A 144,179-nucleotide genomic window follows, 5' to 3' on the forward strand; every position below is an offset into this window, starting at 1 on the left:
AAAAATTTGATACCCAGATTTAAGCATGTGAACATATGTAGACTTTTAAACATACAATTAAAGCTATTCATCATTTTCTATACTATCAACATTAAATTACAGTTACTTTGGAGCATAAGTCAAATGATTTAAAGAAAGCCTATAACATACCTAAGGAAGACCTTCCTAAATTATGCATGCAAATTACTTCTCCACATAAAGGTCTCTTCACTTCACCTTAACTTCTGGAAGTTACTACTCAGGGGTTTATCATGGTCCAAAGAGAAGAGGGGGAGGGAATAAACAAGTGTGGTCAAGTTACACATATATGGATATATTACATATGGGTGGCACAGAGGGAATGCAATTCTGTAAGTGCATGCCCTCGACAAGCAGCATATTATGATAAACCCTCTTTTTGGAAAGGCAACTTTTCTATTACTGATAACACAGGATAAATGATATATTATGCCATTTTCAAGTAACAGTTGAGGCAAAATAATAAATGTAGAGGCATCACAATGAATCCTACTCAATACAAATTAACTATACACACCGACACTTCTCTACAAATTAAGTTTTCTTTATCTGATTACCAGTTAAATACAGAGTTTTAATTTCAAAGCTTAACAATGAAGGGTCGTACACTGAAGCCAATGCATACACCTAGCATTTCATTCTAAGCTTGTTCATGTACACAGCTGAAATCAATTACAAGGTTTGGCCTAACAAATGCTAGGGAACTCTTTTTTAAAGTAGTTTTTAACAGGTATTAAATTTCATCTTGCACATGGAAGTCATACATACAGGGCAAAGTCAGAGCTTTTATATTTGCATTTATTCTTCATTTAACCTTTAAAACACTACTATAGTTGAATATTAAAACAGAAACAATAGCAAGTAGTGAGCATATTATGATTACTTCACTCATTCGTTACTGCACAAAAATGCCAGCATGAGTATCCTTTACTGGCCTCATTAAGAAGTTTGACACTTAACACCACCTCTGGGATGATGTTCATCATCCTCATATGCTTCTCCATTGTAATGGCGCCATCTTTCCTGATTTGGATCAAAGTCCACCAGTTTACTTGATCCATTTCATCAGTCTCTTCTACTTCCTTCCTCTCTGGTAGAAGTTTTTTCAGCAATGAGAGTTTATCAGGAGAAAGAAAGCCATTTTCAGGAAAGTTTACCTTAAATTCTATGATTAGGCGACACTTTTCATATGGTCTATGATAAATTGGCATGCCTTCATTTCGTACACATTTGATATCTCCATGCTTGACGATGTGACCTGGATGAGAGGTGATGACTATGGTTTGGTTGTCAAGAGTAGATATTGGCTTTGGAAGCCACACAATGTTTCAACCAGCTGTATATCCATACACGTGCACAGGTCTTCTCCTCATCCAGTAAAAACAGCATGGTCCTTCTGATCTAACACAATGATAATATCTCTGGCTTCAATCTTAGTTCTTGGTCTCCTTCACCATGGACTGTTATCTTCTGGCCATCTTTCATTCCTTTGTCGATATGAACTTACAGGATCTTCTTCTCTTGAACTATCTTCCTTCCATTGCAACTTTTACATCTATCTTTAGGACTGATCCGTTCTCCATGGCCCTGGCACTCTGTGCACACAGACTGAATTTGCTGAACCATTCCAGGTCCTATCTGATGAATTCTTATTTGCATTCCAGTACCTTGGCAATTGAGACAGCACTTTACTGTTCCTTTTTTGCCACCTCGGCCATCACATTTGTCGCAAATCACATTCTTTTGTAAAGCCAGTTTTCTTGTGGCACCATTATATAAATCTTCTAAGGTAACTGAGAGCCGATGTACCACATTTTTACCTCTCCTTTCTCTCTGCAACCTTCCTCCTCCTCCAAAAAACATATCAAAGATGTCCACGGGGGAACCAAAACCACCACCTGCTCCACCCTCTTTAATTGCCTGTTCTCCTCCTTTGTCATATAATTCCCTTTTCTTCGCATCAAAGAGAACTTCATAAGCTTGAGAAATCTGTTTAAACTTCTCGGCTTCATTTGGATTCTTATAAGGGTGGTACTTCAAGGCCAGTTTTCCATATGCCTTCTTCAATTCTTTGTGAGTGGCATTGGGTTTGACTCCCAAAACATCACAGTAAGTGGTTTCTTTCAGCATTTTCTACAGCCAGTGAGAGGGCAAAGGCCCACACAGTGGAGTGGAAAGGAGCACTTAGTTGTGTTTTGCTCAGGCAGCCGCTGCTCCTCTGCCTCCCACTGAGCGTTCTGGAAAGTTCCCGAATTTGAGGTACCTTTAAGAAAAAAAGAATATTTTGTGTCCTATTGGTAAATCAATTCTTTTTTACATCAAGTACTACAATGTTTCATCTGTCTTAACTTTTATGCCAACCATTTTATAACTTATATCTTTCACGTAACTAAATAATGTTTGAAGGTTCTTAATCTATATGGCAGAAAAATTATTTTATTACATTTCATTTATTAGTTTTATTGGTACTAGGAAAGTATCTATCTATGGATGTCAGAAGCTGAAGAATACTAATTAATTTAAGATTTATTTGATTTGAGACACTTCACTTTAGTCATGTTATTTAACCAGGGGCTCCTTATAGGTTAGAAGCTGACTTCCACATAATAAAATTATAAAATATTAAGCATATGTAGAAAGGTGTGAAGAATAATGTTTTTAACACTTTTGCATCTACTGCCTACCTTAATAAAAAAAAAAAAATCACAGTGAAGTTCAAGCCCTCTGTACTATCCTTCCCAATAATGTTCTACTCCTTTTCTTCTAGAGATTGCCACTGTCTTCAAATCAGTATTTATTATTCCCCTGCATTTCTTTTAATTTTTACTCTTCTGCAGAGAGCCACCCCTGCTCTCTGCAGAAGGCCTTATTATTTGAGTAATAAACCTTTTCATGACTGTTAGTGTGTGTTTAGCATCATTGTTGCTGACATGCAAACCAAATTTTGAGTTGGGAGTCCATTTTGTCTTTGTGGAGTATCCAAAAAATTATCTTATTATACTTTTGTTGATACACATAGGTTATTTCCATTTTTTTGGCTTTGTTGAAAACCATGCTCTATTTTTCTTATTGATTTGTATCAGTTATTTCTGTATTCTGGATATTAATTCCTTTTTATGTTGTAAATATCTGCTCTCAGTCTGTGTAGTTAGTCTTTTTATTTTAATGGTTTCTCTTGTGGCATTATGAATTTTGATGTAATTAAATTTATCGGGCCTGTTTAAGATTGATCTTTGGTTGAGAAATATCTCTAATTTGGAGGTCATAAAAATGCTTTCCTAAATATTCTAAAACCTTTAAAGTGGATTTTTGACACATGGGACTTTGATATACTTGGTGTTTTTTTATTTTGGTATAAGTTATTTATTTTCTTGTAATGTCTTTGTATTGTTTTGGTATCATGGTAATACTGGCCTCATAGAATTAATTGGGAAGTATTTCCTATTCTTAAATTTTCTGAAAAAGTTTGTGTAGAATTGGTATTATTTCTTTCTATTGGTAATGGTTGAATTTGCCAGTGAAGTGATCTTAGCCTTTAACATTCCCCTGTGTAAAGGTTACACAGATGCTCCTTGACTTACATTGGGATTATATCCCAATAAATATATCATAAATTGAAAATATTAAGTCAAAAGTATATTAGTACCAGGTATACCCTAGTGTACTTTAAATGTACTCAGGACACCTATAATACAGTTGGGCAAAGTAATCAATACACAGACTATTTTATGATAAAGTATTGAATATCTCATAATTTATTGAATACTATACTGAAAGTGAAAAACAGAATGGTTATATGATACGCAAAGTATGTTTTTTGCTGAATGTGAATCACTTTCATACCATCATAAAGACAAAATATCATAAGTCAATTTCTACTACTAAATTAATTTCTTTAAGAGATAAATGGCGGGGGGGTGGAGACAAGATGGCTGACTGAAGCCAGCTTTCCACAGAGGCTCCCGTCCAGAAGGAGAGTTAAAGGACAGAAATTTAGCAAGTAACCTGGTGGATTTGAGCTTCACCAAGACAGAAGGTTGAAGAATGCACATCAACCCTGCTGAGGTGAGCTGTGAACACAAGGATACAAACAAAAGGTACAAAATCCATCACCAAGTGGACAGGAGTCCCCTCCCCCATGAGAATGGCTTGAAGCACCCCACAAACAAATGGGCAGAGTTCAAAGGTCCTCCCACTACACTCCATGGGAGAGACCCTCTAAAAACTGGACATACCTCCCCTACTAGGGTGCCACGGCGTTCTTCTGCCAGTTATAAAATTGTATAAAATTGTATATATTCTCTACCTCAACTCTGAGCTCCCAGCACTCCCTTCTACTCTCACTCTGAGGTCTGGAGGCCTGTCCCCCAGGAGTCCAGATGCTTGGGTGATTTCTCGAGAGGTGAGGACAGTGCCTAAACTGCAGCTAGTCAGTGCTGACTCTGGGGCATGGGAGCAAAGAGAGGATGGTCGGCTGAGAGGGAAACACACCAGAGCAGTAGTTCCCTGAGGCAAAGACCAGCAGCCATCTTTTAGCAACAATATGGCTCACTCCCGGATATTCTGAAGCCACACCCCCTGTCTCCCTGGGCAACCAGAGGAGGCCGGCAACCACCATGAACAGATCTGGGATGGAAATGTAGGCCCCATGAGTAAAGGATTTGCCTGAGGCAGTACCGACCTGGGTGGAGTGCAGGGACTAGAAACGCACTCGCAGACCCTGGAAGTTCCCAGGACAGGGCTGACCCAGAGGACTGCTTTACTGAGCCTAAGATGCACATGGCCCTCAGGGGATTATCAGCCTATAGACAAAGAAGGCAACAGGATAGAGCTGACAGGGGAATTTAGCAGGAACAGAAACAAAATCCCGCAAAGTTGTCTTGTTCTGTTCCATCAGTAACATCAATCAGGGGTGGGGCTGGAACTAAGAGAACACACCCCAGCCTTCATCAATCACCCGAGGTTGTCAGGCTTCACCTCCTCCTGCTAGGTAGAGGCAGAGCGCAGCGGCCTGGTTGAACAGAAATAGATTTCCTTGTGATTCAGGCAGGTGCAAACACCTGGAGTATCTGTTCACTACAGGCAACTGGGTCAGCCAACTGCAGGGCTATCAGTGACGGGGTGTGAGAGAGGTGCAAGGTGGGGAAGGAGGCATCAACCTTCCCAGACTAATCTATTTGCTGGGTGGCTCCTCCTGACTCCATGCAGCACTGGAGCAAATCATATCAGAGTAGTCACCAGACTCCTGTGATCCAGTTCCCAGAGACCTCTTAAACTCTCCCACCCGAGACAGGTGCTGACTGAGGCAATAGATTTGGACCTTTTGAACTGAGCCAATCACCTGAGGACTATTCAGGTGGTGCCCTGGGTGTGTGGTTGTAGGAAGGTTTGATTTTCCTTTTACAATTGTTGTCTATGGTGGGCGGGGTGACTTAATTGCTGGTATTTCTCCACAGCTGAGGCTTCAACCTAGAGTAACTGTTTCATTAGGGTCAAACAGAAACCAGCTGAAAACAAGACAGAACCACTTAGCCCCACCACACCAAACAGGGCCCCAGTTTCTCAGGCCATAGGACTGTATGGGTCGTTGACAAAGATCCAGGGGAAAAATCAAAGGGTGTAAAACAATCATGGGGCGGAATCAGCAGAAAAACTCTGGTAACATGAATAACCAGAATGGAGCAACCCCCACCAGGGAAAGATATGGCAGATGTAACTGAAGATCCCATTCATAAACAACTGGCTGAGATGTCAGAAATTGAATTCAGAATTTGGATTGCAAACAAAATTAATAAAGTGGAGAAAAATTTGGAATTAGAGATTCAAGCAGCAATTCAAAAGTCAGAATTAGGAATTCGAGGAGAAATTCAAAAGTTGTCTCAAGAGTTTAAAGAATTTAAAGACAAAACCACCAAAGATTTAGACAGACTGAAGCAAGAATTTACATCCCTCAAAGATCTGAAAAATACAGTAGAATCCCTCAGTAACAGAGTGGAGCAAGCAGAAGAAAGGATTTCTGACATTGAAGACAAAGCCTTTGAACGCTCCCAAACTCTCAAAGAGGAAGAGAAATGGAGAGCAAAAATGGATTATTCTCTCAGAGAACTCTTGGATAATTCAAAGAAGGCTAATATCCGCCTCATTGGAATCTCTGAATCCGATGAAGTGGCCTTGCAAGGCACAGAGGCACTTCTCCATGAAATTATGAAAGAGAATTTTCCAGAAATGCTTAGAGATTCTGAAATTCAGATCGCAGACAATTTCAGAACTCCAGCATGACTCAATCCCAATAAGACATCCCCCAGGCATATCATAATTAACTTCACTAAAGTTAATATGAAGGAGAAAATTCTCAAAGCAGCCAGATGGAAGAATTCTACCTACAAAAGGAAGAATATTAGAATGACTGCAGATCTCTTTGTTGAAACTTTTCAAGCCAGAAGAGGGTGGTCATCGACTTTTCATCTCCTAAAGCAAAATAACTTTCAACCCTAGATCCTGTATCCAGCTAAACTGAGTTTCATTTATGATGGAGAAATTAAATACTTTAATGACATTCATATGCTAAAGAAATTTGCCATAACCAAACCAGCTCTTCAGGATATTCTGAGACCTATATTGCATAACAACCAACCCAATCCTCTACCACAAAAGTAAACTCACTCCGAAACTTTTGATCAAACTACAAATTCTACATTGGCAAAAGGATTAAAAATGTGCACTGGACTTTCGAAAAACACGATACCCAAAATTTTACCAGACTTACCAATATACTCCATTAATGTGAATGGCTTAAACTGTCCTCTAAAGAGGCACAGGATAGCTTATTGGATACAAAAACTCAGACCAGATATTTGTTGCATACAAGAGTCACATCTTACCTTAAAAGACAAATATAGACTCAGTGTGAAAGGATGGTCATCCATATTTCAGGCAAATGGCAATCAGAAAAAAGCAGGTGTTGCAATTTTATTTGCAGATACAATAGGCTTTAAACCAACAAAAGTAAGGAAGGGTAAGAATGGTCACTTCATATTTGTTAAGGGTAATACTCAATATGATGAGATTTCAATTATTAATATCTATTCACCCAACCAGAATGCACTTCCATTTATAAGAGAAACTGTAACGGACATGAGCAACTTGATTTCCTCCAGCTTCATAATAGTCGGAGACTTCAACACTTCTTTGGCAGTGTTGGATTGATCCTCCAATGAGAAGCTCAGCAAAGAAATTTTAGATTTACGCCTAACTATCCAACATTTGAATTTCACAGACATCTACAGAACATTTAATCCCCCAAAAACTAAAGACACATACTTCTCATAAGCCCACAAAACATATTCCAAAATCGATCACATCTTAGACCACAAGTCTAACCTCAGTATATTTAAAGGAATAGAAATTATTCCTTGCATCTTCTCAGACCACCATGGAATAAAAGTTGAGCTGAGTAACAACAGGAATATGCATATTCATACAAAAACATGGAAGTTAAATAACCTTATGCTGAATGACAGCTGAGTCAGAGATGAGATTAAGAAGAAAATTGCCAAATTATTGGAACAAAACGACAATGAAGACATAAATTATCAGAACCTCTGGGATACCACAAAGGCAGTCCTAAGAGAGAAATTTATAGCACTGCAAGCCTTCCTCAAGAGAACGGAAACACAGGAAGTTAACAACTTAATGGGACATCTCAAGCAACTAGAAAAGAAAGAACATTCCAACCCCAAACCCAGTAGAAGAAAAAAAAATAACCAAAATTAGAGCAGAATTAAATGAAATTGAAAACAAAAGAATTATACAACAGATCAATAAATCAAAAAATTGGTTTTTTGAAAAGGTCAATAAAATAGATAAATGTTTGACCAACCTAATCAGGAAAAAAAGAGTGAAATCTCTAATCTCGTCAATCAGAAACTACAAATATGAAATAACAACAGACTCCTCAGAAATTCAAAACATCCTTAATGAATATTTACAAGAAACTTTATTCTCAGAAATATGAAAACCTGAAGGAAATTGACCGATACTTGGAAGCACGTCTCCTTCCAAGACTTAGCCAGAATCAAGTGGAAATGCTGAACAGGCCCATATCAAGTTCTGAAATAGCATCAACCATACAAAACCTCCCTAAAAAGAAAAGCCCGAGACCGGATGGCTTCACGTCAGAATTCTACCAAACCTTTAAAGAGCAATTAGTACCTATATTACTCAACCTTTTCCAAAAGGTAGAAAAAGAAGGAAGACTACCCAACACATTCTATGAAGCAAAGGTCACCCTGATCTCCAAACCAGGAAAAGACCCAACAAGAAAAGAAAATTATAGACCAATATCACTAATTAATATAGCTGCAAAAATATTTAACAAGATCCTAACAAACAGAATCCAGCAACACATCAAACAAATTATACATCAAGACAAAGTTGGTTTTATCCCAGGGTCTCAAGGCTGGTTCAATATACGTAAATCTATAAGTATAATTCAGCACATAAACAAAAAAACCAAAGACCATATGATTCTCTCAATTGATGCAGAAAAAGCTTTTGATAATGTCCAGCATCCCTTCATGATCAGAACACTTAAGAAAATTGGTTTCGAAGGGACGTTTCCTAAATCAATAGAGGTCATCTACAGTAAACCCACTGCCAATATAATATTGAATGGAGTTCAATTGAAATCATTTCCACTCAGATCAGGAACCAGACAAGGCTGCCCATTGTCTCCATTGCTCTTTAACATTTTAATGGAAGTTTTAGCCACCGCAATTAGGGAAGAAAAGACGATCATGGATATCCATATAGGGTCAGAAGAGATCAAACTTTCACTCTTCCCAGATGATATGATTGTAAATCTGGAAAACACAGGGGATTCTACTACAAAACTCTTAGAAGTCATCAAGGAATACAGCAGTGTCTCAGGTTACAAAATCAACATTCATAAATTGGTAGCCTTTATATATACCAACAATAGCCAAGTTGAAAAAAACAGTTAAGGATTCTATTCCATTCACAGTAGTGCCAAAGAAGATGAAATATTTGGGAGTTTATCTAACAAAGGACGTGAAAGATCGCTATAAAGAGAACTATGAAACTCTAAGAAAAGAAATAGCTGGAAACATACCATGCTTATGGCTGGGAAGAATCAACATTGTTAAAATGTCCATACTACCCAAAGCAATATATAATTTTAACGCAATCCCTATTAAAGTTCCACTGTCATACTTTAAGGATCTTGAAAAAACAATACTTCATTTTATATGGAATCGGAAAAAACCTCGAATAGCCAAGACATTACTCAGAAATTAAAACAAAGCAGGAGGAATCATGCTACCAGACCTCAGACTACACTACAAATCGATAATGATCAAAACAGCATGGTACTGGCACAAGAACAGAGAAGTAGATGTCTGGAAGAGAATAGAGAACCAAGAGATGAATCCAGCTACTTACCATTATTTAATCTTTGACAATCCAATTAAAAACATTCAGTGGGGAAAAGATTCCCTATTTAACAAATGGTGCTGGGTGAACTGGCTGGCAACCTGCAGAAGACTGAAACTGGACCCAGACTTTTCACTATTAACTAAGATAGACTCTCACTGGATTAAGGATTTAAAGTTAAGACACGAAACTACAAAAATACTAGAAGAGAGTGCAGGGAAAACCCTTGAAGAAATCGGTCTGGGTGAGTATTTTATGAGGAGGACCCTCTCTCAGCAATTGAAACAGCTTCAAAAAATACACTACTGGGACCTGATCAAACTAAAAACTTCTGAACAGCCAAGAACATAGTAAGTAAAGCAAGCAAACAGCCCTCAGAATGGGAAAAGATATTTGCAAGTTATGTCTCCAATAAAGGTTTAATAACCAGAATGCACAGAGAAGTCAAACATATAAGGAAGAAAAGAACAAGTGATCCCATCACTGGTTGGGCAAGGGACTTGAACAGAAACTTTTCTGAAGAAGACAGGCATGTGGCCTACAGACATATGAAAAAATGCTCATCATCTTTACTGATCAAAGAAATACAAATCAAAACTACTTTGAGATATCATCTAATTCCAGTAAGATTAGCCTGTATCACAAAATCCTAAAACCAGAGATGTTGGCGTTAATGCGGAGAAAAGGGAACACTTCCACACTGCTGGTGGGAATGCAAATTAATGCATTCCTTTTGGAAAGATGGTTGGAGAACACTTAGAGATCTAAAATAGACCTGCCGTTCAATCCTATAAATATACCCAGAAGACCAAAAATCACATCATAGCAAAGATATTTGTACCAGAATGTTTATTGCAGCCCTGTTCATAATTGCTAAGTCATGGAAAAAGCCCAAGTGCCCATTGATCCACGAATGGATTAATAAATTGTAGTATATGTACACTATGGAATATTATGCAGCCTTAAATAAAGATGGAGACTTTACCTCTTTCATGTTTACATGGATGGATCTGGAACATATTCTTCTTAGTAAAGTATCTCAAGAATGGAAAAAAATGTATCCAGTGTACTCAGCCCTACTGTGAAACTAATTTGTGTCTTTCACATGAAAGCCATAACCCAGTTACAACCTAAGAATAGGGGGAAGGGGGAAAGGAGTGGGTGCTCAGGGGGAGGGAGATTGGTAGGATTACACTTGCGGTGCATCTTACAAGGCTATATGTGAAACTTAGTGAATGTGGAATGTAAGTGTCTTAGCACAATAACTAAGAAAATGCCAGGAAGGCTATGTTAACCAGTGTGATGAAAATGTGTCGAACGATCTATGAAACCAGGGTATAGGGCGGCGCCTGTGGCTCAAGGAGTAGAGCGCTGGTCCCATATGCCGGAGGTGGTGGGTTCAAACCTAGCCCCGGCCAAAAGCCACAAAAAAAAATAAAAAAAAAGAAAGAAACCAGGGTATGGTGCCCCATGATCACATTAATGTACACAGCTATGGTTTAATAAAAAAAAAAAAAGAGAGATAAATGGCTACTCAAGTTTTCTTTTTTGTATTAAGGTTCTTTGGTATTTTATTTCTTTCACAGAATTTGTTCATTTTGTCCAAGCTGTTGAGTGTATTGTCACAAAGTTTTCATAATATTCACTGATTGTCGGTCTTAAGACTGTCTGAAGAATTGTGGTGATATCAAGTCTTTCATTTCCAATACTGGTAATTATTTATTATCTACTCCTTTTTCTCTGTCAGTCTGACTGAAATTTATCAAATGTATTGTTCTTAAAGAAAAAGCTCTATTTTTTTGTCTTTATATTTAATGGGCATTTTTTAGGCAGCATATAACTGGGTTTCTTTTTAAATCATTAGCCAACCCAACAGTTTGCCTTTAATTGATGTATTTAGGAAATTTTCATTTAATGTGAGGATAAATATGATTAGATTTTAGTTTATCATCTTGCTTTATTTGTTTTCCATTTACCTATCTCTTATTTAACTTTCCTCTGCCTTCTTTGGGATTAATTGAATACTTTTTATTCTCTTTTATCTCTTTTGTTTTGTCAGCCTTCTCTGTTTATTTTAGTGGTTCCTTTAGTGTTTAGGTACACATTTAATTTACCATTGTCTACCCTCAAGTAGTATTATTCCAACTCTCACACAGTACAAGGAACTTAGAACAGTATACTTATATTTATCTCCTCCTGACACTTATTTTATTATTATTGCATATTTTACTTACACATATGTTATAAACCTCACAATCCATTATTATTATTTTTGTCTAAACTTTTAAGTATGTTAAAAAGAGATCTAAATATTAATAAATGTGATATATTTGCCTTCGTAATTTTTCATTTCTAGTGTTCTTCCTTCCTTTGTGTAGAATATATTTTCATCTGGTATTACATTTTCCTTTCTGTCTGAAGGATTTTTTTTAACATTTCCTGTAATATGGCTTTCCTGGCGATGAGTTCTTTTAGGATTTGTATGTGTCAAAAGTGTTTTTAGCCTTGTTTTTTGAAAAGTACTTTCTCTGGGTGTGGAATTGTTGGTTGGCAGATTTTTTCTTTTGCTAGTACAATATAAAATGTAGCTCCCTTGTCTTCTTGTATCTTTTCTGATGATAAATTTTCTCTTTTTCATTTTTTATTCATTTTCTATAATTTTTTTTGTTGCTCCTGTATTATTTCTTGAGTTTCTCATTATTACTTTTTAAAATCAAATAGAATATGATGAGCCTTATAGTTTCCTTCACGTTATTTTGTGATCCAAAATTGTTGATATTCTTGTACTTTTTTGGTTAAAATTATCAGGTTTTGAAAAATTTTAGGTACTATTGCTTCAGACATTTTTTAATGCTACTACTTTTGTATTTCCTTCTGAGAATCTCAGTTACCCATGTATTAAATTTTTACCATTGTTTGGCAGTCCACTGATGTTCTGGTCACTTTTTAAAAATTAGTTTTTATGTATTTATTCATTTATTTATTTAAATTTTAGATTAATATGAGGGTACAAACAATTAGGTTACGATGGTTGCATTTTTTAGGTAAGCTCCCTATTGTAGTTGTGTCCCACTCCCTGGAGGGGGTGCCATATACCTTATATTGTGCCCATAAGGTGGGAGCATACAGATCTCCCATCCTCCTACCCCCAACCTGAATTGAATTGAGTTTTTCTCTTGTGGAAATGTATTACTTAGTCAGCTGGCTTTATATTAGTATTGAGTACATTGGATACTTGCTTTTCCATTCTTGTGATACTTCACTAAGAAGAATGTGTTTCAGCTCCATCCTACACAAAAAAATGTGAAGTCTCCATCTTTTTGTGGCTGAATAATGTTACATGGCATACATATACCATAGTTTATTAATTTATTCATGGACTGATGGGCACTTAGATTGTTTCCACAACTTGACGATTAAAAATTGAACTGTGATAAACAATGTACTGCAAATGTCCTTATGATAAAATTATTTTTTTTCTACTGGGTAGATGCCTAGTAATGGGATTGCGAGATCAAATGGAAGGTCTATTTTTAGTTCTTTAGGATTCTCCATACTTGTTTCCAAAGAGGCTGTATTAGTTTGCAGTCTCACCAGCAGTGTAAGAGTGTTTCCCTCTCTCCACATCTGTGTCAGCATCTGCAGCTTTGGGACTTTGTGATGTGGCTTGTTCTCACTGGGATTAGGTGGTATGTCAGGGTGGTTTTGATTTGCATTTCTCTGATGATTAGGGACAATGAGCATTTTTTCTTTCTTTTTGTTTTTGTTTTTGGTTTGTTTTGTTTTGAGACAGAGTCTCACTTTCTTGCCTCTGGTAGAGTGCACAGCAAACTTAAACTCTTTGGGCTCAAGCAATCCTCTTGCCTCAGTCGCAACTGGGACTATATGTGCCCACTACAACACCTGGCTATGTCTTTTAAAAGATAGGGTCTTATGTTGTGATTTTTGGTCTTCTGTACCAGAATGTTTATTGCAGCCCAATTCATAATAGCTAAATCATGGAAAAAGCCCAAGTGCCCATCGATCCACGAATGGATTAATAAATTGTGGTATATGTATACCATGGAATACTATGCAGCCTTAAAGAAAGATGGAGACTTTACCTCTTTCATGTTTACATGGATGGAGCTGGAACATATTCTTCTTAGTAAAGTATCCCAAGAATGGAAGAAAAAGTACCCAATGTACACAGCCCTACTATGAAACTAATTTGGGACTGTCACATGAAAGCTATAACCCAGCTACAACTTAACAATAGGGGGAAGTGGGAAAGGGGTGGGTGGGTAGAGGGAGGGGGATTGGTGGGATCACACCTGTGGTGCATCTTACAGGGGTATTTGCGAAACTTGGTAAATGTAGAATGTAAATGTTTTGGCACAGTAACTGAGATAATGCTGGAAAGGCTATGTTAACCACTGTGATAAAAATGTGTCAGATGGTTTATGAAGTGAGTGTATGATGCCCCATGATCATATCAATGTATACAGTTATGATTTAATAAAAAAAAAAAGATAGGGTCTTGCTCATGCTTAGGCTTGTCTCCAACTCATGAACTCAAGTTATCCACCTGCCTCTGCCTCCCAGAGTGCTGGGATTACAGGCGTGAGCCATGGCACCTGTCCCTGTGAGCATTTTTTCATGTGTTTATTGGCCCTTCATTTGTCTTCTTCAGAGAAGGTTCTGTTCATGTCTTCTTTGCTCTTTTTTTTTTGGTTGATTAATTTAAATTCTCTGTAGATTCTAATTATCAACTCTTTATCAGATTCCTAACATGCAATTATCTTTTCCTATACTGAAAATTGTCTTTTTGCTTTGATTATTGATCATGTCCTTAGATGTGCAGAAGCTTGTTAGCTTAATTAAGTCCCAGTTGTTTACTTCTGTTGTTGCAACTGCCAATGGAATCTTCTTCATAAAATCTTTTCCCAGGCCAACATCAAGAGTTTTTCCTATGCTTTATTAGTAGATTTTTATCATTTCATATATAAGATTTCAATCTTTTATAAATCATGAGTCAATTTTGGTAAGTGTTGAAAAGTGCAGGTCCAGTTTCAGTCTTCTGCAAGTGGTTAACCAGTTCTCCCAGTATCATTTATTGAATAGGGATTCCTTATCCCAGTATATGCTTTTGTTTTGTTCATTGATGATCAGATGGCTATAAAAGGCTGGTTTCATCTCTTAAATTTCTATTCTGTTCTGTATGTCCATGTCTCCATTTGCTAATCCCATGCTTTTTTTTTTTTTTTTAAAATCACAAGGACTTGTAGTATAACTTGAAGTCTGGTAGAATGTTGCCTCCAGCTTTGTTTATATTACTAAGAATTGCTTTGGCTATACAGTTTTTTCTGGTTCCATACAAAATGAAGAACTATTTTAGTTCTTCAAAGTATGCTATTGGTATTTTAAAGGGAATTGCATTAAATCTGCATATTGGGGTGGTGCCCATATCTCAGTGGGTAGGGCACCAGCCACATACACTGAGGATGGTGGATTTGAACATGGCCTGGGCTAGCTAAAGCAACAATGACAACTGAAACCAAAAATATAGCTGGGCATTGTGGTGGGTGCCTGTAGTCCCAGCCACTTGGGAGGCTGAGGCAAGAAAATTGCTTAAGCTCAAGAGTTGGAGGTTGCTGTGAGCTCTGAAACCACAGCCCTGTACCAAGAGTGACAAAGTGAGACTCCGTTACAAAAAAAATAATCTGGGGGTGTAGGCAAGATGGCCTACTAGAACCAGCTTTCCAGTGGCGCCCATCCAGAAGGAGAGTTAAAGGACAGAAGTTTAGCAAGTAAGCTGATGGTTTGGAACTAAGCCAAGAGAGAAAGTTGAAGAACACACATCAACCCTGCTGAGACGAGCTGTGACCCCCAAGGATACAAACATAGGTACAAAATCCATTGCCAAGCAGATGGGAGTCCCCTACCCCAAGAGAACAGTTCACAGTATACTTTCTGCAAACAAGTGAGCAGAGTTCAAACATTCTCCCACTTTATCCCATAGGAGAGACCCTCCAAAAACTGGACCTTCTTTGCCTACTAGGGTGCCATGTCACTCTCCTGCCAGGCATAAAACTATATAAAACTGTACATATTCTCTACCTGCAATTCTGAACTCTTAGCAATTCTGAACTCCCAGCACTCCCCTCCACTCTCACTCAAGGTCTGGAAGCCTGTCCCCCATGGAATCCAGATTTGGGGGCATTGTCTTGAGAGTTGTAGACAGGGAATTGGCAGTTGCTGGTCTGTGCTGATTCTGTGGTATGGGAGTAAGGAGAAGACATTCAACTGAGAGGAAACCATATGGGAAAGGGAGAGGCGATGCTCCACGGCACAGAGCAGCAGCGGCAGTGGCAGGAACAATAGGGCTCACACCCTTGGGGATATTTTGGAGAGACACTTCCTGTCTCTCTGGGCAACCAGAGGAAGCCACTGGCAGAACACATCTGGGATGTAAATGCAGTCCCTGTGAGTAAAGGGTATGCCTGTGGCGGTACCTGCCTGGGCAGGGTGTGGGGACTAGAATACGCATGTGCAGAGAAGGCATACTCCCAGGGTGGGGTTGAACCAGGACTGCTTTAGTGAGCCTAAGATGCACCCGGCCCTCAGGGGATCATAGCTGAGACAAAGGCAGGCAGGAAGAGGTGGAAACTGAAAGCTGAGTGTGAGCTCTAGCCCCACCTGCCCCAACACAAACTGCAGCCAAGACAGACACACCAGCTCTGGGTAGCAGCACAGACTGGGGCTGAGTCACAGTTTCTGTGAACTCAAACAGAGTCTGATCTGCAGGGGAATATAGCCAGGACAGAAACAAATTCTGTGAAGTTGTTCTGCTCTGTGAGTGACATCAATCAGGGGCAGGGCTGGAACTGAGTGAACTGCCCCAGCCTCCATTAAGCACCTGAGATTGTCAGGCCTCAGCTCCCCCTGCTGGATAGTGGCAGAGAGTGGTGGCCTGGCTGAGAAGACATAGATCTCCCTGTGACTCAGGCAGGTGCAAACCTCTGGAGCATCTGCTCATTGGAGGGAACTGGGTCACAGCCCTGCAGTGTTACCAGTGACTGGGTATGACAGTGGTGCAAGGTGGAGAAGGAGGCATCAACCTTCCCAGACTAATTCATTTTCTGGGTGGGTCCTTCTGACCTCATGGAGCACCGGAGCTAGTCATACTTGAGCTGCCAGCAGACCCCTGCTATCTAGTTGCCAGAGACCTTTTGAACTCTCCCACCTGAGACTGGTGCTGACTGGTACAATTGATTTGGACCTCTTGAACTGGGCCAGTCACCTGAGGACTATCCAAAGTGGTACCCTGGGTGTGTGGTTGTGGGAAGTTTAGATTTTCCTTTTCTAGTTGTTGCCCATGGGGGGAGGGGTGACTTAATTGCTGGTATTTCTCCACAGCTGAGACTTCAATCCAGAGTAACTGATTCACTAGGGTAAGGACAGAGACAGCTGAAAACAAGACAGAGCCACTTACCCCCACCACACCAAGCAGGCCCCCAGTTTCTCAGGCCATAGCACTATACGGGTCCTTGGCAAAGCTCTAGAGGAAAAGGTACAGAAACCACTCCCAGCTTTTGGGAAAAGAGCTGGTTAATCACTACTCCTGGAGCCCCCAACCCAACTTCACCTTATCTGTTCATCTAGTGAAACAGTGTAAAATAATCATGGGGTGGAATCTCCAGAAAAACTCTGATAACATGAATAACCAGAGTAGATCAACTCCCCCAAGGAACGATATGGCAGACACAACTGAAGACTCCTTTCATAAACAAAAGGCTGAAATGTCAGAAATTGAATTCATAATTTGGATTGCAAATAAGATTAACAGAATGGAGGTAAAGTTGCAATTAGAAATTCAAGGAGCATTTCAAAAGTTGTCTCAAGGATTCAGTGAATTGGAGCAGTGCCTGTAGCTCAAAGGAGTAGGGTGCTGGCCCCATATGCCAGAATTAGTGGGTTCAAACCAAGCCCTGGCCAAAAACTGCAAAAAAAAAAAAAAAAAAAGGAATTCACTGAATTCTTGAATTCAAAGACAAAATCACCAAAGATTTTGACAAATTGAGACAAGAATTTCCAGCCCTCAATGATCTGAGAAATACAGTAGAATCCCTCAATAACAGAATGGAGCAAGCAGAAGAAAGGATTTCTGACATTGAAGACAAAGCTTATGAACACTCTCATACTCTCAACTCGCTCGCAAAATCTGAAACTCTCAAAAAAGAAGAGAAATGGAGAGCAGAAATGGATCATTCTCTCATAGAGCTCTGGGATAATTTGAAGAAAACTAATATTCTCAAGTAGCTGGAACTACAGGCATCTACCATAACACCCTGCTATTTTTTTGTTGTTGTTGTTGCATTTGTCATTGTTGTTTAGCTGGCCCAGGCTGGCTTCAAACCCACCAGCCTCAGTGTATGTGGCTGGTGCTGTAACCACCGTGCTATGGGTGCTGAGCCATACAAATTTCCTTTGTAGGTTATTTTCATTGAAGAAGGCATTCATTTCTGTAGTTGTGAGAGTCTCAGAAAATAAGTCTTATTTAAACAATATTTCCAAGGAAACATTTGTATTAACAGAGAATAGAAGTAGTTGGATACAGTTATGAATATTTACAAGTGTCCATATTGCAAGAGAACAAAATTGACACTCTTGTTAAAATTCTCAGTTTAACACCTTTTAAATTCAGATCGTTTGAAATAATTTGTGAAGCAAAATGATTTCCACCCCTCCCACAGCTACTGGGGAGAGGGTACAGAACCTTAATATGTTTTAGAGTTTCCTTTTATTAATTGTGAAGCTTTGTATTTGTAAAGCTGGGATACTCCAAAGAGGGAAATTTCAGAAAAAGTCAGTTCCCAAGAATGTTACAGATCCAGAATTCAGGCTTGTTGGTTAGAGTCTCTACTGTGGAAAAGACTTAGCATGTGGTGACATAGGTAAAGGAAGAAGAGTAAGAAAGCTTGGTGGGGAAGAATCCAGCATATTCCTATTCCAAGGAAATTTTATTTGTCACAGGCATAGTACTGCCATATATAGCCATTTATAAGAACAATCTTACTAAAGAGAAAGGCTGTGCATGAATTAACTAACTGCAAAGGCTGAGCTAGATGTATGTTCTATATGGAAATCCTCTAGGACAAAGAGCATGGAGATGTGACTAACAAAACTGTAACTCTTACAAAGGTTTTACAACTTGTGAGACACTGGAGAATTTCCGATGGAGAGAAGCCCTACAAGTATGATAAATGTCTAAAGTCTTTCATCAGTGTTCAAGGTTAGCGCCTCAAGTACTCATAGTATAGAGAAACCCTAGGAATGTAGTGATTATAAAGAGATTTTTAGTTATGATACTAGTCTTGCTTACCACCTGAGGATTCACACCTGAGTATTCATTGATTCATTCATTATGGTTGTAAGAGGGTGGAAATACCTTCAAACAGAACTCAGTTATCTTTCAACAACAGAAATTTTATAGGGTTGAGAAACTTTCTCAGTGCAGGAGAAAATGTAATCAGTGATCATCCAAAAACTTATAGTGGACAGAAATCCTGAGAAAGGGTTTAGGACAAACTGAGACCTTTTTTTATTGTTTCAGGTTAATTGAGGGTACAAAGGATTAGATTACAATGTTTGCATTTAGTTAGGTAATGTCTCTATTGTAATTGTGTCCTGCCCCCAAGAGGTGAGCCATACATCCTAACATTGTTCCCATTAAATGAGAACATACCCATCCCCGTCTCTCCTCCCTCATTCCCCTGTCCCCCCCCCGAATTGATTTGAGTTTTTCTCTTATGTGGGTGTGAATTAGATAGTTTTTAAAAATTGTTTCAGTTTATGAGACATTTTTTAAACTTGAGTGAGTTCACAGCAGAAAACAACTCTATGCTTGCGATGTGTGTGGAAAGGCTTCAGATCCAGCTTAGACCTAACTAAGCATAAGAGAATTCACAGTACAAAGAAACCTTATGCAGTGATAAATGTGAGAAAAGGTTTCTAGAGATACCAGTCTTTATACAAATAGAACACTGGAAAATTCATAGCAGAGATGGAAAGAGATCCTTGAGTATAATGAATATGGTAATGCTTTTATCAGCTCAAATTTAAAAATCAGCTCAAATTTTATTCATTATAAGAGAATCTTTGGCAGTGAGTATACGAAAACCTTCTTAGCAAAGTATCTCAGGAATGGGAAAAAAGGTATCCAATGTACTCAGTACTACTGTGAAACCAATTTATAATAACTCACACTTGCATATGAGAAATGAAACACAACTTTAGGCTATGATGAAGGAGGGAAGGATAGGGCGAGGGATGGGAAGAGGGTGGGAGGTACAGTAGGAGATAGTAGGGGGATCACAACTATGGAGCACATTGTAAGTACAAGTTGGTTCTATCATGTGTAGAACACAAATGTCCTAATGCTATAATTGAGTAAATGAGATGAAAGCTATGCTGATTAGTATGATGTAAGCACTCCAATTCATACAAAGAATCAACACACTGAAATGGGCATAAATATATTTATGATCTATGTACAAAAGACTTAATAAAAAATAAAAAGAAATGAATCCATGTTCATCATCTGCAAATTCATAGTGCAGAGAAGCTCTGTACCTGTAATGAACAAGCCTTTTGTTTTTTATTTTATTTGAGACAGAGTCTCACTTTATCACCCTTGGTAGAGTGCTGTGGTGTCACAGCTTATAGCAACCTCAAACTCTTGGGCTCGAGCAATTCTCTTGCCTCAGCCTTCCCAGTAGCTGGGACTTCAGGTTCTTGCCACAATGCATGGCTATTTTTAGAGGTGGGGTCTCATTCTTGTTCACATTAATCTGGAACCTGTAAAGCTCAGGCAGTCCACCCACCTCCCAGAGTGCTGGGATTACAGGCATGAGCCATAGTGCCCATGAACAAGTCTTTAATCAGAGGATCTGCGAAGGCAAGGTCCTCTATATATGTAAAAAGTAAGTGTATGTTTTTAGGAGGATTTCAGCCTTATTTGACATCAGTGAAAAAAATCTTTTAGATGCAGTGAATGTGGTAAGACCTTTAATCCAAAGTGTAATCTTAATATCAGATAACACATAGTGGCAGGAATCCTGGTAATGTAATGAGTGTGGTAAAGTCTTTTTTTAAAAAAAAATCAGGTCTTGGTAAAAATGAAAACAAATTCTTAATAAAAGTTAATTAAAATAGTTTACATTCTTGCATATAAGTATGTACCTACCAATTTGCCAAGCATTACAAGAAGTTTACATTGTTTAATCATTTAATTCTTACAATAATTATATAACAACATTCATTCTTGTCTTATAATACGTATAAATAAAACAAAGAAACAAGATTGAAAATTCTCCCAAGATTCTACATCTATCCTGGAAGAGCCAGGATTTGAGTCCTAGATAGTTTACTTTTCTGGGTTTATAGTGGAAATGTAAATCTTGAAGGGTATGTTAGCCTTTTGGCATCGTTAAGGAATTTATTCCAGTTCCAGAAATCATAATTCATTCTTCAGTAAGTATTAGGAAACTTCAGTCAGTTTTAGAATCTGGTAGATATTCCACATTGGGCTCTACCAAATGAAGTAAGTATTATAAAAAGTTTTATCTTGTTTAGAGTATCCCTTTGAACAGAGATTATTTCCAATATTTAAATATTTCATTAATAACAAAATTATTTTCTTGTGTTTGCCACAGTTATTTCTCAAGGTATATTGTAGGCAATGTGGTGTAGTGTGAAGAGCACAGGCTCTGGGATTAGCTGGGCCAGTTTCATCAGTAGCAACTAAAGAGAGAGTTATTTAGTTCTGCAAAAGACTGAGTAGCAATGGAGGACAGACAGATATAACAAGAGCTTCAGACAGATATAACAAGAGCTTCAGAAATAGAGCTAGATCATTCTAGGAATTATAACTAGACAAGCCAAAATAAATAGAGAGAATCCAGGCCATAGGAAATATGGAAGCTAGGGTATATGGCATAGTTTTGTCCTTGGATGAGTATGTAGATACAGGTTGTTTGTCTATCACTTGGTTTTCAGGGGAACTACTACTTGAAATTGCCTCCAGGAATATTCATTGCTTTAGCACTCAGTCAAAAATATATGACTACAGAAACTCAGGTTATAAAAAATAATGAAAAATAGATTTTCCTACTTTTCACTCCAAGGAGGAAGTATGGTACAGCAGAAAGAATCCAGGATCTACAACTGGATATACCTGGGTTTATTTGCAAGTTTAACCACTTTCTAGCTGTGTGACCTTGGTTATAGTAATACTTCTGAGTCTCACCTTGCTTATTTTTTAGGTCAGGATATAAATATTGGACTATGTTGTAAGGATTCTAGATAAGGGATATAAAATATCTAATGCAATGCCTGGTTTATAGTCAATACCTAAGGTATTTTATATTATTGTTAGGTCTGCCAAGGCCTCAACTCTGTGATACAGAGCTCTCCCACCTCAGTGATGAAATGAATGTGTTATAGCTGTGTTGTGATGTATTATTAATCACTTTAGACTTTGGGGTTTCTCCTAGCTCATGGTACATTTGTGTGAGTTATAAAATAGTACCTGTTCCTCAAAACACTTTATTACCCCCACCCAAAAATTGTCATAATAAATATAAATATTTTCATGTTCATAATATGAATGAGGAAAGGAAAGGAATTGTGTGGAATCAACCTATAGTTGGTAAGCTAAATAATGACCCTCCAAAAATGTTTGCTTCTTATCCCCATAACCTGTAAATATGTTACCTGAAATGGTAAAAGGGTCTTTTGCAAATATAATCAAATTAGGATTTTGAGATGCAAGAATTATACTGGATTATTAGTGTGGGCCCAAAGTAATACAAGAGTCCTTATGAGAGAGAGGCAAGAGGGTCACAGTTATTAAGAGATGTGAGGACAAAAGCAGAGGTCAGAGAGGAATGAAGATACTATGCTGTCAGTTTTCAAGTTGGAAAAGGGCCACAAATGAAGAAATATAGGCACCATTTGAAAACTATAAAAAACAATTAAATGGATTCACCTCTAGAACCTTTTGGACACAGTCTAGATTTCTGATCTTCAGAATTGTCATAGAATAAATTTGTGGTGAAATAGTGGCTTAAAGTAAATTTAAGCCACTAAGTTGTGGTGATTTGTTACAATAGCAGCAGGAAAATAATATACTACACAGATGTATGAGGCAGCCAAGTTTGGTTGGAGTCCCCTGGCCAGTTATTTCTGGCTATAAACAGTCTTTTCCAGTAGGCCCCCTTGTGCTGTACGTATTTCATCATTTTATCTACATTTTATGATGGGAATAAGATTTGGAAACAGTGCTCCAATAGATTTCATTTTAGAGAGGAGTTTTCAGTCTCATCTGTACATTATCAAGGGATCTGCATGCAGAAGGAATGAAGAAGAGTTGATCCATCATTTCAGTATGATGTGCCTTTTAACTGATTCCTCAGGTACAGCACTTTGTTGCCAGATTTACAGGTCTGATCCTCACTCAGAGACGACTATTTTCTGAATAAATTGAGACAAAACCAAAGTGTAAATCAGAATGTCAATAAATAGTGTTTTGCCATCTCTGATGTTGTATCTTCAGTGGGCAATGCTGGATGAACATAGACAGAATTTCCCTCCCAGCATCAATTTTTGCCAAAGCATTCCCTTACTATATGTGCCATTGCTATGGTCATACTATTGCAAAGAGTGTTTGGGAGATAACTCTACCTAATCCCATGTTAATTCTCTTAGATGAACTCTGATTGCTATTTAGGTACTTCATGTGGCAGCCTACATTCCAAAATGGAAAATACATTTTATATATTGTACCAATTCCAACTAATTGAAATAGGTTTTCAGAGTATACTGCTTTGAGAATGATTCTGACATTGAGGGGCACAGTACTATAGTTGTGACTGATGTCTGCCATAGATAGGGGACTGGTGTCAGGCTAGCCTCATATACAGGGTGGGCATAAAATTTGTGTGCAATTTAAAATAGTAAACTATTTTATTACATTCTCATGATGACTATTTAGGAACATTTGCTAAGTATCTTGTCTATATCAGGAATTGTGATATATATTTTGAGCAAAGATATGAATAAGACATATTCCTGATTCCAAAGGAGCTGATATTAGTAGGATAGACATGTAAACAAATGTACATAGCCAAATATTACAGATGCTTGATAGAAGTCTACATGGTGTACATTAGTTAAACAAAGGAACAAATAGTGAACTTTACTGGGTGGGAGAGGGCTTCAGAAAGAAATTAATGCTTAAGTCTTGAAAGTTATGTATATGTTAATGTAAACTATTAAGGATGAGAACTAGAAGAAAGTCATTCCAAGTAGTGTCAGTATGAGCAAAGGTACTTTATATGAAATGATTTAGTGTTTACAGGTTTGTGTGATATGCTCAACAAATTTAGTAAAGTTGAAATACAGAGAGTGAGAGAAGATATGAGAAAGAGATAGGGGCCAGAACATGGACATCCTGCAATATCATACTAAGAACAGTGGGGAGATACTTGGGGCTTTTTATCCAAGATTAACAAAATCAGATTTGCATTTTACAAAGATCCTGTGGGTAGAAGTGTGATGGATAAACTGGAGAAGACAGAACTGGGTGCAGGGAGACCACTTAGAAGTTTATTATAAAAGAGAGATGTTGATATCTGTGTTAATGCAGTGGGAACAAAATGAAAATACATATATGCAAGAAAATAAGAACTTGGTCACTGGATATAGGTGTGCTGATGGAAAAGAAGAAATCAAAGATAATTCCCAGTTTTCTTTCTGTCTTGGATGGCTGAGAAGATGTAAAAACCATTCTATGAGCTGGAGAACACAGAATGAGGAGCAGGTTTGAGGAGAAAGAATAACAAGTTTAATTTTGAACATGCCAAGTCTGAGGCACCTTTGAAATATCCAAGAGGAATAATCTGGCAGTCAGTCAAGAATTCATTCTGTTGCTGTGAAGCAAGTGGTGTTTACAGATAGGGATTTAGGAGTTATCAAGCATAAAGGTAGTGGTTTTAATTAAGATATGAATGATATTGTCCTGGGAGAGTTGTGGAGTGAGAAGAATTAAAAAAAAAAGGACCTAGATCTCAATCTCAGAAACCTAGCATTTTAAAGGAGGGCAAAGAAACAGAGGAAAGGTAGCAGGGGAAACAGAGATTTTGCATTCTAATTGTGCCCTCTTGTGGCTGAGTGTTTCCCAGAATGAATTTACCCTCTCCTGTCTTCTGTCTCCCAGGTCTCGGACCCATAATTTCACTCCACCCATCCTGTGGGAATGGGGCCTCTGGCAGTCATTTCTCAAATGTAAGGCTCCCTTTTGATTATTGCTATAATCTAAGAATAATTTGGAAGAGTTGCAAAAGAATAAAAAGCAAACATTTGGGAGGCTTCAGTGTTCATTGTCTTTTGATCTATTCTGTTGGCCTCATCAATTTTAGTAAATCTCCATTCTCATCATATCCCTTCTCTGCCTATATAATGAAAATATATTTTATTATGTTTTTTTATTATAGTATACATAATATAATATGGGGTATATACTATATTATAGTAATATTTATACACACACACACACACACACACACACATATATATATAAACTAAATAAAAAATAGTGGTACTTTAGCTTCACCTCTTTCATCACCAGGCATGAATACTTGAAGTAGCCAGCTTGCAAATATGTTAGTTGTTTCTTTCGGTTTTTATATCAGTTCTGAACATTATGACATTATGGCCATACCATTATTCTTTTTAGTTGCTTATTTTAGAAGCTGTTGACTTCTTGTTATGGTGGATGAAGATTTAACTCTCACTTTTCCTCCCTCACTTCCCTTCTCCATTCTTTTAATACACTTAGAGCACACTTTTTGGTTAATAATGTTTATATCTTTTTTTTTAATAGAGGAAGGATATCACTGTCACCAAAGTTGATCATAGCTCACTGCAGCTTCAAACTTCTGGGCTCAAGCAATCCGCCCAGCTCAGGCTCCTTAGTAGTTGGAATTACAGGTGCAAGCCCGTTGTGCAAACATTGTTCACTAAAGAGACGAGTAGTGAATTGTAATCACATTTCTTTTTTTATGTACATTTGTATCATTTCTAGTATTGATAATTCCCTTTCACTTGCCTATTTTCCTATATTCCTATCCTTAATTTTCCCATTAGATCTCTCATATATCTGTATTTTTGCAATTTGTTCATATAACTCCAATTATTAAGAAAACTTACTTTCTGGAAATCCCTGTTTCTAAAGGTTTCTGTTCTTTTGATCCAGTCTGGACTATTTCTACCCCCTAATCCTGGAAGCCTGTAGATTTCCACGTTATCCCTGATATTCTGAAATTTCATGATGATGCATGGATATTTGTGTATCCGTTGTCCTAGACACTGGATAAATTATTTTCAGTTTGTATATTTGTGTACTTAGGTTCTGAAAAATTTTATTATTCTTTAATAATTTGTGTGCTCCATAAACACAGAGTTTTATCTATGTCATTTATTTCTTTATCCCTGTTGCCTAGAATAGTACATGATAAACACTTCTTATTTGTTGAATGAATTAATATTTATATTTAAAATAATAAAAATAATACCAACAAACCAACCAGCCAGGATGAGAAGTAAAATATTATCAGTAACTCAGGGCTCTTTCCAACTACACCTTCCTGTCTGTCTCCACCTAGAGATAACACTACCTTAACTTTTGTATTAATGATCTCCTTGGTTTTCTTTTTTCTTTTTTTTTTTTGAGAGAGAGTCTCACTATGTTGCCCTCAGTAGAGTGCCATAGTGTCACAGCTCACAGCACCCTCAAACTCTTGGGCTTAAGAGATTCTCTTGCCTCAGTCTCCCCAGTAGCTGGGACTACAGGCATCCGCCACAATGTCCAGCTATTCTTTTGTTGCACTTGTCATTGTTGTTTGGCAGGCCTGGGCTGGGTTCAAACCCGCCAGCTCTGGTGTATGTGGCTGGTGCCCTAGCCACTGAGCTACAGCCCCCAAGCCCTCCTTGGTTTTCATACATGTCCATAAACAATACATTGTTTAGCTTTGAAAAAGTAGAAAATCAAGTACAAATCAAGTTGTATGAGAAAAGAGTACTATTGTTCCTGTTAGATATAATCTCGCAGGAAAACAGAGGTTCTGGGCCAAAAACTGATTTTAGCTTCTCTGAGAATTGTAAAGCCATTTCTGAGATTAATTAGTAAATGAGGTCATGAAATTTAGTGTTACTTATAAAAGTCCTATGTCTGTCCAATTTAATTTTTGTTTTGTAGGTAACTCTTTTTTCAGCTCTACTGAGTTATAATTGATGAAAAATTTTATGTATTCAAGGTATACAAAATGATGCTTTGATCTCTGTGTACATCAATAAATGATTGATTTTTACAATCAAGCTAATTAATAGACCCATCAACTCACTTTTTTCTTTTTTCTTGTGGTGAAGTATTTTTATGAATATAATATGATTACTTAAATCAAAAAAAAAAAAAAAAGAAAACATACCAAAAGGAATCGATTCACCACCAAGTGGGAACATTGAACTTTGTACCATCTGAGCATGATGTGTTTTTCCTTCACATAACACTTGCTAGAACTCCGGAATTAGGCTTCAAGTGAGAAATATATTTATTATATCTGGATTCATGAAAGATCCACTTTTCTGGAAAGCACACACGTGTGTGTGTGAGTAAGAGAGAGAATGAGATTATAGGTGATGGGTACCTCAACTATAAAATTCTGGGTCATGTGTTTAATAGAGAAATTGGGAGAGTATTGTGAGATAGTGAGGTAGTGGAGGTATGTGTGATGATGATGGCAATGGGGACAGTAAAATGGTTAATGATGGTATGAAATTATTGTTGTAATAAAGGCTGGCGCAATGTGAGTGACAATGATAGGAAGAGATAAGAATGTGTACTGATAGTGTAGTTATGGTCACAATGAAGGGAATACTGTAGAAGATGAGAATTGAGCATATGCATGCATATGGTTATGTGTGAGAGACTGGGAAAGCAGAAGACATAATGATAATTAGGACATTGGAGTCTTTGTGCGTATGAAAATGTGGATGGGGTATTTTGAGTAATAGGATATAGAGGGAGGGTAGAATGAGGAAATTATGATGTGAAGTGGAAGGTAAGTGTATGATGGAGGTGATATGGTATGTATGTGTGAGTGTGATGTGAGGGGAAATGAGAAGTGTGTCTGTGAGGAGAGGTAGATACAGTGAGCATGCAAGATCACATTGAATGAAAAAGTGTGATATTTGAAATGTGGAAATCATGATCTGAATAGGGTTGAGGAATAAAGTATATGGTGAAAAAATGCAAAATTTCTGAGTGTCAGTGAGGAATGTGGAAAATATGTATGTGTGGTAATAAGATTGATGTAGATATTGGTTGTCATTTTGTATTCATAGAAGGGTAGATAGGTATGATAGGGAAAAAATGTTCCCAGAAGAGGAAACAGCATTAACAAAGGTACATATGCTTTATTCATTTAAAAAATTTATTTTTAGAATATTTTCTACTGCTATGTTTTCAAGTTCACTAATCTTTAGTAGTTAATCATTCAGTATTTTTTCATCTCATGATATAGAGATGGTGTGTGAATGTGTGAAAGGAGATTTGGAGGATGATGCAGGTTTCATAGTGAGAAGATGGGCTGTGTGTATGATAGTGGGTGTAGTTAGACACTGTGATGGCATAGGAGTTAAAGATTTTTGGGTGTGTCTATGTGAGTGATGGGGATGGTGTGTGTGATGGGGTTGACTAAAGTTAGTTATATTTGACAGTGGGTGTATCTGTTTTGGTTCTAAAAACATTGTATATATGGTAGTGCAGGGTAGAACTATGTGTGGAAATGGGAGTGATAAAGACTGTGTGTGTTAATGGGATTGATGAGTAAAGTATGAATGTGATATTTTTGAGAATTAGGACTATGTGTGGAGATCATAATTCACATGATCATATGAGTTATAGAGGGAATTGTGTGAATGAGATAATGTGTTAGAAATTGTGTGTGTGTGTTATAACAAAGATATTTGTACCACAATGTTTATTGCAGCCCAATTCACAATTGCTAAGTCAAGGAAAAAGCCCAAGTACCCATCGATCCACAAATAGATTAATAAATTGTGGTATATGTACACTATGGAATATTATGCAGCCTTAAAGAAAGATGGAGACTTTACCTCTTTCATATTTACATGGATAGAGCTGGAACATATTCTTCTTAGTAAAGTATCTCAAGAATGGAAGAAAAAGTATCCAATGTACTCAGTCCTACTGTGAAACCAATTTATGGTTTTCATATGAAAGCTATAACCCAGTTATAACCAAAGAATATGGGGAAGTGGGAAAGGGAAGGGGGGGAGGTGGGCAGAGGGAGGGGGATTGGTGGGATTACACCTGTGGTGCATCTTACAAGGGTACATGTAGAAACTTACTAAATGTAGAATATAAATGTAGAATTTTCTTATATTCTAAGAAAATGCCATAACTAAGAAAATGCCAGGAAGGCTATGTTAACCAGTGTGATGAAAATATGTCAAATGGTCTATAAAACCAGTGTATGGTTCCCCATGATTTCATTAATGTACACAGCTATGATTTAATAATAAATAATAATAAAAGAAAATTGTGTATGTGTGTGAGAGAGAGAGAGAGATGGAGAGATATTGAGATTGGAATGGGGTTTTGGTAATTGCATTTGGATAACAAAGACCTGAAATTTGTTACTTAAAATAATTAAGGGATATCTTTCTCTCACCTAAAACGAGTGCAGTGTCAGGAAGTCCAGGACCAGTGGAGACATATCAGTGTCTCATGTCCCTCATATTTTCTTTTTGTTCCATGATAATTGACACGAAGATCCCATCTTCCAGATGTCTCATGGTTACAGGATGCATGCTGCAACTCCAGCCATCATTTCTGTGTTCCAGATAGGAAGAATGAAGAAGAGGAGAGGGCAAAATATCTCATCAGTAAAATTAGTCTTCTTTATAATAGAGCTTTCCCCAAAATCCTACTCAGTCACTTCCAAATACATCCCATTGGACAGAATTGTTACACATGGCCACCACTATCTGCAGCAGGGAAAATTGTAATGAAAATTGAGTATAGTTAGCAAGGAAGAAAGGATGTTGGGTAGGCTATAGCCAGTAGAGAATAAGAGGTTGAAGATATGGGAGGTAAGATACCATTTTTTTAGGTAAAATGAATTTTATTTATTTGTACTTAAGACCAGGCAAACTGGTACTGATGTCATCATGATGCAGCCAAATACAACATATCTTTCTACAAGTATTAGATAATGAACAAATCAGCAATTGTAGTAAAACAGAGCAAAAAGGGGCAAAGGAAATCCATGAAGTGCATTCTAGCTAACCCTTCATCTGAACAATTGATAATTTAATATGGAAAGCCTTCTATTCCTCAAAGTAAAAGTAGGCCTCTTTGCCCACTTCCCTGGCAGTGGAGGCCAGTTCGCTGTCCATTGCAAACGTATTTTGCTCTGTAAGCCTCTGTCTTGCTCTTACTCTGTAAACCTACCTTTCTCTTCCTCAACAAACTTTGTTTCATGCTTGCCTCAAAAAAAAAAAAGGGAAAAGTAGACCTATCATTTGATCCTGCAGTCCCACTTGTAGCTATCTACCCAAAAGAAAAAAAGACATTTTACCATAAGGAAGGACATTTGTACTCGAATTTTTATAGCAGCACAATTCATAAAGCAAAGATGTAGAAACAATCCATGTGCCCTTCAACAAATGGATTAATAAATTGCAGTTTATGTATACCATGGAATACTATTCAGCCAAAAAAATAGATGGTGATTTTGCATCTTTTTTTTAACAACCTGGATGGATTTGCAGAATGTTTTCCTAAGTATCATAAGAATGGAAAAACAATCCTTACATGTACTCAATACCAACTTGAAACTAGAAGATTAACAATCACAGACTCACATGAGAGAAAATCTTAAATTCAAAAAGGGAGGGAGAAAGGATTCAGGTGCAACACATGGATATATGGCACATCCCCGGGTGTAGGACACACAGCTACAACTCTGACTTTAAAACTTTCATGTGCAAATGATACAACCTAATGGTTATATAATTTACCTTTTGGGTTTGTCCATCCCTGAAGCATTCATTCTAACCACCGACAATTACAATTTAATTGGAAATAAAAATAAAAAATATCCTTGCCTTTTAAGTATTCATTTGTGAGAAAAAAAAATAAGATCTCTTAATCCTAGAAGGTGGGAATAATCCTTCATATATCTTTGTATTTTTCACTTACTAAAGCTATCCAAACTAATTACTATGAATACTTTATCAACAGCCAGAGATATCTTCTATCATGTTGTCGATAGCAGTTAAGGTTATTGGAACCTCTGATTAGACTCCAATCTTGCAATAGGCACACTGAAAGCCAGAATAGAGGCAGAATAGTTCCTCTAAAATAAGAAAAATCAGCTAGGCATGGTAGCTCAAGCCTGCCTGTAATTCTAGCACTTTGAGAGGTCGAGGTGTGTGGGTAGATTTCTTGAGCTCAGGAGTTTGATAATAGCCTGAGCAAAATCAAGACCCCATATCTACTACAGGCGAAACTTACTAAATACAGAATACAAATGTCTACATACAATAACTAAGAAAATGCCATGAAGGCTACGTTAAACAGTTTGATGAGAATATTTCAGATTGTATATGAAACCAGCACATTATACCCCTTGATTGCACTAATGTACACAGCTATGATTTGACAATAAAAAAGTGAGCAAAATGAAAAATCAGAAAAACTAGCCAGGTGTTGTGGTGGGTGCCTGTAATCCCAGCTACTTGGGAGGCTGAAGTAAAAGGATGGCTTGAGCCCAAGAGTTTGAGGTTGCTGTTAGCTATGACACATGGCACTCTAGTCAGGGTGACAGAGTAAAACTGTCGAAAGAAAGAAAGAAAGAAAGAAAGAAAGAAAGAAAGAGAGAGAGAGAGAGAGAGAGAGAGAGAGAGAGAGAGAAAGAGAGAAAGAAAGAAAGAAAGAAAGAAAGAAAGAAAGAAAGAAAGAAAGAAAGAAAGAAAGAAAGAAAGAAAGAAAGAAAGAAAGAAAGAAAGAAAATAAGAAAAATCCTATAAGAGGAAAGGATTCAGCCACTTCCCACACTAAAACTAAGTAATACACCCATCTTCACACATCTTCAGGCTGCATGTTCATTGAGTAATTTAGGAATAAATCCTTGGTTTGTGGGGAGGTAAAATTCTTAGTGGTTTGATGGATTACATTATGGCTTTCTCCAGCAGCTTCGAAAGCAATTTCCAAATCACTGGCAAGAAAATTTTGCTGGAATTGCAGGCTTAACTGTAAAGGCTCCTCCCCATAGTTAAGGAAGGGATTGTTCTAGGCATGACTGTTCCAGGCTTGGATGCACCAGGTCTTAATGTTCCAGGAGTAGTTACTCCAAGACTGGCTGTTCCAGGTTTGATTACTCCAGGTTGGGTTGCTCTAGGTCTGGTTGCTTCACCCTAGAAGGTTTCTGGATGGGTTCATCAGGCACATCTGGTGATAGGAAGAGTAGACACTTGGGTATTCCATGGGTGCTGAGACCTTCTAAGACTCAGGCTCAGAAGGTGTTCTTTAGCCAGTTGTTTTTCTGCCATCTCTTAGATTTCATTTGCTGGTTCTGGAACCAGATCTTAACCTCTTTATAGCTGAGGTTCAGGATGTTGGAAAGTTCTTGGATCTGTGGTAGGCTGAGGTATTTCTGTCTCTGAAGTATAACATTGAGTATACACAGCTGGGTGGTAGAGAACACAGTTCTGGTCTTCTGTTTCTTGACCTTGACCTTATCTTCCTTCTTTACTACACTTTTTCTACAGAAGTGTTTTGTTTCACATATACCCTGGTAAGATGCACAGCAGGTGTAATCCCACCAATCCCCCTCCCTCTGCCCACCTCCCCCCTCCCTCCCCTCCCATATGTGAAACTTAGTAAATGTGGAATGTAAATGTCTTAGCACAATAACTAAGAAAATACCAGGAAGGCTATGTTAACCAGTGTGATGAAAACGTGTCAAACGGTTTATGAAACTAGTATATGGTGCCCCATGATCACATTAATGTACACAGCTATGATTTAATAAAAAAAAAAAAGTGTGTTGTTTCACTTTGGTACTAGTGGAAGAGTCAGGGCTTTACTGAGTCAGCAGATCCATAGAAGTAGGAAGAAGAGAGGCAGTCTCTTTGTGGGGCACCTCTGTAGAAGACATTTTTAAGGATGGATTATTTTCTTCAAGCCGACAAGTCACAGGCATTGGAGAAGAGTCTCTAGAATCAGATGCTTCAGAGCAAGGTGGGCTTTGGGGACATGCAGGATCCACCTTCTTGTTATTAAGAAGAGGAAATCTTTCAGGTCCTTTGTTAGATAAACTTCCAAATATTTCATCTCCTTTGGCACTACTGTGAATGGGATAGAGTCCTTAACTGTTTTTTCAACTTGACTATTGTTGGTAGATATAAAGGCTACTGATTTATGAATGTTGATTTTATAACCTGAGATGCTGCGGTATTCCTTGATCATTTCTAAGAGTTTTTGAGTAGAATCCCTAGAAAGTCTAAGAAAAGAAATAGCAGAAAATGTTAACAAATGGAAAAACATACCATGCTCATGGCTGGGAAGAATCAACATCGTTAAAATGTCCATACTACCCAAAGCAATATATAATTTTAATGCGATCCCTCCACTGTCATACTTTAAAGATCTTGAAAAAACAATACTTTGTTTTATATGGAATCAGAAAAAAACCTCAAATAGCCAAGACATTACTCAGAAATAAAAACAAAGCAGGAGGAATCACGCTACCAGACCTCAGACTATACTACAAATCGATAGTGATCAAAACAGCATGGTACTGGCACAAAAACAGAAAAGTAGATGTCTAGAACAGAATAGAGAACCAAGAGATGAATCCAGCTACTTACCTTTATTTAATGTTTGACAAGCCAATTAAAAACATTCAGTGGGGAAAAGATTCCCTATTTAACAAATGGTGCTGGGTGAACTGGCTGGCAACCTGCAGAAGATTGAAACTGGACCCACACTTTTCACCATTAACTAAGATAGACTCTCACTAGATTAAAGATTTAAACTTAAGACATGAAACTATAAAAATACTACAAGAGACTGCAGGGAAAACCCTTGAAGAAATCAGCCTGGGCGAGTATTTTATGAGGAGGACCCCCAGGCAATTGAAGCAGCTTCAAAAATACATTACTGGGACCTGATCAAACTAAAAAGCTTCTGCACAGCCAAGAACACAGTAAGTAAAGCAAGCAAACAGCCCTCAGAATGGGAGAAGATATTTGCAGGTCATGTCTCCGACAAAGTTTTAATAACCAGAATCCACAGAGAACTCAAACATATAAGCAAGAAAAGAACAAGTGATCCCATCGCAGGTTGGGCAATGGATTTGAAGAGAAACTTCTTTGAAGAAGACAGGCGCACGGCCTACAGACATATGAAAAAATGCTCATCATTTTTAATCAACAGAGAAATGCAAATCAAAACTACTTTGAGATATCATCTAACTCCAGTAAGATTAGCCTATATCACAAAATCCCAAGACCAGAGATGTTGGCGTGGATGTGGAGAAAAGGGAACACTTTTGGACTGCTGGTGGGAATGCAAATTAATACATTCCTTTCGGAAAGATATATGGAGAACACTTAGAGATCTAAAAGTAGATCTGCCATTCAATCCTATAATTCCTCTACTAAGCATATACCCAGAAGACCAAAAATCACATTACAACAAAGATATTTGTACCAGAATCTTTATTGCAGCCCTATTCATAATTGCTAGGTCTTGGAAAAAGCCCAGATGCCCATCGATCCACGAATGGATTGATGAATTGTGGTATATGTACAACATGGAATATTATGCAGCCTTAAAAAAAGATGGAGACTTTACCTCTTTCATGTTTATATGGATGGAGCTGGAGCATATTCTTCTTAGTAAAGTATCCCAAGAATGGAAGAAAAAATATCCAGTGTACTCAGCCCTACTATGAAACTAATTTATGGCTTTCACATGAAAGCTATAACCAAGTTACAACCTAAGAATAGGGGGAAGGGGGAAAGGGAGGGGAGGGAGGGGGGAAGTGGGCAGAGGGAGGGGGATTGGTGGGATTACACCTGCGGTGCATCTTACAAGGGTATATGTGAAACTTAGTAAATGTGGAATGTAAATGTCTTAGCACAATAACTAAGAAAATGCCAGGAAGGCTATGTTAACCAGTGTGATGAAAATGTGTCAAACGGTCTATGAAACTAGTGTATGGTGCCCCATGATCACATTAATGTACACATCTATGATTTAATAAAAAAAAGAAAAGGAAAAATTAAAGAGCTGAACTGTTAAAAAAAAAATAAGACTAAGACTTAAATATCTAAATAGGACCTACAGAAAAAGATCCAAGAGCCAGGAAGAAGAGGGTCCCCTGCACAACAGCAGGTGACAACCAGCTCAATCCAGCAAGATGACTGGTAGAGTTTGAGATCCTGGGGATAGCAAGGTAAACAAAATAAACATGTTGTCTTTGCCCTCATGGAGCTTACTGTCTTGAGAAGAAGACAGACGAACATTTATAACAGACACAATTATATGTGAAGTTCCCACTCTGATAAGTGCTGTGGAGGGGAAGTATATAATTCTGTGAATAGGTTTTAAAAGGATTTGACCTAAGCAGGGAGGTAAAGGAATAAGGAAGTAATGATGGAGGTGAAACCAAAGATAGATTCAGAATTGACTGGTTGAAGATTGGGTAGGTGGGATGGGGCAAAAGTGTTTCCAGAGGAGGGAACAGCATGAAGAAAGACACTAATGCTCTATTCATTTTAAAAATTTATTTTATTTCACTTAGAATATTTTGTATTGTTATGTCTTAGGTCCATTAATCTTTAGTAATTAATTACATCCAGTATTTTTTCATCTCAGATATTATAGTATTTATATCTAGATGTATAATTTGGGCCTTATTAATTATATCTCATGTTTTTACTTAACATGACCATGCCTTCCTCTAGCAATCTGGACCAATGGCATATAGTTGTAATAATGTTTAATGTGCTTATATGCTCATTATAACATCTATTCTCAGTCACTTTGGATAGATTAATTTTTATCCTCATGATGGGTAATGTTTTCCTGCTTCTTTGCATTTCTGGTTATTTTTGTCGTTGTTGTTGAGGCATTATGCCATTCATAATGCCAGGCATTATGAATTTTACCTTTTAGTAAAATTTTACTGATTTTTTTGCCTTTTGGTACTAATTTTTTTTTTATTAAGTCATAAATCTTCTTGATCTTTGTTCTCAGGTGTACTTATTTGGAAGTAGATCTTTCAAGTCTTGCTTGTATGATTTGTTAGGTAGGACCACAGCAGTGTTTTACATACAGCTAATTATTCCTGACTATTGAGACAAGGCCCATCTGAATGCCTCATGCCACATGAATTATGAGGTTTTCACTGTAGCTGGGGAGAACAGACATGGTCTCCAGATGTGTTTGAGCTTCTGCAATAGGTTTCCTCTAATCCTTTTCAGGTGGTTTCTTCCCCTAGCCTTGGGTAATTTCCTTTTGTAAATTTATTGATCAGGCCTCTAAAGAACACTTGATAATAGTTGTTCAAAGATCTCCGTATGTAGCTCCCCCCCCTCTCTCTGTTCTGTGAATTCCAGCCACCTTGGTATTTCTGATCTCTCATCTCCGTCATCTTAATTCAAGGAACCCCTGTACTCTAACTGCATTCTTTCTTATTTCTCTATGAACTAGAAATTCTCAAGCACCTCATTTCTTCCCCATCTCTCAGGGATCACTGCTCTTTTTTTTAATTTTTTTATTAAATCATAGCTGTGTACATTAATGCAATCATGGGGCACCATACACTGGTTTTATAGACTGTTTGACACATTTTCATCACACTGGTTAATATAGCCTTCCTGGCATTTTCTTATTTATTGTGTTAAGACATTTAAATTCTACATTCACATATAACCTTGTAAGATGCACCATAGGTGTAATCCCACCAAATTACCCTCCCTCTGCCCCCCTCCCCCCTCCGTTTCTCCCTTCCCCCTATTCTTGGGTTATAACTGGGTTATAGCTTTCATGTGAAAGCCATAAATTAGTTTCATAGTAGGGCTGAGTACATCGGAAACTTTTTCTTCCATTCTTGAGATACTTTACTAAGAAGAATATGTTCCAGCTCCATCCATGTAAACATGAAAGAAGTAAAGTCTCCATTTTTCTTTAAGGCTGCATAGTATTCCATGGTGTACATATACCACAATTTATTAACCCATTCATGGATCGATGGGCACTTGGGCTTTTTCCATGACCTAGCAATTATAAATTGGGATGCAATAAACATTCTGGTACAAATATCTTTGTTATGATGTGATTTTTGGTCTTCTGGGTATATGCCTAGTAGAGGCATTATAGGATTGAATGGCAGGTCTATTTTTAGATCTCTATGTGTTCTCCAAACATCTTTCCAAAAGGAATGTATTAATTTGCATTCCCACCAGCAGTGTAGAAGTGTTCCCCTTTCTCCACATCCACGCCAACATCTCTGGTCTTGGGATTTTGTGATATAGGCTAATCTCACTGGAGTTAGATGATATCTCAAAGTAGTTTTGATTTGCATTTCTCTGATGATTAAAGATGATGAGCATTTTTTCATATGTCTGTAGGCCACGCATCTGTCTTCTTCAGAGAAGTTTCTCTTCAAGTCCCTTGCCCAACTGCGATGGGATCACTTGTTCTTTTCTTGCTTATACGTTTGAGTTCTCTGTGGATTCTGGTTATTAAAACTTTGTCGGAGACATGACCTGCAAATATCTTCTCCCATTCTGAGGGCTGTTTGCTTGCTTTACTTACTGTGTTCTTGGCTGTGCAGAAGCTTTTTAGTTTGATCAGGTCCCAGTAATGTATTTTTGAAGCTGCTTCAATTGCCTGTGGGGGGTCCTCCTCATAAAATACTCACCCCGACCGATTTCTTCAAGGGTTTTCCTTGCACTCTCTTGTAGTATTTTTATAGTTTCATGTCTTAAGTTTAAACCTTTATTCAGTGAGAGTCTATCTTAGTTAATGGTGAAAGGTGTGGGTCCAGTTTCAATCTTCTGCAGGTTGCCAGCCAGTTCACCCAGCACCATTTGTTAAATAGGGAATCTTTTCCCCACTGATGCTTTTAAATGGCTTGTCAAAGATCAAATAAAGGTAAGTAGCTGGATTCATCTCTTGGTTCTCTATTCTGTTAGGGATCACTGTTCTTGATTGCCTGATGTTAAATGTCTTGAAAACTATTATTGCCTGTTTTTTTCATTAAATCGTAGCTGTGTACGTTACTGCAATCATGGGGTATAATATGCTGGTTTTATATACAATTGAAATATTTTCATTGAACTGGTTAACATAGCCTTCATGGCATTTTGTTAGTTATTGTGTTAAGACATTTATATTCTACACTTAGTAAATTTCACATGTACCCTTGTAAGATGCTCCATAGGTGTTGTCCTACCAATTAACCTCCCTCCACTCATTCTCCCCACTTCTCTACCCTCTCTTTCCCCATAATCTTGAGCTATAATTGGGTTATAGCTTTCATATGAAAGCTATAGATTGGTTGCATAATCGAGCTGAGTACATTGGATACTTTTTCTTCCATTCTTGAGATACTTTGCTAAGAAGAATATGTTCCAGCTCCATCCATGTAAACATGAAAGAGGTAAAGTCTCCATCTTTCTTTAAGGCTGCATAATATTCCATGGTGTACATTTACCACAATTTATTAATCCATTCGTGGGTTAATGGGCACTTGAGCTTCTTCCATGACTTAGCAATTATGAATGGGGCTGTAATAAACATTCTGGTACAAATATCCTTGTTATAATGTGATTTTTGGTCTTCTGGATATATACCTAGTAGAGGAATTGTAATATGGAATGGCAGGTCTATTTTTAGATCCCTAAGTGTTCTCCAAACATCTTTCCAAAAGGAACGTATTCATTTGCATTCCCACCAGCAGTGTAGAAGTGTTCCCTTTTCTCACCACCCACGCCAACATCTCTGGTTTGGGGATTTTGTGATGTGGGCTAATCTTACTAGAGTTAGATGATATCTAAAAGTAGTTTTAATTTGCATTTCTCTAATGATTAAGGATGATGAGCATTTTTTCATATGTCGGTAGGCCATGTTTCTGTCTTCTTTGGAGAAGTTTCTTTTCAAGTTCTTTGCCCACCCTGAGATGGGATCACTTGCTCTTTTCTTGCTAATACATTTGAGTTCTCTGTGGATTCTGGTTGTTAAACCTTTGTTGGAGGCATAACCTGAAAATATCTTCTCCCATTCTGAGGGCTGTCTGCTTGCTTTACTTACTGTGTTCTTGAATATTTCCTATTTTTGTTTTTATTGTTTTTGTCAGGTTGGAGGGCAAATCCAGTCTCTGGACTGCTTCTAGGAATTATATGGTGGAGAGCTGTGAGGTAATTATTTTCTTGTCTTTATATTTGTTTGATCTCACTACTGCTAAGTATCAAAACTAAGTGACAGTTATAATGTTTTTATTCACATGAGAAAAGCCTAAGAATAAAAAATGTATTCCAACTCAAGAGATCTGAGGACAATTGTGGATCATAGGAAATTTGGCCATATTCCAAGGTTAACTCTTCATGATTGGGTACAAAATTTTCTGAGTATAAGGAAGTTGAAAAAGGAGATTAACTTCCCTTCAAAGGATAAGTGTTTAAGGCTTAGGATGGATACCCACAGAATTCTCAGCCACGGGGCCTCTAACACTAAGTGTTAGAGAAATTGTGCTCTCATCTCAGATACTATCCTACATGGGAATGAAGCTGTATACAGGATAGTAGCCCATGGTGTGAGTCCCATGACCATAGCTTCAGCCTAATTTCAGAGATTATGAATTACCAAGAAAGTACATGATGGTACAAAAACATGTGCAAAGAACATTGAAGTGCCTTTAGCTAAGCTTCAAATCTATTGACATCAAAGAATTCATCATCAGAGATAAACCATATGAATGTGGTGATCATGGATGATTTTTCAACCAGAGTTCAAACATCATTCATTATCATTAAATACATACTGAAGCCATAGGAATGCAGTCACTGGAGAAAAGCCTTTAAGAGCAAGTTAAACCAGAACAATCATCAGAAATTTCAATCTGGAGAGAAACTGTTGAATATACAAAATGTGATACTCCTCTCTGTTCTTATCCCATACAGCCCCCCCCCATATAAGTGATTCCTTTGTATCCCCCTTCACATGGCTTGGTAAGGGAGTCACATGCCCCTCCCCTTCCTAAAGGAGAATATGTTCTTCCCAAATCCAAGGATTAATAATGCTACAAATTCTTCTAATTCTTTCTAGCCTTTTGAGCACAAATGGGCTGAAGAGGGATGGAATGATTGTTAGTAACATGACTAGTCTTGTTGTTCCTATGTAAACCTATAGGACTGTGTTTGGAACTCTTTGGTTGCTCAGTTTAGAATGTGGAAGTACTTGGTGCATATTTGTTTTAGTTATGTAGCTTCAGCCAAAATTCTGAGGAAACTAAAGAAGTTCCGTTCATTATCTTGCTGAACTTGTATTATGTATTTTTTACTCAATATGGTAGTAGAAGTATGCTTCTGTGACCAAAAACATCTAAATATTTTATTTTTTTATCAGTCTCAATTTAGAACATAGTTTCCAAAGATAGTTTACAGAGAAAGTATATTTCTTAGGCATAAATATACATTTCTGAATTGTTTTTGAAGAAAAGGAGTATTTATTTGGCTTTTTGATAGCAAAGGATATCCCTAGTATTTAAAAAAGGGGTGGAAGGAGGAAATGCAATGGAAAAGAAAGTAATGTATTATGTTTTTTTCCTAAATCAAGAACTTATATTAAAAATGAATTTATAAACAAGACAAAAGGTAAGCCGCCAACTAAAAGAAAACATTTGTGACAAGCATGGCAGACATAAGGTTTAATATCCTTAATGTACAAATAACTCTTACAGCATAATGACTAAAAACACTGAGGATGTGTTCCTTTCACTAATAATAAAAACTATAATTTAAATCAATTAAATATTATTTTATCAGACTGGCAAGGATTAAAGCAAATGCTCGACACTGTCAAGGATACATGAAAGCTCCTCTGCATTGCTAGTGCTGACAAAAACCTTTCTGGAAAGTATTTGTATTATTTAATAACATCCTTTAAATAGTTAATTTCCCTTTGACCTGGTAATTCAATTTCTAATAATATGCCATAAAGAAATAACTGGAGATATTCACATAGGTTTGTTGGGGGAGAATATCACCACAATGATTACCTAATAAACACAAATAAATAGAAACAATATTTTTGTTATTTAGTCCAGCAGATAGGTTTATGTGATAGGATATGACATAGTTATTATGCAGAATTTTGCAAAGCTTTTTAATGCCATAGAAAATGTTATGTCAAAATAATTGTGATTGAACATTATGCCCAAGTCTGAGATTACAATTACAATTATTACAATTCTGCATGTGCATGTGTGATTTTGGAGTTGGTATGGGCCATTTTCCCCAATACTTTTCAAATTATCTTTGTTTTACGAAATGAAATTATAAAATATTGTAAGTCGAAATTTGTAATGATTTTTCTGCATTTAGGTACATATCTGTTATAATTGGTGTTAATGTCCCATGATTCTCAAATTAAATGGTTTATAAGTTTGATGTTGATGCTGAAAATTAAGGACAAATATGGCATTGAATTATATAATAGGTATCTGAGAGTGTTCAGATATATTTCAGAGTTTTCCTGAACTGCCAATGAAAGAGGCTCTGTATCACAATATATTAAGAACCCATATGGTAAGATCATCTGATTAGTTATCAAACATCCATCCCCAAACTATGCATTGCAGGCCTCCCTTTCTTGTCTCTTCTGATAACCTTCTGCTTAATAATGGAATGTGAGTTGCTGTGATAACAGGAGTGAGGAATTACCTGGAAGGGAATTGTACAGTATGAAGAAAAACCTATTTAAGTCCATGCAAAAATACATTTGATGTAATCTTAACATGTCACTTTGCCTGCTCTCATGCTGCAAATTTGCATCAAAAATCTAGTAAAGTTTCTTAAAATTGTGGCAGTCTGACTAAACTTAGTTTTCTTTATATTTTTTACTGACTTATTTATTTATTTATTTATTTATTTATTTATTTATTTATTTATAGACAGAGTCTCACTTTGTCACCCTTGGTAGAGTGCCGTGGCATCATAGCTCACAGCAACCTCAAACTCTTTTTTTTTTTTTCAATTAAATCATAGCTGTGTACATTAATACGATCATGGGGCACCATACACTGGTTTTATAGACCGTTTGACACATTTTCATCACACTGGTTAATATAGCCTTCCTGGCATTTTCTTAGTTATTGTGTTAAGACATTTACATTCTTGGGCGGCGCCTGTGGCTCAGTCGGTAAGGCGCCGGCCCCATATAACGAGGGTGGCGGGTTCAAGCCCGGCCACGGCCAAACTGCAACCAAAAAATAGCCGGGCGTTGTGGCGGGTGCCTGTAGTCCCAGCTACTCGGGAGGCTGAGGCAAGAGAATCGCTTAAGTCCAGGAGTTGGAGGTTGCTGTGAGCTGTGTGAGGCCACGGCACTCTGCAGAGGGCCATAAAGTGAGACTCTGTCTCTAAAAAAAAAAAAAAAAAGACATTTACATTCTACATTTATTAAGTTTCACATATACCCTTGTAAGATGCACCGCAGGTGTAATCCCACCAATCACCCTCCCCCACCCACCTCCCCCCTCCCTTCCCTCCCTTTCCCCCTTCCCCCTATTCTTAGGCTATAACTGGGTTATAGCTTTCATGTGAAAGCCACAAATTAGTTTCATAGTAGGGCTGAGTACATTGGATACTTGTTCTTCCATTCTTGAGATACTTTACTAAGAAGAATATGTTCCAGCTCCATCCATGTAAACATGAAAAAGGTAAAGTCTCCATCTTTCTTTAAGGTTGCATAGTATTCCATGGTGTACATATATCACAATTTATCAATCCATTCGTGAATCGATGGGCACTTTGGCTTTTTCCATAACTTAGCAATTATGAATTGGGCTGCAATAAACATTCTGGTAGAAATATCTTTGTTATGATGTGATTTTTGGTCTTCTGGGTATATGCCTTAATTTTATTTACATTGGACTGAAATCCATTAGTTCTTAAAAGCAAATAATACATGGTTTTTTGCTCATCCTTGTTTACCCAGTACTTATCACAATACCTAGCACCTAGTAGGTATACTCTAAAAATGTTTAAAATTCTTATACATAAGTAAATAAAGAAGATAAAATCAAGTTGACTCCAGTCTGAAAAACATGGGGGAGGAGGGATTTAAGAATTCTAAAGTGTTAATTTTGAGACACCATAAAGCTTTATATTTGGGCCTAAATATTTATTATCAACGTAGAGGCTTCAAGAATTATCTGTTATTTCATATGATTATTCTGTCATTTACTTAGAAAATGGTTGTTATAATCTCATGTTATCATTTTGGTTTTATTAATTTTTCTTACAGAGCTGTTAAATTGTGATTTATACATTGTCTTGTTTACATTAACATAGTAAATTTTGAATCTCAAATGATGGTTTCCTTTTAAGTATAACATGTAATATTAATCCATCTTTTTTTATTGTGTGTCATAACTTACTCCATCATTTTATTTTCATCCTTGCTGTAACTTTATGTTTGGGATATTTCTCTTATGAATTGCACATAGCTATTTAATAATAGAACAATGTATTGCATAAATATTTCCTGGGATTGCAACATCCTAGTTCTGTATTCCAAATTCATTATATTCTATAATTGCAATTGTGATTTCCTCTTTGAAGAAAAGCTTCATTTATTACTTCTCCAATACTCTTTCTTTCTTTATGTACATCCAAGTTTCTGCCCTATATCATTTTCTTCATTTTTATTTTTTTAAGTTTTTCTTTTTTTTTTATTAAATCGTAGCTGTGTACATTGATATGATCATGGGGCATCATACACTCGCTTCATAGACCATTTCACACATTTTCATCACAATGGTTAACATAGCCTTCCTGGCATTATCTCAGTTACTGTGCCAAGACATTTACATTCTACATTTACCAAGTTTCGCAAATACCCCTGTAAGATGCACCGCAGGTATAATCCCACCAATGCCCCTCCCTTTACCCACCACCCCCTTCCTCCCCTACCTATCCCACTTCCCCCTATTGTTAGGTTGTAACTGGGTTATAGGTTTCATGTGAGAACCCCAAATTAGTTTCATAGTAGGGCTGAGTACATTGGGTACTTTTTCTTCCATTCTTGAGATACTTTACTAAGAAGAATATCTTCCATTCTTGAGATACTTTACTAAGAAGAATATGTTCCATCCATGTAAACATAAAAGAGGTAAAGTCTCCATCTTGCTTTAAGGCTGCATAATATTCCATGGTGTACATATACCACAATTTATTAATACATTCGTGGATCGATGGGCACTTGGGCTTTTTCCATGACTTAGCAATTATGAATTGGGCTGCAATAAACATTCTGGTACAAATATCTTTGTTATGATGTGATTTTTGGTCTTCTGGGTATGTGCCCAGCAGAGGAATTACAGGATTGAATGGCAGATCTATATTTAGATCTCTGAGTGTTCTCCATATATCTTTCCAAAAGGAATTTATTAATTTGCATTCCCACCAGCAGTGCAGAAGTGTTCCCTTTTCTCCACATCCACGCCAACATCTCTGGTCTTGAGATTTTGTGATATAGGCTAATCTCACTGGAGTTAGATGATATCTCAAAGTAGTTTTGATTTGCATTTCTCTGATGATTAAAGATGATGAGCATTTTTTCATATGTCTGAAGGCCGTGCACCTGTCTTCTTCAGAGAAGTTTCTCTTTAAATTTCTTGCCCAGCCTGCTATGGGATCCCTTGTTTTTTTCTTGCTAATGCGTTTAAGTTCTCTGTGGATTCTGGTTATTAAACCTTTGTCGGAGATATAACCTGCAAAGATCTTCTCCCATTCTGAGGGCTGTTCGTTTGCTTTACTTTCTGTGTTCTTGGCTGTGAAGAAGGTTTTTAGTTTGATCAAGTCCCAGTAGTGTATTTTTGAAGCTGCTTCAATTGCCCGGGGAGTCCTCCTCATAAAATACTCACCCAGACCAATTTCTTCAAGGGTTTTCCCTGTACTCTCCTCTAGTATTTTTATAGTTTCATGTCTTAAGTTTAAATCTATAATCCAGTGAGAGTCTTTCTTTCTTAGTTAATGGTGAAAGGTGTGGGTCCAATTTCAGTCTTCTGCAGGTTGCCAGCCAGTTCACTCAGCACCATTTGTTAAATAGGGAATCTTTTCCCCACTGAATGTTTTTAATTGGCTTCTCAAAGATCAAATAGCAGTAAGTAGCTGCATTCATCTCTTTGTTCTCTATTCTGTTCCAGACATCTACTTCTCTGTTTTTGTGCCAATACCATGCTGTTTTGATCACTATCGATTTGTAGTAAAGTCTGAGGTCTGGTAGCGTGATTCCTCCTGAGAAATTTTTGTTCTTATTTCTGAGTAATGTCTTGGCTATTCGAGGTTTTTTCTGATTCCATGTAAAATGAAGTATTGTTTTTTCAATATCTTTAAAGTATGACAGCGGAGCTTTAATAGGGAGTGTGTTGAAATTATATATTGCTTTGGGTAGTATGGACATTTTAATAATGTTGATTCTTCCCAGCCATAAGCGTGGTATGTTTTTCCATTTGTTAGCATTTTCAGCTATTTCTTTCTTAGAGTTTCATAGTTCTCTTTATAGAGATCTTTCACATCTTTTGTTAGGTAAATTCCCAAATATTTCATCTTCTTTGGCACTACTGTGAATGGGATAGAGTCCTTAACTACTTTTTCAACTTGACTATTGTTGGTGTATATAAAGGCTACGGATTTATGGATGTTGATTTTGTAACCTGAGATGCTGCTGTATTCCTTGATCACTTCTAGGAGTTTTGTAGTAGAGTCCCTAGTGTTTTCCAGATACACAATCATATCACCTGTGAAGAGTGAAAGTTTGATCTCTTCTGACCCTATATGGATATCCTTGATCGCCTTTTCTTCCCTAATTGCGGTGGCTAAAACTTCCATTATAATGTTAAAGAGCAATGGAGACAATGGGCAGCCTTGTCTGGTTCCTGATCTGAGTGGAAATGATTCCAATTGAACTCCATTCAATATGATATTGGTTGTGGGTTTGCTGTAGATGGCCTCTATCAGTTTAAGAAAAGTCCCTTCTAGACAATTTTCTTGAGTGTTCTGATCATGAAGGGATGCTGGATATTATCAAAAGCTTTTTCTGCATCGATTGAGAGAATCGTATGGTCTTTGTTTTTTAATTTGTTTATGTGCTGAATTACATTTATAGATTTACGTATATTGAACCAGCCTTGAGACCCTGGGATAAAACCAACTTGGTCATGATGTATAATTTGTTTGATGTGTTGCTGGATTCTGTTTGTTAGGATCATGTTGAATATTTTTGCATCTATACTCATTAGTGATATTGGTCTATAATTTTCTTTTCTTGTTGGGTCTTTTCCTGGTTTGGGGATCAGGGTGATGTTTGCTTCATAGAACGTGTTGGGTAGTCTTCCTTCTTTTTCTACCTTTTGGAAAAGGTTGAGTGATAGACGTACTAATTCCTCTTTAAAGGTTTGGTAGAATTCTGAGGTGAAACCATCTGGTCCCGGGCTTTTCTTTTTAGGGAGATTTTGTATAGTTGATGCTATTTCTGAACTTGAAATGGGCCTGTTCGGTATTTCCACTTGATTCTGGCTGAGACTTGGAAGGTGACGTGCTTCCAGGTATCGGTCAATTTCCTTTAGATTTTCATATTTCTGAGAATAAAATTTATGGTAATATTCATTAAGGATTTTTTTGATTTCTGACAAGTCTGTTGTTATTTCGTCTTTGATGTTTCTGATTGATGATATTAGAGATTTTACTCTTTTTTTCCTGATTAGGTTGGCCAGAGGTATATCTACTTTATTGACCTTTTCAAAAAACCAGCTTTTTGATTTAATGATCTGTTGTATTATTCTTTTGTTTTCAATTTCATTTAATTCTGCTCAAATTTTGGTTATTTCTTTTCTTCTACTGGGTTTGCGGTTGGAGTGTTCTTCCTTTTCCAGTTGTTTGAGATGTCCCATTAAGTTGTTAACTTCCTCTCTTTCCGTTCTCTTGAGGAAGGCTTGCAGTGCTATAAATTTCCCTCTTAGAACTGCCTTTGCGGTGTCCCAGAGGTTCTGATTGTGTCTTCATTGTCGTTTTGTTCCAAAAAATTGGTGATTTCTTTCTTAATCTTATCTCTGACCCAGCTATCATTCAGCATAAGGTTATTTAACTTCCATGTTTTTGTATGAGTATGCAGATTCCTGTTGTTACTCCGTTCAAGTTTTTTTCATTTTTTTTTTTATTAAATCATAACTGTATACATTGATATGATCATGGGGCATCATACACTCGCTTCATAAACCATTTGACAAATTTTTATCACAGTGGAAAACATAGCCTTTCCGGCGTTATCTCAGTTACTGTGCCAAAACATTTACATTCTACATTTACCAAGTTTTGCAAATACCCCTGTAATATGCACCACAGGTCTGATCCCACCGATCCTCCTCCCTCTACCCACCCCCCCCTTTCCCACTTTCCTCTATTGTTAAGTTGTAGCTGGGTTATAGCTTTCATGTGAGACTCCCAAATTAGTTTCATAGTAGGGCTGTGTACATTGGGTACTTTCTCTTCCATTCTTGAGATACTTTACTAAGAAGAATAAGTTCCAGCTCCATCCATGTAAACATGAAAGAGGTAAAGTCTCCATCTTTCTTTAAGGCTGCATAGTATTCCATGTTATACATATACCACAATTTATTAATCCATTCGTGGATGGATGGGCACTTGGGCTTTTTCCATGACTTAGCTATTATGAATTGGGCTGCAGTAAACATTCGGGTACAAATATTTTTGTTATGTTGTGATTTTTGGTCTTCTGGGTATATGCCCAGCAGAGGAATTACAGGATTGAATGGCAGATCTATTTTTAGATCTCTGAGTGTTCTCCATATATCTTTCCAAAAGGAATTTATTAATTTGCACTCCCACCAGCAGTGCAGAAGTGTTCCTTTTTCTCCGCATCCACGCCAAAATATCTGGTCTTGAGATTTTGTGATACAGGCTAGTCTCACTGGAGTTAGATGATATCTCAAAGCAGTTTTGATTTGCATTTCTCTGATGATTAAAGATGATGAGCATTTTTTGATAAGTCTGAAGGCCGTGCGCCTGCCTTCTTCAGAGAAGTTTCTCTTCAAATCCCTTGCCCAGCCTGCGATGGGATCCCTTGTTTTTTTCTTGCTGATGTGTTTGAGTTCTCTGTGGATTCTGGTTATTAAACCTTTGTCAGAGATATACCCTGCAAATATCTTCTCCCATTCTGAGGGCTGTCTGCTTGCTTTGCTAACTGTGTTCTTAGCTGTGCATAAGCTTTTTAGTTTGATCAAGTCCCACTAGTGTATTTTCGAAGCTGCTTCAATTGCCCGGGGGGTTCTCCTCATGAAATACTCACCCAGACCAATTTCTTCAAGGGTTTTCCCTGCATTCTCCTCTAGTATTTTTATAGTTTCATGTCTTAAGTTTAAATCTTTAATCCAATGAGAGTCTATCTTAGTTAATGGTGAAAGGTGTGGGTCCAATTTCAGTCTTCTGCAGGTTGCCAGCCAGTTCACCCAGCACCATTTGTTAAATAGGGAATCTTTTCCCACTGAATGTTTTTAATTGGCTTGTCAAAAATCAAATAGCGGTAAGTAGCTGGATTCATCTCTTGGTTCTCTATTCTGTTCCAGATATCTACTTCTCTGTTTTTGTGCCAGTACGATGCTGTTTTGATCACTATCGATTTGTAGTAAAGTCTGAGGTCTGGTAGTGTGATTCCTCCTGTTTTGTTTTTATTTCTGAGTAATGTCTTGGCTATGCGAGGTTTTTTCTGATTCCATATAAAACGAAGTAATGTTTTTCCAAGATCTTTAAAATATGACAGTGGAGCTTTAATAGGGAGTGCGTTGAAATTATATATTGCTTTGGGTAGTATGGACATTTTAATAATGTTGATTCTTCCTAGCCATGAGCATGGTATGTTTTTCCATTTGTTAACATTTTCAGCTATTTCTTTTCTTAGAGTTTCATAGTTCTCTTTATAGAGATCTTTCACGTCTTTTGTTAGGTAAATTCCCAAATATTTCATCTTCTTTGGCGCTACTGTGAATGGGATAGAGTCCTTAACTGCTTTTTTAATTTGACCGTTGTTGGTGTATATAAAGGCTACCGATTTATGAATGTTGATTTTGTAACCTGAGATGCTGCTGTATTCCTTGATCACTTCTAGGAGTTTTGTAGTAGAGTCCCTAGTGTTTTCCAGATACACAATCATATCATCTGCGAAGAGCGAAAGTTTGATCTCTTCTGACCCTATATGGGTATCCTTGATCGCCTTTTCTTCCCTAATTGCGGTGGCTAAAACTTCCATTACAATGTTGAAAAGCAATGGAGACAATGGGCAACCTTGTCTGGTTCCTGATCTGAGTGGAAATGATTCCAGTTTAACTCCATTCAATATGATACTGGCTGTGGGTTTGCTGTAGATAGCCTCTATCAGTTTAAGAAAAGTCCCTTCTAGACCAATTTTCTTGAGTGTTCTGATCATGAAGGGATGCTGCATCTTATCGAAAGCTATTTCTGCATCAATTGAGAGAATCATATGGTCTTTGTTTTTTAATTTGTTTATGTGCTCAATTACATTTATAGATTTACATATATTGAACCAGCCTTGAGACCCTGGGATAAAACAAACTTGGTCATGATGTATAATTTGTTTGATGTGTTGCTGGATTCTGTTTGTTAGGATCTTGTTGAATATTTTTGCATCTATATTCATTAGTGATATTAGTCTATAATTTTCTTTTCTTGTTGGGTCTTTTCCTGGTTTGGGGATCAGGGTGATGTTTGCTTCATAGAACGTGTTGGGTAGTCTTCCTTCTTTTTCTACATTTTGGAACAGGTTGAGTAACATAGGTACTAATTCCTCTTTAAAGGTTTGGTAGAATTCTGACGTGAAACCGTCTGGTCACGGGCTTTTCTTTTTAGGGAGGTTTTGTATAGTTGATGCTATTTCTGAACTTGATATGGGTCTGTTCAACATTTCCACTTGATTCTGGTTAAGTCTTGGAAGGTGGCGTGCTTCCAAGTATTGGTCTATTTCCTTCAGATTTTCATATTTCTGAGAATAAAGTTTCTTGTAATATTCATTAAGGATTTTTTGGATTTCTGATGAGTCTGTGGTTATTTCGTCTTTGTTGTTTCCTATTGATGATATTAGAGATTTTACTCTTTTTTTCCTGATTAGGTAGGCCAGAGGTTTATCTATTCTAATGACCTTTTCAAAAAACCAGCTGTTTGATTTATCGATCTGTTGTATTATTCTTTTGTTTTCAATGTCAGTTAATTCTGCTCTAATTTTGGTTATTTCTTTTCTTCTACTGGGTTTGGGGTTGGAATGTTCTTCCTTTTCCAGTTGCGTGAGATGTCCCATTAAGTTGTTAACTTCCTCTCTTTCCGTTCTCTTGAGGAAGGCTTGCAGTGCTATAAATTTCCCTCTTAGAACTGCCTTTGCGGTGTCCCAGAGGTTCTGATAGTTTGTGTCTTCATTGTCCTTTTGTTCCAAAATATTCGCGATTACTTTCTTAATCTCATCTCTGACCCAGCTATCATTCAGCATAAGGTTATTTAACTTCCATGTTTTTGTATGGGTATGCAGATTCCTGTTGTTACTCAATTCAAGTTTTATTCCATGATGGTCCGAGAAGATGCATGGAATAATTTCTATTCCTTTAAATTTACTGAAGTTAGACTTGTGACCTAAAATGTGGTCAATTTTGGAGTAAGTTCCGTGGGCTGATGAGAAGTATGTGTATTCAGTTTTGTTGGGATGAAATGTTCTGTAGATGTCTGCTAAATCTAAATATTGGATGGTTACTTTTAAATCTAAGATTTCTTTGCTCAGCTTATTTCTGGAGGATTGATCCAACACTGCCAAGGGAGTGTTGAAATCTCCGAAGATTATGGAGCCGGAGGAAATCAAGTTACTCATGTCTGTTAGAGTTTCTCTTGTAAATTGAGGTGCATTCTGGTTGAGTGCATAGATATTAATAATTGAGATCTCATCATATTGAGTATTATCCTTAACAAATATGAAGTGACCATTCTTGTCCTTCCTTACTTTTGATGGTTTAAAGCCTACTGTATCTGCAAATAAAATTGCAACACCTGGTTTTTTCTGATTACCATTTGCCTGAAATATGGATGACCATCCTTTCACCCTGAGTCTGTATTTGTCTTTTATGTTGAGATGTGACTCTTGTATGCAACAAATATCTGGCTTGAGTTTTTGTATCCAGTCAGCTAACCTATGCCTCTTTAGAGGACAGTTTAAACCATTCACATTGATGAAGAGTAATGATAAGTCTGGTGGAATTTTGGGTATCGAGTTTTTCAAAGGTCCAGTGGACATTTTTAATCCTTTCCCCAGTGTGGAAGTTGGAGTTTGATCCGAAGTTACTGAGTGAGTTTACTTTTGTGGTATAGGATTGGGTTGGTCATTGTGGAGGATAGGTCTGAGAACATCCTGAAGAGCTGGATTACTTATGGCAAATTTTTTCAACATATGAATGTCATTGAAGTATTTAATTTCTCCATCATAGATGAAACTCAGTTTAGCTGGATACAAGATCCTGGGTTGAAAGTTTTTTTGCTTTAGGAGATTAAAAGTCGATGACCAGCCTCTTCTGGCTTGAAAAGTTTCAGCAGAGAGATCTGCAGTTATTCTAATATTCTTACCTTTGTACGTTATAGTTTTCTTTCGCCGGGCTGCTTTGAGAATCTTCTCTTTCATGTTAACTTTAGTGAAGCTAATTATGATATGTTTGGGGGATGACTTATTGGGGTTGAATCGTGCTGGGGTTCTGAACCTGTCTGCTATCTGAATTTCAGATTCTCTAGGCATGTGTGGAAAATTTTCTTTCATAATTTCATGCAGAAGGGCCTCTGTGCCCTTGGAGGCCACTTCATCATTCTCAGAAATCCCTATTATTCTTACGCTGCTTTTTTTCGAATTATCTGAGAGTTCTCTGAGTGAGTGATCCATTTTTGCTCTCCATTTCTCTTCCTTTTTGAGAGATTGGGAGCGTTCGAAGACTTTATCTTCAATGTCAGAAATCCTTTCTTCTGCTTGCTGCATTCTGTTACTGAGGGATTCTACTGTATTTTTCATATCTTTGAGGGCTGAAAGATCTTGCTTCAGTGTGTCTAAATCTTTGGTGGTTTTGTCTTTAAATTCGTTAAATTCTTGAGACAATTTTTGAATTTCTCCTCAAATTCCTAATTCCATTTTTTAATCTTGTCTGCAATCCAAATTCTGAATTCGATTTCTGACATCTCAGCCAGTTGTTTATGAATGGGATCTTCAATCACATCTGCCGTATCTTTTCTTGGGGGGGTTGATCTATTCTGATTATTCATGTTACCAGAGGTTTTCCGCTGATTCCACCCCATGGTTATTTTACTCCCTTTCGTTTTTCCCCTGGAGTTTTATCGAGGGCCCGTACAGTGTTGTGGCCTGAGAAACTGGGGCCCAGTCTGTTGTGGTGGAGCAAAGTGGTTCTGTCTTGTTTTCAGCTGGTTTCTGTTCGATCCTATTGCAACTTCTACTCTGGCTTGAAGTCTCAGCTGTGTGGAAAAACCAGCAATTAAGTCACCCTGCCCGGCCACCTCTGCCCCAGTTGGAAAAGGAGAATCAAACCTTCCTACAACCGCACACCCAGGGCACCGCCTGAAAAGTCCTCAGTCTATTAGCGCAGTTCAAAAGGTCCAAATCAACTGTCTCAATCAGCACCTGTCTCGGGTAGGAGAGTTCAAGATGTCTCTGGGAACTGGATCAGAGGGGCCTGGTGACTCCTCTGACACGGCTCACCCCAGTGCAGCGTGGAGTCAGGAGGAGCCACCCAGCAAACAGAGCAGTCTAGGAAGGTTGACGTCTCCTTCCCCACTTTGCCCCTCCGTCGGACCCAGTTACTGGTATCTCTGCAGATGGCTAACCCAGTTGCCTGCAGTGAAGAGACACTCCAGGGGTTTGCACCTGCCTGAATCACAAGAAAGTCTGCCAGGCCCCCGCAGACTTCCGCTATCTAGCAGGAGGAGATGGGGCCTGACATCTTTGAGTGTTTGATGCAGGTGATGGGAAGGAGGTGTTCACTCAGGCTTAGCCCCATCCCTGATGGATGCTGCTAACAGAACAGACAACTTTGCGGGGTTCTGTCTCTGTTCCTGTCTAAATCGCCTACAGAAGACGGGCTGTTTTGAGTTCAAACGTCTTTGCTGTTGGAGGTTTGCGTCCGATCACCTCTCTGGGTTGGCCCCGCCCTGGAAGCTTCTCGGTTTTGTGAGCAGTGTCAGGAAATCCCCCGCTCACCGGTGGCCTCCTCTGGTTGCCCAGGGAGACAGGGGGTGTGGCCTCAGAATATCCAGAAGTGAGCGTTCTGCCGTTAAAGAAAAAACGGCTGTTGATCTACCTCCAGGGAACTGCTGCTCTGGTGTGGGCACTCAGGTGACCCTTTTCTCCTCTGTCTCATGCCCCAGAGTCAGCACTGAGCGGCCGCAGTTTGTGCTGGGTCCACACCCCTCAGGAGTTCCCCCAAGAATCAGAACTCTTGGGGGATAGGCCCCCAGACCCCTATTCGGAGTGGGGAGTGGAGCTAGTGTTTCATTCAGTTTTACACAACAATACGGCCCAGGGAGGGCTCCTGCACTGCACTGCAGGGAAGTGCCGCCAAGGTTTGATTTCCCTTCAGCAGAGTGCCCTCTCCTCGCTCATGTGTCCCAGAGTCAGCGCTGACCTGACGCAGCTCAGGCACTGTGCACTCCCCTCGAGAAATCACCCAAGGAGCCGAACTCCTGGGGGATAGGCCCTCAGACCCCGAGTGAGAGTAGGGGCTCTCAGCTCTCAGCGGGGAATCTAGACTCTTATTCAGTCTTGTGCCCTGTAATGTTGCCCAGGGAGGGTTGCTGCACTGCACCGCAGGGAAGTGCCATGAGGCGCGACTCCCCCTCAGCCCGGTGCCCTCTCCACACTCGCGCGCCTCAGTGTCAATGCTGACCAGTCGCAACTCGGGGACTGTCCACTCCCCTTGAAAAATCACCCAAGGATCCGAACTCCTGGGGGACAGGCCTCCAGACCTCAGTGGGCGGGAGGGGAGCGCCGGGAGGGTTGCCGGCGAAGGATTCCCAAAGTTTTATTCAGTTTTATGCCTGGCAGGAGAATGCCACGGCACCCCAGTGGGGGAGGTAGGTCCAGTTTTTAGAAGGTCTCTCCCATGGAGTGTAGTGGGAGGGCCTTTAATTTCTGCCCGCTTGTTTAATTGTGGGGCTCTTGAGCCGGTCCCATGGGGGAGGGGGACTCCCGTCCGCTTGGTTTTGTATTTTGTACCTTTTGTTTGTGTCCTTGTGATCACAGCTTGCCTCAGTGGTGTTGATGTGCGTTCTTCAACCTTCTGTCTTGGTGAGGCTCAAGTCCACCAGGGTACTTACTAAATTCCTGTCCCTTAACTCTCCTTCTGGACGGGAGCCTCTGTTGAAAGCTGGCTTCAGTCCGCCATCTTGTCTCCCTCCCTCTCCGTTCAAGTTTTATTCCATGATGTTCTGAGAAGATACAAGGAATAATTTCTATTTCTTTAAATTTACTGTGGTTAGACTTGTGACCTAAAATGTGGTCAATTTTGGAGTAAGTTCCGTGGGCTGATGAGAAGTGTGTTTATTCAGTTTTCTTGGGATGAAATGTTCTGTAGATGTCTGCTTAATCTGAATATTGGATAGTTAGGTTTAAATCTAATATTTCTTTGCTCAGCTTCTTGCTGGAGGATCGATCCAACACTGCCAAAGGAGTGTTGAAATCTCCGACGATTATGGAGCTGGAGAAAATCAAGTTGCTCATATCTGTTACAGTTTCTCTTATAAATTGAGGTGCATTCTGGTTGGGCGCATAGATATTAATAATTGAGATCTCATCATATTGAGTCTTACCCTTAACAAATATGAAGTGACCATTCTTGTACTTCCTTACTTTTGTTAGTTTAAAGCTTACTGTATCTGCAAATAAAATTGCAACACCTGCTTTTTTCTGATTACCATTTGTCTGAAATATGGATGACCATCCTTTCACCCTGAGTCTGTATTTGTCTTTTAAGTTAAGAGGTGACTCTTGTATGCAACAAATATCTGCCTTGAGTTTTTGTATGCAGTCAGCTAACATATGCCTCTTTAGAGGACAGTTTAAGCCGTTCACATTAATGGAGAGTATTGATAAGTCTGGTGGAATTTTGGGTATCGAGTTTTTCAAAGATCCAGTGGACATTTTTAATCCTTTCACCATTGTGGAAGTTGGAGTTTGATCCGAAGTTTCTGAGTGAGTTTACTTTTGTGGTATAGGATTGGGTTGGTCGTTGTGGAGGATACATCTGAGAATATCCTGAAGAGCTGGTTTACTTATGGCAAATTTTTTCAACATATGAATGTCATTGAAGTATCTAATTTCTCCATAATAAATGAAACTCAGTTCAGCTGGATACAAGATCCTGGGTTGAATGTTATTTTGCTTCAGGAGGTTAAAAGTCGATGACCAGCCTCTTCTGGCTTGAAAAGTTTCAGCAGAGAGATCTGCAGTTATTCTAAGATTCTTTCCTTTGTACGTAATGGTTTTCTTTCGCCAGGCTGTTTTGAGTATCTTCTCCTTCATATTAACTTTAGTGAAGCTAATTATGATATGCCTGGGGGATGACTTATTGGGGTTGAATCGTGCTGGAGTTCTGAAGCTGTCTGCTATCTGAATTTCAGATTCTCTAGGCATGTCTGGAAAATTTTCTTTCATAATTTCATGCAGAAGGGCCTCTGTGCCCATCCATGCCACTTCATCATTCTCAGAAATTCCAATTATTCGTATATTGATTTTCTTCGAATTGTCCCAGAGTTCTCTGAGAGACTGATCCATTTTTGCTCTCCATTTCTCTTCCTCTTTGAGAGATTGGGAGTGTTCGAAGACTTTATTTTCAATGTCAGAAATCCTTTCTTCTGCTTGCTCCATTCTGTTACTGAGGGATTCTACTGTATTTTTCATATCTTTGAGGGCTGTAAATTCTTGCTTCAGTGTGTCTAAGTCTTTGTTGGTTTTGTCTTTAAATTCGTAAAATTCTTGAGACAACTTTTGAATTTCTCCTCAAATTCGCAATTCCATTTTATTAATCTTGTCTGCAATCCAAATTCTGAATTCAATTTCTAACATCTCAGCCAGTTGTTTATGAATGGGATCTTCAATTACATCTGCCGTATCTTTTCTTGGGGGGGTTGATCTATTCTGGTTATTCATGTTACCAGAGTTTTTCCGCTGATTCTGCCCCATGGTTATTTCACTCCCTTTGATTTTTCCCCTGGGGCTTTATCGAGGGCCTGTACAGTGTTGTGGCCTGATAAACTGGGGACCTGTCTTGTGTGGTGGGGCTAAGTGGCTCTGTCTTGTTTTTAGCTTGTTTCTGTTTGATCCTATTGTAACATTTACTCTGGCTTGAAGTCTCAGCTGTGTGGAAAAACCAGCAATTAAGTCACCCCGCCCGCCCACCTCTGGCACCAATTGCAAAAGGAAAATCAAACCTTCCTACAACCACATACCCAGGTCACCGCCTGAAAAGTCCTCAGTCTCTTAGTTCAGTTCAAAAGGTCCAAATCGATTGTCTCAATTGGCACCTGTCTTGGATGGGAGAGTTCAAGAGGTCTCTGGGAACTGGATCACAGGGGTCTGCTGACTACTCTGATATGGCTTACTCCAGTGCTGCGTGGAGTCAGGAGGAGCCACCTAGCAAGTAGATCAGTCTGGGAAGGTTGATGTCTCCTTCCCCACTTCGCCCCTCCGTCAGACCCAGTCACTGGTATCTCTGCAGATGGCTAACCCAGTTGCCTGTAGTGAACAGATACTCTAGGCGTTTGCACCTGCCTGAATTGCAAGGAAATCTGCCAGACCCCTGCAGTCTGCCGCTATCTAGCAGGAGGAGATGAGGCCTGACATCTTTGAGTGCTTGATGCATGTGGGGGGGTAGTTGTTCACTCAGGCTTAGCCCCGTCCCTGATTGATGTTGCTAACAGAACAGAACAGAACAGAACAGTCAACTTTGTGGGATTCTGTTTCTATTTCTGCTAAAATCGCCTGCAGAAGACCAGCTGTTCTGAGTTCAAACGTCTTTGCTGCTGGAGGTTTGTGTCCAATTACCTCTCTGAGTCGGCCCTGCCCTGGAAGCTTCCTGGGTTTGTGAGCAGCATCAGGCAAATCCGTTGCTCACTGGTGTCCTCCTCTGGTTGCCCAGGGAGACAGGGAGTTTGGGTTCAGAATATCCAGAAGTGAGCCGTTTTGCTGTTAAAGAAAAAACGGCTGTTGATCTGCCTCCAGGAACTGCCGCTCTGGTGTGGGCACCCAGCTGACCCTTTTCTCCTCTGTCTTGTGCCCCAGAGTCAGCACTGATCAACTGCAGTTTATGCTCTGTCCACACCCCTCGAGAGATCTCCCAAGAATCCGGACTCCTGGGGGGCAGTCTCCCAGACCCCCAAGTGAGAGTTGTGGGGAGTGCTGGGAGCTCAGCACTGGAAACGAGGATGCTACAGTTTTACTCAGTTTTATGCCTGGCCGTATTGTTGCCCAAGGAGGGCTGCTGCACCGTGCCGTGGGGAAGTGCCACCAAGGCATGACTCCCCCTCAGCCAAGTGCCCTCTCCTCGCTTGGGTGTCTCAGAGTCAGCGCTGACCAGTCGCAGCTCAGGCACTGTGTACTCCCCTTGAGAAATCACCCAAGGATCCGAACTCCTGGGGGACAGGCCCCTAGACCCTGAGTGAGAGTGGGGGGGAGTGCTGGGAGCTCAGCGGGGAAGCTAGAGTTTCATTCAGTTTTATGCCTGGCCGTATTGTTGCCTGGAGAGGGCTGCTGCACAGCACAGCAGGGAATTATCCCCGAGGCGTGACTCCCCCTTAGCCGGGTGCCCTCTCCTCACTCGCATGCCTCAGAGTCAGCGCTGACCAGTTGCAGCTCAGGGACTGTACACTCCCCTTGATAAATCACCCAAGAGTCCAAACTCCTGGGGGACAGGCCTCCAGACCTCAGTGTGAGTGGGGGGGGGAGTGTTGGGAGTTCAGGGTTGCCGGCAAAGGATATTTAAAGTTTTATACAGCTTCATGCCTGGCAGGAGAATGCCATGGCACCCTAGTAGGGGAGGTAGATCCAGTTTTTAGAAGGTCTCTCCTGTGGAGTGTAGTGGGAAGGCCTTTAATTTCTGCCCGTTTGTTTAATTGTTGGGCTCTTGAGCTGGTCTCATGGGGGAGGGTGATTCCTGTTCACTTGGTGATGGATTTTGTACCTTTTGTTCACATCCTTGTGATCACAGCTTGCTTCAGTGGTGTTGATGTGCGTTCTTCAACCTTCTCTCTTGGTGCAGATCAAATCCACCAGGATACTTACTAAATTTTTGTCCCTTAACTTTCCTTCTGGACGGGAGCCTCTGTGGAAAGCTGGCTTCAGTCTGCCATCTTGTCTCTCCCCTCCACCAGCCAGCCTCTGAACAGGAAGCCGTGCACCTACCGCAGAAGTCCGTCTCAGTGTAGCGACGAGCCCACTGGCCCCAGGGACTGGAGTGAGGAGCAGAGCATGGTGAAGGGCGAAGGGCCCTATATCCTTGTCATTCTGCCTGAAGAAAATCTTCTAACATTTCTTGTAGGGCAGATCTACTACTTTTTTCAGTTTTTGTTTGTCTGAGAAAGTATTTCTCCTTCACTTTCTTTTCTGATTCTCCTTAACTTTTGAAAGATCTTTTTCTATATGTAGAAATCTGGGTTGGTATTTTTTTCTTTTAGCACTTTATAATATTTCACTTTATACTCCTTGCTTGTGTGGTTTCTGACAAAAAGGCTGCTATAATTCTTATCCTTGGTTCGTTACAAGCAAGATATTTGGTATTCTCTAAGTTGCTTGGATTTGCAATTTGGTGTCTGTCATTAATTTTGGAAAATTCTTAGCCATTATTACCTGTTATTTCTTCTGCGCTATTCTCTCTTCTGATGTTCATTTATGCATAATTCTAGATTTTCCTATCCCTCAAGATTTCAGGGTGATGATTTTTCCTGAAATTTCTTTTCTCTGACAGGACAAAAAAAGTAATTGATTTTTAGTTTGTTCAGCTTTTTATACTGCTGTTGGTGCCTCTAGCCTTACATGGATTCTTTGAGGAAGAGAGTGAATCAGTGGGTTCCTGAAAAAAGAGAAACCCTAAGCCCTACTTTCCTGGGATGGAAAGAAATTCCAGATAAGTTTGTTAAGAACTTCAAACAACGTAGCCTTGTATTTCACTTCCTGGGTAAGACTAGAAGAAGACAAGATACAAAATAGAAATATCTGTTTGATGTCTATAGGCATTCTAAACCTTAGGCCTCTTCACATGTTTTCCCTCAGGTTGGGGTATCATGGTGAGTGTATGCGGAACAAAGACAGCCTCACAGAGATTAACGGAGCTCAGCATGATAGGACTAGCAGACTGTTACCCAAATATATGAACTCTGTATGATACTCACAAAGAGAGCAAAGAGAGTCAGACCCAAAGGGGCTTTACAATAAAGAATGAACTCAATAACTTGGACAGAGATAGGTGAACAAATATGAGATAAATACCAGTGTGGATATATGCTACTCAATATATGTTACCTATCCTGATTTTTTGACACTAATTAAGATCCCTAGAATTAGACACATCCCCAAAGTGAAGGGTGAGAGGTACTCCATACTACTGGAGATTAAGTTTCAACCACTTAGTGGAATGGGTACTTGTCATAGAATTTATGTTGAGTTGCAGAGAAAAAAACCTTACATACACACCTAAGTTTGTCAGATAATATCCATACCTGCTGAATAATCCACAGCATAAAGTATGTGGAAAATACTGACTATCCCAAACAAATTTATCTACTGAAAACATGGACTACGTCACTCTTAGTTGAAAACCACAGTAATCTTATCTGAAGTTCAGGGAGATGTGTGAGAAATGACCTCTGGCATTTTAGTGGGTAGCAATATTTTGGTGGGTACTTGGGTATTTGAGGAAAGGAAAGAAGAATGTCTAACATTCAGAATTCTTCTCCACAGAATGAAATTATTGTCATGGGTGAGGTCTGCTTTCACTTTATTTTTTTCTTTTTCCTGTCCCTGTTCCTTTTACTTCCAGCACTTTAGTTATTTCCTCTACTCCTTCCTTTCCCTTTTTCTCCCTTCCCCTCGTTTATCTTCCCTTCCTTTTTATCTACTCCTTAACTCCTTGTCATTTGTGGCTGCTATAACAGAATACCATAGACTGGGTGGATTAAACAATAGAAATTTACTTCTCTCAGTTTTGGAGCCTGGGAAGTCCAAGACCAAGTCACTGGAAGATACAGTGTCTGATGAGGGCCCACTTATTCCTTGTTTGCAGATAGCCATCTTCTCATTGTGTCTTCACAAGATGGAGAACAGACTGAGAGAGGAAGCAAGCTTTCCCCTGTCTCTACTTTACAAGGGCACTAATCTCATGATTAAGGTTCCACACTCACTTACCTCCAAAAAGCTCCATCTCTGAATGCCATCAGATTGTGTATTTAGGCTTCAACATCTAAATTTGGTAGGGACACAAATATTCTATCCATAGCACACCTCTATCTATCCCTGCCTCCCTCTTTCCTACATTCTCTTCTCCCTTCTATATTATTTATTTCCTTATTGTCCTTCCTCTTGCTTTTTCCATTTCAACATAGTATCCATTATTTTTTCCACTCTTATTTTTCCTTATCTTCCTAATCCATTTCCTTCCAACTGCTATTTTGGTTTATCTTTTCTCTTATTCCTATTTTCTTCTTTCTTTCCTTTTCTCTTTCTCTTCATCCCCTCTCTTTCCTATTGACTCTTCTTTCTCCATTTTTCCCTCTCCTTATGCTCCCATCTAACAATAAGATGGTGAAAAAGAAAATAGAATGGAACAAAAATGTTCTTAAAATGATAGAATAAACAGGAATAAGTGATGGATTCGATTAGGGAATAAGGCAGAGAGAGGCATATGAACACTACAAAATAAAATAAGGAGAGAAGGAAACTATTAAATGTAATTTTTAAAACTTAAAGAGAAGTAATAAGCATTCTGATTGGTGAAATGGTAAAGCCCTTTCAGGAAAAAGAACGGGCTGTTACTTATTGAGATTATTACTCAATATCATTCTTGATGTTTTAGCAAATAAGACAACAAAATAAGTGTTATACACATTGTAAGAGAAGTGATCAAATTATTTATTTTCCTTATAGGATGATTATCCATTAGGAAATCACAACAGATTTTTTTTTAAGTCCTAGAATTGAGGATTTCTGCTTCCAGAAGGAAAGGTTAAATGGTATAGATGTATTTTCCCCTATTCATCCCTGCATATACTATATAAACCAAACATAAGAAGACCTTGAAAGTTGAAGAGAAGAAGATATATTCTCTAGGGAATGTGGAGCCCAAGGAACAATATAGAGGTAAGTTCCTGGATTTTCATTTTGCTGCATATATCCCAGAACAGATGCTAGGCAAACTGGAAACACCAAAGCATGCAGACCAAAAAAAAGAAGAAAAAAAGAAAAGAAAAGAAAGGAAAAAAAGAAAAAAGAAAAGAAAACAATCAAAATCTACTTTCTCTCTATCCAAAGAACAGACAGCCTAGCAAGCCAAAAAATAATAATAATAATAATAATTTTAGACAATAACTGCTCTACTCTAGCTTTTAAACACCAGAGGAAAGACTGTGATCTCACCCTTGTCAGCCTGTAATGAGATCTCCAATTCCCTGACAGTCTGGTAGAATGAATGGAGGAATGGGAACAGCCCAGACCCCTTAGTGTCAGTAGAGACCATGTGGGGAGCCTGAAACTCCATCCCTAATGGGTGGTAATGAAGTACTCCTTCCCCTAACCGATGGTATGGTATCAAGAGGAAGCCTAATGAAGAATTAAGATTTGTGTCACCACTTAACAGTAGAAATGACACCCATCCACCACCAGTGTCTCAATGGTGACCATTTGGAGAGAAGTAATTAGGCACTCAAATCTCTTCCAGTCAGAATGGTATTGGTAAAAGCTTAGTATGGAGATGTAACTCTCATTTAGCTCACACTAATAAGGAGCCCTTTTCCCCAGGTATCAGTGTAGACTGGGAGGATGTGGACCTCAACCCACATGTGGTAAAAGAGAAGATTTAAACAAGGTATGCAAAATATCAGGATTCAATTAAAAATCACTTGTCATAGTCACAACTTAAATCAGGAAAGACAATCCACACACAATATCAATAATACACATGCTTGAATCATCTGACAAAAATTTTTAAGTAGTCATCCTAAAAATGTTTCAGTGAGCAATTGAGAACATGCTTAGAACAAATGAAAAATAAAAAGCCTTAGTGAAGAAATGGAAAATCTCAAAAAGAAGATAATTAAGGATATTTAAAAACTGAAAAATCAATAAATGAACTTTTAAAGAGGTAAAACCTCAGTAGATGAGCTCAGTAGCAGAATAAAGATAACAAAAGAATGAATCAGTGAACTTGAAGATAAAACAAGTAGAAATTATCCAATTCGAACAGCAAAAGACAAAATAGACTGAGAAACAAAAGCAAACAGAGGACTATTTTAAAAATGTAAATATGTGTTGTAGTCACAGAAGAGAGGAAAAAAAGGACTGAAAAGTGTTCAGAGAAAGAATGCTGAAAAATTCCTAATTTGAAAAGAAAAAAAGAACAATCCCACAGAACCAAGTATTCAAGAATCTGAGCAAACCCTAAATGAAATACAGTCAAAGACATCATTTTTAAACTTCCTGAAAATTCAAGATATGAAAGAAATCCTGAAAGCCACCAGAGAGAGATGACACTTCACCTATATGAATACCTAAAAGGAATGATAGCTCTCTCATTAGATACCGTGGAGGCTATGACGTTTTTCAAGTGCTGCAAGGAAAGAACTGTCAACCAAGAATTATCCTTCAATAATAAAGAAGAAATCAAGACATTTGCAGGAGGATATCTAAGAGCTTGTCACCAGACTATCTCTGCTACAGTAATAGCTAAAGGAAGTTCTCAAAAAAGAAATGGAGAATTCTGACAGCTGTTAAAAGAAGAATTAACACCATTTCCACACAATATCATTGAGAAAATAAAACAAGAGGAAACAGCTCCCATTAATTTTATGAAATCATTATTGCCCTGATCCCCAAACCAAAGAACAAGAAACTTATGTGATAATATAGATGCAAAAATCTTCAACAGTATATTATCAAATCACATCCCACAATGTAGAAAAGCTGTACACCATGACCAAGTGGAATTTATTCCATGTATAGTTCACTGGTCATAAATCAATTAGTGTAATCTACCATATCAACAGGCTAAAGTGTAAAAGTCATATCACACTGATTGACAGAAAAAGCATTTTAGAAAATGCAGCAACTCATTTATAATGAAAACTGTCTTCAACCCAGTAATAGCAATTTCCTTAATTTTACCAAAGGAAATCTACATTAAACCTTCAGTTAGCATCAAATTAAATGGTGAAAGATATCATCCCAATGAGATATCTTACTATGATTTTGGTTTGTATTTCTGTTATGATTAGTGGGGTTGATTGATTTTTATATACTTGTTGGCTGCTTGTATGTCTTTTGGAAAATGTTTAGTCAATCTTTTGCCCATTTTTAACTGGATTATTCAGAATTTTTTGTTTTGTTTTTGCTATTAAGTTGTTTGAGTTCCTTATATAATTTTGTTATTAATCACATGTCAGTTGAATAGTTAGCAAATAATTTCTCTCAATATGTAGGTCATCTCTTCACTTTGTTGATTGTTTCCTTTTAGCATGGTATGATCCTATTTGTTCATTTTTGTTCCGGTTGCCCGTGCTTTTCAGATTTTACTTAAGAAATCTTTGCCCAGACAAATGCTCTGGAGCATTTCTCCAATATTTTCATCTATTTAGTTTCATAGTATCAGGTCTTAGATTTAAGTATTTAATCCATTATAATTGTAAACTTGTATATGGTAAGAGATAGGTCCAAAAGAAGAGAAATTGTTATGTCATAGAGATACTTACACTCACAACAACCAAGGCATGGAATCAGCCTAAGTGTTCATCAACAGATGAATCTATAAAGAAAATGTGGTATATATACACAATGGAATATTATTTGGCTATGTAGAATTAAATCTTATCATTTGCAACACATATATAGAACTAGAGGACATTATGTTAAAATCTATGCACAGAAAGGTAATGTCACATGTTCACACTCATGTGAGAGCTAAAAGAATTGATCAGATGGAGATAGAGAATAGAATGATTGTTACCAGAGACTGGGAAGGGTAGTGGAGAGATGGTGATAAAGAGGAGTTGGTTAATGAGAACAGAAATACAGTTAGATAGTAGAAATAAAATATAGTTTTCATTAGCACAGTAGGGCAACTAGAGGTAATAATTTTTTATATATTTCGAAATAACTAAAAGACTGTATTTGGAATGTTCCCAACACAAAGAAATGATAAATGTTTGAGGAATGGGTAGATAGGTATCGAAATTACCCCAATTTACCCTCATTACACATTGTATGTGTGTTTCAAAGTATCACATGTATTCCATAAAAATTAAAAATATTAACAATGACAAATATCAGGTCAGAAACTCCTCATCTGCAGCACCTCAGCCACCAAGCTGCTGGAGAGCAGGAGGAGGCGCCACCACACTGCAGCTCCTGGCCCCAATACCACAGGGTCCAGCCTCTGTCCCTGTGGGACTCCCAGCTGCTCCCACCTCCCAGATGGTGCAAGTGGTCTCCGCTGGAGCTGGCCCTGGTGTCAGCCGATTGTTCAGACTCTGCTCACAGTCCAGTTGGTGCACATGTTTTGAGGAGAGTTGCTGGTACCTCTTCCCACCAGGCCCAGAGACCCTGACTCTCTGTCAGCCGTGGGGGTAAGGGGGGCTTCAGACCATGCTTGCTAATAAACATCCAGAATCTCCAAAAAAAAAAAAAAGACAAATATAACCCTGCTTATTTAAAACAAAATATAAAATAATATTGGAAATTCTAGCCCCCTCAGTAAAGATAGGAAAAAAAAAAAAAAACCCTGTATAGATTAGAAAGGAAGAAACAGAACCCAATATTTCCAAATCATACAGTAATGATACTGTATGTAAAAATTCACGAGAGTCTAACAAAAATCCCTTGTAGAGCTAATAAGTGAGTTTAGTAAGGTCACAGGCCATAAGAGCAACATATCAACATCAATTTTATTTCTGTATGCCAGCAATAAACTAGTGGAAACCAAACATAAAAATAGGGGAGGAGGGCGTGGTCAAAAATCTACCTAAGGGTTACAGTGAACACTATCTGGGTGGCGGGCATACCCATACTCCTGACTCAAGCATAACAAAAGTGATCCTTGTAACAAAAATATTTGTACCCAGTAAAATTTTGAAATAATAAAAAGAATGTTAAAAAAATATGATACCATTTACAGTAACTCAAAAAAAAAAAAAAAGAAAGAAAGAAACACATATAAGTTTAACAAATCATGTACAGGATTTCTACTAAAACCTATAAAACTTTAATGAAGAAATTAAAGTACACCAAAAATAACTGAAAGAGATCATATTGATTAAAAGACGGAACATAGAAATATACTAATTATCCCTAAACTGATACACAGGTTTGAGTGTATTTCCTGTCAAAATGTTAGCAAGGTGACTTATAGACAAGATTATCCAAAAACACACTGAAAGACAAAAGAACTAAAAGATAAAATAATTTTGAAAAAGAGGGATAAAATGGAAGAAATCATTCTACCCAATTTTAAGACTGTAATCATACAGTTATAATAGTACAGCATATAGTAATCAATATTGTGGTATGTGTATTGATAGATGAATAGACATAGAACAATGGATTAGAAAACTCAGAAATAGCTTCCAAATATAGTCAACTGATATTTGATGAAGGTTCAAAAACAATTCAATGGATGAATGATCACCACTTAATCGAATTGTGCTGGACTGATTGGCTGTCCACAGCTCAGCCTAAACTTCACACCTCATTCAAAACTTAAAACCAAAGGGATGGCAGGGTTCAATGTAAAAATTTTAAAAACTTTTAAATGGTAATATAAGAAAAAAATATTGAGGTACTAGGGATTGTTGAAGAGTTCTTAGAAATGACACAAAACCAAAAATCCTTAAAAGGAAAAAAGTCCCAGTAAAGGGGACTTCCTCAAAATTCAGAATTTGCTTTTCCAAAAACCTTGTTAAGTGGATGAAAAGGAAAGCTACAAACTGGAAGAAAATATTTTAAAACCATATATCTGACAAAGGACTTGTATATAAAATGTATAAACTATCAGGAGTCAACAATAAAAGAGATAAAATAATCCAATTAAAAATGAGTAAAAGGCATCAAGATATATTTCATCAAAGAGGATATATGGATGGCAAACAAGCACATAAAAAGATGTCAACATCATTAGCCATCAGGAAAAGGCATTAAAATTACAGTGAGGTAATACCACATACCAATTTCTAAAAAATATTGAAAGCAACAGATGCTGACAAGGATTTGGAGAAATTATATCACATATTGCTGGTGGGAATGTAAAATTGTACAACCATTATAGGAATGGTTGGTAGTTTCTTATAAAGCGAATGTGCACCTAATATACAACCCAGAAGTTGCACTTTTGGGCACTTACCCCAGACAAATGTGAACTTAGACTCACATAAAAATTTATATATACATGTTTATAAGCATATTCCTTCATGATAGTCCCAAACTAGAAGTGACCCAGACGTCTTTCATTGTTAACCAGCTGTTGCAGCATATTTATACCATGGAATAGTACTCAGCAATAAAAAGAAACAAATTGCTGGTACATACAGCTTGGATGAATCTCAGGCATTATGCAGAGTATGAAAAAAGCCAGTTTCAAAGTGGGAAATATTGTTTGATTCCATTTTTATAACCTTTTTGAAATGATTAAATTATAGAGATAGCGACCACAGTGGTTGTCAGGGGTTAAGGATGGTAGCAGTGGGAAAGGTGGGTTTAGTATGACTATAATGAAGGGATAATACAAGGGAAATCTTTGTGGTAATGGAATTGTTCTGTGTCTTGATTGCTGTGGTGATTATATGTCCTCCTTGTGTGATAAAGTGACATAGAGCTATACATGTACCAATAACAGTGTTCTGGTTTTGATTTTGTACTGTAGTTACATAGATTAACAACTGGGAGAAGTGGATGAAAGGTACATAGGATGTCTCTATACTATATTTGCAATTTCTCATGTATTTATAGTTATTTCAAAATAAAAAGTTTAAAAATTTTTAAAAGCAGTAGTATTAATAAAATATTACTAAAAGTAGCTGGGCACCAGCTATATTTCAAAATTTGTGCTGTATTAGCTGCCACCACTGAATAGTAGACAGTAAATGCTGGCCCTGCTGCTAATGCTGCCTCTAGAAACTAGATTTTCTTGTGTCTGCTGCTCCCACCACCACAGCTTTGGCAGTGAATTCCATGGTTGCATCTTTGAATTACTCCTTTTAGACAAAGTATTAGAGCTGAGTTGTGTCTGTTCCTACAGGGAAAACTGAGTAAACATGGAGTATTCAAACCTTGCACATTACCACCACCACCCCACCCCCCAAAAATGGTCTTTTGCAAAGAAATGTCTAGCTCTTGACCAGCTCTTAGGAAATAACCTGTAGGCCCTTAGGATATCGAGCTTGATTGGAGTGTCTTCATTTACCTGTGGCCTTGGGGCCACATGATAACAACAATTTGATTTACAGTGGGAGCCTTGGGCCATGTGATATTAGTTTGACCTCTGAGTGGGGTGGAGACTGAATAACTAAAGTCAGCCACACAGGTGATCCATGCCTATCTGACTGACCCCCAATAAAAACACTTGACTTGGGTGAACTTTCCTGGGTGACAATACTTTATACATGAGTTCACACATCGTTGTTGGGAGAGTTGAGCACTGGCCATTCAGCTCCACTGGGAGAGGACAACTGAAGGTTCACACCTGGTCTCTCTTTGACTCTGCAATACCAGGACTGAAAATTAAGCTCTTGAACTCATCCTAGAAAAAGTGCTATATACCTCATTGCTGCTGAATATCACTACAGTCACCTTCAAAGTACTCCCCTTGGGAAGCTATGCACCAATGCCAGCATCTAGTCCACCCCTCAAAGCAATTTTGGAAACTTTTTCTGGAATGGCCATCAAGAGCTGTCATATTACTCTTGATTTCCTGAATGCCATCAAAATGTCTTCCTTTTAATATTTTCTTTATCTTTGGGTAAAGAAAAATGTCACTGGAGACCAGATCAGGTGATTAGGGAGGGTGTTCCAATACAGTTATTTGTTTACTGGCTAAAACTCCCTGAAAGACAGTACTGTGTGAACTGGTACATTGCCATGATGCAAGAGCCATGAGTTGTTGACCAAGATTTTCGCTTAAGATTTTCCTGTTTTTTCTATTGATGTTTACTTGTTCTGCTACGCTTCTCACAGCTGATAATTTGGGCACATAATTCAATAAATTTTTGCAATGTTTTCGTCACTTCTGCTTGATATTGTCTGCCCTGGCCTCTCTTCATCAATGATGCTTTCTTTCTCCCTGAAAAAACATTTACTTCATTTGTACACTGCCATTTTCTTCATGGAATTATCTCCATACATTTGGACTAACACGTCCCTGATTTCGCTTCCATTCTAGCCAAGTTTAACAAGAAAGTTAACGTTTGTTCATTGCTCTACTTCAAGCTCCGATATTCTTGTGAGACACACAAAAACATAACAATAATGAATGCCACTCAAAAAAACACTGCATGTTGATATGAACACAACTGTGAGATACTGATATACTAAGGTTATGAAAACTATACCTGTTATGAAACCTTACCTTACAAACCTGTTGTTTATACAGTGCTGCCAATGTAAGCACATGGTGGCAAGTTTGGGAAATTGTCAGACCTCATATGTACATTTTATTTTTGCTGATTTTACTCTGTATTATTTTACTGTAATAAACCATAGCCACAACACCTTTACTGAGATCTATGAGTCGTTTTAGAAAATTATTAAATATGAGGGAGTGGTCTTTAGGAGTTTGCCACACTGGTAAATCCTAGATTACATTCTCTCTCCTTTTTTTTTTTTTTTTTTTTTTTTTTTGTGAGACAGTCTCACTCTGTCGCCCTCGGTAGAGTGCCATGGCGTCACACCTCACAGCAACCTCCAACTCTTGGGCTTAAGTGATTCTCTTGCCTCAGCCTCCCGAGTAGCTGGGACTACAGGCATCCACCACAATGCCTGGCTACTTTTCGTTGTAGTTGCCACTGCTGTTTTAGCTGGCCGGGGCAGAGTTCGAACCCGCCACCTCGGTATATGGGGCCGGCGCTCTACCCACTGAGCCACAGGCGCCGCCCACTAGATTACATTCTCTTAGCTGCCAAGGGGATGTGAAGAAGTTAGTATCTGGCTTTTGTGGTTTTTGCAGTTGGAATTCTTAAGTAATACAGAGTTTATCCATTGTATTACCTTTCTAAAATGTGAAAAACATTTTTAAAATACATCCAGCCTAAGCATTTTCAGTAAGGATCTGTAGGACAATGTAAAGAACTAAAAATAAGACAAAGATAGACAACCCAAATGACAAACATGTAAGACTCCCACAAGCACTTTACAGAAGAATTCTAATATATTCATTAATATATGAAAATGTGCTCCATCACATTACTTTCTGAAATATAAATCAAAACCACAAGGAAATATCAATAAATACACGAATACCAGATTGGGAAAAAATTAGAAAAGTCTTACAATATACCAAGCACTGTGGAGTTTGTTAATTTTATTCCTAGGCATCTGATCTTACAGAGATAAAAAAATTAAGCCTTAATGTATAGAGATATATTAATATATACAAGCATTTTTATTGAAATATTGCTGTGTGTGCCACCCCTGTAAGAAAAAAAAAAATCCCTGAAACTAAAATGAATGTCCATCTATAGAAGAATGGTTGAATACTTTGTGATATATTCCTATCATGGAATATTAGGCAGTCTTTTAAAAAGTTAATCAGAGGTGGTTTGCCAAGATATATCAGATGCATAAAAGTTTATATGACTTTAATTTTTGTAAAAATCAAAAGACATGACTTTTTGAGCATGGAAGGATATAAAAGTGGTGTTACAAATACATGTCTGGAAGGTGAAGGCAAAAGTGAAAGGAAGGAGTGGAAAGCAGTAAGGAAAATAATTTAAAGTATTTGTGGTATGTATATAATCTCGCGTAAGAATATATATATACATGTATAAAATGATATATGAAAAGGTAGTATCAAAGCTCCAGTGACACAATTGGTTAGTGGGTGGTACTTATGTGAAAAAGTAGCATCAAAATCTTATCAATTGCTGGGTAGGAAGGCTCATGCTTGTAATCCTCACATTTTGGGAAACCGCGGCAGGAGGATTGCTTGAGCTCAAGAGTTGGAGACCTACCTGATCAAGACCCTGTCTCTACTAAAAATACAAAAATTAGCTAGGCGTCATTGGGCATGCCTGTATTCCCAGTTACTGGGGAGGCTGAGGCAGGAGGATCGCTTGAGCCCAGGAGTATAAAGTTGCAATGAGCTATAATGATGGCACTGCACTCTACCCAGGGTGACACAGCGAGACTCTATCAAAAAATTTTTTAAATACTATCCATTATCTCAATGTGGTAAGATTTAGAATGTTGACTTAATTTCTAAAATATTTAAGCAATGTTTGAAATTTTAATGATGGATATGCATTATGGGTATAATAAGGAAACATAAGTGGAGTTATCACAGGAAAGAAAAATACCAGGTTTCTTGCTTTAGCAATGGAGTTGTTGGGGGGGGGGAGATAGTATGATTCATACACTCATTTAACAAGTACTCACTGAGTATATAGAAATAGGCCAGGTATGGTTTTAGGTGCTGTAAATGCAATGAATAAAACAAACAAAATTGCATCTCCTTATGAAGCCTACATTCTAATGGGGAGAGAAGGATGAGGAAAAACACAGTTTTGGTAGGAAGGAGTCTATATATGAAGGAGTCAGCTTCTGGCCTGTTAACTTTGAGGATACTGAGAGAGATCCAATTGGAGAAGTGAGGTAGGCAGTTGAATTACAGGTCTAGAATTCACAGGCCAAAGTCAGAACTAGAGATACAAATACAGAAACAACATATAAATTGGTGGTGTTTTAGACCTCCTTTCCTGAGTCTAATCACGTTGCACTGCAGACATTTTACAGTCGAACTGCTCAAGAAAAACAGGCAGCTGACAGGGGAGGTTGCTATGCAACAGATGAGGAAAGTCAACCAGCCAGGCAGAACTGATGTTGGTCCTTGGGGACCAAATACTGCAGTCCTTCCTAGCACTAGCATCCTTTCATTTGCAGGTTTCTGGCAAGGGGCTGATGCCAGAACAAATGTGAAATGAATAAAGATCTGCCCGGAATTTGGGGCAAGAATCAGTTTAATTAGAGTCACCATACATCTGTATATAATTTTCTGCCTTTTTTAGTTCCTCCAGTGATCCTGGAAGTAGAGTGGTATGTGTGTCTGTGGTAGGACCCACTTACTGTGCATTCCACTTTGCATATTGAGAAACCAGGCTCAGAGAAGGTGAGTGACTCGAGCAGGTTCACACAGCTAGGGACTGACAGGCACTCCACCCTTGGAATTCTGAAGCCCTGCCCAGTTTCAGGCCACAGCTGTCCCAGGCCCTGGAGTGAACCAGCTTGTCAAGGCTCAGGCACACAGGTGCCTGATTGTCCTGACCACTCCAGTGGGCACTAAGAAGGCCTCAGGGGCAGCATGATTGTGTCACTCACAGGGAAGAGATCTCATAGTTGAAGCAGAGAGTGGACTCCAAGAAGTAATTCCCACACTGGAATGGACCCACACAGAGCAGGCAGGAGGTTGGTTGGGACCTCTGTGTCCTCCTGAGTGCAGAACATGTGCTTCCTAGTTCTAGGAGCTAGCCCTCTTAGAACACAAATCTTCCTTGTTTGGGACAGATATGGGGGTAGGGGAGTCTGTAGCCCAAATGAAGGAAAGTGGATGGTGCCTTGGACCTCACACCAGCACTAGCAGAATGTGGGCTTTGGAGTCAGGAAGAAAGACCCAGGCTCAAATTTTGCACTTTCTGTTAACTGGCTTTATGGCCTAGTTCATGCAATATGTCTGTACCTCAGTGTCCTGATAAGTAAAATAGAGTGCTGACATCAACCTCCCAGGGCTTTTATAGGAGACAGGCAAACTCCAGAACAGATCCTGCTGTAATGTACGTGCCATGCTCTCCCCCCCACAGCCCCCAAACACACATACAAAATGAGTCTATGGCTGGAGCTGCAAAGAGAACGGGGAAGAAGCAAATCTTCTGAGTCTGGAATCTAGTGAGGGGGAGGGAATCAGGTAGAGTCAAGTGGCAGGCACAGACTTAATTACTATTACCAATAGCGTATCCTCTCTGGCCATTCCCTTTTCTGGATGCCAAAGTAGATGAGCTCTTAGCCACCCAGTACTTGCTGCAGTTAGAAACCCCACACAGAGACCTCCTCAATAGTGACCCTAAGCGGTGCTGAGCAAGGGGGTGGCGATGATGCCTGCCGACCTGACAGGAAGGACTTGAACAGGGGAAAAAGAGAATAGAGACGCATTGCGGAAAAGGTAGGGGGCCGGCGTGTGGGGCAAGGGGTGGGACCAAGAGACACAGCACATCATTTGGAGGAGGGGGTGTAGAACAAGGGGCGGGATGGCTGTATATCGTCGACCTGGTTGGTGGTGGGGAGATGTGTTGGCGAAGGGGCGGGACCGCCTCCTAGCGCACATGCGCATCACAGCTTCCAGGACGAAGCTTTTGTTGGGAAAGTAGGCGGGCTTTTCATTGTTTGCGCATGCGCACGGACGTCCGGAGGCGGTGGGAGGTATATTAGGTGAAGAGGCGGGGTCGCCTAAGCTGCCGCGCTGGCATTTTCTCCTGGACTAGGAGAGAGTTCGGTTGCTGAGAGTCCAGCACAGCAATCCTGATCCTCTGAGTCGTGGAGAAGTGAGGCAACGAGGGGGTTGGGGTTGGGGCCTGAGGCAAGGTGAGAATTAGCCCCCAGACAGGGATCTACCCCCTGGTGCGGGCCTCCAATTTTTTTTTATCCTGATCCTTTTACCCTGGATTCTGAATCCCCTTCCACTCCCCTTTACATCCCCCTCCTGATCCTTCCTGATTCAGAAACCCTGTCCGATCCCTTTTATCGTTTGAAATCCTCACAGATTTGTTGACCGCGATCTGTGTACTGTTATACAATTGTTGCTGATTCAAACTCTCCTTGCACCTCCTCAAACGCGAATCCCAACCCAACCCTCCCTCCAGTTCAGAACTCTCATCTGCCCCCCGAACCCCTAATTTGAAGCTTCTTCCTGTCAGTAGCTCCTCTTGATTCGAAACCGCCATTTAGACGCCCATTCGTTTTCCCGCTCGGATCGAGCCATTCCCCCTCACATTCAGCACCTCATCCGCCCCCACAATCAAACCACACACATCTCCCTCCCAGTTCAACCCTTCATGTTTTCCCTCTGTGGTATAACGCCCAGCCCCTCTCTCACAACCCCCAGGCTCTGCTCTTGCCAGAGGGACAGGAGCCATGGCTCAGAAAATGGACTGTGGTGCCGGCCTCCTCAGCTTCCAGGTGAGATCTCCACTCCCCACCCCCACCATTTCCCCAGCCGACAGTTTTTCCCCACTCTCCCAAGCCCCTTCGGTCTTCCAAATGACTGAATCTTATTTTGTCCTTTTTAGTGTCTAGACTCCATCGTCTTTCGAATTCTCATCGTTTATTGAGGGGGGGAGGGGCGTCCCTTTTCAGCCCTCAGTCCCTGCTCAGAGAGAGGGGAGACCCTGTTAGTAGTCAGGGCAATCTGCCCAGAGAATGCGGGTTGGGTATGGAACCATTTTTTTCCATAGTCCTGACGCTTGCAGAGCAGTCTATTGCCTCCTCCCCCAACCTCCCGCCTCCTCCCCCAACCTCCCGCCTCCACCCTCCCTCTCTCCTGCTTTCCCCACCGGGTGTAACTCCCCTTACTCTCCTCAACTCCTGAATGCAGAGCGCCCTGAGTGCCCTTAGCTGTTACCACAAGCCTCCCCACTCTGCTCTAACTCCACTTCTCCTTCAGTCCCACCCCCTTTCTGTTCCAGCCCACTCCTCACACCGCTCCACCCCTCATTTTGACTCTGCTCCACTCCACCCCTACCACTTGTTTTGTACCCTTTGAGCCTCTCTTCACCCTGGAGGGTCCCCTAGATCTCTACCTCAGTCTTTTCTGGTTTTGCATCAGCGACCTCCCGCAGCAGGGGAAGCTCCCCTGCTACACTGCTCCCTCTCCTCTTCTGCTCCCACTTCAAAGGCTCAGAGATTTAATATATTCCCCCTGTATTTGCAGGCGGAGGCCTCTGTAGAAGACAGCACCTTGCTTATGCAGACCTTGATGGAGGCCATCCAGATCTCAGAGGCTCCACCTACTAACCAGGCCACAGCAGCTGCCAGCGGGCAGAATGCTAGTCCCCAGAGTTCACAGCCCCCAACTGCCAATGAGATGGCTGACATTCAGGTTTCAGCAGCTGCTGCTAGGCCTAAGATAGCCCTTAAAGCGCAGAATCCCACCACAAAAGACCCTAATGGTGTCTATGATTTCTCTCAGGCTTATAATATGAAGGAGATGACTAACACCCAGCCCAAGAATGCCACCCCAAAGGGCCCAAATGCTGCCTATGATTTTTCCCAGGCAGCAACTACTGGTGAATTAACTAACAAGTCTGAGATGGCCTTTAAGGCCCAGAATGCCACTGCTAAGGTGGGCCCAAATGCCACTTACAATTTCTCTCAGTCTCTCAATGGCAATGAGATGGCCAACAACCTGCCTAAGGCAGCCTTCAAGGCTTGGAATGATACCACTAAGGCCCAAGTAGCTGACCCTCAGACCCAAAATGTATTTCAGGCCAAAATGGCCACTTCCCAGGCTAACATAGAGTCAGACCCAGGTATCTCCGAACCTGATGGTGCAGCTGCACAGACATCAGCAGATGGTTCCCAGGCTCAGAATCTGGAGACCCGGACTATAATTCGAGGAAAGAGGACGCGTAAGGTGAGATCCCTACTGGCTTCACTTTGCTTTGGGTTCTCTCCTTTCTTCTTTAAGGTTGTTTGTTTGTTCTAAACGAAACTATGTGTGTGTATATATATATGTATATATATATATTATATATATATATATATATTCTGCATTCACTTAGTCTGTAGGGGATGTTGAGGAGAATGTTTATTCCTGTCCTCTGAGTGTCCACAGACTAATGGGGAAACAATGCATGGACACAAATAATATATGCAATTTATATGTAATCAAGTTTACATTTTAATAGTAGCCACAATTTGTTAGGTCTTGAGCTAGACATATTTACACAGGTTATCATTAAACCTCAAAGGTACCTCTTATCAGCTAGGGATCATAATCCCACTTTTATAGAGAAGGAAACTGAGTCCCAGAGAGGTGAAGTGACTTGAATGATTTGTTCAGGGTGATACAAGCAGAGCCAGTGGTGAACATAGGAAGAGGAAAAGCCTCAGTCCCCATCCTTGGGTTGCTCCTGGCCTGGTTCAGAGATGAAACTCCTGCCTGGAAGACAGTGAAAGACAAGCCCAGGACTCAGGGTGACGAGTGGCTAGTGGGTCAGGCTGTCACTACAGGTGAGGGCTTAGAGGGACTTCTTGGAGTAGATAGGGTAAAGGCACAGAGCTAACTGGTGACCCCAGGCTTTTCTTCTCTTTGATGATGCAGATTAATAACTTGAATGTGGAAGAGAATAGCAGTGGGGATCAGAGACGGGCCCCACTGGCTGCGGGAACCTGGAGGTCTGCACCAGTTCCAGTGACCACTCAAAATCCACCTGGCCCACCCCCCAATGTGCTCTGGCAGACCCCACTGGTTTGGCAGAACCCCTCAGGCTGGCAAAACCAGACAACTAGGCAGACCCCACCGGCACGCCAGAGCCCCCCAGCTAGGCAGACCCCACCAACCTGGCAGAACCCAGTCACTTGGCAGAACCCAGTGATCTGGCCAAATCCAGTAATCTGGCAGAACCCAGTGATCTGGCCGAACCCCATTGTCTGGCCTGGTCCAGTTATCTGGCCAAACCCACTGGCCTGGCAGAATCCACCTGGATGGCAGACCCCATCTGGTTGGCAGACTCCACCGGGCTGGCAGGGTCCCCCAGATTGGCAAGGCCCTCCTGACTGGCCATTGCCACCTGACTGGCCGCTGCCACCTGATTGGCCACTTCCCACTGACTGGCCACTCCCACCTGACTGGATACCTGCTGACTGGCCCATTCCACCTGACTGGCAGAACCTGCGCCCCTCGCCTAATCTGCGTCCCTCTCCCAACTCGCGTGCCTCACAGAACCTGGGTGCTGCACAACCCCGAGATGTGGCCCTTCTTCAGGAAAGAGTAAGCTATAATTTCCTAATCACTTTACCCCATCTTGTTCTTTTGTCATCCTTCTGTCTATAATTCAACCAAGTTTTTTCCAAATATAACTTTAATCATTTCCTTTTTCCCTTCCAGGCAAATAAGTTGGTCAAGTACTTGATGCTTAAAGACTATACAAAGGTGCCCATCAAGCGCTCAGGTAGGCATCCCAGTGACTTCCCCATGACCTTCTGCCCTGTCCCTTACCCATGCTCTATGGGCATCCCTTTGCTTATATGTTCCTTCCTCTTCTATTCCCTCCCTACTATGGCTGGGTCTTTCTTTTTTATTCCTGAGGACCCTGACTCTGCTACTCTGTGCCCCCCTTTCAGTTCAGGTGTCCCTCTCTCCTACAGAAATGCTGAGAGATATCATCCGTGAATACACTGATGTTTATCCAGAAATCATTGAACGTGCATGCTTTGTCCTAGAGAAGGTAAGAGGGCAGCCCTGGGGAATAGGAATGATTGGGAAAGTCTTGATTTTTATGGGGTTTCTACTGGGAGTTTAGGACAAGTCTTACAGAGAGGTGAGTGACTACGGGCAGCTTATGCTAGATTTTGTAATCACAGTCTTTTTTTCTTGCCCCTGTAGAAATTTGGGATTCAGCTGAAAGAAATAGACAAGGAAGAACACCTGTACATTCTCATCAGTACCCCCGAATCCCTGGCTGGCATACTGGGAACGTAAGATGGGAAAGGAGGTGGAATGTGTCCTCTTTTCAGTGGTGCTTTTTTCTGGGAGTTTCAAGTAGTTCAGAGTCCAGGATCCAGGTCATGGGCAGTGCTGGGGTCTAATTCTTCCCTAGCTTATGAATATTAGGGAGGCTAGATGGGTAAGCTGGCTGAGGTCTCATGCAAATGGCTGCTAAAAATACATTCTTTTTGTGCTTATATAGGACCAAAGACACACCCAAGCTGGGTCTCCTCTTGGTGATTCTGGGTGTCATCTTTATGAACGGCAACCGAGCCAGTGAGGGTGAGTGGCTAGACCTGTAGCTGGGGGTTGGCTGCAGCCTGGTTTCCATGCTCATTTTCCATCCCTTGTCTCCTCTTGCCTCCCAATACAGCTGTTCTTTGGGAGGCACTACGCAAGATGGGACTGCGTCCTGGGTATGATTGGGCTCTCTCATCTCTTGCCTGTTTGTATCATCCTTTGGCAACAGAGGATGGTCACAGGATTGCATTAACATGGTGGTCTGAGGGGTTTAGTTTGGGGAGGTTCAGAGCCCAAGGATGTGACCTGGGTGGATGGCTAAACAGTCTTGATCCCTCTGTCTCTTTTTCTCATCTCTGACCTCTGTGCCTGAAAATTCTTTTCTTTGGGCAAAGTCATAGTGTCTGATTATGGCTTCCTTTTTTTATTATTAGGGTGAGACATCCCCTCCTTGGAGATCTGAGGAAACTTCTCACATATGAGTTTGTAAAGCAGAAGTAAGTGATGCCTCAGGGGTTTTTATTGGTCCTCATGATTTTTCTAGTATGCTAGTTAGCCTCAGAAAGCCCTTTGAGCCCGAGCTCATTTCTTACTCTATGCCTGTACATACATACACAGAAGCACACATATACTCAGGAGAATGTATGGGCATATACATTACTCTCATGATTGAATTTTTCTGCAATGTAGTTGAATTGCCCCACAGCTGTGTGAGGCTCAGGCTTGTGCCCTGCAGCATAAGCATCACAGTGGGTCTATCTGTGGCTCATTGGCAAGATTAGAAGAGCCTGGAGCTACAGCAGGCAGAAAGGGTAAGATGATCCTTTCTGTGACTCTACAGAAGCCTCCCCTGCAGCTTTAAGTGATTGCTTAAGTACAGAAGCAGTGACAGGCATAGGAATTCCAAGCTTGATGATTAAAGGGTAAAACCCTGATTGTATTTAGGAATGAGCCTGAGGAGGAGTTGCTACCTGAAATATGATGTTTCAAAACCTAGGATTATTTTGCCTTAGTAGACTATCATTTTGCCTGAGTTGATAGACAAAAAGACTTTTGCTCTTTCAGATACCTGGACTACAGACGAGTGCCCAACAGCAACCCTCCTGAGTATGAGTTCCTCTGGGGCCTCCGTTCCTACCATGAGACTAGTAAGATGAAAGTGCTGAGATTCATTGCAGAGGTAATGGAACTGCTCCAGAATTGTTAGGTCAAAGGATGAGGTGTTATTGGCTTGGAAAGGTACAGAGCAGGAATGAGATCTTCGGTATGGCATGTGGTAGATACAATATTACGGTGGTATTTGTTGTTGTCACTATAATGTAACCTTAATGTGTATTAGGTGCTTAATATTTATTTAATAATAATATGGGTTTGTTGATTTTTTTCAGGTTTTTAAATATTTTTATTTTTTCCAAGTTTTTTTAATGTATAATTGGCAAATAAACGTTGTATATATTTATGGTTGTGCAGTGTGATTTTTAAGGGTCTTTGTTTTTTCATTCATTTATTTTTCATTCAATAATAAAAATTATATTATGGGATACAATGATGTTTTGATTATATATGTATTTTAGAATGATTAAATCAAGTTAATTACCCACTACTTCATACATGCATTATTTTTGATGGTCATAACATTTAAATATCTTATATTAGCAATTTTCAAATGTTATTATTTGACATTATTATTATTTGACAAACATTATTAACTATAGTTATCATGTTGTACAATAGATCTCCAGAACTTATCCTATCTAACTGAACCTTTGTACCCTCTAGCCAAATATCTTCCCATTCTCCTCCACCACAACCCCTGGCAACCACTGTTCTACTCTCTACTTCTATAACTTTGACTTTTTAAGATCCCACATATAAGTGAGCTCATGCAGTTTTTTTTCTTTCTGTGTCTGGCTTATTTCACACAGCACAATGTGAGATTTATCCTGCTTTATCCATATCATTGAAAATGGTAGAGTTTCCGTCTTTTTAAGGCTGAATAGTATCCCATTTTGTGTATGTATACTATATATATATCACATGTCCTTTATTCTTCCATTGATGAACACTTAAGTTGATAGCATATCTTGACTATTGTAAATAGGTTTTCTTTTGTTTTCTATTCCTCATCTAAGGTTCAGAAGAGAGACCCTCGTGACTGGACTGCACAGTTCATGGAGGCTGCAGATGAGGCCTTGGATGCTCTGGATGCTGCTGCAGCTGAGGCTGAAGCACGGGCTGAAGCAAGAACTCGCATGGGAATTGGAGATGAGGCTGTGTCTGGGCCTTGGAGCTGGGATGACATTGAGTTTGAGCTGCTGACCTGGGATGAAGAAGGAGATTTTGGAGATCCCTGGTCCAGAATCCCATTTACCTTCTGGGCCAGATACCACCAGAGTGCCCGCTCTAGATTTCCTCAGACCTTTGCCGGTCCTATTATCAGCCCTGGTGGTACAGCCGGTGCCAACTTTGCTGCCAACTTTGGTGCCATTGGTTTCTTCTGGGTGGAGTGAGATATCGGGTAGGTATTGGATTGGACATGAAGTGTCTTTGGGTAATATAGAGTCCATGGGGTGGTATTTATCTGCATGAGTCAAGACTCATAGGAAACACATGGTGAGGAGATGAGGGAAGCATAGGGAAACACTGGTATTTATATTCCTTGATATTTGATAACACATCATTGATTTTTTACTTTTTCTTTATTATGTTCACAGAAATTGCTAATCAATTGCAGTACAGTTTCTCCTGAGTGAGGCTGAAGCCTCAGAGATTCCTTCTAAACCCAGCTATCTAGAGAGCCACATCCTGTTGACTGAAAGTGGCATGCAAGATAAATTTATTTGCTGTTCCCTGTCTGTTGCTTTCTTTTTTCCTCGTATGCTGTTAAGTTTTGGTATCAGAAATAAACGTTGAAATTGCAAAGTGAATTAGATGTGTTCCCTTTTTTCCCTCTGTATTTGGGGAGAGATCAACAGGGCCTCAGCTCTAGTGTGAAAAGTATATCAGGTTTCAATGGGTAGAAATGTGGGTAGATCCAGCTACTGGACTGAGAAACTGCTGTTATCCCACCCTGAGGGCAGGGTCTGCTAAGACCTGTGGATCTGACAGCAATGACTGAAGAAATATTAATTTAGAAATGATGAGAAAGAGACAAGAGACACAGAATAGAATTTTCAAAGATGGGAACACAGGGGACCACCACCTGTTTGTGGGGTTCTGACTATGACCCCGAGTGTCAGTTCCACTCAGCTTTTAAGGAAAGCTATTTGCTCGTTAACCCAAAAGGTAAGCTGAGGAAGGAAACAAAGGTGCCAGAAGCTTCTCTGAGTGTGCATATCAGTTCCTATTGTTTCTATAATCATTAATATTAAGGGTCTGAGCAGCCTTGGGAAATATGAAACCTGAGCCTTGTGTGGGGGCAGCCTCTTGTCTGTGGTCACACATAGATTCTTAGGTGAATGTTAATCCCACTAATTCACTGTGTAGTAAAACGCCACTGGCGTCAATCTCCTCTGAAGAATCAGTGGGAGAGAGGAATTTTCCTCTCATCATCACCACAGAGCGTCTTCTCCAATAAGGAATGTAAGTTTATACTCGGGAGGCTGAGGCAAGATAATCGCCTGAGTCCAGAAGTTGGAGGTTGCTGTGAGCAGTGTGACACCACGGAGGGCAATAAAGTGAGACTCTGTCTCTACAAGAAAAAAAAAGGAATGTAAGTTCTCCTACCTATATTTTGGGGTTAAGCTGTTCCCTTGATGGCTGCCCCAGCCAAATACAGATCTCCACAATGGGTATTTGCTTTGACTGTTTACTGGGAAGGAAACAGCCTAGTTAATGTATCTTGCCAAGCCTTGGCACAGCATCTTCTGTGGTTATTATTTTCTTCAGAGTGTTAAAAGACCCAGCAGGGATGTTTGTAAGCTGTATCCCCCTACAGGCCAGACTTCCAGGAAAAGTAGGAAACTTGCTCAAATAAGAAATTTAGCAGCAGCTAGTTTAAAAGGTAAACTAGCTGACTTTTCTTTGTTCTTCGTCACTCAGCTTACTTTTTAATTTTTCCCTTTTTCTGGGGGTGTTTTCCCTTGCCAAGAATGGGGTTTTTGGTCTCCATTCTGCTGGCAGAAACAAAGGAGGGATCAATGAATACAAGTGTTAACAAGACCCATGAACTAGTATATTCAGTGTCACTTATGTGACTCATAATGTGATAATTACATTGCAAGGTGTCCTGTAGAGACACTGAAAGAAGTGAAATAATGAGGGAGGTTGTAGGTCATTGGCAGTTGTATTTAAAAAAGCAGAGGAGATAGAAATCCAGGTGAAATAAGACCCAGAGAGTAGGTAGTTGAAGGGAAGAGATGATGACATTTCTTTCCCATGGTTCCAGGGTATTGTACTATCTATCTGGAAAGTGAAATAACTCCAGGACAGAGGTTGATGTAGCGAACACTGTGAGTGCCACAGTCTTCTGTGTAAGAAGGAAAATGCCATACCCCTAGCCACATTGCCACTTTTAGCTATCTATGGAAATGCCATCCAAGAACCCATCCCTCTGGGAATCCCTCACAGTCTTCCACCCCTCTAGGATCAGGGCCTCATCACAGAGACAGTCTTATGGACAGTCTCACAATGGCCTCTTTTCTCCTGCGGGGGAAAAATGAGGCCTTTAGAGAACAAGAATTAAGAAAGTAAGACAAAGCTCCATGCATAGTTAGGCCTTCTTAGCTGTGACTGTCAACAAATACCTGGCTTGATCTTCTAAGGTCTATGCTGGAAGAAAGACTCTTCCTCTGAGTAGCAAATTAGGCCTAGGCCATAATTTCCTTGAGGGCTTGCTGGTACGTGGGCAAGGGTAGACCCTGAGGTAGAAAAAAACAATAAAAAGAACAAAGGTAATTTGGCTTCCTAGGACAGTATCCAGGACATTAGTAGGTAGAAACAGTGTCCAGGACTTCCTTTCCAGGGCTTCCTTAGGTTCCCAGGTAGTGTCCACATTGTGAGAAGAGAGCCTCAGATTAATAGGAAGATGACAGCAGTGTAGGTCCCCAGCTCCTTCCCACATCCTGTCTTCACTGTCAGCCTCCCCTTTCAGCCAGGCCTTGATCCCTACCCTCTTCTCAGGCAGACTTGGGGAAGGCTTGGAAGAATCTCAGCCTGAGGCCCTTCTGAGAGGAGTGGCCCTAGCCCTGTGTATTAACAGTGCCTCGAGTCTGGGCTGTGGATCCTGCAATTCTGGAGTCTGGTTATTCCACCTGTTGGTACAAAATCTCTGAGGTCTGGGGAGTGGGGCAGCTTTTCTGTAGGAGAGAGGGCTTTTGCCATGTGCTGTGTCCACAGCCTGCTTGGGCCACAGAGTCACCCCACCCACCTTGCTTCTTTTGGTATGTGTTCATGGCCTCCACATTTAGGTAGATGGGGTCCACTTTGCAGCCTTAGAAAAGAATAGCCAATCATCTGCCATAAGCCCCCACGGTAAGCACAGGTTTTCCCTGAGGTTTTGTCCTCCATACTTTGTGCAGATCAGGACTGCCGTATAGGGAGGGATTTAAACAGCTGGTTGTGTGATGCATGAGGATTGTGATCTGTGAGATTTATGTAACATGGATGGAGTTCTGCTCATCCTCCAAGCCATGTTAGATGCTGAAGAGGTGGAAGAACCCTGGGCAATCAGTCCCAGAAAAGTTTATTTAGAGGACAGTGTGGTTGCAAGTGACACCAAGGGTATGGAAAGTCACAAGGGAGTTTTAGGGGACCTGAAGAAAGAAGGGGGGTATATTGTTGGGGCAAAGGAGGCCTAGTGCCTGTGGAAGTTCCCTTAGCTCCATCTCTGTGGACTACACCCTACTCAGTCTTCAGTAGGCCATTCTACCCTGCTTATGCCTCAGAATAGATTCCATTATGTCTCTTCCCTGCTCCTGAAATTCTAGTACAATTTGCAAAATTGGAAGAATCTGAAAAAAGGTCTTCAGATTATGTAACAACATTGTGTCAGTGTTAATGGTCTTATTTTGATTATTGTACTGTTTTCTGTAAGAGCATGTTTTTGTAATTTTCAAAACATAAAATTGTGTTTGTGTACAGAGAAATGGAGACAGAAAGAAAAGACTAAGAGAACGAGGGAGGATAAAACAAATGTGGTAAAATGTTAACATCTAAGAATCTAGGTTAAGTGTAGATAGAAATTCTTTTTAGTATTCTTGTAAATATTTTGTAAGTTTTAAATGATATAAAAATTTAAAAAATTTTAAATTGAAAAATATTTGTAACAAGTATTCCCTAAAGTTCTACTATACATATTTCTTGACATTGCACTTTTTGGGTAAAGGACACTTTATAATATGATGCAGTTATTCATCATACAAACAAAATTGCATTCACTACTCAAAGAGAGATAATTTAAAGTAATATAAATGGTTGCATTGAGATCCAAGTTCAGGGATAATGATTCATCCTAATTAGCAGAGATTTTAAATGAGGACATTTAGGAAAATACCTGAAAAAGAAATTTAGGGAAGTGCTATGTGGACTTCTTGGGATTGGTCCAGAGCATGAGGGGACCTACTATACTTATGTCTTACCACCACCTATGATCTTATCAGTGTTTAATGGACTTTCAGTAATCAGCGTCAGCCAGTCTCTTTCCTCAGCTACTCTTGTGCATGGGTACCTGTAAAAAGTGGTCATGGTGGCATGAAAGGAAAGGCTATGGATGGCCTCATCTATAGGCTCAACTGCCCCCATTTCTGACCTCACCTTACTCCAACATTATATTTAGTTTCTGATCTGCACCAACCTGAAGGGGACCACTCAAGTACCTGGAGGTGGGTTAATTACATTGGAATCATTACATCTTGGAAGAATCAGTTAGAATTACAATCTCTGTGGAATAAGTGAATAATCTAGGTATTGATTTGCTTTCTCTACCTACTGTACTTAATGTCTTACCACCAACTATGATCTTACAGAATGATTCATTCACTGTTGTGAAATTTCAGGGTGAGATGGCAAAAAGTATGTGTAGATGTTAGACAAATGAACTATAGTAAATATTTGCTTACTTTCTCTAATGACACTTAATTACACTTTATTACCTTTTAGGATAATAAAGTTCTCCCATTAAAAAAATGAACATGGGGGTGTACTACATGGCAAAGAATATGAGTAGCCTCTATGAGCTAAGTGAGGCCTCCTGCTGACAGCCAGCAAAATCTCCACCTCCTTGTGTACATAACTTTCTGGCAGTTATTCAATAAAACACTAATCTAAACGCTGCTGTGAAAAGATTTTGGGCATATAATTAAAGTACAAAATCTGTTGACCTTAGAATAGGGAGATTATCCTAGGTGGGCCTGACATAGTCAGGTGAGATTTTTCAGGGGACTGCACTTGTCTTGGCAAGAGAGATTTGAAGAGTGAGAAGGAGATGCATGGACTCTCCATTTCTGGACTTGAAGATGGAGAGAGCTACATGGCAAAGAATATCAGTGGTCTCTATGAACTAAATGAGGCCGCCATCTGATAGCCAACAAAAAAAATGAGGACCTCAGACCTACACTTGAAAGGATAGGAGTTCTCTTGACAATCTGAATGAGATTGGAAGGCTTCAAAAAGAAATACGTTGTCAAAACTCCAAGTCTAGGTCTGGTTGCTTTTCCCTGAAAGATCTGATTATTGAGACAAGAACTGATAAATAAGAAAGGAATTTATGTATACCATGGAATACTATGCAGCCTTAAAGAAAGATGGAGACTTTACCTCTTTCATGTTTACATGGATGGAGCTGGAACATATTCTTCTTAGTAAAGTATCTCAAGAATGGAAGAAAAAGTACCCAATGTACACAGCCCTACTATGAAACTAATTTGGGACTCTCACATGAAAGCTATAACCCAGCTACAACTTAACAATAGGGAGAAGTGGGAAAGGGGGGGTGGGTAGAGGGAGGGGGATTGGTGGGATCACACCTGTGGTGCATATTACAGGGGTATTTGCGAAACTTGGTAAATGTAGAATGTAAATGTTTTGGCACAGTAACTGAGATAACGCCGGAAAGGCTATGTTAACCACTGTGATAAAAATGTGTCAAATGGTTTATGAAGCGAGTGTATGATGCCCCATGATCATATCAATGTATACAGTTATGATTTAATAAAAAAAAAAGAAAGGAATTTTTAATATGGAGAAGCTGCTTCAAATACATCTAACTAAAGGGGAGGGGCTACATGCCTTGGGGCAGGTTGTGGTAGAACTAATAAGATACTACCATCGATTGGGGGCAAGTGGAGGATGGTGAATCTTGCAGACATGACATCTGCCCAGGGTCCTTCAGGTTCTCAACTCCTTTGTCTTGAAGAAAATCTACCATGGTCAAGGTTTTGGTTAAGGGACACCTACAGGGGTATTGAAATTTTTCTTGGGGCCAGTTACAAAAGCATCCCTATTGACAACTTGATTTCAGTCTTGCCTGAACTTGGACTTTGGCCTACATTAACTAGGAAATAATAAATGGATGGCACCATACACTGGTTTTATAGACCGTTTGACACATTTTCATCACAATGGTTAACATAGCCTTCCTGGCATTTTCTTAGTTGTTGTGTTAGACATTTACATTCTACATTTACTAAGTTTCACGTATACCCTTGTAAGCTGCAGCACAGGTGTAATCCCAACAATCACCCTCCCTCTGACCACCTCCTCCCTCCCTCCCCTCCCTCTCCCCCATATGCTTAGGTTATAACTGGGTTGATGGCCTCTATCAGTTTAAGAAATGTCCCTTCTATAACAATTTTCTTAAGTGTTCTGATCATGAAGGAATGCTGGATATTATCAAAAGTTTTTTTTACATCAATTGAGAGAATCATATGGTCTTTGGTTTTAAATTTGTTTATGTGCTGAATTATACTTATAGATATACGTATATTGAATCAGCCTTGAGACCGTGGGATAAAACCAACTTGGTCATGATGTATAATTTGTTTGATGCGTTGCTGGATTCTGTTTGTTAGGATCTTGTTGAATATTTTTGCATCTATATTCATTAGTGATATTGGTCTACAATTTTCTTTTCTTGTTGGGTCTTTTCCTGGTTTGGGGATCAGGGTGATGTTTGCTTCATAGAATGTGTTGGGTAGTCTTCCTTCTTTTTCTACCTTTTGGAACAGGTTGAGTAATATAGGTACTAATTCCTCTTTAAAGGTTTGGTAGAATTCTGACGTGAAGCCATCTGGTCCCAGGCTTTTCTTTTTAGGGAGATTTTGTATGGTTGATGCTATTTCAGAACTTCATATTGGCCTGTTCAACATTTCCACTTGATTCTGGCTAAGTCTTAGATGGTGACGTGCTTCCAAGTATCGGTCAATTTCCTGCAGATTTTCATATTTCTGAGAATAAAGTTTCTTGTAATTTTCATTCAGGATTTTTTGAATTTCTGAGGAGTCTGTTATTTCGTCTTTGTCATTTCTGATTGATGAGATTAGAGATTTTACTCTTTATTTCCTGATTAGGTTAGCCAAAGGTTCAATTTTATTGGCCTTTTCAAAAAACCAACTTTTTGATTTATTGATCTGTTGTATTATTCTTTTGTTTTCAATTTCATTTAATTCTGCTCTAATTTTGGTTATTTCTTTTCTTCTACTGAAATGTTGTTGGAATGTTCTTCCTTTTCCAGTTGCTTAAGATGTCCAATTAAGTTGTTAATTTCCTCTCTTTCTGTTCTCTTGAGGAAGGCTTGCAGTGCTATAAATATCCCTCTTACGACTGCCTTTGTGGTATCCCAGAGGTTCTGATAATTCATGTCTTCATTGTCGTTTTGTTCCAAAAATTTGGCAATTTCCTTCTTAATCTCATCTGTGACCCAGCTATCATTCAGCATAAAGTTATTTAACTTCCATGTTTTTGTATGAGCATGCAGATTCCTGTTGTTACTGAGCTCAACTTTTATTCCATGGTGGTCCGAGAAGATGCAAGGAATAATTTCTACTCCTTTAAATTTGCTGAGGTTAGACTTGTGATCTAAGATGTGATCAATTTTGGAGTATGTTCTGTGGGGTGATGAGAAGTATGTGTATTCAGTTTTGTTGGGATGAAATGTTCTGTAGATGTCTGTTAAATCCAAATGTTGGATGGTTAGGTTTTTTTTTTTTTGTAGAGACAGAGTCTCACTTTATGGCCCTCGGTAGAGTGCCGTGGCCTCACACAGCTCACAGCAACCTCCAACTCCTGGGCTTAAGTGATTCTCTTGCCTCAGCCTCCCAAGTAGCTGGGACTACAGGCGCTCGCCACAACACCAGGCTTTTTTTTTTTTTTTGGTTGCAGTTTGGCAGGGGCTGGGTTTGAACCCGCTACCCTCAGTATATGGGGCCAGCGCCCTACTCACTGAGCCACAGGCGCTGCCTGGATGGTTAGGTTTTAATCTAAAATTTCTTTGCTCAGCTTCTTATTGGAGTATCTATGCAGCACTGCCAAAGAAGTGTTGAAATCTCCAACTATTATTGAGCTGGAGGAAATCAAGTTGCTCATATCTGTTACAGTTTCTCTTATAAATTGAGGTGCATTCTGGTTGGGTTCATAGATATTAATAACAGAAATCTCATCATATTGAGTATTACCCTTAACAAATATGAAATGACCATTCTTATCCTTCATTACTTTTGTTGGTTTAAAGCCTATTGTATCTGCAAATAGAATTGCAACACCTGCTTTTTTCTTATTACCATTTGCCTGAAATATGGATGACCATCCTTTCATTCTGAGTCTATATTTGTCTTTTAAGGTAAGATGTGACTCTTGTATGCAACAAATATCTGGCGGGAGTTTTTGTATTCAGTAAGCTATCCTGTGCCTCTTTAGAGGACAATTTAAGCCATTCACATTAATGGAGAATATTAGTAAGTCTGGTAAAATTTTGGGTATCAAGTTTTCGAAAGTCCAGTGCACATTTTAATCCTTTTGCCAGTGTGGAATTTGTAGTTTGATCAAAAGTTTTTGAGTGAGTTTACTTTTGTGGTAGAGGATTGGGTTGGTTGTTAGGAATATAGGTCTGAGAATATCCTGAAGAGCTGGTTTGGTTATGGCAAATTTCTTCAATATATGAATGTCATTAAAGTATTTAATTTCTCCATCATAAATTAAACTCATTTTAGCTAGATACAGGATCCGGAGTTGAAAGTTATTTTGCTTTAGGAGATTAAAAGTCGATGACCACCCTCTTCTGGCTTGAAAAATTTCAACAAAGAGATCTGCAGTCATTCTAATATTCTTCCCTTTGTAGGTAGAATTCTTCTGTCTGGCTGCTTTGAGAATTTTCTCCTTCATATTAACTTTAGTGAAGTTAATTATGATATGCCTGGGGGATGTCTTATCAGGATTGAGTCGTGCTCGGGTTCTGAAACTGTCTGCTATCTGAATTTTAGGATCTCTTGGCATGTCTGGAAAATTCTCTTTCATAATTTCATGGAGAAGGGGCTCTTTGCCTAGTGAGGCCACGTCATCCCTTTCAGGGATTCCAATGAGGTGGATATTAGCCTTCTTCGAATTATCCCAGAGCTCTCTGAGAGAATGATCTGTTTTTGCTCTCCATTTCTCTTCCTCTTTGAGAGTCTGGGAGCATTCAAAGGCTTTGTCTTCAATGTCGGAAATCCTTTCTTCTGCTTGCTCCACTCTGTTACTAAGGGATTCCACTGTAGTTTTCAGATCTTTGATGGCTGCAAATTCTTGCTTCAGTGCGTCAAAATCTTTGGTGGTTTTGTCTTTAAATTTGTTAAATTCTTGAGACACCTTTTGAATTTCTCCTCAAATTTCTATTTCCGACTTCTGAATTGCTCCTCGAATTTCTAATTCCAAATTTTCCTCCATTTTATTAATCTTGTTTGCAATCCAAATTCTGAATTTGATTTCTGACATCTTGGCCAGCTGTTTATGAATGGGATCTTCAGTTACATCTGCCATATCTTTCCTTGTGGGGGTTGATCTATTCTGGTTATACATTTTACCAGAGTTTTTCCACTGATTCCGCCCCATGATTGTTTTACACCCTTTGATTTTTCCCCTGGATCTTTGTTGAGGACAAGTACAGTGCTATGGCCTGAGAAACTGGGGACCTGTTTATTGTGGTGAGGCTAAGTGGTTCTGTCTTGTTTTCAGCTGGTCTCTGTTCAACCCTAGTGATACAGTTACTCTGGGTTGAAGTCTCAGCTGTGGAGAAATACCAGCAATTATGTCACCCCGCCCCCCATAGGCAACAATTGGAAAAGGAAAATCAAACCTTCCTACAACCAAACACCCAGGGCACCTCCTGAATTAATCCTCGGACAATTGGCTCAGTTAAAAAGGTCCAAATCAATTGTCTCAGTCAGCACCTGTCTCAGGTGGGAGAGTTTAAAAAGTCTCTGACAACTGGATTGCAGGGGTCTTGTGACTACTCTGATATGGCTTGCTCTGGTGCTCCGTGGAGTCAGGAGGACCCACCCAGCAAATAGATCAGTCTGGGAAGGTTGATGCCTCCTTCCCCACCTTGTACCTCTGTCACACCCAGTCACTGATAGTCCTGCAGGGCTTTGACCCAGTTGCTTGCAGTGAATAGATACTCCAGGGGTTTGCACCTGCCCGAATCAGAAGGAAATCTATTTCTGCTCAGCCAGGCCACTGCGCTCTGCCTCTATCTATCAGAGGGAGGTGAGGCCTGACCACCTCAGGCACTTGCTGGAGGCTGGGGGGTGTTCACTCAGTTCTAGCCCCATCCCTGATGGGTGTTACTGACAGAACAGAACAGAACAACTTTGCGGGAATTTGTTTCTGTCCCTGATAAATTCCCCTGCAGAAGAAAAGCTATTTTGAGTTCCCAGAGCCTGTGCCTCAGGCCCTGTCTTTGCCCCTGCAAGTTTGTATTCTGTTTCCTGTCAGTTCTAGCCTCCTGTCCTTCTTTGTCTATAGGCTGATGATCCCCTGAGGGCCAGGTGCATCTTAGGCTCAGTAAATCAGTCCTCTGGGTCAGCCCCGCCCTGGGAACTTACCGGCTCTGCGCGTGCATTTCTAGTCCCCACACTCCACCAAGGCCGGTACCGCCTTTGGCAAACCCTTTACTCATGGGGCCTGCGTTTCCTTCCCTGATCTGTTCCCTGGTCGTTGCCACCTGAGTAGATGCCCGACCTCATGTGGTTGCCCAGGGAGGCAGTGGTGAGGCTTCAGAATATCTGGGAGTGAGCCCTATTGTTGCTAAAAGATGGCTGCTGCTCTGTGCCTTGGGGCCCCGCCACTCCGGTGTGTTTCCCTCTCAGCCAACTGTCCTCTCCTCACTCCCGTGCCCCAGAGTCAGCACTGATCAGCTGCAATTTAGGCCCTGTCCACACCCCTCGAGAAATTACCCAAGAATCTGGACTGCTGGGACAGGCATCCATATCTCCGAGTGATAGTGGAGGGGAGTGCTGGGAGCTCAGAGTTGCAGGTAGATAATATATACAGTTTTATGCCTGGCAGAAGAACCCCATGGCATCCTAGTAGGGGAGGTAGGTCTAGTTTTTAGAGTGTCTCTCCCTTGGAGTGTAGTGGGAGGACCTTTGAACTCTGCTCATTTGTTTGTGGGGCACTCCGAGCCATTCTCATGGGGGAGAGGACTCCCATCCACTTGGTGATGTATTTTGTACCTTTTGTTTGTATCCTCGTGGTAGCAGCTTGCCTCAGCAGGGTTGATATGCATTCTTCAACCTTCTCTCTTGGTGCAGTTCAAATCCACCAGGTTACTTGCTAAATTTCTGTCCTTTAACTCTCCTTCTGGACAGGAGCCTCTGTGGAAAGCTGGCTTCAGTCAGCCATCTTATCTCCGTCGCCCAGGATGTTTTACATTTCTGAAGGGTTTGTTGTTATTTCTCCCTTATTGTTTCTGATAAATGATATTAGGGATTTTAATTTTCTATTTCTGGCCAAAGATTTATCAATTTTGTTAATTGTTTCACAACATCAACTTTTTTTTGTTGTTGTTGATCTTCTGAATGATTCTTTTGTTTTCAATTTCAGTTAATTCTGCCCTAATTTTGGTTATTTATTTTCTTCTGCTGGGTTTGGGGTTCAAATATTCTTCCTTTTCCAGTTGCTTGAGATGATCCATTAAATTGTTGAATTCCTCTCTTTCTGTTTTCTTGATGAAGGCTTGCAATTCTATAAATTTCCCTCTCAGTACTGCCTTTGCAGTATCCCCCAGGTTTTGATAATTTGTGTCTTCATTATCATTTTGTTCCAAAAATGTGGTGATTTCCTTCTTAATCTCATTGTTGACCCGGCTATCATTCAACCTAAGATATTTAGTTTCCATGACTTTGTTTGAGTATGAAGATTCCTTTTGCTATTGAGTTCAAATTTTATTCCGTGGTGGTCTGAGAAGATACAAGGAATAATTTCTAAACTTTTAAATTAGCTAAGTTTAGATTTGTGTCCTAGGATATGAAATATTTTGGAGGATGACCCATGGACTGCTTAGAAGAATGTATAATGAGTTTTTTTAGAGTGAAATGTTCTGTAGAGGTCGGTAAAGTCCATTTGTTCTAGGGTGAGGTTTAGGACTAATATTTCTTTGTTCATTTTCTTCTTTGAGGATCTATCCAAAACTGTCAAAGGAGTGTTAAAACCTCCAACTGTTATAGTGTAGGATGATATCAAGTTGTTAATATCAATTAGGGTCTGCTTTATGAATTGAGGAGCATTCTGGTAGGGTGCATAAATGTTAATTATTGAAATCTCTTCATGTTGGATTTTTCCTTTGACAAATATGGAGTGACCTTCCTTATCTTTCTTTATCTTTGTTGGTTTAAAGCCAATTGTATCTGCTGCTAAATTTGGAACCCCTGCTTTTTTCTGGTTTCCATTTGCCTGTATTATACAAGTCCATCCCTTCACCCTGAGTCTATTTTTATCCTTTAAGGTAAGATGAGATTCTTGTATACAGAAGATATCTGGTCTTCGTTTGTGTATCCATTCAGCTGGCCTGTGCCTCTTTAGAAGACAATTTAAACCATTTACATTAATTGAGAGAACTGATAAGCCTGGTTGTGTTTTGAGTGTCTTGATTTTCAGATGTCCAGTGGATATCTTTAATCATTTCACCACTGTGGAAGTTGGGTTTTGTTCAAAAATATCTGGGTGAGTTTACTTTGGAGGTAGAGCATTGCACTGGTCATTGTGGAGGATGGGTCTGAGAATATCCTAGAGAGCTGGTTTAGTTATGGCAAATTTCTTCAACATGTCTATATCATTAAAGTATTTGATTTCTCCATCACAAATGAAACTCAGTTTAGCTGGATACAGGATCCTGGGGTGGAAGTTGTTTTGTTTTAGGAGTTTGAAGGTTACTGACCATCTTCTCATGGGTTGAAAGGTTTCAGCTGAGATTTCTGCAGTCATTCTGGTATTTCTCCCTTTGTAGGTTATGCTTTTCTTACATCTGGCTGCTTGCAGAATTTTCTCCTTTGTCTTAACTTTGGCCGAGCTAATCACAGTGTCTAGGAGATGCTTCCATTGGATTGAGTCTTTCTGGGGTTCTGAAGCTGTCTACTATCTGAAGTTCTGTATCTCTTGCAATGCTTGGGAAATTCTCCCCCAAAATCTCTTGAAGTAGAGCATCTGTGCCTTTAGAACCATCCTCTTCTCCTTCAGGAATTCCTATAAGATGAATGTTTGATCTTTTGGAGTGATCCCACAACTCACAGAGAATGATCAGTATTTGCTCTCCATTTGTCTGCCTCTTTGATCATTTGGGAATTTTCTAAAGCTTTGTCTTCAGTTTCAGAGATCCTTTCTTCTGCCTGGTCAACTCTAGTACTGAGGGAGTCTACTGTATTTCTGAACTCCTCAACTAACTTTTTCATTTCCTTGAGCTCTGCTATCTCTTTTCTCATTATGTCCATATGTTTGGGGACTTGAACTTTGAATTCATTAATATCTTGAAACAATTTTAGAACTACTCTTTGGGGAATTCAATTTCTATCTTTTCTTCCATTCTATTTATCTAATTTGCCATTCATATTCTGACTTTGATTTCTGACATTGCTGCCATTTGTCTATGCATGGCATCTTCAGTTGTATCTCCTTTGTCATTTCTTGGGGGGGTTGATCTACTCTGGCTATTCATGTTGCCAGAGTTATTCTGTTGGGTCCATACCATGTTTGTTTTCCACCATTTGGTTATTAGAACTGATAAGGTAAGATTTAATTGGATTTCCCAGGTAGTGGAGATAGCCCCTTACCAAAGCACTAGGCTTTGTAATTGTGGCTTATCTTCTACAACCTTACAAAGGCCCCTTTCAGACTCTGAGGACCTACTTGGTGAGATAGCACAAGCTAGCTCTGTTTTGATATCAGCCAACCTCTGCCCTATCCTAAGAAGCCATGGTATTAGGTTTAAATTTCATCTGTGAAGAAATACAAATGGCTGTGGCACCCAGCACCCACCCTTCAGTTTTTTTTCCACCATGAAACTTCAACCTCAGAATGTTCCTGAGTGGACAGGTCCAGACACGAGTTCCAATTAAATTTTCTCAGGCACTGCAAACACTGCTCAACAGAGAGGGATTCAAGGGTCTACAACAGTACAATTGGAGCCAGGGATTCAAGCCCCCACCCACCAGACTCAGCCCATACTGTTTTCTGCTTCTCTCCTCACAGGCCCAGTTGGAGTCAGGGGTCATGCCCCCACCCAGCGGTCTCAGTCCACACCCAGCTATCTTCCGCTTGCCAGACCAGTTGGAGTCCAGAGTTCATGCCCCTGCCTGTTAGTCTCAGTCCAATGCCTAGAAATCCTCTGTTCACAGGCTCTGTTGGAGTAAGGGCAACATGCCCCACCCACAAGTCACCGTCCTCACCTGATAAGCCTCTGCTCACCAGCCCCGCTGGACCTCTGGTCTTGGTTCACACCCAGCAAGCCTCTGCTCAAGGTTTCTACTGGAGTCAGGGGACCACACCCTTGCCCTCAGGTCTTAGGCTATGCCTGGCAAGCCTCTGATCACAGGCCCAACAGGGGCTGGGGAATAGCCCTGCCTGCCAAACTCAGTCCACACGGGGCAACCCTCTCCCACTGTCGATGCCATAAGAGCCAGGAGTTCTGCACCCCATCCCACCAGACACAACACAAACTGAAGTTCGACACCACCACTGGCTTGGCATAGTCATAACTAGGGGACTGCTTCTCCTCCCATCAAGTGTCCCTTTCTTCCCACACCCTCTTTTTTCCCCATTAGTCACAGATTCCATACTGATGGTTGGCAGTCCACGCTATGCCCAGAATTCTCAGGAAAAGACCAAACACTCTGCACTCTGGAAGGAGCAGAACTTCAGCCAGTCATGTGATGGGGGAAGGGTGGACTGGGAGTTTGGACTTGTGGGGGAAAATATCTGTTCAATTTTATGCCTGGTGGAGGTGGTGTCTAGGTTAATAAATGGGACCTCCCTGGAGAAAGAAACCTGGTGTTTAGCAGCTCTCTCCAGCAAAGTAAAATGAGAGGTCTTTTGTTTCCTGCTCACTCACAGATACCCTGCAGCAGGCCTCCTGCTTAGGGGAGGGGTCTCCCATTCTCTAGTCAATAGGCTTTGTACCTGTAATTTGTTTTCTTGGATGCTCTTCCTTGGAGTTACAGCTTGCCAAACTTTCTTGGGTCAGCTCCCAAACTTTGGCTTCATAGAGTCTGATTCCATCCATTTTTTCTCCCTCTGTTCAGGAGCCTCTGCTGAGGGCTGCTACCAGTTGGTCATCTTCCCAGAATTCCCTCCAAGACCAAAATTTTTATTGGATCTTATATTGTTTCAGCATAAAGAACTTTAGCATTGCTTGTAGTGATGTTTTTCTAGTGACATGTTCTCTTAGATGTTTTTTAAGTTTATGAAAAGGAATTTATGTATAATTGACTCTATAAATTAATGTGTGCTTCAGATGACTCTATAACAGTGAGAAATAGAGAAACAATTGCTATTCTAACATATTATCTTACTTTCATGTAAAATAGTCTATAGAGTTACATGTTAAAGATTCTTATCCATTTGTAAATTTCAAAATAGTAATAATTTTGTGGCTTTAAAAAAATAAATGCATGCTCCTTTTGAAGAAATCAAGAAATTTAGAAGTAAAAGAAAAGAAAAATACCCAGACATGCTACCATTAAGAAATAATTGTCAGTGTTATGGTGCAGGGTTCCAGGATATCTCCATAGTTCTGGAGACTCAGAAGTCTAAGAGTATGTTCTTGGCCTCTTATGAAGTCCTTCTTGCTGCGTTATAATATAGTAGAAGGGAAAATGACTGGGCATGACCTATTAGCTTTCATTTATCTAAATCCTATTTCTGCCTCTGTTATTTTTTTTCTGCCTTGTTTCTGGGACTAAATACCCAAGAGTTAGGGGTTTCCAGAGACAGAACAATAGGCTACAAAAAACAAGGGTGTCTAGTATCCCTGAGACTGCCCTGGCACCTCTCCTGTCATCCAATGAGGCAATAAGTAACTAATTTATACATAGTGTATCTAGGGGGCAGAGTGTGGTGAAGGAAAGGGATAGGGAACTAGTCTCAACCTATGTCTATTAGTGTTCCCTGGGGAACTGATACCACCTATCTGGCACCTGGACTTTACCTTTGTATCCCAAAGAGATACACTTCAAAGAGAGTTAAGAAGCCATAGGAAACAGAAAAGATTAGAAACACAGTATAAACCCCACCAAGCCAAGAGAAATTCACATTAGAACAGAAATATCAAAAGGTTTTAAACTTGGGGAGTTCTTGATTAAGTATTCCATGATTGAGATGTTAAGATGTATACAGTTTCCTCAATTTGAGACTACTTAGGGGCCACAGATGCAATGTTTTTGAAGAGAGAGCCCACACAGAGAAATAAGTGGAAGTGTCATTTCTCAACCCCCAACCCTGCCTAGAGCAGCACTACTTAGTCAGAGGGCATCTTTTTCTTATTGACCCAAGGACAGCACCATCATTCTCCACCAGTTCCAGGGAGAATAAACAAGGAGCACTGGCAATTTACAACACCAAACTGAAACAATGGCAAAGAAGACAGAGTAAAGTCACTAAAAATATGCACAGCCCAGGACCTTCGGAGGAGAATACATTAATGACTGAGAAAAGGACAGAGAGCTCTTAATTGATATGGAAGCCAGGTAAAAGGGGGTGATGACTCTCAGGAGAACAAGAAGAGAGATGGGCCTGCTAAGGCAATTTGGTCAAAACACAGGTCTTCAAAAGTCACATGACAAAGGGTTTTATGTTTGTCCTTTTGACAATAGTTGAAAGAATTTTAACAGGGTTGTTTTTATAAAACTAATATTGGCAGCACATTAGGAAATGAGTAAGGGTGGTGGATGATTTCGCTCTCATGTAGTGAATAGCTTGAACTACTGCATTTGTCATTGCTAAAATGTTGCTATTGGGAATTCCATGAATATTTTGATATAAAATATACATACCCTGTTCTGGGTCACTAAGATGTTATCTAATTATCTCTCTTAGCAAAAATAACTAAGAAAATGCCACGAAAGCTATGTTAACTAGTGTGATGAAAATGTGTCAAACGGTCTATGAACCAAGTGTATGGTGCCCCATGATCATACTAATGTACACAGCTATGATTTAATAAAAATAAATAAATAAATAAAAAACCGATCACTCCAGTATTTTTAATTTATTAAATAAAAATAAATCTACTAAATAGGAAACTTATGTTCAGGAGCCACAAAAACATTATTCATCTGACACAAATAAACATTATAAACTATGACCATTAAGAAAAGGTAATCTTGGTGCAAAGCTTCAAGGTGGTGTTATGTATTTCTAAAGTTAGATGTTCTTTTAGTTCAGCATGAACCAGTATGGTTAATATAAGCTGACAAGGAGTCTCTTAGTCAAGATTTTCAGTATTCGGATGAACTGAAATAGAAAAGTGCCTCCCATCCTGGAACCACTCGACCATGACTATTGTGAATTTATCACACAGTTTTCATTCCCCTTTTCTGAGCATGTATGTACCAGAGAATACTTGTGACCATTACATTAGGGTTCAATTTGAGTGATGGCGCCATGTGACCTCACTGGTAGAATTATTTCAGGATAAGGAATACAACTTAACAAGACCCTATGGGAACAGATAATTGATTTTTCAGGGGTGTACAAACTGTTGTAGAATGGGCAGTTGAGGATTGATTATAGAGAATATAAAGCAGTCTCTACCTACTCATGTGGAAGCATACTTGGAAACTGACTACTAAAGAGAAATTTATTCATCATATTTTGACTACACTTCCAATAAAAGTTCACATGAGTGTATAAGTGTGAGATTTTTGTACAAGAGAAAATATATATTGGAAAGTGGTAGCAACACTGCAGGATAAGATTTCAAACACACAACTTAATGAGAGCCAAAAGTTACTTCTCAAAAGGGCATAAGTGATATGTGTTCTCTATTTCAAATAAATCATATGTGAGGTACATAGGATAAAATGTTTAGATAAGTAAGTGTAGTTACTAAAGATGAACTGAAGTGTCCAATTCTAACTGTAATTGAGACAACAGAGAAATGACAGAAACCAGTAAGTTCACCTGGTATGTGTTTGTCAGTTTGGACAATCTAAATGCTCAGGTCAAACTATTGAAAGATGAAATGGTATCTAAATGAGGACAGTTTGCTTACTGCATGACCATATTAAGAATCAGAAATTGGTTTCAGAAATACAAAGGGAAAAGTAAAGAGTAGGGAAACTACTGAAGTTTAGGAGGCCTCCCATTGGATTTTTCATTCAGATTGCCAAGTTTTACATCACCATGAACTCCAGGACACACAAAGTGAATTATAGAAAACTTTTTCATTTTCTGTGTTCATATCAGGAATTCAAATTGAAAGCAGGTGCCAACAAGTCTGGGCTATCTTACTGAAATTTTCACTGAAAATTCTGGGCTAGTGGTGAGAGAAGATACCACTAGGAAATAGCTGATGGTGAGATGAACCATCAGGATAGAACCCCCAAGAAATGAAAAAACACAAAGAACGGGGAGAGAATGATGACTCTGCAAATGATTGAAACTTACCCTATATCTTTTCTTTTTTTATTTTATTTTATTTTATTTATTTATTTATTTATTTGTTATTATTAAACCATAGCTGTGTACATTAGTATGATCGTGGGGCACCATACACTTGGTTCATAGGTCGTTTGACACATTTTCATCACATTAGTTAACATAGCTTTTGTAGCATTTTCTTAGTTATTTTGCTAAGACCTTTACATTCCACATTTACTAGGATTCACATACACCCTTGTAAGATGCACCGCAGGTGTAATCCCATTAATCCCCCTCCCTCCACCCACCCTCCCCCCTCCCTCTCCTCCCTTTCCCCTTTCTCCCTATTCTTAGGTTGTAACTGGGTTATAGCTTTCATGTGAGAGCCCCAAATTAGTTTCATAGTAGGGCTGAGTACATTGGGTACTTTTCCTTCCATTCTTGAGATACTTTACTAAGAAGAATATGTTCCAGCTCCATCCATGTAAACATGAAAGAGGTAAAGTCTCCATCTTTCTTTAAGGCTACATAATATTCCATGGTGTACATATACCACAATTTATTAATCCATTCGTGGATCGATGGGCACTTGGGCTTTTTCCATGATTTAGCAATTATGAATAGGGCTGCAATAAATATTCTGATACAAATATCTTTGTTATGGTGTGATTTTTGGTCTTCTGGGTATATGCCCAGTAGGGGGATTACAGGATTAAATGACAGATCTATTTTTAGATCTCTAAGTGTTCTCCATATCTCTTTCCAAAAGGAATGTATTAATTTGCATTCCCACCAGCAGTGCAAAAGTGTTCCTTTTTCTCCACATCCACGCCAACATCTCTGGTCTTAGGATTTTGTGATATAGGCTAGTCTCACTGGAGTTAGATGATATCTCAAAGTAGTTTTGATTTCCATTTCTCTGATGATTAAAGATGATGAGCATTTTTTCATATGTCTGAAGGCCGTGAGCCTGTCTTCTTCAGAGAAGTTTCTCTTCAAGTCCCTTGCCCAGTCTGCGATGGGATCCCTTGTTCTTTTCTTGCTAATGTGTTTGAGTTCTCTGTGGATTCTGGTTATTAAACCTTTGTCGGAGACATAACCTGCAAATATCTTCTCCCATTCTGAGGGCTGTTTGCTTGCTTTACTTACTGTGTTCTTGGCTGTGCTACCAGACCTCAGACTATACTACAAATTGATAGTGATCAAAACAGCATGGTACTGGCACAAAAACTGACAAGTAGATGTCTGGAACAGAATAGAGAACCAAGAGATGAATCCAGCTACTTACCGTTATTTGAACTTTGACAAGCCAATTAAAAACATTCAGTGGGGAAAAGATTCCCTATTTAACAAATGGTGCTGGGTGAACTGGCTGGCAACCTGTAGAAGACTGAAACTGGACCCACACCTCTCACCATTAACCAAGATAGACTCTCACTGGATTAAAGATTTAAACCTAAGACATGAAACTATAAAAGTACTAGAAGAGAGTGTAGGGAAAACTCTTGAAGAAATTGGATTGGGAGAGTTTTTTTTGAGAAGGACCCCCCGGGCAATTGAAGCTGCTTCAAAAATACACTATTGGGACTTGATCAACCTATATCTTTTCATACACAGAGTCCATCAATCATGTCTGCAAACACTAAGTTCTAATGTCTGAATGAAGGCATGGCAAAACCTAAGGGCATGATTATATGAATGGGTAAATGTGACATTTTCATGTGGGTTACAGCATTTGAGTCACCATCTGTGCCATCTGCAGTAGAGTGAGAGACAGCTAAGTGTGAGGCATTACTGGTGAGAATGTGACACTGTGGGGCTAGTATTTGTCCAGAGGACACAATAATGCCCAACTCTTACCTTAAACTGTTGCTCTGCCCCCTGGTCACAGGGACTTTTCCTAAAGGAGACATGCATACAAGGACATGGAATATTACTCACTGGGCCAGTTCCCATGTCACCTCAGTGCTGATCCCTAGGCCAAGTTGGGTTGAAGTAAAGGCTTAGGCTCAAGTAGGAAACAGGATCTCTACATCTCACCGTCAGCTATTTCCTATTTCCTTCTCTCATCACTAGCCCAGAATTTTCAGTGAAAATGAAATAAAAAGGAGTAAGGTGGCAGAGTTCAGCCTTCACAGGTAAACACTTACTAAGTTTACTACTTGGTAGTAGAACAGAGAGAAGAACATAACATTTCCTACATGCATGGGTGACACCTTGCCATCAAAAGTGGTATTGCTCTAAGTCTTCCTCAATCTGACCCCATAACATCAGTCTTCCTTTCTCTAAGATAGGAGTCAGGGAGAGATTTAAGGTAAGAAAGCTTTCCCTAGGCTAGACAAAAGTCGTAAGAAAAACCTGCCACCACTCTCATGACTTAGACTTCTAAATGCTAGGATATAAAGTGAACTGATCATAAAAAAGTAGGCCATATGTGAAAAAGGATTTTGCTGCTCCAATCTCAAATGCATCAGATTTAAACACTAATATATAAATGCTGAGGATTTTCCAGTTTTAATCACAGTGCAAATTGACCCCAGTTTTTGGATGACAATATATGGCTACATTTATAAAATATAACAGGATGAAGGGTAGTGATTTCAGAAATTTATTGTGTATTTATTGCTTTATAAAAATCAAGCAGTATTGGGCGGCGCCTGTGGCTCAAGGAGTAGGGTGCCGGTCCCATATGCCGGAGGTGGTGGGTTCAAACCCAGCCCCGGCCAAAAAAAAAAAAAAAATCAAGCAGTATTTATGGCCATTCCATCCTGAATATGCCTGATCTCATCTAAAATTCAAACACCATAAGAAAATGTCAAAGTAAAAAATTATATCAAATTGAAAAATCAAGAATTAATAGGCCAGGTATGTCTTACACCTATAATTCTAGAACTCTGGTAGACAGAAAGTGGGAGGATTGCTTGAGGTCAGGAGTTTGAGACCAGACTGAGCAAGAATAAGACTCCTTTTCTGCTAAAAATAGAAAATACCTAGGTGTGGTGGCATGGGCCTATAGTCCCAGATATTTGGGAGGCTGAGGCAAGAGGATTGCTTGACCCCAGGAGTTTGAGGTTGTTGTGAGCTATGACACTATGCGGCATTCTACCCAGGGTGACAAAGTAAGACTTTGCCTAAAAAAGAAAGGAGAAAGAAGAGAGAGAGAGAAAGAAGGAGAAGGAGGAGAAGGAGAAGGAGAAGAAGAAAAGGAAGGAAGAAAGGAAGGAAGGAAGGAAGGAAGGAAGGAAGGAAGGAAGGAAGGAAGGAAGGAAGGAAGGAAGGAAGGAAGGAAGGAAAAACTAGCCAGGCATTGTGGTGGGTGCCTGTGATCCTAGCTACAGGGGAGGGTGAGGCAAGAGGATTGCCTGAGACCAAGAGATTAAGGCTCCTGTGAGTTATGATAATGACACAATACTCTACCCATGGCAATAGAGTGAGACTCCATCTCAAAAAAATACTATAAGCAAAACAAATAGAATTCTGATGACTATCCACATAACCTACAGAAATGGGGGTGGGGAGAGACAATGAACCAGAGAGATAAAATAGAAAATGATATTTAAATGGCAGACTTAAGCACTAGCATAGCGATAATTATCTTAAACATAAATGGTTGAAATATACCAATTAAAAACAGATTGGTAGCACAATTTTTTTAAAAAAAATCCAACATATTCTACATTTACTATATTTCACATGTACCCTTGTAAGATGCACTGTAGGTGTAAATAACTAAGAAAATACCAGGAAGGCTATGTTAACAAGTGTGATGAAAATATGTCAAATGGTATATAAAACCAGTGTATGGTGCCCCATGATCGCATTAATGTACACAGCTATGATTTAATAAAAAAAAAAAAAAGAAAATCCAACATATACTATCTACAAGAAATTCACCTCTTAGTAATTCTAGGACTATATTAGATAGAAGTAGAAAGAGTGGGCATCCTTGCCTCATTGAATATTAGGAGAAAAGCTTTCAGTTTTTTCCCATTAAGCATGATGTTAGCTGTGGTTTTTTCATAAATAGATTTATTATTCTGAGGAATTTTCCATTTATAAATAAACTGTTAAGAGTTATTATTAAAAACAATGCTGAACTTTATTAAATACTTTTTCTGTGTCACTTGAGATTACTTGTATTGTTTTTTAACTTTAATCCTGCTAATGAGATGTATTACATTTGTTATACCAGCCTTGTATGCCAGGGACAAATATCACTTGGTCATTATCTTAGTCCATTTTCTGTTGCTTGTAACAGAATACCTGAAAGAGGGTAATTTAATTTTAAAAAGAATCTATTCTTACAATTCTGAAGGCTGAGAAGTCCAAGGTTGAGGGACAGTATATGGTGGTATCCTTATTACTGGTGGTGATTCTACAGAGTCCCAAAGCAGTGCAGGATATCTCACGCCAAAGGAGCTGAACATGATAATATCTTAACTAAGATTGACTCTTCTTATAAAGCCACCAGTTCCGCTCCCTTGATAATTTAGTAGCCCATTTACACATTAATCTATTATCCCATGAATGGGTTAATATGTTCATGAAGGCAGAGCCCTCATGATTCAACTGCCTCTTAAAGGGCCCACATCTCTTAATTCCCACTGCCACATTGGGAATTAAGTTTCGATGTGAGTTTTGGAGGGGACATTCAAATCATAGAAGTCACGATGTGTAGGCTATTTGCTGTGTTGTTGAATTTAGTTTGCTAATATTTATAGAAGATGCATTAACATTTATCAGAAGTATTGGTTTAGTTTTCTTTTCTTTTCTTTGTCTGCCTTAGGTATTAAGGTGATGCTGGCCTTGTAAAATGTATTTAGAAATATTCCCTCTAGCTCTATCTTTTGGAAGAGTTTAAGAAGCATTGGTATTAATTCTTTTTTGAATGTTTGGTAGAATTTAGACAAAAAGCCATTCGATCTTAGGTGTTTCTTTGTTGGGAGGTTTTAAATTACTACATCAATATCTTTATCTGTTATTGGTATATTCAGTATATTATCCCTGACTCAGCCTTAGCAGATCACACTTTTCTAGAAATTTATTCATTTCCTCTAGATTATCCAATTTGTTTGCATATAATTAATTGTCCATTATAGTCCCTTATGATCCTTTTTAATGTCTGAAGTGTTGGCTGTAATGTTTACACTTTTATTTCTGATTTTGTTTATTTGACTCTACTCTCTTTTTCTGTTAGTCTAATTAAAGTTTTGTTTATTTTGTTTATTTAAAAAAACTCTTAGTTTTTTTTGATTTTGTGTTATTTTTCCATTCTCTATTTATTTCTGTTATAATCTTTATTATTCCATTGCTTCCGATAAACAAAGAAATAAAGGTCATCCAAATCAGAAAGGAAAAAGTAAAATTGTTTTATTTTCAGATGGCATAATCTTATGAGTTCTGACAATTAAGTTTGCAAACTCAACCTAGAAAAATTGCTACATAGCCCATTGCTGAATATCACTATGGTCACCTTCAAATTACTCCCCTTGGGAACCTATGCACTGATTCCAGTACCTAGTCTACCATTCAGAGCAATTTTGGAACTCTTTTTTAGGAATGTCCATCAAAGTTGTTGTCCTATGATCTTTGATGTCCTGAATGTCTTTGAAATGTCTTCTTTCAATGTTTACTTTATCTTCACAAAAGAAAAAATTTATTGGGGCCAGATCAGGTGAGTAGTGATGGTGTTCCAATGCAGTTTAAAATTTATTGGGGCCAGATCAGGTGAGTAGTGATGGTGTTCCAATGGCTAAAAACTCTCTCAAAGACAGTGACACATGAGCTACTGCACTGTTCTGATGCAAGAGCCATGGGTTGATGAAGAGTTTGTGTTGTTCTTGTCTAACTTTTTCTAAAAGCACTTCCAAATAGTAAGCTGGGTTAACTCCTTGTCCAGTTGGTACAAATTAATAATGAACAATACTTCTACTATCATAAAAATTAGCCACATCATTTTCGCTCTTGATTTGGACAGATGGAAATTTATTGGTTGTAGAGAATTGCCTAACTTCCATCGTGCAATTTGATGGTTTGTTTCATGGTTCTAATGATATATATATGCTTTATCACCAGTGATAATATGGCCCAAAACATCATATTGCCTCTCCAAAAGGTCTTGGCAAACTTCAAGTCTTCTTTGCTTTTGATCATTGGTGAGATCTTTCAGGACCATTTTGAACACACCTTTCAGTTAATATTTTCCTGCTTCTCAAAACAATCCAACCCCAAACCCAGCAGAAGAAAGGAAATAAGCAAAATTAGAGCAGAATTAAATGAAAGTGAAATCAAAAGAACCATTCAGAAAATCAACAAAGCAAAAAGTTGGTTCTTTGAAAAGATTAATAAAATTGATAAACCCATAGCTAGCCTAATCAGAAACATAAAAGTAAAATCTCTAATATCATCAATCAGAAATGATAAAGGAGAAATAACAGATACAACAGAAATTCAAAAAATTCTCAATGACTACTATAAAAAACTCTATTCTCAGAAATATGAAAATATGGAGAAAATTGACCAATACCTGGAAGGATGCCACTTCCTTAGACTCAGCCAGAAAGAATTAGAAATTTTGAATAGACCTATATCAAGCACTGAAATAGCATCAATTATATGAAATCTCCCAAAAAAGAGATGTCCAGGACCAGATGGCTTCACATCTAAATTCTATCAAATCTTCAAAGAACTAGTACCTATATTACATAACCTTTTCCAAAACATAGAGAAATAAGGACTACTCCCCAACACATTCTATGCAGCAAATATCACTTTGATTTCCCAAACCAGGAAAGGACACAACAAGAAAGAAAATATTTACTTATTTATTTATTTTTTGTAGAGACAGAGTCTCACTTTATGGCCCTCGGTAGAGTGCCATGGCATCACACAGCTCACAGCAACCTCCAACTCCTGGGCTTAAGTGATTCTCTTGCCTCAGCCTCCCGAGTAGCTGGGACTACAGGCACCTGCCACAACGCCTGGCTATTTTTTGGTTGCAGTTTGGCTGGGGCCGGGTTTGAACCCGCCACCTTCGGTATATGGGGCCGGCGCCTTACCGACTGAGCCACAGGCGCTGCCCAAGAAAGAAAATATTGACCAATATCATTAATGAATATCGATGTAAAAATATTCAATAAAATTCTAGCAAACAGAATTCAACAACACATCAAAAAAATTATACACAATGATTAAATTGGCTTTATCACAGGGTTACAGTTTGGTTCAACATATGCAAATCTATGAATATAATACATCACATAAATAAAATAAAACAAAGACAGTATGATTCTACCAATAGATGCAGAAAAAGCTTTCGATAATATCCAGCATCCTTTCATGATCAGAAAAGGATTAGAAGGGACATTTCTTAAACTTACAGAGGCCATCTACAACAAACCCACAGCCAATATCATATTGGATGCAGTAAAATTGGAAACATTTTCACTCAGACATGGAATTAGACAAGGATACCCATTGTCTCTACTGCTGTTCAACACAGTAATGGAAGTGTTAGCCATCACAATCAGGCAAGAAAAGGTGATGAAGCATATCCAAATGGGGTCAGAGGAGAACAAAGTCTCACTTTTTGCAGATGACATGATCTTATACCTGGAAAACCCCAGAGACTCAACTAAAAAATTCTTAGAAGTCATCAATGAATACAGTAGCATCTCAGGACTCCAAATCAATACTTACACATCAGCAGTTTCTATGTATGCCAACAATAATCAAGTTGGAAATATAGTCAAGGCCTTTATTGCTTTTAAAGTTGTGTCAAGGAAGATGAAATATCTGGGAATTTACCTAAATAAAAGGACATGAAATGAGAAAAGAACAAGTGATCGCCATTTCATTGTGGGCAAAAGACATGAACAGAAGCTTCTCTGAAGAAAATAGGCACACAATCTACAGACACATAAAAAATGCTCATCATCTTTAATCATCAGAGAAATGCAAACCAAAACCACTTTGAGGTATCATCTAACTCCAGTAAGAGTAGCCTACATCACAAAATCCCCAAACTATAGATGTTGGCGTGGATGTGGAGAAAAGGGAACACTTCTGTACTGCTGGTGGGAATGCAAACTAGTACGTTCCTTTTGGAAAGAAGTTTGGAGAACACTCAGGGATCTAAATGTAGACCTGCCATTTGATTCTGCTGTTCCTCCACTAGGTGTATATGTGGAATGTAAAGGTCTTAGCAAAATAACTAAGAAAATGCTACGAAAGCTGTTAACTAGTGTGATGAAAATGTGTCAAACGATCTATGAACCAAGTGTATGGTGCCCCATGATCATACTAATGTACACAGCTATGATTTAATAAAAATAAATAAATAATTAAAAAAACACCAAAAATAACTTGGCAACAAAGATATATGCACCAGATTGTTCATTTAAGCTCAATTCATAATTGACAAGTCTTGGAAGAAGCCCAAGTGCCCATCGACCCATGAATGGATGAATAAATTGTGACATATATATACCATGGAATACTATGCAGCATTAAAAAAACATGGAGACTTTACCTCTTCTATGTTTACATGGATGGAACTGGAAAATATTCGTCTTAGTAAAGTATATCAGGAATGGAAAAAATATCCAATGTACTCAGTACTACTATAAAACCAATTTATAATCACTCACACTTTCATGTGAGAGATGAATCACAACTATAGGCTAGGATGAAGGAGGGAAGGGAAGGGGAATGGTAGGAGAGTGGGGTGGTTTGATAGAGGGAGGGTTAATGGTGGGACCACACTTATTGAGCATATTGCAAGGGTACAAGTCAAATCTATCAAGTATTGAACACAAATGTCTTAATACTGTGATTAAATAAATGAGGTGAAAACTATGTTAATTAATAGGATGTAAGCACTCCAATTTGTACAAATAATCAACACACTGAATCCCACAGAGAAATCATAAATGTATTCATGATTTATGTATATATGACTTAATAAAAAATGAAAAAGATAATTATGAAACTCTGAGAAAATAAACGGCTGAAATGTTAACCAATGGCAAAATATACCATGCTCATGGCTGGGAAGAATCAACATTATTAAAATGCCCATACAACCCAAAGCAATCTACAGATTTAATGCAATCACTATTAAAGCACCATTGTCATACTTTAAGGATCTTGAATAAATAGGACTTCGTTTTATATGGAATCAGAAAAAAACCTTGAATCGCCAATACATTACTCACAAATAAAAATAAATCAAGAGGTATCATATTGCAAGACTTTGTGCTATACTATAATTCTATAGCAATCAAAATAGCATCGTACTGGCACAAAAATATAGAGGTAGATACATGGGACAGAAAAGAGAACAAAGAGATGCATTCACTATTTAACAAATGGTGCTGGGAGAACTGACTAGCAACCTGTAGAAGACTGAAAATGGACCCTCACCTTTCACCACTATCAAAAATCAATTCTCTGGAGAAAAGATTTAAACTTATGACATAAAACTATAAAAATACTAGAGGAGAGTACAGGGGAAATGCTTAAAGATATTGGCCTGGGAAAATATTTTATGAAGAGGAACCCCTGGCAATTGAAGCAGCACCAAAAATATATTACTGGAATCTGATCAAGCTAAAAAGCTTCTGCACAGCCAAGAGCACAGTAAATAAAGCAAACACACAGCCTTCAGAACGGGAGAAGATTTTTACAGGTTATGTTTCTGACAAAGGTCTGATAACTAGAATCCACAGAGAACTCAAACTAATCAATAACAAAAGAACAAACAATCCCATTTCCTTGTGGGCAAGAAACGTGAGCAGAAACTCTCTGAAGATGACAAGTGAATGGTCAACAAACACATGAACAAATGCTCAACATCTTTAATCATTTGAGAAATGCAACTCAAAACCACTTTGAGATATCACCTAACTCCAGTAAGATTAGCCCACATTACAAAATCCCCAAACTGCAGATGTTGGTGCAGATGTGGAGAAAAGGGACCACTTCTACACTGCTGGTGGGATAGCAAACTGATACAGCCTTTTTGGAAAGAAGATTGGAGAATTCTTAGGGAACTAAAAATTGACCTGCCAGTTTACCCTGCAATTCCTCTACTAGGTATCTACCCAGATGATCAAAACCCATTTTATAAGAAAGACATTTGCAACAGAATGTTTACTGCAGCCCAATTCATAATTGCCAAGTCATGGAAACAGCCCAAATGCCCATCAAACTATGAGCAGATCAACAATTTGTGGTTATATGTACACCACGGAACACTATGCAGCCATAGAAAAGGATAGAGACTTTACACCTTTTATGTTTACCTGTGTGGAATTGAAACACATTCTTTTTAGTAAAGTATCTCAAGAATGGGGAAAAAAAAGTATCCAATGTACTCAATACTATTATGAAACCAATATATCATCACCTACACATCCATATGAATGATAAAACACAACTATAGTCCATAAGAATGAAGGGAGAGGAAGGAGAGTGGAGGGGAGGGGGAAGGTATCTGGTGGGACCCCACCTATTGTTCATCATGCAGTGTTACATTTCAAAACTACTAAGACTACAGTATAGATGTTTTACCACAATAAACAAGTGAGATGGTGTGCATATACCATAATTTATTAATCCCTTCTTGGATCGAGCAGCCTTAAAGGCAGATGGAGACTTTACCTCTTTCATGTTTACATGGATGGAGCTGGAACATATTCTTCTTAATAAAGTATCTCAAGAATGGAAGAAAAAGTATCCAAAGTACTCAGCCCTACTATGAAACTAATGTATGGCTTTCATATGAAAGCTATAATCCAGTTATAACCTAAGAATAGGGGAAAGGGGGAGAGGGAGGGGAGGGAGGGGGAAGATGGGGGAGGGAGGGTGATTAGTGAGATTACACCTGCGGTGCATCTTACAAGGGTACATGTGAAACTTAGTAAATTTAGAATATGAATGTCTTAACACAATAACTAAGAAAATGCCAAGAAGGCTATGTTAACCAGTGTGATGAAAATGTGTCAAATGGTTTATAAAACCAGTGTATGGTGCCCCATGATTGCATTAATGTATACATCTATGGTTTAATAATAAAAAAAGTAAAAAAAAAAAAAAACAAGTTAGATGGTTATGTTAATCAGTGTGATTTAAGCATTCAAATCAGCACATAGTACCCTATAACTCTACACAGTTCTGATTTAATAAAAAAAAATTCCTGTTTCTCTATTGATATTTACTTGGTCTGCTGTGCATCTTACAGATAGCTAATGATTTTGACTCACAATTCGTAAATTTTTGCAATGTTTTTGTCAGCTCTTCTCGTCACTGGCTGCCCTGACCTCTCTTCATCAGTGACACTTTCTCTCTCCTCAGGAAAATGCTTCGTCCATTTTTACACTGCTAATTTCTTTATGGCATTATCCCCATAAACTTGGACTAAAGTGTTCCTGATTTCACTTCTACTTTTGCCAAGTTTTACAAGAAATTTAATGTTTATTTGTTGCTCTAATTCAAGCTCCAACGTTCTTGTGACAACATACAAAAACATGCAACAACAATAATGAATGCTACTCAGCAAGACATGTTGATGCAAACACAGCTATAAGACACTGATATACCAAGGTTATGATACCTTACAGAGTTTCTTGTATAGTGCTGCTAATGTAAGCACATGGTGGCAAGTTGCAAGCTTAATAGGCAGACTTCAGTACATACATAACAGACATGAAAGATTATACAAAAATAATCCATTAGAATTAATAAATCAGTTCAGCAAAGTTTCAGGATACAAAGCCAAAATGTAAAAAGAATAGTGGCATTTCTACACATAAGGAATAACCTAGCTTAAAAAGAAATCAAGAAAATAGTCCTATTTATGATAGCCTAACAAAACTTAGGAATTTCACATTTAACCCAGAAGGTGAAAGACGTGTATTGAAAATTACAAAATATTCATGAAAAAAATTAAAGAAGACACAAAGTAATATAAAAATATTTCATGCTCACATAATGGAGGAATTAATGTTGTTAAAATGCCCATACTTTCAAAAAGAATGAAAATGAAGCCACAAACTACCAAAACCTGTGGGGTACTGTAAAATCAGTCCTAAGAGGGAAATTTATTGCATTAGATGCCCACATCCAAAAAACAAAAAGAGTACACACCAACAAACTAATGAATTATCTCAAGAAAATGGAAAAGGTGGCAGTGCCTGTGGCTCAATATAGTACGGTGCTAGCCCCATATGCCAGAAGTGGCGGGTTCAAACCCAGCCCTGGCCAAAATTGCAACAACAACAACAACAACAAAGTGTAAAAAAAAAAGAAAATGGAAAAGGAAGAACAATATAGCCCCAAACCTAGCAGAAGGGATGATATAGCCCAAATTCTATTAGAAATAAACAAAATTGAAAGCAAAGGAATCTCTCAGAAAACTAACCAAACAAAAAGTTGGTTCTTCAAAGAGATAAACAAAATTGATAAACTTTGGCTAGACTAACTATAAACGTAAAAGATCTCTAATAACCTCAATCAGAAATATAAAAGTGGATATAACAGATACCAGAGAGATGCAAAGAATCATCTATTTCTGATTACTACAGAAAACTCAGTGCCCAGAAATTTGACAATGTAGAGGAAATCAACCACAGTATAATCATATAACCTCCCTAGATTTAATCAGGAAGAAATAGATTTCTGGAACATACCAATACTGAGTACCAAAATAGAAGCAACAATAAAAAAGTTCCCAACAAAAAGAAGCCCTAGACCAGATTGCTTCACAGCAGAATTCTATCAAAATCTTCAAAGAAGAATTTGTACCTATACTGAAGAACCTATTCCAGAACACTGAGAAGGAAAGGGCCCTCCCAAACAAGTTATATGAAGCAAACACCACCCTGATAGCAAAACCAGAAAGGACCCAACAAAAAAGGAGAACTAAAAACCAATTTCATTAATTGATACTGATGGAAAAATACTCAATAATATCCTAGCAACACATTAAAGAAATCATAATCACAATCAGGTAGACTTCATGCTAGTGATGCAAGGTTGGTTAAACATACACAAATCCATAAATGTAATTCACCACATAAATAGAAGCAAAAGCAAAGACCATATGATCCTCTCAATAGATGCAAAAAACTCATTCAACAAAATTCAGCATCCTTTTCTAACAAGAACACTTAAGAAAACAGGCATAGGTGGCACATTTCTTGAACTGATAGAGGCCACTAGAGACATAGACATGGAACAGAATAGAAAACCAAGTGATGAAATCAGCCTCCTATTGTCATCTGATCTTCAATAAACCAAATAAAAGCACACACTGAGGAAAAGAATCCCTATTCAATAAATGGTGCTGGGAGAACTTGTTTATCACATGTAACAGACTGGACCTGGACCTGTACTTATCATCACTTACAAAAATTGACTCGAAATGGATAAAAAATTTAAATCTAAAACATGAAACAAAAATCCTGGAAGAAAGCATGGGAAAAACTCTTAATGATGTCAGCCTCGGGAAAATAATTATGAAGAAGACTTCATTGGACTTTATGTAACAAATGCAATCAATGTAACCTGGTTCTTTGTACCCTCAATGAATCCCCAACAATAAAAAAAAAAGAAGTCTTCATTGGCAATCACAGCAACAAAAATAAATAAATGAGACTTCATTAAGCTAAAAAGCTTCTGCACAGCTAAGGATACAACAAGTAAAGCAAATAGACAATCTTCAGAATGGGGAAATATATTTGCATGTTATAAATCTGACAAAGGACTGATAACTAGAATCTACAGAGAACTCAAATTAATCAACAAAAAACCATAAACAATTCCATCTACCACTGGGCAAGAAACATGAACAGAATCTTCTATGAAGATGATAGACAAATGGCCAAAAAACACATGAAAAAACGGTCACTGCCCCTAATCAGCAGAGAAATGAAAGTTAAAACCACCCTGAGATATCATCTAATAGACTAGGTCACATCACAAAGTTCCAAAGCTATAGCTGCTAGTGCCATTGTGGAGATAAAGGAACACTTTTACAATGCTGGTGAGATCACAAACTAATACAGCCTCTTTGAAAAGAAATATGGAGAATCCTCAAAGAACTCAGAATAGATCCACTTGATCCCACAATCCCATTAGTAGGTATCGACCCAGAAAAAAGAAATATTTTGTCCATAAGGACATTTGAACTAGATTATCACAGCTCAGTTTATAATCACCAAGATGTGTAATCAACCCAAGTGCCCATCAACCCATGAATGGATTAATAAACTATGGTATATGTATACCATGGAATACTTTTGAACTATGAAATGGAGACTTTACATCTTCTGTTTTAACCTGGATAGAGTTGGATAACATTCTCTTTAGTAAAGTGTCACAAAAATGGGAAAGCAAGTATCCAATGTATTTAATACTAATATGAAGTCAGTAGATAAACTAAAACACACCTACATTAGAGAAAAACTCAATTTATGTTGGGGGGAAGGGCAAGGAGGGAGTGGGAGAGGGGAGGAGGGAGGAGGATTGGTGTGCTCTCTATGGGTACAATATAAAGGCATATAGGACACCTTCTGGGTGAGAGTCAAAACTACAACAGAGACCTTACCTAACAAACGCAAACTTTGTAACCTAATCACTCCTGCCCTCATATTAATCTGAAAAAGAAATAAAATTAAATAAAATTAAATACCCCTAATATGCAAAGCAATGTACAAATTCATGCAGTCTCTAATAAAATTCTAATGGCATTCTTCACAGAAATAGAAAAAGATCCTAAGATTTTTAGGAAGCCACAAAAACCCTGAATAGCCCAAGAAATTCTAAGAAAGAAAAACAAAGTTGGAGACATCACGCGTTCTTATTGCACCCTTACTTTAAATTATATTATAAACCTATAGTAATAAAAACAGTGTGGTACTGGTATAAAGGTGGACACATAGACCAGTTGAACAGAATAAAAGGTCCATTGGCTAGGCGCCTGGAGCACAGGGCTTACAGCACCAACCACATGCACCAAGGCTGGCAGGTTCATGCCCTGCCCAGGCCAGCTAAACAACAATGACAACTGCAACAGAATATAGCCAGGCATTGTGGTGGGTGCCTGTAGTCCCAGCTGCTTGGGAGGCTGAGGTAAGATAATCACTTAAGCCCAAGAGTTTGAGGTTGCTGTTAGCTGTGACACCATCACACTCTATGGAGGGCAACATAGGGAGACTGTATCAAAAAAAAGAATAGAAAGTTCATAAATAAACCCAAACAAGGGTAGCAAGAGAACACAGTGGGGAAAAGATAGTCTCTTCAGCAAATGGTGCTGGGAAAACTGGATTTCCACAAGCAAAAGAATGAAATTGGACCATCATTTTACATCATTTGCAAGAATCAACTCACGATAGATAAAAGACCTAAATAACAAAGGTACTAAGAACAGAAACTGGGGAAAGGAAGGACAATCTCTTCAATAAATGGTGTTGGGAAAACTGGACATCCATATTTAGAAGAATTAAACTAGTCCATCCCTCTCACCATATATAAAAACCAAATCATGAACATGAAACTATGCAACTACTAGAAGAAAACATTGAAGACATGCTTCAGGACATTGGTCTGGGCAACAATTTTGTTGGTTAAGACCTCAAAAGTGATTCTGGGAAGATGGCCGGCTGGTAGCAGCCCTCAGCAGAGGCTCCTGAACAGAGGGAGAAAAAATGGATGGAATCAGACTCTATGAAGCCAAAGTTTGGGAGCTGACCCAAGAAAGTTTGGCAAGCTGTAACTCCAAGGAAGAGAATCTAAGAAAATTAATTACAGGTACAAAGCCTATTGACTAGAGAATGGGAGACCCCTCCCCTAAGCAGGAGGCCTGCTGCAGGGTATCTGTGAGTGTGCAGGAAACAAAAGACCTCTCATTTTACTTTGCTGGAGAGAGCTGCTAAACACCAGGTCTCTTTCTCCAGGGAGGTCCCATTTATGAACCTAGACCCCACCCCCACCAGGCATAAAATTGAACAGATATTTTCCCCCACAAGTCCAAACTCCCAGTCCACCCTTCACCCATCACATGGTGGTCTGAAGTTCTGCCCCCTGCAGAGCACAGCATGTTTTCTCTTGTCCTGAGAATTCTGGGCATAGTGTGGACTGCCACCCATCAGGATGGAATCTGTGACTAATGGGGAAGAAAAAGGGTGTGGAAAAAAAGGAATACTTGGTGGGAGGTGGAGGTGTTTCCTGGTTATGACTATGCCCAGCCAGTGGTACTGTTGACCCTAGTTCAGGCTGTGTCTGGAAGGACAGGGGGCAGAACCCCCGGCTCTGATGGCACTCACAGCAAGACAGTGGTTGCCCCGTGTGGAATGAGTTCGGCAGACAGAGCTGGTCCCCAGCCCCCACTGGGCCTGCGAGCAGAGGCTTGCTAGGCATGGACTGAGACCTGAGAGCAAGGGCGTGGTCCACTGACTCCAACAGACAACTTGAACAGAGGTTTGCTGGGTCTGAATGAAGACCTGAGGGTTAGCGCATGGTCCCCTGTCTCCAAGTGGGGCTGGTGAGCAGAGACTTACCGAGTGAGAACTGAGACATGCGGGCAAGGTGTGGTGCCCTGACTCTAACAAAGCCTGTGAACAGAGGCTTGCCAGGAAGTGGACTGAGACTGGAATGTGGGGACATGGTTCCCTGACTCCAACTGGCCTAGCAAGCAGAGGCTAGCTGGGTGTGGACTGAGACTTGAGGGTAGGGTCCGGTGCCTTGACTCCAACAGAGCCTATGAACAGATACTTGCCAGGCAGTTGACTGAGACTGGCAGGTGGGAGCATGATCCCCTGTCTCCAACTTGTCTAGCAAGCAGAGGGTAGCTGGATGCGGACAGAGATCAGCAGGCAGGGGCATGACCCCTGGTTCCAACTGGGCCAGTGACCAAAGAGGCGGACAACAGTGAGAACTAAGTCTGGTGGGCGGGGGCATGAATCCCTGTTGAGCAAGGTTTGCACTGCCTGAAACAATTTAACTGGAACCCTTGTCTAGGGCTGTCCACTCAGGGTCATTCTGAGGTTGACCTTCAAAGTTTGGTAGTGAAAAAGAACTGAAGGATGGGGACTGGGCACCACAGCTATTTGTATCTCTTCACAGTCGAGATTTAAACCTAATACTGTGGCTTTTTAGGATAGGGAGAGGTTGGCTGATATCAAAACAGAGCTAGCTAATGCTATATCACCAAGTAGGTCCTCAGAGTCTCTGGCCAAAACTCTGAAAGGGGCCTTTGTAAGGTTGTAGGAGATAAGCCTCAATTACAAAGCATAGTCCTTTGGTAAGGGGATATCTCTACTACCTGGGAAATCCAATTCAATCTTACCCTATCAGTTCTAATAACCAAATGGTGGAAAACAAACATGGTATGGACCCAACTGTGGAGAGACCTGTAGGACGACGACGGCTGCTGGCCTAAAATGGCGGAGGGATGGGAAAAACCTAACCTGTAGAGATAGCTGCTTCCCAGAAACAGATGACGCGCTAACTGCTTGTACTACATTGGGCAACCTATAACGGAGCCCCTTCCCTAAGCCCGGGGGGCCCCCTTCTCAGCCGGTGAGACTCAGTACAGAGGCGTCCCTCCAGGAGGGTTTTAGACTCTGTAGGAAAGATGAGACAATTAGGCTTTCTCGCCTGAGGGCCACGAGGAGCCAGATTATTTTGAGTAAGGATGATTAGTCAGGCAGGTGTCCGTGCTTTCTTAAGTAATGGTCATTAGGCGTGATTCAGAGCCACTGTTGTTCTGGCCACTACTTAAGGCTTTCCACCCAGGGGGACGCGGCGGTGCGGCGCTTGCTCACCTGTCCTCCACAAGCTGCCTGCAGGGCGCCCCACGGGTCTGTCCGAATCCTGTGTGAATCTTCCTGCCTCAAATCCTGGCAGTACAGATTCCATTTCAGGAGAAAGAAGAGGAAGGAAGAGGAGAGCTTGCTTTTTTCTGAGCTGTATCAATTCTACAATAAAGTGCCCTTGATCCTTCCGTTGGTGTCCTCGTCCCTGCTGGTCAGCGGCCCTGCGACACTGACACCAACAAAAGAACTCTGGCAACATGAATAACCAGAGTAGATCAAATCCCCAAGAAATGACAAAGGAGATACTACTGAAGATACTACTAGAGTTGACCAGGCAGAAGAAAGGATCTCTGAAACTGAAGACAAAGCTATTGAATGTTCCCAAACACTCAAAGAGGTAGACAAATGGAGAGCAAAAAGTGATCATTCCCTGAGAGAGTTGTGGGATCATTACAAAAGATCAAACATTCATCTTATAAGAATTCGCGAAGGAGAAGAGGATGGTCCTAAAGGTACAGATGCTCTACTCCAAGAGATTTTGGAGGAGAATTTCCCAAGAATTGCAAGAGATACAAAACTTCAGAGAGCAGACAGTTTCAGAACCCCAGAAATACTTAATCCAAATAAAACATGTTCTAGACACATTGTGATTAAGATTGCCAAAGTCAAGACAAAGGAGAAAATTCTGCAAGCAGCCAGATGTAAGAAAAGCATCATCTACAAAGGGAGAAGTATCAGAATGACTGCAGAAATCTCAGCTGAAACCTTTCGACCCATGAGAAGATGGTCATACAAGGGTATATGTGAAACTTAGTAAATGTAGAATGTAAATATCTTAACACAATATCTAAGAAAATGCCAGGAAGGCTATGTTAACCATTGTGGTGAAAATGTGTCAACGGTCTATAAAACCAGTGTATGGTGCCCCATGATTACATTAATGTACACAGCTATGATTTAATAAAAATAAATGAATAAATAACTAACTAAATAAAAAGAATTATACAACAGATCAATAAATCAAAAAGTTGGTTTTTTTGAAATGGTCAATAAAAGATAGACATTTCGCTAACCTAACCATAAATAAAATAGTAAAATCTCTAGTTTCATCAATCAGAAATGACAGAGATGAGATAACCAGAGACTTTGCATAAATTCAATAAATACTTAATGAATATTACAAAAAAACTCTATTCTAAGTAATATGAAAATCTGAAGGAAATTGACCAATACTTGGAATCACGCCACCTCCCTAGACTTAGCCAGAAACAAGTGGAAATGTTGAATCAGCCTATATCAAGTTCTGAAATAGCATCAACTATACAAAATCTTCCCAAAGAGAAAAGTACAGGACCAGATGGCTTCCCATCACAATTCCACCAAACCTTTGAAGAGGAACATGTACTCATGTTACTTAACCTTTTCCAAAACACAGAAAAAGAAGGAACACTTCCCAACACTTTCTATGAAGCAAATATCACCCTGATCCCCAAACCAGGAAAAGATCCACAAGAAAAGAAAATTATAGACCAATATCTCTAATGAATATTGATGCAAAAATATTCAATAAGATCTTATCAAACAGAATCCAGTAACCCATCAAACAAATTATACACCATGACCAAGTGGGTTATATCCCAGGCTCTCATGGTTGGTTCAATATATGTAAATCTATAAATATAACACATCACATAAACAAATTAAAAAACAAAGACTATATGATTCTCTCAATTGATGCAGAAAAAGATTTTGACAATATCCAGCATCATTTCGTGATGAGAACACTTAAGAAAATAGGTATAGAAGTGACTTTCTTAAACCAATAGAGGCAATCTACAGCAAACCCACAGCTAATATCATAATGAATGGAGCAAAATTGAAAACATTTCCTTGCTAATGCGTTTGAGTTCTCTGTGGATTCTGGTTATTAAACCTTTGTCAGAGACATAACCTGCAAGTAACTTCTCCCATTCTGAGGGCTGTTCACTTGCTTTACTTACTGTGTTCTTGGCTGTGAAGAAGCTTTTTAGTTTGATCAAGTCCCAGTAGTGTATTTTTGAAGCTGCTTCAATTGCCCAGGGGGTCCTCCTCATAAAATACTAGCCCAGACTGATTTCTTCAAGGGTTGTCCCTGCACTCTCCTCTAGTATTTTTATAGTTTCATATCTTAGTTTTAAATCTTTGATCCAGTGAGAGTCTATCTTAGTTAATGGTGAAAGGTGTGGGTCCAGTTTCAGTCTTCTGCAGGTTGCCAGCCAGTTCACCCAGCACCATTTGTTAAATAGGGAATCATTTCCCCACTGAATGTTTTTAATTGGCTTGTCAAAAATTAAATAATGGTAAGTAGCTGGATTCATCTCTTGGTTCTCTATTCTGTTCCAAACATCTACTTCTCTAATTTTGTGCCAATATCATGTTGTTTGGATCACTATCGATTTGTAGTATGGTCTGAGGTCTGGTAGCATGATTGCTCCAGCTTTGTTTTTATTTCTGAGTAATGTATTGGCTATACGAGGTTTTTTCTGACACCATATAAAACGAAGTATTGTTTCTCGAGATCATTAAAGTATGACAGTGGAGCTTTAATGGGGATTGCGTTGAAATTATATATTGCTTTGGGTAGTATGGACATTTTAAGAATGTTGATTCTTCCCAGCCATGAGCATGGTATGTTTTTCCATTTGTTAACATTTTCAGCTATTTCTTTTCTTAGAGTTTCATAGTTCTCTTTATAGAGATCTTTCACATCCTTTGTAGATAAATTCCCAAACATTTCATCTTCTTTGGCACTACTGTGAATGGGATAGAGTCCTTAACTGTTTTTTCAACTTGAGTATTATTGGTATATATAAAGGCTACCAATTTATGAATGTTGATTTTGTAACCTGAGATGCTGCTGTATTCCTTGATCACTTCTAAGAGTTTTGTAGTAGAGTCCCTAGTGTTTTCCAGGTATACAATCATATCATCTGCGAAAAGCAAAAAGTACAAGGCATCCCATCGCAGGCTGGGCAAGGGATTTGAAGAGAAATTTCTCTGAAGAAGACAGGCACACGGCCTTCAGACATATGAAAAAATGCTCATCATCTTTAATCATCAGAGAAATGCAAATCAAAACTACTTTGAGATATCATCTAACTCCAGTGAGACTAGCCTATATCACAAGATCCCAAGAACAGAGATATTGGTGTGGATACAGAGAAAAAGGAACACTTTTGCACTGCTGGTGGGAATGCAAATTATTACATTCCTTTTGGAAAGAGATATGGAGAACACTTAGAGATCTAAAAATAGAACTGCCATTCAATCCTGTAATTCCTCTACTGGGCATATACCCAGAAGACCAAAAATCACATCATAATGAAGATATTTGCACCAGAATGTTTATTGCAGCCCTATTCATAATTGCTAAGTCATGGAAAAAGCCCATGTACTCATTGATCCACGAATGGATTAATAAATTGTGGCATATGTACACCATGGAATATTATACAGCCTTAAAGAAAGATGGAGACTTTACCTCTTTCATGTTTACATTTATGGAACTGGAAAATATTCTTCTTAGTAAAGTATCTCAAGAATGCAAAAAAAAAGTACCCAATGTACTCACCCCTACTATGGAAACTAATTTGGGGCTTTCACATGAAAACTATAACCCAGTTACAACCTAAGAATAGGGGGAAAGGGAAAGGGAGAGGAGGGAGGGGGAGGTGGTTAGAGGGAGGGGGACAGGCGGGATCACACCTGCGGTGCATCTTACAAGGATATATGTGAAACTTAGTAAATGTAGAATGTAAATGTCTTAGCACAATAACTAAAAAAATTCCAGGAAGTCTATGTCAACCAGTGTGATGAAAATGTGTCAAACAGTTTATGAAGCTAGTGTACATTCCCCATGATCATATCAATCTACACAGCTATGATTTAATGAAAAAAAAAAAAAAGAAAACATTTCCACTCAGATCAGGAACCAGGCAAAGTTGCCCACTGTCTCCACTGCTTGTTAACATTGTAATGCAAGTCTTAGCCATTGCAATTACACCAGAGAAGGCAATGAAGGGTATCCATACAGTGTCAGAGGAGATCAAACTTTCACTTTTCACAGATGATATGATCGAATACCTGGAAAAACCCAGGGACTCAACCACAAAACTCTTAGAAGTGATCAAGGAATAGAGCAGCATCTCAATCTACAAAATCAATACTCACAAATCAGTAGCATTCATATATACCAACAATAGTCAAGCTGAAAAAAAAAAACAGTCATGGACTCTATTCTCTTTACAGTAGTGCCAAAGAAAATGAAATATCCAGGAGTATACCTAACAAAGGACACGAAAGATTTCTATAAAGAGAACAAAAATATCTGAGAAAAGAAATAGCCAAAGATGTCAAGAAATGGAAAAACATACCATACTCATGGCTGGGAAGAATCAACATTGTTAAAATGTCCATACTACTCGAAACAATCTACAGATTTAATGCAATCCCCCATTGAAGCACCTCTGTCATACTTTAGAGATCTGGAAATACTAGTCTTTCTTTTTATATGGAAACAGAAAAAACCTCGAATAGCAAAAACATTACTCAGAAATAAAAACAAATCAGGTGGAATCATGCTACCAGACTTCAGACTATACTATCACTCTATAGTGATCAAAACAGCCTGGTATTGGCACAAAAATAGAGAGGTAGATGTATGGAACAGAATTGAGAACTAAGAGATGAATCCAGACACTTGTTCTTTGATCTTCAATAAGTCTATAAAAAAACTTAAATTGGGGGAAAGACTCCCTATTTAACAAATGGTGCTGGGTGAATTGGCTGGCGACTTGTAGAAGACTGAAACCAGACCACACCTTTCACCTCTAACAAAAATTGACTCTCTCTGGACAAAAGACTTAAATCTAAGACATGAAACCATAAAGATTCTTGGAAAGAGTGCAGGGGAAACACTTGAAGAAATTGGCCTGGGAGAAAACTTTATGAGGAAGACCTGCAGGGCAATTGAAGCAGTACCAAAAATACATTATTGGGATATGATCAAACTAAAAACTTCTGCACTGCCAAGAACACACTAAGTAAAGCAAATAGACAGCCCACAGAATGGGAGAGGATATTTGCAAGTTAGGTTTCTGACAAAGGTCTGAATACCAGAATCCACAGAGAACTCAAACTTATTTATAAGAAAAGAACAAGTGATCCCATTTTGCTAGGGGGAAGAGACATGAACAGAAGCTTCTCCAAAGAAGACAGGCACATGGTCTACAGACACATGAAAAAATGCTCATCATCCTTAATCATCAGAAAAATGCAAATCAAAACCACTTTGAGATATCATCTAACTCCATTACGAGTAGCCCACGTCACAAAATCCCAAAACTACAGATCTTGGTGTGGATGTGGAGAAAAGGGAACACTTCTCCACCACTGGCGGGAATGCAAACTAATACGTTCTTTTTGGAAAGAAGTTTGGAGAACACTCAGGGATCTAAAAATTGACCTGCCGTTGCATCCTATAATTCCTCTACTAGGAATATATCCAGAGGACCAAAAATCACTTTGCAAAAAAGATATTTGCACCAGATTATTAATTGCAGCTCAATTTGTAATAGCCAAGTCGTGGAAGAAGCCCATGTGCCCATTGACCCATGAATGAATTAATAAATTGTGGTATATGTATACCATGAAATACTATGCAGCCTTTAAAAAAGATGGAGACTTTACCTCTCTTATGTTTACATGGAGAGAACTGGAACATTCTCCTGAGTAAAAGTATCTCAAGAATGGAGGGAAAAGTAACCAATGTACTCAGTACTTTTATGAAACCAACTTATATTTACTCACATTTTCTTACAAAAGATAGAACACAACTATAGCCCAGGATGAATGAGAGAAATGGAGTGGGAAGGGAGGGGAGGGGGTAGGTTTTATGGAGGGAGGGTAAAAGGTGGGACCACACTTATGGAGCATATTTCAAGGGTACAAGTCAAATCTGTTAAGTGTGGAACATAAATGTCTTAACACAATAATCAAGTAAATGAGGCAAAAGCTATGTTGATTGGTTTGATGTAAGCATGTCAGATTGTATAAAAAAGTCAATACATTGTACCCATAAAAAAACACATTGTACCCCATATATGCATAAATGTATTCACGATTTATGTGTATATGACTTAATAAAAAAATTAAAAATGAATGCAATCCCCTAAATCCCCTAAATCTGAAGTTCTTTTGTGATATTGAGTAAAGTGACTCCTCCATGCCATTTGGCATTATATAATTTACCCTCTCTCATTCAGCAACAAAAATATAAGTGAATATTTCCTACCTGTTAGTCACAGTTTAGACATTTTGAAATCGACATAATTGAAAGGGCATAATATTTGTCTTTAAGGTGTTTATAGCACAGTAATGAGACAGGTAGAGTGGCGACATGTGATGAATTCTAAAACAACAGTACAAGGTTAGAAAAATACAGTTTAAATGATAGATTAACTATTTTAAGGGAGTCAGGGTAGGCTTTATAGAATGAACAATGTTTGCATAAATTCTTTTATAAAGAAAGATATTTTGCTACTTTTACGCATACATTAAATACAGAGAATACTATAGTCAGAATGTTTGCATCTTATCAAAATTCATATGTCAAAACATAATCACCAATGTGATGGATGACATTAGGAGGCAGGGCTTTGGGTGTATGATTAGGTCAGGAAGGTGGAGCTCTTATGATGAGATTAGCGCCCTTATACAAAAAGCCCCAGAAAGCTGCCTTGACTCTTGTCATGTGAAGACACTGCTAGAAGGTGCCATCAATGAGCCAGGCCCTCACGAGACAACAACTATGTCTTGACGTACGACTTCCCCGCCTTCCAACCTGTGATAAACAAATTTCTGTTGTTTATAAGCCACCCAGTGTATGACATTTTGTCATAGCAGCCCTAGGGCAGTAAGACAATAGAGAAAGGTCATTCCATGATTTGGGAACAGTAAATAAAAAGAGTCAGTATTTTAATAGTTCATTTGAAGAGTTACGTGTCCATCTGTGTCTCTGGAATATAAGATGCAATGCTAGGAAATGAGGATTATTAAAAATATACCAAATATGACTGCATATGACATGCTGAGATGTGGTTTTATTTTGAAGACAATGAGGAACAATTTACTAATTTTGAACAAAGAATAGTGGGATAATGTAAGCAACAGTGGAGAGAAAGGTACACATAAAACAGATAATTAAGGTGATGTATCCACATCCCATTTAGTGATCAGATAAAAGGGATGAAGAAGAAGGAGAAACAGGAATTATTGACTGTTTGCAAGTGTGATTTTGGCTTGCTTCTTCCAGGAGGATAGCTGTGTCATTACTGAGACATAAGGCTTTTCTCTTTCTTTTTTTTTTTTACTTTTTTCTGGTTCTTTGAATAGCAATGTAATTTATATAAAATGTAATGCACAGCTATTACATGTTCGATAAATTTTGACAAAATACATATCTCCCAAAAACCATTTGCATATCACATATTCACCATTTCCATCATCCCAAAATGCCTATTCAGTCCTGCTACATTATCACTCTCTAAACTCCAAAGCTAAAGACCATCATTATTCTAACTTCTTGCCCCATAGACTGGCTTTGCTTGTCCTAGATTGTTATGATTTACTGTCTCTCCATTCGTGAATGAGGGACACTTTTCCATTTATATAGATCTTCTTTAATTTCTTTCAGTAATGTTTTTTTTTGTTTGTTTGTTTTTAATGTCTTTTTTATTTTTATTTATTTATTTATTATTGTTGGGGATTCAATGAGGGTACAATAAGCCAGGTTACACTGATTACAATTGTTAGGTAAAGTCCCTCTTGCAATCATGTCTTGCCCTCATAAACTGTGACACACACCAAGGCCCCACCCCCTCCCTCTGTTCCTCATTCTGCTTTTCCACTCCCCCATAGCCTTAATTGTCATTAATTGTCCTCATATCAAAACTGAGTATAGGATTCATGCTTCTCCATTCTTGTGATGCTTTACTAAGAATAATGTCTTCCACTTCCATCCAGGTTAATACGAAGGATGTAACGTCTCCATTTTTTTAATGGCTGAATAGTATTCCATGGTGTATATTTACCACAGCTTGTTAATCTATTCCTGGGTTGGTGGGTATTTAGGCTGTTTCCACATTTTGGCGATTGTAAACTAAGCTGCAATAAACAGTCTAGTACAAGTGTCCTTATGATAAAAGAGTTTTTTTCCTTCTGGGTAGATGCCCAGTAATGGGATTGCAGGATCAAATGGGAGGTCTAGCTTGAGTGCTTTGAGGTTTCTCCATACTTCCTTCCAGAAAGGTTGTACTAGTTTGCAGTCCCACCAGCAGTGTAAAAGTGTTCCCTTCTCTCCACATCCACAACAGCATCTGCAGTTTTGAGACTTTGTGATGTGGGCCATTCTCACTGGGGTTAGATGATATCTCAGGGTTGTTTTGATTTGCATTTCTCTAATATATAGAGATGATGAACATTTTTTCATGTGTTTGTTAACCATTTGTCTGTCATATTTAGAGAAAGTTCTATTCATGTCTCTTGCCCATTGATATATGGGATTGTTGGCTTTTTTTTCATGTGGATTAATTTGAGTTCTCAATAGATCCTAGTTATCAAGCTTTTGTCTGATTGAAAATATGCAAATATCCTTTCCCATTGTGTAGGTTGTCTCTTTGCTTTGGTTATTGTCTCCTTAGCTGTACAGAAGCTTTTCAGTTTAATGAAGTCCCATTTGTTTATTTTTGTTGTTGTTGCAAATGCCTAGGCAGGCTTCTTCATGAAGTCTTTCCCCAGGCCAATATCTTCCAGTGTTTTTCCTATGCTTTCTTTGATGATTTTTGTTGTTTCATGCCTTAAATTTAAGTCCTTTATCCATCTTGAATCAATTCCTGTGAGTGGGGAAAGGTGTGGGTCCAGTTTCAGTCTTTTACATGTAGACATCCAGTTCTCCCAACACCATTTATTGAATAGGGAGTCTTTCCTCCAAGGTATGTTCTTGTTTGATTTATGGAAGATTAGGTGGTTGTAAGATGTTAGTTTCATTTCTTGGTTTTCAATTTGATTCCAGTTGTCTATGTATCTGTTTTTGTGCAAGTAACATGCTGTCTTGACCTATGGCTTTGTAGTACAAACTAAAATCTGGTATGCTGATGCCCCCAGCTTTATTTTTATTACTAAGAACCGCCTTGGCTATACTGGGTTTTTTTCCGGTTCCATACAAAACGCAGAATCATTTTCTCCAAATCTTGAAATTATGATGTCGGTATTTTGATAGGAATGGCATTGAATAGGTAGATTGCTTTGGGAAGTATAGACATTTTAACAATGTTGATTCTTCCCATCCATGAGCATGGTATGTTCTTCCATTTGTTAATATCCTCTGCTATTTCGTTTCTGAGGATTTCATAGTTTTCTTTATAGAGGTCCTTCACCTCCTTCGTTAGGTATACTCCTAGGTATTTCATTTTCTTTGAAACTATGGTGAAGGGAGTTGTATCCTTAATTAGCTTCTCATCTTGACTGTTATTGGTGTATACAAAGGCTACTGACTTGTGGACATTGATTTTATATCCTGAAACATTACTGTATTTTTGATGACTTCTAGGAGTCTTGTGGTTGAGTCTTTGGGGTTCTCTAAGTATAAGATCATGTCGTCAGCAAAAAGGGAGAGCTTGACCTCCTCTGCTCCCATTTGGATTCCCTTTATTTCCTTGTCTTGCCTAATTGTATTGGCTAGAACTTCCAGCACTATGTTGAATAGTAAAGGTGACAGAGGACATCCTTGTCTAGTTCCAGTTCTAAAAGGAAAAGCTTTCAGTTTTACTCCATTCAGTAAAAAATTAGCTGTGGTTTTGTCATAGATAGCTTTAATCAGTTTTAGAAATGTGCCACCTATTCCTATACTCTTCAGTGTTCTAATTAGAAAAGGATGCTGGATTTTATCAAATGCTTTTACTGCATCTATTGAGAGGATCATGTGATCTTTATTTTTGCCTCTGTTAATATGGTGGATAACGGAGAGAGTCAAGATGGCAGACTGAAGCCAGCTTTCAACAGAGGCTCCCGCCCAGAAGGAGAGTTAAGGGATAGGAATTTAGTAAGTACCCTGGTGGACTTGAGCCTCACCAAGAGAGAAGGTTGAAGAACGCACATCAACACTGCTGAGGCAAGCTGTGATCAGAAGGATGCAAACAAAAGGTACAAAATCCACCAACAAGCAGACGGGAGTCCTCCTCCGCCATGGGACTGGCTCAAGAGCCCCACAATTAAACAAGCGGGCAGAAATCAAAGGCCCTCCCACTACACTCCACAGGAGAGACCTTCTAAAAACTGGACCTACCTCCCCTACTGGGGTGCTGTGGCGTTCTCCTGCCAGGCATAAAACAGAATAAAACTTTGGGAATCCTTCGCCCGCAACCCTCCCGGCGCTCCCTTCCCTCCCACTGCGGTCTGGAGGCCTGTCCCCCAGGAGTTCGGATCCTTGGGTGATTTCTCAAGGGGAGTGGACAGTCCCCGAGTTGCGACTGGTCAGCATTGACTCTGAGGTGCGTGAGTGAGGAGCTGGCACCGGGCTGAGGGGGAGTCACGCCTTGCGGCACTTCCCTGCGGTGAAGTGCACCAACCCTCCCTGGGCACAACTGAATAAGACTCTAGCTTCCCCGCTGAGAGCTGAGAGCCCCTACTCTCACTCGGGGTCTGAGAGCCTATCCCCCAGGAGTTCGGATCCTTGGGTGATTTGTCGATGGGAGTGCACAGTGCCTGAGCTGCGTCAGGTCAGTGCCGACTCTGGGACACGTGAGCGAGGAGAGGGCACTCTGCTGAGGGGAAATCAAGCCTTGGCGGCACTTCCCTGCGGTTCAGTGCTAGAGTCCTCCCCGGGCCATATTGTTGCCTAAAACTGAATGAAACTCTAGCTTCCGCCCCCACCACTCCCATTCGGGGTCTGGGGGCCTATCCCCCAAGAGTTCTGATTCTTGGGGGATCTCTTGAGGGGCGTGGACCCAGCACAAACTGCGGCCACTCAGTGCTGACTCTGGGGCGCAAGACAGAAGAGAAAAGGGTCGCCTGAGTGCCCACACCAGAGCAGCAGTTCCCTGGAGGTAGATCAACAGCCGTTTTTTTTTAACGGCAGAATGCTCACTTCTGGATATTCTGAGGCCACACCCCCTGTCTACCTGGGCAACCAGAGGAGGCCACCGGTGAGCGGGGGATTTCCTGACACTGCTCACAAAACCGGGAAGCTTCCAGGGCGGGGCCGACCCAGAGAGGTGATCGGACTCAAACCTCCAATAGCAAAGACGTTTGAACTCAAAACAGCTCGTCTTCTGTAGGCGATTTCGACAGGAACAGAGACGGAACCCCGCAAAGCTGTCTGTTCTGTTCTGTTAGCAGCATCAATCAGGGACGGGGCTAAGCCTGAGTGAACACCTCCCTCCCATAACCTGCATCAAACACTCATAGATGTCAGGCGCCATCTCCTCCTGCTAGATAGTGGCAGTCTGTGGGGTCCTGGCAGACTTCATTGCGATTCAGGCAGGTGCAAACCCCTGGAGTGTCTGTTCACTGCAGGCAACTGGGTTAGCCATCTGCAGAGATGCCAGTGACTGGGTCCGACGGAGGGGCAAAGTGGGGAAGGAGACGTCAACCTTCCCAGACTGCTCTGTTTGCTGGGTGGCTCCTCCTGACTCCACGCTGCACTGGGGTGAGCCGTGTCAGAGGAGTCACCAGGCCCCTCTGATCCAGTTCCCAGAGACCTCTTGAACTCTCTCACCCGAGACAAGTGCCGATTGAGACAGTTGATTTGGACCTTTTGAACTGGGCTAATAGACTGAGGACTTTTCAGGCAGTGCCCTGGGTGTACGGTTGTAGGAAGGTTGATTCTCCTTTTCCAACTGGGGCCAGAGGTGGGCAGGCGGGGTGACTTAATTGCTGATTTTTCCACACAGCTGAGACTTGAAGCCAGAGTAGAAGTTGCAATAGGATTGAACAGAAACCAGCTGAAAACAAGACAGAACCACTTTCCTCTACCACACCAGACAGGGCCCCAATTTCTCAGGCCACAACATTGTACGGGCCCTCGATAAAACCCCTGGGGAAAAACCAAAGGGAGTAAAATAACCATGGGGCGGAATCAGTGGAAAAACTCGGGTAACATGAATAACCAGAATAGATCAACCCCCACAAGAAAAGATACGGCAGATGTGATTGAAGATCCCATTCGTAAACAACTGGCTGAGATGTCAAAAATCGAATTCAGAATTTGGATGGCAGACAAGATTAATAAAATGGAATTAAGAATCCGAGGAGAAATTCAAAAATTGTCTCAAGAATTTAATGAATTTAAAGACAAAACCACCAAAGACTTAGACACACTGAAGCAAGAACTTACAGCCCTTAAAGATATGAAAAATACAGTAGAATTCCTCAGTAACAGAATGGAGCAAGCAGAAGACAGGATTTCTGACATTGAAGATAAAGTCTTCGAACGCTCCCAATCTCTCAAAGAGGAAGAGAAATGGAGAGCAAAAACGGATCACTCACTCAGAGAACTCTCAGATAATTCGACAAAAAGCAACATAAGGATTATAGGGATTTCTGAAAACGATGAAGTGGCCTCCAAGGGCACAGAGGCCCTTCTGCATGAAATTATGAAAGAAAATTTTCCAGACATGCCTAGAGAATCTGAAATTCAGATAGCAGACAGCTTCAGAACCCAAGCACGATTCAACCCCAATAAGTCATCCCCCAGACATATCATAATTAGCTTCACTAAAGTTAACATGAAACAGAAGATTCTCAAAGCAGCCCGGTGAAAGAAAACTATAAAGTACAAAGGTAAGAATATTAGAATAACTGCAGATCTCTCTGCTGAAACTTTTCAAGCCAGAAGAGGCTGGTCATCAACTTTTAATCTCCTAAAGCAAAAAAACTTTCAACCCAGGATCTTGTATCCAGCTAAACTGAGTTTCATCTATGATGGAGAAATTAAATACTTCAATGACATTCATATGGTGAAAAAATTTGCCATAAGTAAACCAGCTCTTCAGGATGTTCTCAGACCTATCCTCCACAATGACCAACCCAATCCTATACCACAAAAGTAAACTCACTCAGAAACTTCAGATCAAACTCCAACTTCTACACTGGCCAAAGGATTAAATATGTCCACTGGACCTTTGAAAAACTCGATACCCAAAATTCCACCAGACTTATCAATACTCTCCATCAATGTGAATGGCTTAAACTGTCCTCTAAAGAGGCATAGGTTAGGTGACTGGATACAAAAACTCAAGCCAGATATTTGTTGCATACAAGAGTCACATCTCAACTTAAAAGACAAATACAGACTCAGGGTGAAAGGATGGTCATCCATATTTCAGGCAAATGGTAATCAGAAAAAAGCAGGTGTTGCAATTTTATTTGCAGATATAGTAGGCTTTAAACCATCAAAAGTAAGGAAGGACAAGAATGGTCACTTCATATTTCTTAAGGGTAATACTCAATATGATGAGATCTCAATTATTAATATCTATGCACCCAACCAGAATGCACCTCAATTTATAAGAGAAACTCTAACAGACATGAGTAACTAGATTTCCTCCAGCTCCATAATTGTGAAAGATTTCAACACTCCCTTGGCAGTGTTGGATCGATCCTCCAGAAAGAAGCTGAGCAAAGAAATCTTAGATTTAAACCTAACCATCCAATATTTAGATTTAGCAGACATCTACAGAACATTTCATCCCAACAAAACTGAATACACATACTTCTCATCAGCGCACGGAACTTACTCCAAAATTGACCACATTTTAGGTTACAAGTCTAACCTCAGTATATTTAAAGGAATAGAAATTATTCCATGCATCTTCTCGGACCATCATGGAATAAAACTTGAATTGAGTAACAACAGGAATCTGCATACCCATACAAAAACATGGAAGTTAAATAACCTTATGCTGAATGATAGCTGGGTCAGAGATGAGATTAAGAAAGAAATCACCAATTTTTTGGAACAAAACCACAATGAAGACACAAACTATCAGAACCTCTGGGACACTGCAAAGGCAGTTCTAAGAGGGAAATTTATAGCACTACAAGCCTTCCTCAAGAGAACGGAAAGAGAGGAAGTTAACAACTTAATGGGACATCTCACGCAACTGGAAAAGGAAGAACATTCCAACCCCAAACCCAGTAGAAGAAAAGAAATAACCAAAATTAGAGCAGAATTAAATGACATTGAAAACAAAAGAATAATACAACAGATCGATAAATCAAAAAGCTGGTTTTTTGAAAAGGTCAATAAAATAGATAAACCTCCGGCCAACCTAATCAGGAAAAAAAGAGTAAAATCTCTAATATCATCAATAGGAAACAACAAAGACGAAATAACCACAGACTCATCAGAAATCCAAAAAATCCTTAAAGAATATTACAAGAACCTTTATTCTCAGAAATATGAAAATCTGAAGGAAATAGACCGATACTTGGAAGCACGCCACCTTCCCAGACTTAACCAGAATCAAGTAGAAATGTTGAACAGACCCATATCAAGTTCAGAAATAGCATCAACTATACAAAACCTCCCTAAAAAGAAAAGCCCGGGACCAGATGGTTTCACGTCAGAATTCTACCAAACCTTTAAAGAGGAATTAGTACCTATATTACTCAACCTGTTCCAAAATGTAGAAAAAGAAGGAGGACTACTCAACACGTTCTATGAAGCAAACATCACCCTGATCCCCAAACCATTAAAAGACCCAACAAGAAAATATAATTATAGACCAACATCACTAATGAATATAGATGCAAAAATATTCAACAAGATCCTAACAAACAGAATCCAGCAACACATCAAACAAATTATACATCATGACCAAGTTAGTTTTATCCCAGGGTCTCAAGACTGGTTCAATATACGTAAATCTATAAATGTAATTCAGCACATGAACAAATTAAAAAACAAAGACCATATGATTCTCTCAATTGATGCAGAAAAAGCTTTTGATACTATCAAGCATCCCTTCATGATCAGAACACTCAAGAAAATTGGTCTAGAAGGGCTTTTCTTAAACTGATAGAAGCTATCTACAGCAAACCCACAGCCAATATCATATTGAATGGAGTTAAATTGGAATCATTTCCACTCAGATCAGGAACCAGACAAGGCTGCCCATTAGCTCCAGTGCTTTTCAACATTGTAATGGAAGTTTTAGCCACCGCAATTAGGGAAGAAAAGGCAATCAAGGGTATCCATATAGGGTCAGAAGAGATCAAACTTTCACTCTTCGCTGATGATATGATTGTGTATCTGGAAAACACTAGGGACTCTACTACAAAACTCCTAGAAGTGATCAAGGAATACAGCAGCATCTCAGGTTACAAAATCAACATTCATAATTCGGTAGCCTTTATATACACCAACAACAGTCAAATTGAAAAAGCAGTTAAGGACTCTATCCCATTCACAGTAGTGCCAAAGAAGATGAAATATTTGGGAATTTACCTAACAAAAGACGTGAAAGATCTCTATAAAGAGAACTATGAAACTCTAAGAAAAGAAATAGCTGAAAATGTTCACAAATGGAAAAACATACCATGCTCATGGCTGGGAAGAATCAACATTATCAAAATGTCCATACTACCCGAAGCAATATATAATTTCAACGCACTCCCTATTAAAGCTTCACTGTCATATATTAAAGATCTTGAAAAAACATTACTTCGTTTTATATGGAATCAGAAAAAACCTCGAATAGCCAAGACGTTACTCAGAAATAAGAACAAAACAGGAGGAATCACACTACCAGACCTCAGACTTTACTACAAATCAATAGTGATCAAAACAGCATGATATTGGCACAAAAACAGAGAAGTAGATGTCTGGAACAGAATAGAGAACCAAGAGATGAATCCAGCTACTTACCGCTATTTGATTTTTGACAAGCCAATTAAAAACATTCAGTGGGGAAAAGATCCCTATTTAACAAATGGTGCTGGGTGAACTGGCTGGCAACCTGCAGAAGACTGAAATTGGACCCACACCTTTCACCATTAACTAAGATAGACTGTCATTGGATTAAAGATTTAAACTTAAAACATGAAACTATAAAAATACTAGAGGAGAATGCAGGGAAAACCCTTGAAGAAATTGGTCTGGGTGAGTATTTCATGAGGAGAACCCCCCGGGCAATTGAAGCAGCTTCAAAAATACACTACTGGGACTTGATCAAACTAAAAAGCTTCTGCACAGCTAAGAACACAGTAAGCAGAGCAAGCAGACAGCCCTCAGAATGGGAGAAGATATTTGCAGGGTATATCTCTGACAAAGGTTTAATAACCAGAATCCACAGAGAACTCAAACACATCAGCAAGAAAAAAACAAGGGATCCCATCGCAGGCTGGGCAAGGGATTTGAAGAGAAACTTCTCTGAAGAAGACAGGCACACGGCCTTCAGACATATCAAAAAATGCTCATCATCTTTAATCATCAGAGAAATGCAAATCAAAACTACTTTGAGATATCATCTAACTCCAATGAGACTAGCCTATATCACAAAATGTCAAAACCAGAGGTGTTGGCGTGGATGCGGAGAAAAGGGAACACTTCTGCACTGCTGGTGGGAATGCAAATTAATACATTCCTTTTGGAAAGATATATGGAGAACACTCAGAGATCTAAAAATAGATCTGCCATTCAATCCTGTAATTCCTCTGCTGGGCATATACCCAGAAGACCAAAAATCACAACATAACAAAGATATTTGTACCAGAATGTTTATTGCAGCCCAATTCATAATAGCTAAGTCATGGAAAAAGCCCAAGTGCCCATCGATCCATGAATGGATTAATAAATTGTGGTATATGTATACCATGGAATACTATGCAGCCTTAAAGAAAGATGGAGACTTTACCTCTTTCATGTTTACATGGATGGAGCTGGAACATATTCTTCTTAGTAAAGTATCTCAAGAATGGAAGCAAAAGTACCCAATGTACACAGCCCTACTATGAAACTAATTTGGGAGTCTCACATGAAAGCTATAACCCAGCTACAACTTAACAATAGGGGAAGTGGGAAGGGGGGGTGGGTAGAGGGAGGGGGATCGGTGGGATCACACCTGTGGTGCATATTACAGGGGTATTTGCGAAACTTGGTCAATGTAGAATGTAAATGTTTTGGCACAGTAACTGAGATAACGCCGGAAAGGCTATGTTAACCACTGTGATAAAAATGTGTCAAATGGTTTATGAAGCGAGTGTATGATACCCCATGATCATATCAATGTATACAGTTACGATTTAATAAAAAAAAATATGGTGGATAACGTTTATAGACTTGCGTATGTTAAACCAACCTTGCATCCCTGGAATAAAGCCTACTTGATCATGATGAATGACTTTTTTGATGCTAAGCTGTAATCTGTTGGCTAGGATTTTGTTGAGAATTTTTGCATCTATATTCATGAGTGAGGTTGGTCTGAAGTTTTCCTTTTTGTTTGGGTCTTTCCTGGTTTTGGTATCAGGGTGACGTTTGCTTTATAGAATGTGTTGCGAAGGATTCCTTCTTCCTCAATTTTTTGGAATAATTTCTGCAGTACAGAAATAAGCTCTTCCTTGAAGGTTTGATAGAATTCTGGAGTGAAGCCATCTGGACCAGGGCATTTTTTGGTTGGAAGATTTTTTATTGTTTCTTTTATCTCCGTGCTAGAAATTGGTCTGTTCAGGAGCTCTATTTCTTCCTGGCTAAGTCTAGGGAGAGGGTGTGATTAAGAATCTTGATCCGTTTCCTTCACATTGTCAAATTTCTGGGCGTAGAGTTTCTGGTAGTATTCAGAGATGATCTCTTGTATCTCTGTGGGATCAGTTGTTATTTCCCCTTTATCATTTCTGATTGAGGTTACTAGAGATTTTACTTTTCTATTTCTCATTAGTCTGGCCAATATTTTATCTACTTTATTTATTTTTTCAAAAAACCAACTTCTTATTTCGTTAATTTTCTGAATGATTCTTTTGTTTTCAATTTCATTGATCTCTGATTTGATTTTGGATATTTGTTTTCTTCTACTGAGTTTATGCTTAGATTGCTCTTCTTTTTCAAATTCCATAAATTGGCTTGTGAGATTGTTGATGCGCTCTCTTTCTGTTTTTTGTATGTAGGCATCTAAAGCGATGAATTTTCCTCTCAAAACTGCTTTTGCAGTATCCCACAGGTTTTGGTAGCTTGTGTCTTCATTGTTGTTATGCTCAAGGAAGTTAATGATTTCCTGTTTTATTTCTTCCTGCACCCATCTGTTGTTCAACAGAAGATTGTTAAATTTCCATGACTTTGTGTGGGGTCGAGCGTTTTTGTTAAAGTTGAGTTCCACCTTTAGTGCCTTATGGTCTGAGAAGATACAAGGTAAAATTTCAATTCTTTTGATTCTGTTGATATTTGTTTTGTGTCCCAGGATATGATCAATTTTGGAGAATGTTCCATGGGGTGATGAGAAGAATGTATATTCTTTATCTTTGGGATGGAGTGTTCTATATGCGTCTATCAAGCACAGTTGTTCTAGGGTTTCATTTAAATCTCTTATATCTTTGTTTAATTTCTGTTTAGAGGATCTGTCCAGCTCTGTAAGAGGAGTGTTAAAATTCCCTGTTATTATGGTATTATCAGATATCATACTGCTCAGACTGAGTAAGGACTGTTACAAGAATCTGGGAGCATTTAAATTGGGTGCATAAATATTTAGAATTGAAAAATCTTCTTGTTGTATTTTTCCCTTGACCAATATAAAGTGACATCTTTCTCTTTTTTGACTTTAGTTGCTTTAAATCCACATGAATCTGAAAATAGGATCGCAACTCCTCTTTTCTTCTGAATTCCATTTGCCTGAAAAATTGTCTTCCCACCCTTGACTTGTAGCTTTAATTTGTCTTTTGAAGCCAGTTGTGTTTCTTGCAGACAGAAAATGGATGGCTTGTGTTTTTTAATCCAGTCAGCCAATCTATGTCTCTTCGGTGGGGAATTCAAGCCATTAACATTTATTGAGATAATTGATAAGTGTGATAGTATTCTATTTGTCTTATTTTGTAAGAGTCCCTTGCTTAGTTTTTTCTTTTGTGTCATTGTGGAGGTTAAGTTCTGTCCTTTAATTTCTGAGTTCTTACTTTGTTGCTGATCCATTGTGGTGGTCAGTGTGCAGAACAGGTTGAAGTATTTCCTGTAGAGCTTTTCTTGTGGCGAATTTTCTCAATGTTTGTATCTCCGTAAATGATTTGATTTCTCCATCAATTTTTAAGCTTAGCTTAGCAGGGTACAGAATTCTGGGCTGAAATCGTTCTGTTTAAGTAGATTAAAGGTAGATGACCATTGTCTTCTTGCTTGGAAAGTTTCATTAGAGAAGTCTGCGGTCACTCTGATGGATTTGCCCCTGTAGGTCAACTGGCGCTTACTCCTGGCAGCTTGCAGAATCTTTTCTTTTGTCTTGACTTTGGACAGGTTCATCACAATGTGTCTTGGAGAAGCTTGGTTAGAGTTGAGGCGACCTGGGGTCCGATATCCCTCTGAAAGCAGTGTGTCAGAATCTTTGTTGATATTTGGGAAATTTTCTTTTATAATATTCTCTAGTATGGCTTCCATTCCTCTGGGGCATTCTTCTTCCCCTTCTTGGATTCCTATAACTCGTATGTTGGAACGCTGCATAAAGTCCCATAATTCTGACAGTGAACGTTCTGCTTTCTCTCTCTTCTGTTCTGCCTCTTTTACTATCTGAGTTATCTCAAGAACTTTGTCTTCTACCTCTGAAATTCTTTCTTCTGCATGGTCTAACCTGTTGCTGATACTTTCCATTGCATCTTTAAGTTCCCTAATTGACTGTTTCAGTTCCTTCAGCTCTGCTATATCCTTTCTATATTCTTCATATCATTCATCTCTTATTTGATTCTGTTTTTGGATTTCCTTTTTGTATTTTCCACTTCATTAGCAGTTTCCTTCATTGTTTCCATCATTTCTTTCATTGTTTTCCTCACGTGTATTTTAAATTCCCTTTCTGTCATTCCTAACATTTCTTTATAGGTGGAATCCTCTGCAGTAGCTACCTCATGGTCCCTTGGCAGGGTTGTTCTGGACTGGTTTTTCATGTTGCCTGGAGTTTTCTGCTGATTCTTCCTCATGAGTGATTTCTTTTATCTGTTTCCTTGCCCTAATTTTCCTTTCACTTCCTCTTGCTCTTTAAGTTCTCGTTTCTGTGGACTAAGGGTTCAATTAGTCTTTTGGTGCAGGACCAGGAGGGTGAGAAGGTTGAACAGCAAGAAAGGGATATAAGAAAGGAGGACCGAGTGAAAAGAAAAAAAAATAGGGAAAGGAAAGGGGGTGGGTACAAGGAATATTGACAAAAAAAAAGAGAGGCACAGAATGAGGGAGACAGAGCAATATAGGTGTACAGTAAGGTACTTTGACCCAACCGTAAAAAAAAAAAAGTTCTGGGGGTGCGCAGTTGGGTGATTCCCTTGAGGTCAGCAGCTCTTTGCTAACCAGATGGGACACAGTACCCCACCTCCACCAAGTAGAGAGGAAAGACAAAAATGCTACAAATCAAGCCAAAACAAGCAAACAGAAAACTTTACAGGATAATATTGGGTGAAAAGCCAAATAATAGTGGTAGAAACACTAGCAAAAAATGAAGTTCTAGTTATTAAAAAAGGCAGCAATGGGAAATTATAATTAAACTAGAAAAATTGAGAAAGAAAAAAGATCTGTGGGGAAAAGGTTGAAATTTAAAGAACAAAACAACATCAACCCATCAAAATAAACAAAAAAAAAAAAAACAACGAAACCAAAAAAAAAAAACAAAACACCATCAAAAACAAAACAGTATGTATATGTTTTTGAATATTGTCTGGGCAGCACGTGGTCTTCTGGGGTATGAGATGTTAATCACAGTTCTCATACGACTGGAGGCTGCTGATTTCTCAAACCGCAGCAGGTAGACACCCTAAATCTGTCTTCAGCCCACTTAAAAGGCACTTTGAACTTGTAAACTTGCTGAACAGAAGATTTCCCAGGAAAGTACTTGTCGCTGGAATCACTGCTGAAGTGGCTATCCACTTACCCAGTGTGCCAAAACTGGACTCACTCTGCCCCTGAGGGTTAGGGCTGCAAGGCAGCTCAGACCCCACCCTTAGGCTACTCGGTTGCTGGGTTACCAGCTCCCACCGGATTCTAGCTCTGCAACCATGAGGGTGGAGCTTGCCTGGGCAGATCACTCACAATGGCTCCCTGTGGACAACAGCCAAACACTATTAGCTCTGTCTGGTTCAGTGGCTCAGACTGGGGCCCTAGACAAAGGCCAAACTTCTCCGCATTCCCGCTCTGGCTCTCCCCAAGACAGTTCAACTGAGTGCCAAGTCCAAAGACACCAAAGCAGTTCACAGGCAAGGCCTTTTCGGTTTGCAGTCTCACTGCTACTGAACTTACAGTTGTGGGCGGGTTTAGACCGATTGAACACAGGCGACCACTTGCCTGTTTTCCACTGTTTTAGTCCTCCTCTTGGGGTCCAGAAGTCTCCTGCTGACTTTCTGTATCCTCACAGGGGTGATGATAGGCAGATCCCACCAGCCAGAGATGCCTGGAGTCCTATCTCCCCGGACTCACGGTGCCCAGATGCAAGGAAGCTGTTACTCGGCCACCATCTTGCTCTCCTCCCCTTTCGGTAATGTTTTGTAGTTGCACAAGTGCACAAGTCTTGCACTTCTTTTGCCAAATTTATTTCTAAAACTTTTATTCCTTTGGATGCTATTATAAATGAAACTGTTTTTAAATTCCTTTGGGTATTATTCATTGTTAGTTTATGTAGAGAGAATACAATTGTACTTTTTACATTGATCTTACACTCTGCAACCTTACTAAATTCAATGACTAATTCTAACAATATTTTCCGTTCTGGCTTCTTTAATGTTTTTATATACATGCTATCTATGAACAGAGATAGTTTTACTTATTTCTATTTCATCTGGAGGCCTTTTGTTTCTTTTTCTTGCCTAAATACATTAGCTAGAAGTTTCAGTAAAATGTTAAATAGAAATGGTGAGAGAACTCATTGTTGCTTGTTGAGAGTGAAAGTTTTCCTGATAGCAGTTGGGGGCTTTGGTAACAACTTTTTATTGAGTTGAGGAAGTATAAATTATGAAATGGTCTTGAATTTGTCAACTTTTTAATGTCTATTGAAATGATAATATGGTCTTTAAATGGAATTAATATGGTGTATTACGCTGATTCTTGTGTGTGTGTGTTGAATCAGCCTTAGATTCCTAGAATAAGTGTGTGTGTGTGTGTGTGTGTGTGTGTGTGTGTGTGTGTGTGTGTGATCCTGTATTAGATACATGGGTAATTTGTGAAGGATTTTTATGACTGTATTCGTAAGGGATACTGGTCTGTAGCTTTGTTTATTTCTTTTATTCTGATGTCTTCTCCAATTTTGGAATTCGCTTAATATTGGGCTGATAAATGTAGTTGAGAAGTGTTCCCTCCTCTTCTATTTGTTGGGAAGTTAGTGAAGCTTTGGTGTTAAGTCCTCTTTAAATATTTGGTAGAGTTCACCAGTTAAACTTGTGGCTTTTTTGTAGAGATGAATTTGTTACTAATTCGATGTCTTTATTTGTTACAAATCTATTTAGATTTTCATTTGCTCCTTGAGGCAATTTCAGTAGTGTGTGCCTTTTTGGACATACGTCCATTTCATGTACATTATCACGTGCTTTTGTTCACACTATTCCACAAAACCTTTTTATTTCTGGAAGGTTGTATTAATATCTTATATCTGACGTTTAATTTTTGTAATTTGCATCCTTGCTATTTTTTCATAGGCTAGCAAAGGTTTCTCTATTTTGTTGTTCTGTACAAAGAACCAGCTTTTAGTTTTATTGATTTTCCCTATTATTTCCTGTTATCTCTTTATATCACTCTAATATTCCTTATTTCCCTCCTTTTGCCTGTTTTGGGTTTTTTGTCCTTCTTTTTCCCTCTGTCTTAACATGAACATTTAGATTGTTTGAGAACTTTCCTCTTTGTTAAGATAGGCATTTAGAGCTGTCGATTTGCTTCTAAGAGTTGCGTTAGCTGCATCTTGCAAGGGTTGGGATTTTGGTTTTATATTACTCATAGCAAAGTGTTTTCTAATTTCCCTTAGGATTTCTTCTTTGATCTATTTGTTGTTTAGAAGCATCCTATTTAATTTTCACATATTTTTTTAATTATAACCTTTCATTCTTGATTTCTAGTCTATTTCTTTGTGGATGAAGAACATAATTTATATGATTTCGATCCTTTCAAAGTTGTTAAGCATGTGTAAGGATGTAACATATGGTGTTTCCTGGAGAATGTTCACTTGAGATGAATGTGTACTCAGCTGTTGTTGAGTGGAACACTCTATGGATGTTTTTGGCTCTTTCTCATACTGCTAGTAATGTGCTCAATTTCCTTATTCTCTGCTGAATCATTTTCCTAATATTATTGAAAGTGAGGTATAGAATTCTCTAAGTATTACTGTTGAACTCTATCTTGATCTCTTCGGTAATGTCAGTTTTTTCTTCATGTATTATAGAATACTATGATTATGTGCCCATGTATTTTTAATTATTCTATCTTCTTGAAGTACCAAGCACTTCATCATGATGAAATATCCTTCTTTGTATTCAAATACAACTTTTTTCTTGAAGTATATTTTTGTCTCAAAAATGTTTTGATAGAGCTTCTCCAGCTCTCTTTTTGTTACTGGTTACATGGTATACTTTTTCCATCCTTTTATTTTCAAACAATTTTACCTTTGGAAGTAAAGTGTGTCTCCTCTGGACAGTATATAATTTAAGCAGTTTAAAACCATCTATTCTTCCGATCTCTGCTTTTGATTTTTTGAGGACATTTTAAAGTTTATTCATAAAGGACATTTTTCTTTACTGTGCTTTTTCTGTGATCTCCTTTCCTGAATTTGGTTTCTGAGTGATACTGGCCTCATAGAATGAGCTAAATGAGCTTGAGTAAGGTATTTAACTCTTCTGAACCTCAAAGACTAATGGGGATGCTGATGGGCTGAGTCTGGCAGGTTTTCTTTTCTCTAGGCTGTCTTCTCTAGGTGGTGGTGTGGTAGAGACACTGGTAAGAAGTAGAATGAGGAATTGGAGGAATTGATGAAATGTCACCTTGCACACCTCTTATCTCCCAGGTCTTCCCTTCACCCTCCTTCCTAACCCATCTCCCTCCTCATTTACATCTGCCAGAGTGAAGTCAAAGAAGTCTGGGAAAACTTTAGATGAAATTTCTCCAAAAGTGGATTTGATACAAGGCCAACAAGGTAATTTCTGAACTCAAATATTTTTCAGAGAACAGTTTGATTAAGGAACAAAGGTATATTGAAGTTCTATTTTTTTTCTTCCATACAGTGCAAAGCATATTTGGTCTTTCAAGTAGGTAACAAAGACCTTCAATCCAGAGATTGAAACATGGGAGAAGGAAGAGGCTTAGGTGACACTTCTTTATTTTAGCAATTTGCAGAATTTAGTGACTGTAAAAGAGCTTGGGGGGGGGTTCTAACGGTAGAGCTGATGCTGAGGAATCATATGACATACAAGCGGGATGGTCAGGCTCCCTTTTACCATAAGAACTCACAATCTGGGTTGAAAGAGAAGATTCAACACGTGACATTCTCCACTATAATGGAAAGATGTTACAAAAGTTGAAGAGCTTTCACAAATATGAAGTAGAAATAGTAACTGCCATTGAAAAGTTCAGAGTCTGGTAAGAGGGAGAGACCTCAAAAATAGTAATAATTATGATCGATGTTTAAACAGGAGAAAAATAACTTCTGAGGGTGCCAGGAGCACTAGCAAGTTTAAGGAATGAGTTGGAGTGTAATAGTCATCACAGCTGTGGGAATGACATTCCAGAAAGAAACAAACAGAATTTGCCAAAATTCGAGGAAACCTATTTGACAAACATTTATTGATAAGTTTGTGTTGGCTAAATACTCCAAGGTTTGGGGGTCTACAGACGAAATTAACGTGGCCTCTGTCCAGATCACTAATGAATCCATGTACACTGGACTTTGATAAAGAAAACATGCAGAAAACAGTTCTCATCATTCCAAAAAGTATAGTGATCTCACCTAATGTGCACAATGTGAGGATTTTCAGTATGCCCCCTGGGTGAAGGGCTGGACTACAACTTAAACACTACCTTACAAATGAAAACTATGTAACCTAAACATTTGTACCATCATATTAGTCTGAAATTTAAAAAAAAAAGAGGTATAATGACTCAAAAGATGTATGATGAAGGCCATCCCCTCACCCAGTAAGTTTTTCTACAAGGGCAGGCAGTACGAAGGGATAATCACCACTAATCTCAGCTTTTTAAATGGAGAAATTAAATTTTGTCTATACATCCAAAAGGAACTGGGCTAAAGAAGATGAGCTCACATTCACAAAAATCTACCAATATTACATCCATGTACTATACAAAATGACTTCAAGGGCTACATTTGGATGTACCATTAAAAAATTTAAGACATACATACTCGTTTTATAAAGTGATGTATTTTGCTTCATTTAAATTTGTTTTTACAGTCACCTGTCATTTATGAAAAATGATGCTAGATTTCCACTACAGTGCAATGCAAAGTTTCCTTTGATAATACACTTATTGGTGCAAAATATTTTTTTTTTATTAAATCATAGCTGTGTACATCAATATGATCATGGGCACCATACACTTGGTTCATAGAATATTTGACACATTTTCATCTCATTAGTTGACATAGCCCTCCTGGCATTTTCTTAGTTACTTTGCCAAGACATTTACATTCCACATTTGCAAAGCCTCACATGTACACTTGTAAGATGCACCACAGCTATGATCCTTTCAATCCCCCTCCCTCTACCCACTCCCCCCTCCCTCCCCACACTTTCCCCCTTCCCCCTGTTCTTAGGTTGTAACTTGGTTATAGCTTTCATGTGAAGGTCCTAAGTTAGTTTCATAGTAGGGATTAATACATTGGATATTTTTTCTTCCATTCTTGAGACACTTTACTGAGAAGAATATGTTCCAGCTCCATCCATGTAAACAAGAAAGAGGTAAAGTCTCCATCTCCATACTGTGGAATTAATAAATTAAAAATCTAAGTGAAAGTATAAGAAATGCAAATAATTTGGTTTATGATATGTAGATTGTATGCATTTGGTATTATACTAGTATTGCCAGGATCCAATAAGGCAAAAAGAGTACAGGTGGTAAACAGGTGAATACTGAAATAAGGGCAGACTCTGCTTTTCTCTCACAGTCCTACAAATGCATCAGGCACTCAGGCACTCAGCTTTAGTTCCCATGGCAACTGGAACTAATGGTTACTAGGGACTAACTATGCAGCCTTAAAGAAAGATGGAGACTTTACCTCTTTCATGTTTACATGGATGGAGCTGGAACATATTCTTCTTAGTAAAGTATCCCAAGAATGGAAGAAAAAATACCCAATGTACACAGCCCTACTATGAAACTAATTTGGGACTCTCACATGAAAGCTATAACCCAGCTACAACTTAACAATAGGGGGAAGTGGGAAAGGGGGGGGTGGGTAGAGGGAGGGGAATCGGTGGGATCACACCTGTGGTGCATATTACAGGGGTATTTGCAAAACTTGGTAAATGTAGAATGTAAATGTTTTGGCACAGTAACTGAGATAACGCCGGAAAAGGCTATGTTAACCACTGTGATAAAAATGTGTCAAATGGTTTATGAAGTGAGTGTATGATGCCCCATAATCATATCATTGTATACAGTTATGATTTAATAAAAAATAAATAAATAAATAAATTAATTAATTAATTAAAAAAATGAGAGAATCAAAAAAAAAAAAGAAAAGAAATCAAAAAAAAAAAAAAAAAAGAATGAGACAAAGATAAACGCAGGGAAATGTGTGTACTCTGTCTTCCTCCAAGGTACACAGCTCCTGTTCAGTGACTACAAAGGACATTCACTTTCCTGCTTCCCTCCCCTCCCCTCACCAATTGGTGGAGGAGGACAGAAAGGCAGGAGGGGCGGTTCAATGTGAATCTGAAATTTCTACAACCACACAATGCCCCTGCATGGTTTGGAGATATAGCGTTACTTGTCCCCTAGCCCCCTTCCTATCCCAAATTTCTTTTTCCTCCAAACTATGCCCATGGAATCTAGGATTCCTCCCCCCAACTCCCTTTCCCTATTCTCTGCCCTCTACCAGGCATCACAGTATGAGAGTTTGCTAGAAATCTCAACTTTATGACACAAAAGTAAGCTCCAGGTTGATTTCAGAATTGCTGTCCCCACAAGAGTTTCCTGAACCCCTCTAGTAAAGTCACACAGGACAGAACCTCTCCCTCATCTCATCTGTGGCCCAAGCGACCCCTGCAAAGACCCTGGAACCAGTTTGTAGGACTCCCACTTGCTGCCCTACCTCTGTTCTACCAGGACTTGGGAGACTCAGAAGTGGATGATGTGTTTTTTGTTTTGTTTTTTTTTTCCAAAATGTTAAGGTGGTACAAATGTTTTTGTTTACATGGATCACTTTCACAGTGCTTGGGTTATAAGTGTGCCCATCACTAAAATACTGCTCAATTGTACCTGGAGATTTCTGATAGTGTGTTGCCTTTGGAAAACACCCAATGTCATGAGAGGCCCTTTCTTTGCCCACTTGCCCTGAGTAGCCAACTACCTCCTTTGAATTGGCTCCTTGTTTCAGAGGGTGAACAAACGCGATGTGATGCAGGATGTGAGACGTCTGTCCCACAGCATCAATTTGCGAATTTGTGATGAAAGACAACACAAAACCTGCTCAGTTATTTCAGCATGTCTCTGGAAGCCCATTTTTCCAGACCCACACTCATTTCCTGGGACCCAACTGCCCATCACTTCCCATGTCCTGAAATC

At 39.2% G+C, this 144,179-nt stretch overlaps 1 protein-coding gene and 2 pseudogenes across 1 annotated transcript; 1 reads left to right on the plus strand and 2 right to left on the minus strand.

Moving 5' to 3' along the window:
- Positions 1–957: 957 nt before the first annotated feature.
- Positions 958–2,148, minus strand: LOC128576654 (dnaJ homolog subfamily A member 1-like; annotated as a pseudogene).
- Positions 2,149–31,678: 29,530 nt separating this feature from the next.
- On the minus strand, positions 31,679–73,341 carry LOC128576823 (putative homeobox protein NANOG2; annotated as a pseudogene).
- Positions 72,838–80,272, plus strand: MAGED1 (MAGE family member D1). The gene is made up of 13 exons (XM_053578843.1): positions 72,838–72,982; positions 73,503–73,576; positions 74,328–75,029; positions 75,720–76,388; positions 76,506–76,569; positions 76,766–76,845; positions 77,004–77,095; positions 77,308–77,387; positions 77,479–77,521; positions 77,780–77,842; positions 78,411–78,525; positions 79,478–79,863; positions 80,060–80,272. The coding sequence occupies exons 2-12, from the start codon at positions 73,532–73,534 to the stop codon at positions 79,853–79,855; spliced, it is 2,331 nt and encodes a 776-aa protein (XP_053434818.1). The 5' UTR covers positions 72,838–72,982; positions 73,503–73,531; the 3' UTR covers positions 79,856–79,863; positions 80,060–80,272.
- Positions 80,273–144,179: the final 63,907 nt, after the last annotated feature.

Source organism: Nycticebus coucang, chromosome X, assembly GCF_027406575.1.
Source record: "Nycticebus coucang isolate mNycCou1 chromosome X, mNycCou1.pri, whole genome shotgun sequence".
NCBI classification, from domain to species: Eukaryota; Metazoa; Chordata; class Mammalia; order Primates; family Lorisidae; genus Nycticebus; species Nycticebus coucang.

Coding starts and splice junctions, on each gene's coding strand:
- MAGED1 (XM_053578843.1), top strand. CDS start 73,532: ATGGCTCAGAAAATGGACTGTGGTGCCGGCCTCCTCAGCTTCCAG. Junction 73,577..74,327: donor CCGGCCTCCTCAGCTTCCAG/GTGAGATCTCCA, acceptor CTGTATTTGCAG/GCGGAGGCCTCTGTAGAAGA. Junction 76,389..76,505: donor TGGCCCTTCTTCAGGAAAGA/GTAAGCTATAAT, acceptor TTTCCCTTCCAG/GCAAATAAGTTGGTCAAGTA.